At 40.8% G+C, this 144,179-nt stretch overlaps 4 protein-coding genes and 2 pseudogenes across 5 annotated transcripts; 4 read left to right on the top strand and 2 right to left on the bottom strand.

The window, feature by feature from the left end:
* The first annotated feature begins 2,311 nt into the window (after window positions 1-2,311).
* LOC139448899 (uncharacterized) lies at window positions 2,312-3,139 on the top strand. Its single transcript, XM_071230416.1, has one exon. The coding sequence runs from the start codon at window positions 2,312-2,314 to the stop codon at window positions 3,137-3,139; it is 828 nt and encodes a 275-aa protein (XP_071086517.1).
* A 9,362-nt stretch (window positions 3,140-12,501) lies between these two features.
* On the bottom strand, window positions 12,502-17,653 carry LOC139447893 (uncharacterized). The gene is made up of 3 exons (XM_071229371.1): window positions 17,548-17,653; window positions 16,932-17,195; window positions 12,502-16,445 (listed from the first exon to the last, which is right to left on the bottom strand). Exons 1-3 carry the CDS (start codon window positions 17,651-17,653, stop codon window positions 12,502-12,504), a joined length of 4,314 nt encoding a protein of 1,437 aa, XP_071085472.1.
* A 20,700-nt stretch (window positions 17,654-38,353) lies between these two features.
* LOC139447333 (E3 ubiquitin-protein ligase MSL2-like) lies at window positions 38,354-46,260 on the top strand. The gene is made up of 2 exons (XM_071228636.1): window positions 38,354-43,521; window positions 46,248-46,260. Exon 1 carries the CDS (start codon window positions 38,394-38,396, stop codon window positions 39,510-39,512), a length of 1,119 nt encoding a protein of 372 aa, XP_071084737.1. The 5' UTR covers window positions 38,354-38,393; the 3' UTR covers window positions 39,513-43,521; window positions 46,248-46,260.
* A 4,473-nt stretch (window positions 46,261-50,733) lies between these two features.
* Window positions 50,734-135,432, bottom strand: LOC139447689 (uncharacterized protein CXorf58-like). Of its 2 annotated transcripts, none has more exons than XM_071229126.1 (10): window positions 135,360-135,432; window positions 115,062-115,394; window positions 109,862-109,961; window positions 108,365-108,459; window positions 86,320-86,431; window positions 70,733-70,864; window positions 70,544-70,619; window positions 69,809-69,962; window positions 64,644-64,776; window positions 50,734-52,044 (listed from the first exon to the last, which is right to left on the bottom strand). In XM_071229126.1, the coding sequence occupies exons 2-10, from the start codon at window positions 115,373-115,375 to the stop codon at window positions 51,862-51,864; spliced, it is 1,299 nt and encodes a 432-aa protein (XP_071085227.1). In that variant the 5' UTR covers window positions 115,376-115,394; window positions 135,360-135,432; the 3' UTR covers window positions 50,734-51,861. The 2 variants fall into 2 exon arrangements, with proteins under 2 accessions (XP_071085227.1, XP_071085228.1); XM_071229127.1 differs by having other exon boundaries at window positions 135,330-135,397.
* On the top strand, window positions 87,664-88,666 carry LOC139447827 (jerky protein homolog-like; annotated as a pseudogene).
* On the top strand, window positions 127,935-128,897 carry LOC139447213 (uncharacterized; annotated as a pseudogene).
* Window positions 135,433-144,179: the final 8,747 nt, after the last annotated feature.

The following is a 144,179-nucleotide window of genomic DNA, read 5'->3' as shown; positions in this document are numbered from 1 at the left end:
GTTGTATCAGCGCTGAATAATGAAGTAACGAGATTAATCGGGTAGAAACCATCCGATGCGATTAAAATGAAATCTGTGACTTCCGATTCTTCAGCACCGAGGAGAGGCAAAGAACAAAAACTTCCCGATAGAGTAAGCGTAAGATATTTATACCAGCCCGGGGAACTCGAAGGAGGCCACGTCGCACAACCGATCCGATTTGGTCCCTTAAGATATATAACATTAGTCGGTTGGTTATGAAAGAAGGAGAGCCTATTCTTTATTATCTTAAAGGTGGACCGGGCAGGGCATTTGTATGAGAAGAGTTGCTCATAGTTCCCAACCATACAGTATTACCAACATAACCTTAAGCATAGGTAGTTACACGATCCTTATCAATCCATCTCTTTATTTGTAAGGGGGGTAATGATGTCTTGTTCATTCTTAATCCATATATCCTGTGATTGATACTTCTTAAAGTGTTCATTTCGTGTTTGAATGTTCTTCCATTGAATAATGCCTCTTTATACTGTTCGTGTTTGATATGCTTTTTTTACAAAACAGCACCTCTATCTTTAAGAACGATAACAACGATTTTTGTAGTAATATATAGGGTTTATTGACATGGTATTTGATGTATTTACATGTCATTTGATGTATGTGATTTATTTACATTGTATTTCCCGTTTTCACAGATAAGTAAATATGTTCATATATACAGTTTTGTGGCATGTCCATCGTCAACATCATCATCATCATGCTCTTCACAATATTGGTCCATGTACAACCGAACATTGTGCGAGTACTTGGGTCAGGGAGAGATCTCCATCTCCATCCTACAGATGGAGTAGAGGCTAATTTCTAATGTAAACTTGTTTTAACATCTCACAATTATTGGCGTTTGCAAGTTACAATGTAAGTTTAATATCATTTATTTGACCAAGGTAAAAAAAAAATAAGGTGCCGTTTTCGCTGGAGTCGAGGTGCCGTTTGATATACTATGGTATATTTAGTGAGTGAGTGAGTGAGTATAGTTTTGCGCCGCTTTTAGCAATATTCCAGCAATATCACGGTTTGGGACACCAGAAATGGGCTTCACACATTGTACCCATGTGGTATATTTAGTAACCACTCGTGAAGATGACACAAAGTCTAGTTATTTAGTTGCTTCCAAGTGCCATGTTGCTCCCCTAAAGGCAGTTAGTATGCCTCGATTGGAGCTGCTTGCGGCAGTTCTGGCTGTCCGACTGTTACTGGCTATAACAAAGGCATTAGAATTACCTTTGCAGTGTGCAATGCTATGGTCAGACAGCCAGAACGTACTGTGGTGGATCAAAAGACAGAGTCGATGTTTTAAGCCATTTGTAGCAAATAGGATGGGATACATACAGGAGCATACAAACATCAGTCAGTGGAAATATGCACCATCCAAACTGAATGCTGCAGACATTCTTAGTAGAGGTGTAGACGCTGAAGCACTTTTGACAGAGAAATGGCTGAATGGACCTGAATTTGTGACACATGATTAAACCGAATGGCCGAAGCAGACCATTGACATGGACAATACTGAGACATCAGAACTGAAGAAGCCTTCTTCTCAAGTAAACATCGCCATGTTTACTAAGTCTGATCCAATTTCTTGGAGATTAGCGCCATCTAGATTTTCAAGTTGGAAGAGATTGTGTAGAGTGTCGGCAGGGATCTATAGGTTTCTGAACAACGCTAGGGTTCCATATTCACTTAGGAAAAAGGTTGAACTTGATCCTGAAGAAATTGAGGACGCAGAAACTACAATTATGGTCAGGACTCAAAGAGAAGAATTTTCTGATGACTACTCGTCACTGATGAGGAAATCAAACTTGCCTTCAAACAGCAAGGTGTTTGGCTTACAGCCTTACGTTGATAAAAATGGGTTAATGAGGACAGGAGGGAGACTCAGATTTGCTTACGTATTGTCATTCAGTGCCAGATTTCCCATTATACTCCCTAGACATAGTTGGGTCACCAAACTGATTGTCAAGTTTACCATGAGCAGCTCCCTCACACAGGTACGAACAGTACGTTATCAGCAGTGTCATCTAGGTTTTGGATTATTTCAGCTGGAGAGGAAATTCGTCAGTGGGAAAGAGAATGTTCATGGTGTAGACGACAAAAAGCCAAACCAGCGCATCAGATAATGGCAGACCTACCGAAGATCAGAGTGAGGTGTACAACGAAAGCATTTGTGACAACAGGTGTGGACTTTTTCACTGTACAGGGTCGAGGCAAGAGTCGACAGAAACGTTATCTCGGCCTTTTCACATGTTTGTCAACCCGAGCGGTTCATTTAGAAATGGCATTCGGTTTAGATACAGATTCATTTCTGAATGCGCTGTTTCGTATGGCTCACAGACGAGGTATGCCAAAGGAGGTAATCTCGGACAATGGAACCAACTTTGTTGGTGCTGCAAAGGAGCTGAAGCAGCTCTTTTCTGGACTAAACTCGGATGTGATGAAGTCATCCTTGGCAAACAAAAGTGTGAAGTGGTTGTTTAATCCCCCACACGCACCATATTTTGGAGGTGTTTTCGAGTCTTCAGTGAAGTCAGCAAAACGGGCTATCTATGCTATACTGAGCTCAGGTGACGTCAGTGATGAAGAGCTGATGACAGCCTTTACAGGAGCTGAAGCTCTTCTGAATTCTAGGCCTTTGACCTATCAAAGTGCACATCCACGGGATGATGTGCCACTTACGCCCAACCATTTCCTACATGGTCAGGTGGGTGGAGATTTCGCACCAAAGTTAGACTCTACCTCATTCAGTCCAAAGAAGCGATGGAGGAGAGCTCAAGAACTCATAAGACATGTGTGGAAACGATGGATGAAAGAGTGGCTCCCGACTCTCAACATCAGAAAGAAATGGTTTACACCATCCAGGGACATACAGGTCGATGACTTTGTCATTGTGGTATCTCCAGCTCCAACAGCCAACCTGCATCCCACCCACTCCCAGACAATCTCTGGCAGGGTAAACAATCGAGGCAGAGAGGCTTCTTCAGTGATACTTGGCGGAAAACATATTGGCAACTTACCAGGCAGGAACCCAAGCGTTGCAAGCATTCAGGGCATCACAGAACCTGGGAGACGTCTGGCCGGTTCCAATCACTCATCTGGTACATAACTCACCTGTCAGTGTCCGGACATGCACCGAGTACGGTGAGGACGTATATGGCTGGTATTTCAACATACCATAGGCTGCACAGCATTTGGGAGAGAACAACGGTGTCTTTGTAGACTAGACATACCACACAATACAGTACCCCTTGGTAGTCCATCAGACATATATCACACAGTACATTGTGTAATATATGTCAAGTGCACTACAAACATACCTACCAAGGGCTCATTGACCACGTCTCGTACTCTAAAGACACCTTTACCATGAGCCAATGTTCTGTGCTCTCTTTAATTTCAAATGTTTGTTTCATTCAAATACTCTAATAACACCTTGGCCTGTAGTGTCTTAAATATCAAGAATGTGATAACATGTTTTGGTAAATAGATCCGTAGTTCAGACCCATATCGACAGTAGTCCACACCTGCTATTTCTGCTGCTAATATCGATCTTAAAAATATAGCTCCCACTCAGCTTTTGTCTTCTCCACCATGGCAGTTGGTACAGCCAGAGGTTGACCTGTCATTGACTCAACTTAAGAAATCCGAAACAAACCAACTAATCTACCAACAAGAATTTAATCAGTTGCGGACCAAATATGAAACTTACAAAACTATATTCACAGATGGATCCAAGGATGGTGACGCGGTTGCCAGGGCCACTGTCATTGGATCCAGGACTATGTCTTCACGACTTCTAGATCATAGTTCCATTTTTACAGCCGAATCCCATGCCATTTTAACAGCTCTAAAATATATTGGTAAACAATCTAAGCATACGCAATTTGTATTATTTTCAGACTCTCTCTCGTGTCTTCGGGCTATTAAAAATATATCATGTAAGCATCCACTTTTAATCCAAATTATTGAATTATATAATGAACTTGCTACAGGCCAATATGACATCGTCTTTTGTTGGTTACCCAGCCATGTTGGAATCACTGGGAACACAATGGCCGATGCTGCTGCAAAAGCAGCACTCAACAAATCTGTGACACCACTTCTGATCCCATACAGCGATATCAAACCTGTTATTAGATGTTACATCAGAGATCAAATGCAGCAGAAGTGGGACACTCAAGTAGGTATTAATAAATTACATGAAATTACACCAAATATCGGTTACACCTACTTGGGCTGTCAGTCCAGATTTGAAGAGGTCATTTTACGACGATGTCGTATTGGCCATACAAGATACACACACGAATATTTGTTAAAAGGTGAAGATCCTCCATTTTGTATCCCTTGTGATGAGAGAATCACAGTCAAACATGTCCTGCTTGACTGTATTGATTTTTCCATCACAAGGGATCAATATTTCAAATCATCATCCATAAAGGATCTTTTTAATAGTATTGATTCTCGTTTAATTATTGGTTTTTTAAAGGAAATAGAGTTGATCGAAAATTTTTGATTGATACGTGTAATAACATATGAATGTTTTAAAATTGGTCGATTAAATTAGCAACTGAGATTGTTTGTGGCAGTATCCTTGAAGGGGGTTAAAGTACTGTCAAATTAGTGTCCCCCGGAGAGGACAATTTATAGCTATCACAATTGTAATCGTAGAATATTTGTTAATTTTAATTGGTGGTTAATATTGACTACAATCGCCAGCGACTGAAGGGATGGTGTAAATCCTGCTGGGGAGCCGTGCAGGTAGAAAATGCATCGTAAGTCCTTTCGGTCCCTAGTGTGGTGGCCTAACTTTGGTTGCTGGCGATCTATAACCCGTTTTTATATTGTGTTGTTGACTTGTACCATTGTTCTTTTATATACTCTCAAACTAGTTTTAACTAAAATCTGTGATACTCTAGTTATTGTACTGTCCTTTGTCGACAGGTTTTATAGTTCAGTGTTTCATGACTATATAACTTGATTTAGTCACGATATGGCTGAAATATTGCCGATGTGACTATAAACCATAACTCACTCACTCACAAGTATCCGAATAACATTCCCCACGTTGTCGCCAGACTCTCTCTCTCTGCCATCTGCTGTTGAGATACAGTAACGGCTCTCGTCTGAGAAGAGGACTCTTCTCCACTAGTGGCGCCAATGCTGGTGCTGTGTTGCCCACTGAAGACGGTCCCGGCGATGGTGTCAGAATAGGTCCTTGGTGTGGCCTGTGACATTGGAGGTGTCTGCTCGTCAATCGTCGACGCACGGTGTCCGCATTAATGTGTCGCTGGTGAGTCCCCATGGTCTGTCGAGCACTTTCCGCAGCTGTAACAAAGCATCTGGAAGATGCTGTCGCACAATCTGACGATCCTGACGTCGGGTGGTGACCCTTTGTCTTCCACTACGTGGTCGGTCATCTGTAGTGCTGGTGGTCTGGTACCTTTGCTGGAGCCTGTATATGGTCCTTACATGGACTTGAAATGCATTAGCTACTTGCTGGGCGGTTTGTCCAGCTTGCAATCGTCCAAGGGCTTGGTGTCGCTGATTTCTTGTCAATTTTGGCATGTGGTAGCAATTCAATAACGAATGAATGTTATCCGATATGGGTGGATTTTTACAGGGCAAGAAATGGGGGAACGCATGTGCATTTCATTTTGCACGGAACTCATGTGCATAGGATTACCATTGCCGTTGCTGTGATGCGTTTGGTCGTTCGGTTTTATTGTCATCTGCTTTGGGGTTTTTTATCATCAAATTTCATTTTTCCGGATAAGGTCATGTTAAATTTTAGAAACTTTGACAAAAAATACCCAGATATTTAAATGACAACTTTTCATGCAATGTAACTTGGGGTGACGTTTTTTTTGCGGTTCTGTATATAACACCATACGTAATAATACAAGATATAAATGAGCTATAGATCGCCAACCACTAAAGATCAACATACTGGGGTCCGTGGGGACTTACATTACCTTTGCTACCTGCATGGACCCAGCAGGATGCACACCATCCCTTCAGTCGCTGGCCCTTGTACGTAAGTTTATTCACAATTAAAATGACAAACATTCTATGTTTAAAAGCGTAGTAGATGTAAATATTCTTTGAATGACAGGGACTTACGATATCCTCTCAGGGGGACAATAATTTTACAGTACTTTAACCCCCTTCGAGGATACTGCCACAAACAATCTCAGATATGTATTCATTCTACTGTACCAATTCTAAAAGCTATTTATAAAATAAACAATCATTAAATGATTAAAACTAATCGTATTAAAAATATCCTTTATAGATGAAACTTTGAAATATGTATCCCTTGTGATGGAAAAATCAACACAGCCAAGAAGGACATGCTTGGCGGTGATTCTCTCATCACAAGGGATGCAGAACAGAGGATTCTCACCTTTCATTAAATAGTCATGGGTGTAACGGCAATTGCCAATACGACATCGTCTTAAAATGACCTCTTCAAATCTAGACTGACAGCCCGAGTAGGTGTACCCGAAAGTTGGTTTAATTTGATGCAATTTATTGGTACCTACTTGAGTGTCCCACTTCTTTTGCATAAGATCTATGATGTAACATCTAACGACAGGTTTGTGATCACTGTAAGGAATGAGAAGTGGTGTCACAGTTTTGTTGAGTGCTTCTTTAGCAGCAGCAGCCATTGTGTAACCAGTGATTCCAACATGGCTGGGTAACCAACAAAAAAACGATGTCATATTGGCCATTAGCTACTGCACTATATCAGTCACTGCACTAGTCGCCTGGTCAAAATCAAGCTCTACGGGACTTGTGTAGGTTTATCTGCTATTATGGCTACTTGCAGGACGAATATATGGCAGCGTCTCTCACTCAACAGGACAGCCAAAGAACTTTCAGCAGTTCTCGTCGGTTTTCTGATCGCGGTCAGGGCTTACGGGATGGGAGGCCTGGACATTCACAGAGGTGTGTAATATTCCTCACACAAGGTCCGCCGACAGATTGTCATTTTGTCAACAAGTGTTTAATCTCATTAAAAGCGGATCTTAGTTCTTGCTACCGCTAAGCAAATATCTGAGGACATTCCATAGCCGGTCGCGTCTGGCCGACTTTTCGCGAACTTTGACCGACCAATGGAATGACTGACAAGCAGTTGATATTAGCCAATCAGAAGGCAGCTTTCTTGAGCTTAACGGCACTAGTTTCAAACTGGCGACTCCGCCTCGAAACGTATTTTGATAAATTCTCGATTAAACATTTGAGAACTGAACAAAAGAACATTCCGCAACGGTTAACAGATGGCCCAGATTTTATGGCAGTTTTTCCATGGGCAATACAAAGGCTTTTCCGTTCAAATATTTATCCCACTGATAGCCGATTAGTTTGACGGATTCTGTGGTAAAGCCCGTAACTGTAGTTCGGAATACTCTGTGTTAAAGTTTTCGAATTTGCATGATTAGAGTGGGTGAGTGAGTTGGATTTTAAGACGGATTTAGCAATAGTCCAGCATTATCACTGCGGGGACACCAGAAATGGGCTTCACACATTATACCCATATGGGGAATCGAAGGCATGATTACAGAGAACCGATATATGGTCTCTGGTGATTAGAAAACATTCCGACTGTCACTTTCCTGAACTGGTAAGTGACGCTCTCGTTGGTCGAAAGAAAGATCGTTCTGATCCGTAATGGGATGTCATCAGATCTTGATTGCGGCAGCGAGAACTAAGATCTGATTTTAATTAGTTTGGTCCAGTGAACCTTCCTTGTACAGGTGCGGTCGGGTAGCCTAGTGGTTAAAGCGTTCGCTCGTCACGCCGAAGATCCGGGTTCGATTCCCGACATTGGTACTATGTGTGAAGCCCATTTCTGGTGTCCCCCACCGTGATATTGCTGGAATATTGCTAAAAGCGGCGTAAAACCATATTCACTCACTCACTCACTTGTACAATGTGGAGTGGTGTTTGGTCAGTCATAGTGATGCCACCCCACACCATAACCAATCCACCTCCAAATCTGTAATGAGGACTTGGCGTTCACTTTTACTTCGCCATAGACAATGACCCCAGCTTCGACGTTGTGTACACCAATGACGTCTGTTGGCAATGTGACGGTTTGTGTGGGGTGGCACAACATGTGGCCGCTGAGCATGGAGATGAGCTGCATGTAGACGATTTCTGATCGCCTGACCCCCAACTCGTAATCCAGTAGCTTGATTCGCCGTTTGACCTCGATTTCGTGGAGCCTGGTTTCGTGTCAATCGATCCTGTACTCTTGTCATTGACCTGGGTCGCCCTGAACGGGGTCGATCGTCAACATGTTGGGTTTGTTGGTACCTGTTCCATAGTCTGCTAATCTTGACTGTGAAACATTGAATGCATTGGCCACGCTGGCTGATGCTAGTTTCCAGCATGCCAATAGCAGGGTGGACGCTCTGCGCGTCGCATGGCTAGTTCATATCCAAACAATGAATGAAATCAAGTAAATCACAACTGTATGAAAAGCAGAATCAATAAGATTGACAGAAATAATGGTCCACAGAAAGTAATAGACCTTCCTTGAAAGTCAAAATCAGGAATGAACCCTGCGCACGTGTGTGGTTTACTGAGTGAGGCACGTGCAAACTATAGTATGTGTTTTGGTGTTTTACAGGCAAACGTTCTTGCATGGGGTGTATGTCATAAAAAATTGATCTATGTTCTGGAACTTGGTATTAACATACATATTTCAAGATCCCCATTCGTTTTTGATGTGCAATTTACAAATAGTGAGTACTACCATTTGGTCTGTCCATTAGACCTTATTATCCCCCGCCACGAATTGGAAGGGGGATATAGGAATGGGTGCCGTCCGTCCGTCCGTCCGTCACATTTCGTTTCCGGAGCAGAAAACAAAAACCGTTGGAGATATCTTAACCAAAATTGGCACATAGATAGGTCTTGTGGTGAACTGGTGCCTTTTGATAGTTTGGGATGTTTTGAAAACATTATTTTTCGAGTTTCCATGGCAACGACTTTGACTTAGACTGAAAATGGCGGTAATCCTCGTTTCGGGAGCAGATCTTGAGAACCGTACAATATTTCTTCACCAAACTTGGCACATATATAGGTCTAGTGGTGAACTGGTGCCTTTTGATAGTTTGGGATTTATGAAAAAAATATTTTTCGAGAAAACGACTTTGACTTAGACTAAAAATGGCGGTAGTCCTCGTTTCCGGAGCAGAACTTGAAAACCGCACAATATTTCTTTACCAAACTTTACAAATAGATAGGTTTTGTGGTGGACCGGTGCATTTTGATAGTGTGGGATTTAAAAAAAAATCGAGTTTCCATGGCAACGACTTTGACTTAGACTGAAAATGGTGGTAATCTTCATTTCCGGAGCAGAACTTGAAAACCGTACAATATGTTTTTACCAAGCTTGGCAAATAGATAGGTCTAGTCGTAAACTGGTGCCTTTTGATAGTTTGGGATTTTTAAAAAAGATATTTTTCGAGTTTCCATGGCAACGACTTTGACTTAGGCTGAAAATGGCGGTAGTCCTCGTTTCCGGAGCAGATCTTGAAAACCATGCCTTTTGATAATTTGGGAGTTTTTACGAATGTTTCCTTAGCAAGAGCATAACTCAGAAACCGTTTACATATTCCACAAAAACATCTACACAGGGTTGCCTGAGAACCGTTACCATAATAACCTATTTGAGACGTATACCATTTGACAAATGGGCTTTGACAAGGTATATGGCGAATTATTGTGAAAACACAATTTACAAGTGGCACCCGAACCAGCCTACTTCATCACAGTGCATGGTGGTAACTCTGATTATTGTTGAAGTTTTAACATATCTCATTACAAATACAACTGTAAATGCATCTTAAACCTACTCAACTGTATATACACTGCTTTGCATCCCATCCTGTATATATTCTTGTCAACCATATTCTGTACTTCACTTGCTTGATAACGGTGTTAGAACCTAAACTGAAATGTCGCTCCTAATTGTAATAAAGAAGTTGTTCGTCCATATGTCTCATCCTTACTCATTACAAATACAGTTACTTATTCTATCATAAACTGCAGATGGCAAAACAAGACCAGTAATAACTTTTTTAGTGCTGCAATTAGGCCATTACTAAAAGGTCCAGTCAACATAGTTCACAGGAGCTAATGCATTGCAGACAACCGCACATGTCATATTGGCGGGGGATATGAGTATTTCATGCTTGTTACTTTGGCAAGGGAGTTCGACCTGTCCTTATTTTCTTTCGTTAGATTAAGCCGTCACGTTGATGAGGTTATATTGTTCAGTATAGCATCATGAATGGATTTTGAAAACAAATCTCTGTTATTAGATACTTTGGCTTCACTTGATTGGTTCGTCAACTGGTACAATATGATCTTGAACCTGACTATCCCAAGACATACCTAGGCTATGTTATGAGTACAGACAATCATCATTATGCTTTGAAAATCCAATCCAGAAGCATAAAAAAACTTAAGAAGCATCTTTGCCGTGCTTTAGATGAGAGTGTAGTTTAGACAAGAGTGTAAGCTCGCAAGGTGGGACAAGATGTCGCTCTATGTTAGAGCTGTAGCTCCTGTGTATATACTAGTTAGTGCCAGGACCGGTTGGTATAAGTTATGATAAAGCGGCGCCTGATGATCTGACTGGGTGGCTTGAGGCGGTAGATAATTGGATTGTTCACTGTATTAATCTGAGACACCCAGAAGCACAGATACGGCCAACATGTAGCAGGATTCCGCAGGTCAGCAGGCTTCCATCCATTCACAGATGAATGATGCTATTCACATGGTGATGCTAAGCTTTGGTCTTAATTTAAGAGGAATTGTAGTGAAAGATTAACTTGATGTTATATCAACTATCTAGGGCATCCAATTAGCCACTAACTCAGTTTGCAAAGAACCAGGGACTGACTGCAAGCCAGTTTCTATTCAACTTCAAACAGCATTCCTAGCTGGATGGAAAATTGTAGAAGCAGACTGTCTCAGTCGCTTCCCGACACATGCGAGTGGCACCTCAACCCTCCTCTGTTTAGGTACATAGGCAGGCATTGGGGACCCACACTGTCCACAGGTTTGCGAATCTGTCTAACCATCAAATAGACGTATGCAACAGTCGCTACCTGGATCCACAGACTGTAGGAGTCGAGGCTGTCTCAAGACAACTGGTACAGTCACAACAACTTTGTCAATCCAGAATTTTGCCTCAGATTCCAACAAAAGTTAAACAAGAACAGACATAGGCCCAGTAGATAGCCTCAGTGAACAGCAAACAGTAAACAAACCTTTGATCAACAGAGATCAAAGGTATTACATCTCGTCTGCCTATGAAGATCTAATCAAACAAAAGGCCTTTGTAATAAGTATCCAGTCAGCTTGTCACAACTTTTTAATCCTTTTATTCCTTATCCTTACTGCACATCTGGTTTCATTGGCTGTGTGCTCTTTGTTATTCTTACTGTAGATCTCGCTTCAGCCTATCATCTGTGTGCTATTTGTTTTTTTTATTACCTGTTGTAAATGATAATATATCATGCATATATACATCTCTTCACCTAATTGTAGTCACTCTAGCTTGATAAGGGTGTAAGAATCGCAAGAAACGTCGTTATCTGCAATAAATCAGAAGTTGTTACAATAATTTTGTACGTTTTGTTAATAAAATTCATGCGACAAAACCCTTTCCATATTAATAAAAAAATCTCTGCTAAAAGCCAATTGTACGATTCTGATTACATCACGAGTATATGTCTATGTATCACTATCAAATAGTTGTGATACCAGGTGTTCGTGAAAATGAGTGCATATCCTGCCCCACCGGTGTCACCCATCAAGATATCATCAAACGTGGACAAGTATACACACCACTATTAGCCTTTCTGCAAACCTGTTTTCCTCATCTTCATAATTGCCAGTTACTCTTAGGTTCCTTTGGACACTAGTTTGGATCTACTAATATTAACATCACCTATTATGTCTGCTGGATATTTCCCAATTAAATAAAATTGTTTTTGTTATTTATTCAGAATGTTCAAGTGGCTGAGATTATCTACATTCACAGTAGCATCGAACAAGTATCTTTTTTAATGAAAGCAAAGAGTCCCTGAGATTATAACTAACATAGACTAATAATTAGGTACTTATTAGAAAAGATTCATAAAAATGACAACCAAACATAAGTAATAATAAACACGACATAATGACTGATCAGAATAATTTATCATCAAATATAGTTACAAGTACATTGTATTAGATCTGTTTGAAATCGTGACCTTAACAGAGTGTTATAGTGTACTTTAACAGAGCTAAAGTTGACACCATTGCATAAAGACTATTGCAAATATATAGTATTGCAAGTTAAATATCAATGCATACAAATTCAGGAACATTTTTTCCTTGTAACAAAACACTTAATAGCAGCCTTTGGTACAGAATAAAAGATGACCTAAATACCATCTAAAACAATTATTTCTGTTTCTTACACAAAGCACACTGAATTCTCCGAGAGTAATACTGAGAGGCATACCGCTCCTGCAGTGGCTTTGTGTTATTTGTGTCAAAATACAATGTTTCTTTCATAGGTCCATTGTGGTTCTCCGCCAAAATACATTTATCAATGTCACTTTCAGCCTGTCCACGGGAAGAACGTAAGGGATACTTACTAGGTTCTACCAGCATTTTATACCGCTCATAATCTGCATGAGGTTGTAGTGAGAAAGGACACATTTGTCTAGTCTGGAGTTCATGTTCTTTTGCTGAAACGCTCCTTGTGTCTCCATGTGGATGGGGTAGCTGGGAAACATCTGCCGTGGCTGGAAGACTATGGATAGAGCTGCTCAACTGGTTAGACAGCTGGGATGAAATATAAGTCTGACTGACGTGTTCAGTTGTATGGGGTCTACTACAGCAGATGCCTATAGTGGAGTTTCTGATATTGGAACTGGATCTATGGCTTTGAGATAATTCTGGCATGGGACATTTTTCTGTCTCAGATACATTGCTGGAAGTGACAATATTGACTAACAGACTTTGGAAATCACATTCATGCATTGCTCCCCAAATACAACTAGTTGCAATCTTATATGCCTCAAGTTTGTACATAGAATCTTGTTTCTGTCCATAATTCTTGCCCGTCAATCCAACATCATCCAGTTTTATCTGCAACTCACAAAAGGCTTTCTGGATGACACTTTTAGCAGCTGCAGTGATACCTTCCCCAATTTCACTCCCAGAATAGAGTGCTGGAAGGGGTTTGCTAAGCGACATTGACATCTGTTCCTTCCGATTATGCATCATGTATGTTGCCAATTCTTGCTCAGCCTTTTCCAAAATTCTGTCTGCAAAGTTCTCACATTTTTCAGACAACACCATAGCAGCAACAAATGCTGATGCTGTATGGTGTAATAGCCTAACATTCAGACAACATGTAAACTTATTGTTGGCACTGTACATTGTTGCATTATTTCCAGTTATAATGCTGTTTGACGTTAAAGATGGAATTGACTCCTCTGTTGGCAGTTTCTTGTTGTCAGACTCCTCCATAATGTTACATTCTTGACTGGGTTCTAAAGGTAAATTTCCACCAACACTGTGTTCATCAGATAAGTCCAACTGATGGGATGGGTGATGAATAACATCACCTATCTTTTCTCTCAGGTCAATGTGTAGACGTTTCTTTGACAGTTGATGTTTTTCACTGCGTGTTTGTTTATTATGTTCATTGCCTTTCTCAGCCAAGCTGGTAATGCCAGTTAAAACTCTAGTGATGTAATTCTTGGTATACTCAGCTACTATCTCACACAACTGCTCATCTGTGGCACCCTTGATGACTGACAGGTCTCTGTTTCCTGGATCACAGTGCTTTCCCTTTGTTTGATCGCTTTTAAATCCTGTTCCAGAAGCAGTAGAAATAAAACCTGTAGAAGACAACTTCTTTGGAACGTATTTATTATTCCATTTGCCTGAGTGTACCTGCACACCATTGTCAGTGTGACGTGACATGACATTTTGGACATCTCCATATTTTACCCTGGAACCATTACATGGCTTTTGGGGAGAACGTTTGCCTTTCTTACGTTTTGCTCTTTTGTTGTCAATATCACCAATGGAAACTGTTTTCCTGCATAATTCTTCTGACGGATTGTGTGAGTGCTGCCCTGATTTTTCATCAGCAAAAACTGAATCATAATAAGCATCAGCAACCGAATGGGAGTTTTGGTTTTGAAAAATAGTGCCATTGTTTGGCAAAATGTAAACAGCATACTCCATTGAACCTATTTGTGATCCAATTTTTTTGAAGAAGTTAAGCTGCTCTCTTTTAGGACAAGCCTTGTTCTTCTTTCTTCTTTTCCAGAAACAGTGTATCTCTCTTGAGTCAGTGACTTCAACCATATGATAATCTTCTGAACCTGATAGTTCATCACAATGCCCTTCTGTTGGGACAAGTCTTTCATATGTTGCAAATATTTTAGGATGTCTTTCTTTTCCATCTATCTCACACAGTATAGTATTTGGTGAAGAATGAAATGCTAGGATTCGTTTATGTCCAGGATCATGATTATTCATCTTGACCAACGGTACTGCTTTCTTGGGGATTGTGGGCATGGAAAATGTTGAGGTTGGTTGCAGTACACTTTCTTCATCTCCATCAAGATGAGGTGATTCACAAACCATGTTGTGGTCAGTTGCAGGAAGCACATGTTTAGTGTTATCCTCCAATTGTTCAGCAGTTTGATTCTCTGCAATACTGATTGGATGTTTCACCGTAGGATGCCTGTTTACTTCTTCAACTGCACTCTCATCTACATGAAGAGAAACCTTTGCACAGATGTTATCGTAGTGAGCCCTCAATCCACCCAAACTCCCCATTTCAGTGTGATTAATCACTTTACTCTGCTGCACTGTCGGTATAAGGCGATCTTCATGTAGTACATTTGAATTGACTTTGTCTATTTCACTACAATGGGCCTCGTCTGCATCTACTCCTTGTTCAAACTTTTCTCCATGTGTGTCACCAATTGTTGAAGGTATGTCAATACACGATTTGAAATCAGACCACGATTCAAATCTGTTGATAGCATTCTTCATCCAAGTAGATTTCAAAGGTGGTTTTGCAAGGCCAATGTTGTCTTCACTGGATGTTTTGTGCTGCTCAACAGCTCCTAGCATTTGCTCAGAGAGAGATGTTTTATATTTTTTTCCTTGCTCGTCCAATGGATGTAGCATGCTATTAACTGCATTTCCCTGGATTTCACTTGCAGTCTCCTGAAGTGACAGAGCAATTGCCGTTTTTGCAAGCTCACAGGCCATATGATCAATAATGGCCACCTTTGATAATTGAGGCTGACGTGAACTCATGAAGCCACCACTGTAGGACATGTGTGGCGAGACATCCTCTATAGTGTGTGGAGATGACGAATGAGTAGATGAATTTTCCTTTTGGCTGCAGATATCTCTGGAAATAATCCCCGATGTATTTATGTCATATGAGGTTGGACAGTGTTCACCGCTGGGTGTGTGGCTGGTTTCATGAATACACTTTTGAAACTGTTGGATGGGTGACCCTGTGTCTGCCAGTTTGGAAGATCGAAACGATGTACCTAGCTCCTTTGACAGAGTCTGATATGGGCCCTCTGTTTTACATGTATGCTCAACCTTCACAAAATTTCGGTCTTTTGACAATGACTCATATGAAGGTTTATCAAATACATTTGTTAATGAAGGATATGTTTCAATAGACTTCGTAGAATAATTGTCTGGAAGAGAATATAAAGGTCCAACAGATGTAGCAACGATCATGCTATTTGAATATTCTCTAGTCACCGGATTATCCCTGTTTTGTAGGTGACATTCTTCAAGGCATACTCCTTGCAATGGAGATCTCTTCTGTGATTCCCTGTTGAAAGTAACAATGTGTGTCTCCTCACTGTTTGCGCATAGTTCACTCAGAGAAAGGATATCTTCATCATGCATAGGAACAATAGATTCAAAATCGCATATCTCATCAATAGAAGATGTATCACAGAAGCTGAGGCTGAGACTGAGAGATGGTGAACAATTTTCTGGATCCTGAAAACGCTTACGTTTCTCAACGATTGATGAAATATTTGATTGTAAGGAGTGAAATGAACTTCCTGTCTGACCCTTTTCCTCTTGAATATTGGCCTCCTCAACAAGTCTTTCATTGACGATGGAGTTGCAGTCTGGTACACCATTTGTTTTGTCAGTTTTTAATGTTGCAGAATGTCCATCTTCATCACATTCAGATGTATTTGAAATAGCTGCAGTCTCATTACTAGGGGACAGTGGGTAGATGGAACTGACATCACTGATGTCACCGCTCGATACTTGGTTTGTTACTCGGGCTGTGTGCACAAATGTTGGAGACCATGGCCCATCTCTACCATCATCTAATTAGAAAGATAAATACAGTTATTATGATATTACAATTTGAACAAAAGATACAAATGATAATGAGGGAATGTGATACAGACCTACCCAGTGTATAAACTAGAGAATAATGCACGATCTACAAGGAGTTATGGATTATTTGTCCCAAGAATAAGAATAATGTCCCGAGTGTTAAGTGAAAAATAATTTGCTAATCTAATATCGGAGTAATTTGTTTTATGTAACGCTTATAATTATTAGAAAATACGAAACTACAAAAAAAAGTAATAAAGTACTGTTGACGTGATGTTATCACTTTGTGACTTGAAAATCAGTGACATTTTACATATCGTTTTAATTGCCATGCAGTAATATGATGTCAAACTAAGTGACCGATCAGAATTGAGAATCGCTATTCCAATGGCTGACACCATAATCATGAAATCCAACTACCACCATCAGAGCGCCTGGGTTATATTCAAATAAATACTGTCTGAGTCACTCACCTTCAAAAGACACTGGAGACTCTGTTCCGGGTGGGGAAAAGTATTGACCTCCCTCAAAAGACGATTCCACTTGTGAGAGAAACGAATTTTCACCACTTCCATCAGAGAGGAAGACACTGGAGCCAGTTGAGTTGTTGCCATCAGACAGGAATGCGGAACTCTGCGACTCAGTGGCTGTTGTTTCAGTGCTGCTTGATGGAACAACACCCATGGCCCCTGCTCCTGAATATAGGCAGGAACATTCTTCGGAAATGGCATCCTCTCCTACAATTGGTTTAAGAACAATGTGAAAACAGCTGTATCTTTATTTTTCATCCAAACTGGACTCAAATAACATCCCTAACATTTCTGTCACTGAAGCTGCATTGTTTGTTGTACTTCTTACAGACAGGTCTCGGAGTTTTTAAACTTTCAGCGACTCGTTTTGATATATTTGATATCACCAGACACTCGGGTGCGATTCCCTGTATTTTCCTTACCTGTAAAGGCTAGAAACAATATTCACATATTTGTATTCATTCATAGTTGTCGATAACGTTTGCACTGACAAATCACAAAGCTGTGGTGTATGTGAAACTAGGAAATGTGTCATTTGTGACACAGTGACATCAGTTACCTTGCTGTTGTGGGTGTTTGAGAGCACATTCCAAATAAGGAGACATACAGGTGTGTTGTGGCGGCGCTTCCAGTGGCACAGGACGCGTGGAACTTTCCTCCGACATACTGTTGAAATTACAAGGAAACAAAATTCTCAGAATTACTTTTTACAGAAGCGAAATCAGTACGTACTTATTTCTCTGGTAGCCACTTTTAAGCACGTGAGGATACCTTTGGTAGCCGGTTATAAACATGTAAGTATTGCTCTCTTTACCATGTAAATTTATAAGCAATCAAAATAACATTCATAGATAAGGCTGTACAGCAAATGCTGAAGATTAGCCCAGTAAAATTTGTTTGTGAAGGCAATATAGCTATGTAATATATGCATAAACTCAATACTTTACTATCAAGATGATCTTGTAGGTTAGTATTTCCAAGCAAAAGGGTCTGGGTATTAAAGCCTTTAACATAAAAATAATATGGTGATCTAATATCACAATAATTCACACATTCTTCTTCGTTATGATGACCACAACTGCAAGTATTTTCTCGTACACTAAACCGGAAACACCAATCAGCTGTACACACGCTTTCTCCAAAATCTACCGGTGATTCGGTTAAACATTGCCCAATAATATAACTTCAAGAATTTTGATGCAATGATCGGAAGAATTGTATCTGAAACAATTATTTTATCAGGAATTATACATTCTAATATCATGTTATTTTAGTTGCAGCTTTTACTATATATGTTTAAAAAAATAATAATCATAAGCGTTGCACTTTGGTACAGCTGATGGCTATTGCCGGATATCTTTTTACATGGGAACAATTTGACCAGTTACCGTCCAGGCGCCCGCGATCTTGAAAACTCTATGTTGTCATATAATAGTCAAACTACAACAAATATGACTTTTAACGAGTCAAAGTATGGCATTTATGATATATGTATCCGTTCTCTGTCAACTAAAGTTCGTTTCAAGGCGTCAGTAGCGGTAATCTGACGGTGGATACCGTAAATAACGGTGAGTTGTGTGATCTACCGATCACGATTTCGCCAACAATATTGAATGAAATTTTGCATTAAAATAATAAAATAGATTACAAACATAAGTCCAGATATACAATGAACACTTTTTTATAACCAGTGTACTTACAAGATTAAACTGCGTACTTCAGAACAGATTTATTGACATGGTATTTCCGGTGTTACGTGCGTAGAGAAAACAAACACCACAATTCATTATGGCGTGTATAATGCGCCAAAAAAAAGGTGCGCACTATACTCAAGAAAATACGGTAAACATTACGTTGTACCAGCAACTTGTCTTGTTCCATTTATGAAATTCAGTACACTGGTGCTTCAAATTGCTTCTGAATTCCAAATTTAGAATGATACAATGTATTATGATACATATCGCAATACGGCCTTGTGCATCGTAAAATACTGTGATACACTCTAAACCTCAAATATCCATCCCTAGTTGACAAAATCGTATTAAATACACTACACAACGATACAGTTCGCCAACTAATAATATTAAAGCACCCGGTCTTGGAAGGGCACTTAGAAGTGATACACATAAGGAAGAGAATATATGGATGTCAACTTCTTTATTATGAGGAACACAAGGTTTCGGAGTATATGCTTACTCCTTCATCGGGTGAACGAAGCCATGGGGCAGAGAGCATATATGTGTACAGGTAAGCACAACAAAATAATAAGATAACGAAAGGTGGTAAATAGACAAAGGGTAGAAACTAACAAGGGAAGCCAACAGATGATTGGCGCTGATAGGTGATAAGCAAAAGACAATGGAAGCCAACACTTTACAGTAATTAGCGCTGAAGGTATGGAAGCCAGTACTTAAGTTATCATAGATAAGTAATAGGTAATGGACTCTGGACAAACGGGAAGCCTAATTACTAATTACCCCGGCCACGTGCGATAGTGTATCCTATTTTCGTTGTAGAGGTGCGTGCTAACGCAGGAAAATCTTCATATATAGCAAGTTTTATGTCATAAAACCAGTGTTATTGAGATTATTACTTGTGTTAGAAATTCCATACAGGCCGTATTGTCAGTGTTAATGCTTTATTTTGATATCTTTGTGCAAACAAAACATTTTCAAAGTTGCACGTGACAAGGGAGCAGCCATTGTATTACAGTGTAAGGTATCATGCTATTGCTGTTTTGCAACTATAATAGAGTACTTCAGTATGTTTAATTACATGTATTGTCGTGACAGTGAATGATGGATACAATTACATTGTATGATTCTGTAATTTTCAGGACCCTGGAAAAGTAAACTCTGCGTTTGACGAAATCTCAGCTTTGTTATCTCTGTATGATTCTTTCGTATAATTCCTACTAACGTATCATGTCGAAATCGATGAACGTGGAAACGTTCCTTCGTTTTTCATTGGTTCACGTTGCATTTGCGTTCCCGATGCATTTGTGTCAGCCAATGGAAGCAGAGTAAACCACAACATCAACAAAACAACATGTTCTCAGCACATTGAAAAGAACAAGCTCTGAGGCGCGATTTCTTCTGATCTAATGATGACCAGTAGTCACATTCGTCGATTTGTTCTTTTGTTCTGCCTCAGTCTATTTTAAAACTGACGTTGCTGCTGTGACAGTTTAATTCTCACTTTTAAGTCTCAGTGATGCGGTGGTCTATGTGAACTGAGATCTCACTGTCACGAGAGTGACACTGGATTCAAGTCTATCCACAAATATCACACCGTCTCTCACCGAAGGTACTAGTCAATTTATTCGATTTGACAAGATTGCGAGCTAAGGTTGCGATACGGGGCCGTACTTTGCTGATGTCATCGTGAACGAAGATCTTAGGATCTGTTCTTCAGTTAAATTGCTGCATTACTTCTCTGTGTCCTGCAGGACAGCAGTTCCCCCCTGATGGGGCGGGGCTTATCTTTGGAGTATTTCGTAGGATCACCAGTACTGTGATTCCTGTCAATGTCTTTTTCAATGTTAATTTCTACATCTGTGCAACTCGCCATCTGCTTAACAATTCATCTGTATTTTCACCATCAGCTTCAGCAATACCAAACATTCATTCTCTTGCTATATTGACAAAAAATGAAACTTCCAGCGATTATTATACATTTTCTCCGAGTTGACATATTCCCTGTAACATATACATACTAACACCTAGTTATGCATACATACAGACCCTCATCTGTGTATACATACTCAAAATTAGTTGTGCCTACATACTGACCCTCAGCTGTGTATACATACTCACACTTAGTTGTGCATACATACATACCCTCAACTGTGTATACATTCTAACACCTAGGTGTGCATACAAACTGACCCTCAGCTGTGTATACATACTAACACTTAGTTGTGCATACATACAGACCCTCAACTGTGTATACATACTAACACTTAGTTGTGCATACATACAGGCCCTCAGCTGTGTATATATAGTAACACTTAGTTTTGCATACATACGGACCCTCAACTGTGTATACATTCTAACACCTAGGTTTGCATACAAACTGACACTCAGCTGTGTATACATACTAACATCTAGGTGTGCATACAAACTGACCCTCAGCTGTGTATACATACTCACACTTAGTTGTGCATACAAACTGACCCTCAGCTGTGTATACATACTAACACCTAGATGTGCATACATACTGACCCTCAACTGTGTATACATAGTAACACTTAGTTTTGCCTTCATACTGACCCTTAACTGTGTATACATACTCACACTTAGTTGTGCATACATACTGACCCTCAACTGTGTAAACATACTCACACTTAGTTGTGCATTCATACAGGCCCTCAACTGTGCATACATACTCACACTTAGTTGTGCATACATACTGACCCTCAACTGTGTATACATATTCACACTTAGTTGTGCATATATACAGGCCCTCAACTGTGTATACATACTCACACTTAGTTGTGCATACATACAAACCCTCAACTGTGTATACATACTCACACTTAGTTGTGCCTTCATACATACCCTCAACTGTGTATGCATACTCACACTTAGTTGTGCATACATACAGGCCCTCAACTGTGTAAACGTACTCACACTTAGTTGTGCATACATACTGACCCTCAACTGTGTAAACGTACTCACACTTAGTTGTGCATACAAACTGACCCTCAGCTGTGTATACATACTAACACCTAGATGTGCATACATACTGACCCTCAACTGTGTATACATAGTAACACTTAGTTGTGCCTTCATACTGACCCTCAACTGTGTATACATACTCACACTTAGTTGTGCATACATACTGACCCTCAACTGTGTAAACATACTCACACTTAGTTGTGCATTCATACAGGCCCTCAACTGTGCATACATACTCACACTTAGTTGTGCATACATACTGACCCTCAACTGTGTATACATATTCACACTTAGTTGTGCATATATACAGGCCCTCAACTGTGTATACATACTCACACTTAGTTGTGCATACATACAGGCCCTCAACTGTGTATACATACTAACACCTAGTTGTGCATACATACAGGCCCTGAACTGTGTATACATACTCACACTTAGTTGTGCATACATACAGGCCCTCAGCTGTGTATACGTACTCACACTTAGTTGTGCATACATACAGACCCTCAACTGTGTATACATACTAACACTTAGTTGTGCATACATACTGACACTCAACTGTGTATACATACTCACGCTTAGTTGTGCATACATACTGACACTCAGCTGTGTATACATACTAACACTTAGTTGTGCATACATACTGACACTCAGCTGTTTATACATACTCACACTAAGTTCTGCATTCATACAGGCCCTCAACTGTGTATATATAGTAACACTTAGTTTTGCATACATACAGACCCTCAACTGTGTATACATTCTAACACCTAGGTTTGCATACAAACTGACACTCAGCTGTGTATACATACTAACACCTAGGTGTGCATACATACTGACCCTCAACTGTGTATACATACTCACACTTAGTTGTGCATTCATACAGGCCCTCAACTGTGCATACATACTCACAGTTAGTTGTGCATACATACTGATCCTCAACTGTGTATACATACTCACACTTAGTTGTGCATACATACAGACCCTCAACTGTGTATACATACTCACACTTAGTTGTGCATACATACTGACACTCAACTGTGTATACATACTCACACTTAGTTGTGCATACATACAGACCCTCAACTGTGTATACATACTAACACTTAGTTGTGCATACATACTGACACTCAGCTGTTTATACATACTCACACTAAGTTCTGCATTCATACAGGCCCTCAACTGTGTATATATAGTAACACTTAGTTTTGCATACATACAGACCCTCAACTGTGTATACATTCTAACACCTAGGTTTGCATACAAACTGACACTCAGCTGTGTATACATACTAACACCTAGGTGTGCATACAAACTGACCCTCAGCTGTGTATACATACTAACACCTAGATGTGCATACATACTGACCCTCAACTGTGTATACATACTCACACTTAGTTGTGCATTCATACAGGCCCTCAACTGTGCATACATACTCACAGTTAGTTGTGCATACATACTGACCCTCAACTGTGTATACATACTCACACTTAGTTGTGCATACATACAGACCCTCAACTGTGTGTACATACTCACACCTAGTTGTGCATACATACTGACACTCAGCTGTGTGTACATACTCACACCTAGTTGTGCATATATACTGACCCTCAGCTTTGTATACATAGTAACACTTAGTTGTGCATATATACTGACACTCAACTGTGTATACATACTCACACTTAGTTGTGCATACATACAGGCCCTCAACTGTGTATACATACTCACACTTAGTTGTGCATACATGCTGACAGTCATCTGTGTATACACATTTACACTTAGTTGTGCATACATACAGGCCATCAACTGTGCATACATACTAACATATTTGTTATTTGCTACTACCACCAAGATCTGCACACTCAACTGTGTATACATACTCACACTTAGTTGTGCATACATACAGGCCCTCAACTGTGTATACATACTCACACTTAGTTGTGCATACATGCTGACAGTTATCTGTGTATACACATTTACACTTAGTTGTGCATACATACAGGCCCTCAACTGTGCATACATACTAACACTTAGTTGTGCATACATACTGACACTCAGCTGTGTATACGTACTCACACTTAGTTGTGCACACATACAGGCCCTCAACTGTGTATACATACTCACACTTAGTTGTGCACACATACAGGCCCTCAACTGTGTATACATACTCACACTTAGTTGTGCACACATACAGGCCCTCAACTGTGTATACATACTCACACTTAGTTGTGCATACATACTGACCCTCAGCTGTGTATACATACTCACACTTAGTTGTGCATTCATACAGGCCCTCAACTGTGCATACATACTCACACTTAGTTGTGCATACATACTGACCCTCAACTGTGTATACATACTCACACTTAGTTGTGCATATATACAGGCCCTCAACTGTGTATACATACTCACACTTAGTTGTGCATATATACTGACTCTCAACTGTGTATACATACTCACACTTAGTTGTGCATATATACTGACTCTCAACTGTGTATACATACTCACACTTAGTTGTGCATACATACAGACCCTCAGCTGTGTATACATACTCACATTTAGTTGTGCATACATACTGACACTCAGCTGTGTATACGTATTCACACTTACTTGTGGATACATACAGGCCCTCAACTGTGTATACATACTAACACTTAGTTGTGCATACATACAGACCCTCAACTGTGTATGCATTCTAACACCTAGGTGTGCATACAAACTGACCCTCAGCTGTGTATACATACTAACACTTAGTTGTGCATACATACAGACCCTCAACTGTGCATACATACTAACACTTAGTTGTGCATACATACTGACACTCAGCTGTGTATACATACTCACACTAAGTTCTGCATTCATACAGGCCCTCAACTGTGTATATATAGTAACACTTAGTTTTGCATACATACGGACCCTCAACTGTGTATACATTCTAACACCTAGGTTTGCATACAAACTGACACTCAGCTGTGTATACATACTAACACCTAGGTGTGCATACAAACTGACCCTCAGCTGTGTATACATACTAACACCTAGATGTGCATACATACTGACCCTCAACTGTGTATACATAGTAACACTTAGTTGTGCATACATACAGGCCCTCAACTGTGTATACATACTCACACTTAGTTGTGCATATATACAGGCCCTCAACTGTGTATACATACTCACACTTAGTTGTGCATATATACTGACACTCAACTGTGTATACATACTTACACTTAGTTGTGCCTTCATACTGACCCTCAACTGTGTATACATACTCACTCACTTAGTTGTGCCTTCATACATACCCTCAACTGTGTATACATACTCACTCACTTAGTTGTGCATACAAACTGACCCTCAGCTGTGTATACATACTAACACCTAGATGTGCATACATAGTGACCCTCAGCTTTGTATACATAGTAACACTTAGTTGTGCATATATACTGACACTCAGCTGTGTATACATACTTACACTTATTTGTGCCTTCATACTGACCCTCAACTGTGTATACATACTAACACTTAGTTGTGCCTTCATACTGACCCTCAACTGTGTATACATACTAACACTTAGTTGTGCATACATACAGGCCCTCAACTGTGTATGCATACTTACACTTAGTTGTGCATACATACTGACACTCTGCTGTGTATACATACTCACACTTAGTTGTGCATACATACAGACCCTCAGCTGTGTATACAAACTGACCCTCAGGTGTGTATACATACTGAATCTTGGCTGTCTATACATACTGATCGTTCGCGCTCAGAACTGTGTACAACAATGCTTCAGATAATGCAGTTTTTTAACAAATCAGTCCAATCAGCTCTGTTTTGACAAACATAATCAAAATCATTCCTCAACAACTGGGTTCACCTTGGTACACTGATGCAATAAATGCAGAACAATTGAAGAGGATGAAAATGGAAAAACAAATGGAAGAGAACCCTACTGGTAATCCACGCCAGATAAAACGCAGCGACATGAGGTTAAATACATGATCAAAATGGCTAAATCATCTTACCTGAAACAACAAGGTGCTAGACTTTGAGACGGACTCTAAGAAAAGCTACTTAAGAATTGACCGTCAATTTGTGTGAGTATGAACCTTCATAGAATGAGGACCAAACTGTATGAACGTCGGAGCTTGCGACAATATATCAGCTTACCTCTAAACTGTGCAACAAATCCAACGATGGCCAGATGACTACAGTTTTCAGGAAGACGATGCCAAGTTTTCGCAGTTCTTCAGAGAGAAGACTGAAGGTAATCATGAGACTTTGGTAATGAATGCTTCAAAACTAGTGACAGAAATACCTTGTCAGCTTGAAGGTGATAATGCCAGTGACATCATCTCTGAGGACAATATGTCAGAAATATAGCCCTTCACAACTGGACAGATTAAAATCATCAAACTCCTGCCAGTGAAGAGCTACGACCGTGATCCGATGGCGGCCCAGCGTGTGGCCAAATGTCTCGATGCCCTCGCGTCGACTCAATTACCAACATCAGCAACTTGTCTACAAGATCTGAAGAATGTTTACAGACATTCAAAACAACCCTGGACGGATTCCTTTTGAAGAAATGTGTCTCAAAAACTATCAACTTGTGTCTAAACATTCGTTCCTCTACAAACTAAATGAAGTTAAAACGGAATTTCTTCTGATCAACCCGCGAGCCAAGATTCGATCAAACATTTAAAATGGATGATCAAATCTATCATATAATCAGAATTGTTCATACAAAGACAAACTTAAATTTATAAAATTCATCATGAACTCTTGGTTAGCACGTGACCTGACCCCATTAGGTTGAATTACTGCCCTGAAAAGTCTTATTTTACCAAAACTAACCCACCTTATCTCAACCCTACCTGATCTAAGTGAAAGGTTTATAAAAGAACTCGAAACTCTGTGTTATCGTTTCATATGGAAAAATAAACCAGAAAAAATCAGTAGAAATATTATAATAAAACCTTATGAAGGGGGGGTATAAGAGTGCCTGATGTTAAAAATACAATCAATGCTCAAAAGCTATCTTGGATTAAACGTTTGTTCCATTCACATCCACACTCTAACTTGCCACTCTTTTGATTAATAATATAACGCCAACACAAATTGATTTTCTACAAAAATGCCGATTCTACATTTCGGAAAAGGTTGTTAATGATAGGACCAATGCATTCTGGAAAGATGTTCTGTGTGCATGGGGAAGCTTAATAGAAAAAAAGTAAATGCTACTCATCATCAATCACATTTAAACCACATTACTCACATATTCTCAATTCTCTGGCTATGTTACTATGTCTGGCTACTTCGATCCTAAGTCTATGAGAGCTGCATCTAAATTGTGCTAAACTTATTCTAAACCTTTTAAAATTGATATCAAACAAATAGTATTCTGGTGAAATAGTTGTATTAAAAAGCTTGTAATAACTGAATTTTTCTGAACTTAAAACATGCAATGACCATTTTTGTGAGTATATATCCTTAAGTCTTTGGCGTATAGATACTAAAAAAGAATCAGGATTGTAAGGTACACATTGATTATGCCAAACATACCCATAGCCGCATTCATTTAATAACGACCATACATCCTATACCCAATTGCGGATTCTATGTTTTTCATACAATAACATCATATTATAACATAGACATTTTAAGAATCTTGAACCAATACTTGAGAATTCTAATATGTTGAAATATGTAAAGTGGTACACGTCCACATTCACCATATACCATAACACTCGATGTACAGTTTGTTTTTTCCCCCAAGGAATCGTATACAAGCATATAGATGGACCAGTTCAATAGTTCTGTGTTCAGTATGACCTCTGCTCCATATAAAAGAATTGGAGTAATTTTTGTATCAAATATTTAAAAAAAAGGTTTTATATGAAAGATCAGTGAAAGTTTTTAAACTATGTAAGATTCCCCTTAGTATCTTTTTTGCCTGCATTGCTGCATGACTGGTGTGGTAATTCCACGATAATCTGCATGTGAAAGTTACCCCCAGATATTTATAAGAAGTGACAATTTGTAACGGTTGTGGGTTGAAGAACCATTTTCCCTACTTGATAGTTTATTTCCCTTTTTAAAACCTAAGACTTTCGTTTTCTCAGTGTTCACTTGGAGTTTACAATTAGAACAGTACAACTCCAGTTGATCTATTAAATTCTGTGAACCTTTTATCGTACTAGAGAACAGAACTATATCAGCAAAATGCAACAAAAATAGCTTTACAATATCTGGATGCAGCTGTATACCATCAGTACAATTATCTTTGTTTTGTGCAGCCAGTTCATTGATGGTACAACAGAACAGGAAGGGGCTACAAATGCAGCCTTGGTGTACACCGATGTTAAGATGTGTAAGACAACGGAAGATATGCCCCAATTTTTAACACATGACTTTATATTTCGATAAATATTGCATAATAATTTACCCATTTTGTTACTCACACCATTTGAAAGAAACAATAACCACATTATATTTCTGTTTACAGAATCAAACGCCTTTTTGAAATCTACAAAAATTGCATAAAAATATCCACCTTTTCTCTGCATGTATTAGTGAATAATCGCATTAAGTATGAAAATATTATCCGTGGTTGAGTACCCTTGTCTAAAACCTGCTTGTTCATCCGAAATTTTATCTAATGAATCTGACCAAAGGGAGAACCTTTTATTGATAATAGAAACAAATATTTTGCTAAAAACACTCAGGAGGGTAATTCCTCGATAACTGCTTGTATCAGTACGTGATCCTGATTTATGTAGTGGAATAACCACACCGATAGTCCACTCTTTTGGGAAATAAGACGTTTCTAAAATCATATTTAACAGTAATTCAAGGTTTGGGAGTAGAATATTGACAAAATGTTTAAAATACTCTGGAATTAAACCATCTATGTCGGAACACTTGCTGTTTTTCAAATCGTAGATAAGCTTTTTCAACTTCCTCTCTTGTAATTGGCGAGTCAAGAATTGTAGCAGTTATGTCATTGTCACATGTTTCCTGATCTGATAATTCAAAGTAGGTATCATTCCTAACACCAATACCACTAAACATATTTTTGAAATAATCATACCATATATCAATTTTAATATTATTTTTAAACTCATAATGTGGATTTAGCTTTCCAAGGGTTGTCCAAAATTCTTTCGACGACAATGTTATCTTCCAAATATTTCTTTTTTCTTTTCAAGAAATATAAGCTTCTTTTCCCTGCACGTAGTTTTGTAAAGGTTTCTAATTCTTGTATATTCCCTTAACGACTGCAAATCGTTATCTCTTCTGAATTTGTTGAGGCATTTACATCTCTCTTTTTTCAGTAACTGACATTCCCAATCAAACCATTGTTGTGTTTTCTTATCCATGAGAACTACTTTTTTCATTTCGTCACCAGCATATGAGAGTGCCCCTCTAAAAAACTCGATACTTTCATCAATATTTGTGAATACGGTATCAACTGCTTTTTCAACAAGTGATACAAACTTGTCTGAGCTAAGTTACAAAGAAATATTTCTTCTGTATCAGTTCTCCATTTATATCTAAATGTACTTGTACAATTGATATCACCATAACCATTGATGTCTGAGTGAAGCGTACACGTACGTAAAGACATTGTTAATATGAAAATGTTGCGACTCGTAACGTGTATCTATGTCGAATGTTCATTTACAGAGTTCATTTACACTTGCCCCTGTACTACTAATAATTGTATAGTCCCCAATACCAGCGTCACTGCCAACAAACATTTACCAAACTTATTCAAAATGATATCAGCAGAGTATCTCTGTAAATCAAAATGGTCTATCAAGAAATCCCAAGACGAGTTATCACGACCTTCAAGACAATCCAAAATGTCGTCTTCCACAAAGTCGGGTTCTGTCCCTGTTCTGGAGTAAAATCTCCCCCCAAAATACACGAAACGTCGTCGATCTGATTTAAAATATCCAGGAGCTCGTCTTGAAACATCAGTACTCCATTTCTTGAAGTAGCACGCTAATCATAATAGGTTGGAGCCTTCTGGGTGTATATACGCATAACAGTACAACACATTTGTTTAAGTACCAAACAGTAATTCATCTAATACAATGTAAATACCACTTTCTTTCACCCACGTCCGTTTAATATATTTTTTCAGCTGTTTTCTAACCATAACTTTGATACCGCCAGAGTGTCACCCTGCTTTTGCTAACTTATCTCCTGGTCTATTATAATATACATAATCAACCAACTTGTTCTGGAAGTCTAACTTCTGAATCCACGCCACGTGAGGCCTACAATATCAAATGAATGTAAATATGAAACAAAGTCACAGTCTTCTAATTTAGATTTCAATCCAGATATATTCCAATATAAGAGTTTTATAGTAGTAGAGTCATCACTTTTTAAATCCTCTGAGTCTTGGTATGGGCCCCGGCCACACCCCTAGGTAGTGCGGTCCTGCTGGCTGCACCTACAGCTGGTAGCCTGACTGCGAGTAGTGGAGCGCGAACTCCCCTCGTTCCTGGGTGAATTGTTGATTCTGTCAGAGACCCAACCTCCACTCACATCCGAGACATTGATTAAAGCATCCGTAAACTGTTTGGGTGCTGACACAATTTTACCACCTTTATAAAAATAATGTTTAGATTGGTCTTCATCTTTAAATTTCTTTAATTTTGCCTCTGTTTTAAAGTTAAGTCGTTGGAAATGACATATCCTTTTGACCTAAGAGAATCTCTCAAACTTAGAGACTTCATCTTATCCTCCCTCTGGAATACCACACATAATGATATTATTTCTTTGATCCCTTCTCTCTAACTTCTTTGATTCTCCAGACGTGTATCAACATTGTCCAAGTCATGATATACATCGTCAAGATTTTTACAGAGCGCAACACATCAAGCCTAATAATATCCTGTTCCCACTTGTTCGTACTCAATTGATTTCGTACATTTGTGACGTCACACCGCAATTTTTGTAATTCTTCTTTCATTGAACCAATTTCCTTTAATAGTTTGTCTTCGGATGCCTTGATTTGTTGAATAATTGTAGATTTCATATAATCAAGATCCTTATTAAATCGGCCACGGTTCGATTCAACATCACCTGACAGGTGTATTAGCAATGATACACAAAGACAAAACAGGCGTACCCCACCTCGGTCCGGAATTCGATATATAAACAAAGGTGAGATAAGGTGAGATGAGGTGAGGTGAAATGGGGTTTAGCGCCGCGTCTAAGATTATTGCACTTATATAGCGACGTGCATGCACGTGTGTTTGTGTGTGTGGCTGCTTGTACTAGTCCGGACTGATGCCGGTTTATAGTGCTAGCTCACTGAGATACCATGCCGCAGTTTAACATGAATACCCCACTCAGACACAGTTTACTGACTCCGAGCCGACCAGTCCTTGTTTTAGCCCCTAATGCCGAGCGCCAGACAGGGTAACAACAAGTACCATCTTTTAACGTCTTTTGGTATGACGCGGGCGGGGATCGAACCTCTATTATATGGTCTCTGGATTGAGTCAAACTACGTCTACTGATGAAGGGGAGTACCGCTTGAGGCGGGGTGGTTGGATTTCCCAAAACAATACACGACAGGGTGTGGAGCTCAGTTATTTCTTTTGGTAAGTAAGGATAAGAATATATGGATGACCAACTTCTTTCTTACAATTAAGAGCGACGTTTCGGTGTAGGTTGTTTTGGTAAGTCGAACATGCTCTGTTATAGCTTCGAATGGACGCTTCATTTCATATACTTGATCTGTCTGGCTTCAAAGCCTGCATCATTCATAGCCTGAATCGATGACGCTCTCAGTTTTCCCAAATGATTTTTAATGTTATTTTTAGACATTGAGGAATTCCCCTAAAGTAGTTCTGTATGTCTCCGCGCGATTGACAACGTTATCACGTGACATATTGACGTTCATCGGGAAATGAACGACAGTCAGCTTGGTGGTGTTCACCAAGGCGAGGACACCTGCTACTGTCAATATTAGGATATCAACGAAGCGAAATGACGTATTAAATCATATAATAACTGTAACAAAGCAAAACATATTCAAATGAAACATTTCCGACTCCATACCAAATTTCCAACACATCAAACAAGAAATAACCGATTCATATATCATATTCACAATGTCAATACACACAGTTCATGAAATTTTGGTCACTCTGTCACCACCTATTCGTGTAAACCCACGAACTTGCACAATCCAACAAAGATGTCTTAGCATCCTGACACTGGAATAGTTTGTTACTATCCATAGATATACTTTGAAACTTGTATGTATTTAAGATTGCATATGAACTATATTCTGTAAATTTATTGTTTGTGTTCTCAAAAAAAGAAATAAAATCATAAAAAAGATCATATGCACCTATAGAAATATCGGAAAACTTCGTTGATACCTATGTTTCTAGTGCTGCAAGTAAACTGGTTGCCTGTCTTGTAGTGTCAAGCGCCGATTATTGCAGTAACCATCTTGCAAACATTTTTCAGTATTGCGTTCGTCTTCTGCAAGCTCTCTAGAACATCGCGAGTATCATCACCAGAACACGAAAATTGAATCATATCCCTCCGTTTCTTCCTGTTGGTTGGTTGGTTTGTTGTTTAACGCCGCACTCAGCAATATTCCAGCTATATGACGGTGGTGTGTAAATAATCGAGTCTGGACCAGACAATCCAGTGATTGATACCATGAGCATCGATCCACGCAGTTGGGATCGATGACATGCATTAACCAAGTCAGCGAGTCTGACCACCCGATCCCGTTAGTCGCCTCTTAGTCGCTTGTGTTTGTTTCTTCCGGAGTTACACTGACTGCCAACATCTGGCAGAATCAAGTACAAGTTGTCGTGGCCTACAAATGTCACAACAACCTTGCCCCGGCCGAAAGGCTTCTGAGTTGCTTCCTTTGTATCGAGCCCCTCGCTCACCCAAGTCACAAATCAGTTACTCCTAGATGTGCCAGGTGTGAAATCTTCGTTCGCTAAGATTATCATTATTATCATTACTATTAGCATCCCGAACTTCGGTCTAAATAGGATGAGAAATAACAATGAATTGTCGTCTGTGTAATAACGGAAGATCTGAATCTGGGCTTCTTACTATTGATTGATCTAGTAAATATATGTTTAGGGCATCGGCAATATGTTCGATATCATCATAGATTCAATCGAGGGGGAAGATGGACTATCAGATCGCGTTTTGATATAATTAGGAGTTTAACCTTTTCTGTTTTTAATTTTAAGGCGGTTCATCGTTGATTAACACCGCTAAATGTAACATAATGTAATCACATTTATACTATCTTTATTTGCCAAAGAAAATTATTTTAAAATATCTCTAAAAAGTATGCTTGACGGACATACAGCCTGTCTGTCTAAAGGTATTATTTGTGTATCATCTCTTTGATATTAACGCAGTTGGGGCAATAAACAGTACAAGTGGGATCGTGTACTCCCTACACTGTGACATTATGTCACACATGAAACAAATGTTAGACAAAGTAACTTACAATCCATGTCCATTGCGCTTAGATGTTGCAACGTTTATCTTCCTATCGAAAAGGCACACTGTAATCAAATCTATTTATCTTTGTGAATTTCACTAGCCTTTCGTGTGTCCCGTATTTGATAAATGAGACACAAATATCTCTAAGCCCCATAATCACAAAAATCACTATATATATATATCTCCATCTTGATAACGGTGTAAGAATCTACATGGAAACGCCGCTATATGCAATAAACCAGAAGTTGTTATACATGAAGTTGTACGCTTTTCTTAAATTATTAGCCGACTTCTAGAATGCCAATCAGTTAACATCTGTCTGTGTGCGTGTGTGCGTGCGTGCGTGCGTGCGTGCGTGCGTGTGAATATGGTATACACACATCTATGCACAAATGAAAACTTAAACATTACATTAGACGGAACGAGTAAATCAATGTTTACTCATCTGGAACTGGGTTAGTTAGTTATGTCTATACCCTCCTCGGTGTATCGGCAAAAGCATCTCGAACGGTAGGAGTAGAACTCTAACATACTCTCTTTACTAATTTGGAAACTCTTGAATACATAATTCGACTACCGAGTTGTTAAACCTCTCAGTTTGATAGTATTAGCTGTCTAATATCACACCTATTGCAGACAAAAGCTCCCGAAATTCCCATGTTAGCCGTTGAGTGTGGTCGGACAATTTGATAAGTCAGACAAGCTAATCATGCAAATACATACGAAAAACACAATACATTACACAGATGCACAGGGATGTGATGCGGCCGTTGAACTGACCATGCTTATATTGTGTTGTTAGTCGCTGTATATTAAAAAGACAAGAATCACGTTATTGTCAGTCTGGGCATCAAATTGCACAGGGCACTGGAATGATCTTACCTTGCCAGCGTCTTGTGTCACTGATCAATGCTGTGCCCAGTGTATCAGCGGGTCTAATGTGACAATAGCGTGACGTCACGTACAAGAGCCACAAAGATTATGACGTCACTACGGTCTGACACCTTTATGAAAATAGCAATCTCTTTGACGGAAAGAGCCGAACATAAGATTGTGAAAATAGCACTTTCCCATCCAGAATTCCACGCGGCCAGCATAGTACCTTTGCCACAGGTCAGCGCCATGTGACGATTCGTCACATCTTACAGTTTGATTGTTTGTTTGTTGTTTAACGCCGCACTCAGCAATATTCCAGCTATGTGACGGTGGTCTGTAGATAATCGAATCTGGACCAGACAATCCAGTGATTGACATCATTAACATCGATCCACGCAATTGGGATCGATGACATGTATCAACAAGTCAGCGAGCCTGACCACCCGATCCCGTTAGTCGCCTCTTATGACAAGCATCGTCGGCAAGCATGGGTTGCTGAAGGCCTATTCTATCCCGGATCTTCACGGGTGTCTTACACAGTCCATTCAAGATATTACATAGCTTTTCATCGGTTTCAATTTTGACAAGTTTACACATCTAGATAAACATGTCATTGAATGAATTACTTTCATTGAGAAAATATCTTAAAACGTGAAAAACAATTTCCACTGGCGTAGTTGACATTGGCTGTGCGGCTCCACGTGCTGTCGTCGAAGAGTACCAGCTTAGGGAGAGCTAGCGATACGATCACTTTGATTTATAAATAGATATTGTCATGCACGTGCACCTCACTGTCACTGTTGAGGTAGCACATCTATATAATTATGCAAAACAAATATAAAGCGCCCCGAAAGTCTCGCAATAGACCAGTCTGTTCTCATTTCAGAATAAGCGCGTTTGTTTACAAAAGAGAGAGATAAGTCCGGTCACATGATATGCAAATTAGCCTGTGGTAGTGGTGTTATGCTAAATCACCACTGCGCCGGAGTGTGTGAAAATAGCTGAGATTGTTTGACGTTGTTTGTTTGTTTTTTAACGCCGCACTATATTCCAGCTATGTGACGGCGGTCTGTAAATAATCGAGTCTGGACTAGACAATCCAGTGATTGACACCATGAGCATCGATCCACGCCATTGGGATACAATAACATGCATCAACCAAGTCAGCAAGCCTGACCACCCGATCCCATTAGTCGCCTCTTACGATAAGCATAGTCACCTTTTACGGCAAGCATGGGTTGCTGAAGACCTATTCTACCCCGGATCTTCATATTTTTTTGCTTGACGTACTCGACGGAAAATATCACATATACTGCATGCATTTAATGTTTGACACTACTCACACGTTACGTAGCCAACACGTAGTTAGTGATACAAAATACTATACCTACTGGATATGCCAAATGATCACATTGTTTGTTTGTTTGTTCGTTTGTTTGTTTCTGTGACATTTTACTGGCTAACCAAAGATAAGGACACATGAAGTTTGAGGATACGGTTATGTATAATACCTGTACTGACAGGTGAAAGATTTTGTTGTCTAGTAGATAGAATGCGGAAGGTCGGTGGTTCGATTCCCTGGCGCTCATGACGCATTAATAGATGGTATTTGTTGTTACCCTGGCTGGCGCTCGGCATTAAGAAGATAAAACACTTGATTTATTAAATTAAAAGTAGTTTCTGATACCAAGAGTGTGTGTGTGTGTGTGTGTGTGTGTGCGTGCGTGCGTGCGCGCGAGTGTTTGTATGTGTGGTGGGAGTGGGTGGTGGTTGATGATCAGTCGACCCTCCTGTACTTGTATAGATCACTTATCCGTTCTATACTCGACTATGGCTCCATCATGTATGACGGTCCTTGCAAAAGTAACCATAAATTACTCGACCCAATACATCATCAAGGTCTAAGACTATGTAGCGGATCTTTCAGAGCATCTCCTGTCGATAGTTTGTATGTCGAGACCGATGAACAGTCACTTAAGCAACGCTGCATCAAAGTCTCTGTATTGTACATCACAAGGTTACATTCAAATGAGACCTACCCTAACCGTATTCAACTGTGTGTTTAATCCGCTTTATGAGGACCATTACAATAAGGAGCCATGTCTCATTCCACCTCTTGGAATTAGAATTAAACCTTCCGCTGCTAATATTAAACTTGATAATACATGTTTATCTCCTTTCCGCCTGCTGTCTCCTTGGCAATTGGTAAAGTCATTGGCTGAGCTAAAGAAATCAGAAACAAATCAATAACAGTATCAACAGGACTATAACCAGTTTAGAAGTACATATATTACTTACAAATCAATATTTACTGATAGAACCAAGGACGGCGACGCTGTTGTCAGCGTCACTATCGTTGTGTCCAGGACTTTTATCAACTAGATTACAAGATAATTTTCCTATTTTTACAGCCCAATCAAAGGCCATTTTATTAGCTCTAGAGTACGTCAATAAACTGTCTAAACATAACCAATTTATCATTTTTTCAGACTCTCTTTCATGTTTTCGGGCTATTCAAATTATTCGTGGGAGCATCCAATTTTACCAGAAATCATTGTGCATAATAATCCTGCTACTGACCAATACGACGACATCGTTTTTCGTTGGTTACCCAGCCATGATGGAATCGTTGATGACATAATGGCTGATGCGGCTGCTAAAAAGCAGCACTCAACAAGTCTGTGTAAAACTGGTTCTAATCCCATACAGTGATATGAGAACTGTGATTAGAATTTACATCAGAGATCTTTTGTAAATGAAATGGTAGGTATAAAGTAGGTACTAATATATTACATGCATTAACACCAACTAACGACTACACCTACTTGAGTCACACCAGATTTGAAGAGATCATTTTACGACGGTGTCGTTTTAGCCATAATAGAAATACACATAATTAGGTATTTAAGAGTGTTAAGTGTTTTCATCACAAGGGATAACTATTTCAAGGTTTCATCCATAAAGGATCTTTTTAATACATATTAGTTCTCATTCAATCTCATTAAAATCAGATCTTAGTTCTCGCTACCGCTGAACAAAGATCTGAAGACATCCATTTGGGCTCACGCCAGAACGACCTTTCATCCGACCAATCATATCGTCGCTTACCAGATCATGAAAGTGACAGTCGGAATGTGATTTCTAATCATGCAGCCTCGAAAACGTTAAAACGGAGTATTCCGAAGGATAGTTACGGGCTTAACGACTGAATCTATACAATCTAGACCATATATCAGCCATTCTAAAACTTTCTTTTGTTCAGTTTTCAATTTTGTAAGCGAGAATTTGTCAAAATATGTTTCGAAGCGTAGTCGCCAATTTGAAATTAGTGCCGTAAAGCACGGGAAAGCTGCCTTCTGAATGGCTGATGTCGACTTCTTGGCAGTAATTCCATTGGTCGGTCAGAGTTTGCGAAAGGTCGGTCTGACGTGACCCGTAATGGGATGTCCTGAGATCTTTGTTTAGCGGCAGCGAGAACTAAGATCTGATTTTAATGGTTCTCATTTAATTATTGGTTTCTCAAAAGAAATAGAAATTATCAATAAATTTTGATGTAAATAGGTAGTTGTTTTATAAATTGATAGTATGAATTTTGCAGAGATTGGTAGTTACTTTAAAACCACTTTTTATATTGCATTGTTATGTAAAGTGACATATTCTTTTGGTTACATGCTGGTTTTTAAAATAAGGCTGTGATAGTCGAGTTGTTTTGCTGTCTTTTGTTGGCGGATGTTTTATATAGTCTCAATGTATAAATTTGAGTTTGTTACTTTTCGTAGTCACGATATGACTAAAATACTGCCGGTGTGACTTTAAATTTGAACTCACTAAGAAGAGAGAACATGGACTGGTGTGTTCTGATTCAGTATGATGTGTCCGAATGGGGTAGCTATATGTTTCAACTGCGGTGTGGTATCTTAGTGGACAATCACTATAAAACCGTCAGGTGTCCGGACTTGTATAGAATCACTACAAGCACACACGCACACACACATAATCTCCAAAGCGACCTCACCACCATAAACTAAAAATCTAGGCCATACATGGAATATACCCTTACATTTCATATTTATCTAAAAATATGTATTAAGTCAGATTATAAATAACAGACGAGAGACCGTTTCCATACATATTTGTCAAAGTGTCAATCTAGTTTGAAACGAAAATGGAAACGAAATGACTGAAAAAATAATTATTAGTGGTAAGCCCATACAACATAGAGTGAGAGTAGCTTCCCTTTGACAACAGCTCATTGACGTCAGCGAATAATGTGCAGCTGAAGCCTGCACACGGAAGTAAGGAAAACCTTAGCATTGTACAGTTTCCCCCCATAATGACAGCTATCAGTTTATACATTTCTACATGTAGATATGTAATGCAGGCCAACGCGGCTGACCACGATTCGTGGACAGATTTGTATCGCTATCTACCATATCTTCGTCAAGCTCTTTCATGTTGTGTGTGCGGGAACATCATTTCGAAGCCTCGAGGACCAAGTCATAGCGAATGTTTACACAATGTATGTACTCACTGTGTTGGAGGTAAGATGAGGTTAAAACCTTCATGTAGTTGGTGTAAAGACTATGTCGACTTTCGAGACAATACCCATTTGAGGATATTAGTGCTTTGTTTTCAAAAGCTGTGCGAATACATTTATGCCACACAGATTTGGACAGAGCTTACAGTGTCATCACCTAATGGGGAGACAAATCCACTAGTGTCTATCATCAAAGAAGCCATGGCTTTTGAAGATGACTATGTCTCAAACACTCACATTCCTAATCTACCTATGGCAATGCCAGTTTTGACACCTGCCACAATTAAACCGATAAGAAAGAGGAATGGTTCAAATAGAGAACAGCCTGCTGATGACATAAGTGAGGGGTCATCACAAGACCCTCCTACTCTCTCTCCAGAGTGTGACACCAATCCATTTGAAAAGGATGGCACAAAAAGTTGCTCAAGTAAAGAAGAAAAATATGCACATATTGGTTTAGGGTATGATTCTGTGTCAGCTCATATACATCCAGATATGAACCAGGATAAATTGGGAGTTGATACATACATGGGAAGGAGTCACCATGTTGGTTGCAAAAACAAGTCTGAGAAACAGCTTGAAGTACATGCTGAAGAAGTAGGTAGGAAGTCGTGGAAAAATCAGAGATCTAACAGTCAAGACAATATCTTTGAACCACCAAGTAAACGAACAAGAGCATCCTCTCTTCCAACTGGTTCAGAATTGTCCAGAAAAGTATGTAGATGTGCCCGAAATAATCCTCCAAATCGCTTGACGTGTCTTGGTCAGAGGTGTCCATGTTACAGCTCTAGAGTGCCATGTATTGGTTGTATGTGCAGAGGATGTCGGAATCCCAGAAAATTAGACTTCAAAGTTCTCACTGACCCTGATGGTGGGCACTGTGACAGTGAGTGTGGAACTGGTTTGAGTATGTAAAATGAAAAGCACCTGTTGCACAATGTTATATTATTGTGACCAAAATGATTGTTATGTGATAATCAAATTAGATTTTGATTTTGCTGTTTCATGAACATGATGAATAAGTAGTTCTCAAACTATATATATTACCATGATTACTGTTACAGAAAATTATGTTTGAGTGTTTCTTTTGGGTTAGAATATGATGTTGTATATTGAAATATTATGGTACAGAATGCGTAAAATTAAGACAATTTCAGATGAAAAAAGTGCTTATTTTGGAAAGTTGTTTTTGTTGATTTGTTTTTAATATAGAAGTATGAAATTTTGTTTATTTAAACCATATACTGTGACAAAGTCAATTTGAGACATTTACAAGGATCACTTATGGCTGAAAGTCAAGTGAACTTCCTTTGTGGCACATTGTCCGCTGCCCATCCATTTGTTTGTTGTTCCATCGCTAGCTTTTGCATTTTAGATTTTAGATTTCTCACTTCTGAAATACAAGGTCCATGGAGTTGATACTTTGAACAATTCCAGGTATAATGTCTGTCAGGATCTGGCCACGATTGAAAAGGTCTATTTTGGTCATAACTCAGACATTTCTGCATGTATCATTATGAAATTGCAGTATGCTCTCTGTGACTTTAGCCACTAGTCAAAGCCTGGGTCCACAAAAATTCTGTTTGGTCTATTATTTAAAGCTAATAAAAGTCCATTTGATAACTCTGAAATGTACCAAAAACGATGCCAAGTTGTAGCAAGTTTTTGGCGCAAACTGATCATGTGTTTTTTGGAATAACATAAAACGTTTTGGCATATTTCGATTTTCCATCTAGCTACAACCTTTTGACTTTCAAGTACTCTATTTTTTTTAGTGTTATTTCATTTTCGACATCTGCTCTTAAAGTTAAAATACAAATGCTTTTGGAGCTGAAACTGTATGAATGATCTCAGCTATATAGTGAAGCTAAAATGTGCTATTTTAGAAACCCATTTGGGATGTTTTGAAATTTTGCATAGGTTTAGTTAGTAGTGGGGCCAAACATGTTGGTTCCATTTTTGCGATGTTATGAATTTTGATCTTGATTCAACTTTTGCAGCATAAATGATGCTGTTGTCAAAGTGTAAATTCTTCACTCAAAGTGAAAATATGAAAACTATATGGTAAGAACCTACCATACACCATCATCTATATCTCCGGGGCTCACATTTCCGTAAACCTACACTAACCCCCTGGACCAATCCTTTTGGTTCTCACAATCTTATATTACCTGCCCTTGATTTTCATTAACATTTTACCGAGCAATTAAACTTAGTGATAAAGAAAAATAAAATGGTTAAGGGAGGTAACTTATAGTGTCTAGAAACCACAGCCACCGTCACTTTTGATTGAGTCTGTTTGTTGTGACAGACTGCTTCATAGGTACATGGCCATGTTACCCCAGTCTAACCCCGACTCAGACCTTTGAAGTTGAAAAAACTTTACACTTTTACCAAAGTCTTCAACACCTTCTCCTCTGATACTGCTTGACTGATGAAACTGAAATTTGTCCTAGTCATCTGTCTGAAACGGCAAGACTGAGGAAGCAGAACTTTGGCATGTGTGTTTCACCTGATGATGACCTTCTGCAGAGAACCTTGTTCAGTGTGTGCCTTTGTTGGGGTTTAAATTGTATACTTCATATCCAGGTGAGCTTCAGTGCTTCAGCACGTTTCCATTGATAACAATAAGAAGAAACACTGTTAATATCGTACTAATATTTTGCTAAACAATTAACTTGTGCAGGTTATAATATTGATTAGTGTCCTTTTAATATTTAAATTTCTTTTGTGGGCAGTGTTGGGGGAAGAGGCAAAAAAGTTTGGTTAATTGTGTATAACGTGCAACATGCTTACTGTTTATCATGTTTATGCAGTTACATGAATGGATTTACTTCTGTCAGTGGCTGTTTGTCAGTTGTTATTTGAAAGAGATTGATGTTTATTGTCCTTTTTTAATATTTTTTTCTATTACACCCAAGGTTTAATCTATTTGCAGAAAATGATGTTTCAATGTTTAGGAAGTGCGATTTTATCAGAAAGAAATAATAAATGTTGTCAACATACCATGTTCTGCCTCTTGCTAGGATAATGATAGTATCATGTTTATTAGTAGTGGGACGATACACTGATGTATCAATGGATCATGATATTTTACTTCTCGATACAAGTATCGGTCACAATTGCACACGAAGTAAAAAGTATTGATTCTAACCTCAACTGTATAACTTTAATAAATGTTACTCCAAACACTAATTACAAGTGAAAATGAGTAGTGAAAAGGTACATATTTTCACCCATTTTGCCATACCTGACACTGCCAACTGTAATTTGTTAGTGTGCCAGGTAGTTTGCCATCATGTCTATACAAGAGATGGCTAACGCACCACTGTTAAGAGCACATGCAAGTATCGTGATATGTATTGGATCACAAAGTTGGTGTATCGTCCCAGTCCTAATGTTTATCCTGTGATCCTATTTAGTTACATGCCATTTGAGTTCTAGTTTTAGCATGGCCAGTTATTCTTCAGGACTCTCTCTGTCACAGAGTTTTGCCTTCCAGAGTTTTAGTTTCGCCAGATTTGTTGATGTCATCATCTGCAAAAGTCTTCACCTCTGAAACCACTGGACTAATCATTTGGTAACTTAGCTAAAATCTTAAGACACCTGAAATTTTTCAAGAGCTTTACATGCCATTTTCAACATGGCCACCAAATCGACAACATGGATATATTTACTTCTGTGTATTATTCTGCCATCTCTTCTTTATACTTTTTTCAATTTTGTGTCAAGAGTTTTTTTGTAGTCATGCACAGCACATTGTCTCTTTTCTCTTGTTTTAAATATTGATCTTTGGCCAAAATTTCACCCAAAATGTATTCTTGGCTCTGTAAACAAATTGTAAACATCATTTCTGAAACTGCTAGGCTGGAAAAAGTTTTAATTTTTTATTCATTTCTTTGTCAGTAATGGACAACATAGTTTGCTCAAATCATTGAGTGAGTGAGTTGGGTTTAACACTGCTTAGAACATTATTCCAGTTATATCACAGCATGTCAGCTTAATGTTGGAGGAAAGCCAAAGTGATGCAGGTCTCAGACACTTACCACAAACCCTGAAGCACAGGTATGTAGGCAAACTGGGACTCGTACCCATGATTATAGGTTTCTGGCGTGCCCAAGGGACAGAACTCTACAGAAGAATGGGCCACCTACACCCCCCTCAAATCATTGTGATTTTATTGTTAGTTGTTGAACCGACTCAGATCAAAGGTCCTAGCGAGCTTAAGGCATTTAATTTCAATTTTTGAAAACTGCCTCTGTGGTCAAGTGGTAGAGCATTTGCACAAAGAGTGGAAGGTCAGGGGTTGGATCCCTGGCCACGTCACACCTAAAGATGGTACAACATTGTACTTGTTATCGTGCCTGGTTATCTTCCTTAGGGTCTTACAAGCACTAGTTAGCTCGGAGTCTGTATATTGTCTGGGTGGGGTATTCATGTTAAAGTGTGGCATGGTATCTCTGTGGGCCAGCACAATAAAATCGGCATTAGTCCAGACTAGTACAAGCAGCCACACACTCGTGCATGCACATCGCTATATAAGTGCAATAATCTTTAACGAGACGTTAAGCCCCATTTCACCTCACATCAATTTCAAATGAAAAAGACAATAACTATAAAAACTCTTTTTACTAATCATCATTGAATGAAAGACAAGGATGATGAATCTAAAACATTGATATGATGTGATTCAGGTTTGTTTATGTCATTAAAATACAAGTAAGTTTTTGATAAGGGAAATTTGTAAAACTTTGTACATAGTTCATAATTCTTTCGTTGTTAAGAATATTCTACATATTTTAAGCACCATTTTGTTCATGTTGTTAGAAACTGAAAGTGAGAGAGCTTCATAGAACCTTCAGCTGACTAGATGAGCACAGTGCCTTGTTGCTGTTGTGAAAGTTGCATGTCATTGTGGACAAGGGTATGTGCAAGGAACTCTGGTTTCATACATGTATCTAAACAGTTTTTGCCAGGGCTACAGTTAAACTATTCCCAATTAGACATTGTGTTCCCAACTCTTGAGACTTACAGCATGTATAGTGTGTCCCCGAGTATGGTCGGGTAATAGGGGGTTGGGTACCTGGGTAGTAAATTTGGACTCATCCAAGCCCTAAAACATAGATTTTATTTGCTAAATTTCCAGGTATCAGATCAGATACCACCATCATAAAGTGATAAGTTTCTACAGGCTCGACAGGAAGTCCAAGCATTGTGAAGTGAAAGACATGGCTTGGTTGTTCATCAGGTTTGCTGTCTCCATTGTATTGCCACATGAATGTGTAGGAATCCAGTCTGTTCTCCCAACAAAGAAACTTAGTACCTTGTGCTACACTCCACTACATTATTATCCCCCGCCCCAACAAAGTTGGCGGGGGATATAGAAATGGGTTCTGTCCGCCCGTCTGTGCATGTGTGTGTGTGCGTCCCGAAATCGTTTCTGGAGCATAACTCAGAAACCGTTAAATATTTCTCTACGAAACTTTGCATGTCTATCAGACTCATGCTGAACTGGTGCCTTTTTATGTTCATTGTTTATGTTTCCATGGCAACAAGTTGGACTCAGGTTCTTTAGGGTAGAGTTTGTTTCAGGAGCGTAACTCAAAATCCTTTAAATACTTTCTTACAAAACTTTGCATGTCTACCGGGCACATAGTGAACTTATGTTCTATAGGGTAGAGCTCAATTCTGGAGCATAACTCAAAACCCATTCAATACTTTCTAACAAAACTTTGCATGTTACCAGACACATACTGAACTGATGCCTTTTGCTATTTAGGAATTTTAGAAATTTTTATTTTTTACGTTTCCATGGCAACAAGTTGGACTTAGGTTCTATAAGGGTGGTGTTCGTTTCCGGAGCACAACTCAGAAAACGTTAAATACTTTCTTACAAAACTTTGCATGTGTACTAGGCACATACTGAACTGGTGCCTTTTGATAATTAGCACTTTTAGAAATTTATATTTTTTACGTTTCCATGGCAACAAGTTGGATTTAGAAAACAATAAGAGTAGGGTTCAATTCCGGATGAAATTTTCCACATCTATCAGACACATGCTGAATTGTTGCCTTTTGCAATTTATGCATTTTAGAAATTTGTATTACTGGGCTTATTTCCAGAAATATTTCCTTGCCAAACATTGCATGTCTATATATAAAGCACATACTGAACAGAACTGGTGCCATTTGATATTAAAGAGTTTATTTTAGAATTTCCATTGCAGCTATTTTGACATGGGCTAAGAGAAATGTTGGTTCAGTTACCTGGTTTGGGACCATAACATGGGCGGGGGATATAGATGACTTCGTCAACTATACGCTTGTTTGTCATATGGACGGGAGTTACAGCAGATACAGTGCTATGTGGAATAGGCCGTGACCAATGGGTAGTGAGATGTCTCCTCATTGTTAGTCCATTGTGTTGTTGAACTTATGTTTGTTTTCATGCTTAAAGTATCCAAATTACATGGATTACCAAAATGTGTAAGGCCACATGAGGTAAGCAAATTATTGTTTGGTTGGTATTCATTTAAATGATTATATTCTTTTTGTTGCAGCAACAAAAACTTAGGTTCCCTTTCTTTATTTGGAGTTGAAGTTTCCCTATTCCATTCATTAACAATTAGGAATGATTTGTGCTATAATTTGATCGATTGAACATGTATTATTTATTTAAATTTTAAACAAGGATTGTGATGAAGCAACAAACAGATGGTAACATGAGTGAAAATAGTGCCAGGATGCTGTGGTTCACCTAGATATGAAGTCTGAAGTTTGAAATGTCAACAAAGAACATTCAAATATTTTCTGCATAAATACTGAGGAACGACCAAGAAAAGTTTCAGTTTCTTTGGTTGAGTGATTTGGGGGGGATGATGCTTTCAATGCAGATAAATGCATTTCTATTAAAAATGTAACAACATTAGGTTTACTGGTACATGTATGTGCAGTAAGCAGTGGGCTCAACAGGTGTGTTCCATTTGGGGTGATATTTAAAATTGTATCCTTCATTTGACCTTGTACTGAAAGCTGAAACATATTATGGCCATTTCATGTCAGAATGTCATGAAATTTGATACTTCTGTTGTTAATAGTGGAGCTCAACATGTATGTTCTATTTTTGGTAACATTTTGAATTTTGACCTTTATTTGGCCTTTGCACAATAAGAATTCTCCTAAATTCTCTCAGAATGCCTTTTGCTCGCATGGTAAATTCCATCATCTCAGAAACCATTGAACCAATGATCTTGAAACTTCACATGCATGTCCACACTACTGATGGCGTCGGAATCGTTCAAGTGGTTTGCATCTGATTTTCAAAAACTGTTTATGGCTGCTATAAATGTACTGTACTGCTTTTGAATTATCTCAAAATCTTACTGTAAACATCTTCTCTGTAATTGCGTATACATGTAGTAAATTCCTTCTTGCAGATTACAAAAAATTGTGGATATTTGGATACTTGTTTTATATTTGTTAATACTTTGGTCGTCAGTATTTAAGCCGAAAAATATGTGAGTAGCAATGTTGGCAGCAACTCTTTATAAGTGGCTGTCTCTGTTGACATTTTATATGGTTGACTACATATCTAGGTGACCTAAACTGCTGTGGCAATTTTTCTTTTCTTTTCATCTCTCTTTGTTCCAGGGATATAGGGATGTGCAGTCATGTCCATGTGCTCCGTGCTTTTTCTGTTTCAAAGACAATTTGGACGTTACTGAAAATGAAGGCAGTGCTCGTTTTCGGAGCAGAACTCTGAAACCATTGAATATTTCATGATGAAACTTGCCATAAAGATCAGTCTAGTGGTGAACTGGTGCCTTTGATTTGATTGTTGATTTGGGATGTTGAAAAATTCTGAACAGCATTATTATTTTCAAAATGAACCATAAAGGGGTGAAAGTAGGCAAACCTCATTTCAGAATTGCACCTGATTGTGGGGGTATGTCTTATCCTGATGCCTCTTGTTCAAAATGGTTGCTACACTAAATTTCAGCTGAGCACATATTGCAGATTTGGACCCTCTACCCATTGTTATTATGCCTCAAAGTGTGATTGACCAATCAGAGAGCAGAACTACTAACCCCACATGAGCCCATATACTGTCAGTATAAATCCAAGATGGTTGTTACTGACCTATACCTCTGTAACAGCCATTTTACATTTTGCAACACCTACCTCACATATTTCTGGCACAGGAAGTTGTTATTCAACACTGTTTTGTGTTTTAATATCAAATAATTGTGATGTACATAGACATTCATTTTTTAAGAATTTAGGAAACCATGTTCATGACTTTTTAATAAAGGAAAGCTCACAACGGAGGCCAGTGATTTACAAATAGCAACATCATAGAACATAGTATAGGATGACGTCATAAACAAGAAACATGACGCCAATGACGTCACATAGCAATAGAATAAATAGCAGTCCAGCCTTAGGGAAAAGCAGACTGCTATCAAGTTACAGTGGCCCTCAGATTTCTGATAACAGGCGGCCATTTTAATGATAATTCTGTCCATTTTGGCTATAATGCTTGTTTAAACGTTATATATACGATTTATATACTAGTATATATATATATTTGTTTTGACATTGAAGCGTTGTATCAGAAACGTACTGGTCCTGTCAGTTATACCGGTTGTAAGTGTCAAGTTTTCATTTTGTCATGACATTTGCAATAAAGATTCCAGATAATGTAAACTTTTCCCCATAATAAATTTGTTGTGTTTCTATAGTTCGAAACAACTTAATCTAAAGTAACTAATCTCTGAAACAACTTAATCTAAAGTAACTAATCTCTGAAACAACTTAATCTAAAGTAACTAATCTCTGAAACAACTTAATCTAAAGTAACTAATCTCTGAAACAACTTAATTGTTGAATGAATGGCAGCATGCCAAGCATGAACTGTGATAAAATATAATACTTTTCAATTCAAGGAGGGAAAATATGTTAACTGTCTATTATTATTAATTCTGTGGAATGTTTTCTATACCACTTAATCATGTTAGTGTTTCTGATTGTCTGTATACCTTTATTTGATCAGGGGCCAGATAATTTTTGTATTCCGTGGGTGCTACAAAAAAATGTTGAGAGCTATATGAATAGTCAAAAAATTTTATATATCTGAGAATATCTGCATGTGGAATATGCCTTGAAAATCAGTCATTTTTTCTATCGGTATAGACAATATCATATGAGGTCAGTCAAAATAAGTGTTTGCATAATTTTCAGAGAGCTAGAAAAACTATGGAGACAGTCATCGATACCCCCACTCTTTTAGATATGTTATTAAAGCACAAAATTAAGTATATCTGTAATTTGTCTGATTGTACCAATCAAAACCATGGTTAGTCCTGAAGCATTAAGTTCAAGAGACATCATCCTGGCAGAGTCAAGCGTTCATGATAAGACTACACCAGATGATTCCTCCTTTAAATGCTTTCTATACCTTCCAGACAAGGGCATTACTCATGGTACTTTGCAATGGACACAATTTTTAAATGATAAATTTAAATTATGATATTACAATAACAACATACTAAAAACCTAAAACACAATTCCGGAATTGTTGTATTGGAAATTTTTGTTAATTAACATGGCACTTAGCATCTTCCCGAGGCAAGAGAGTTAACTGACTTTAAAAGTCCAGTTTCCACCCTTGCCGAGTTAGGCTGGAATTAGTGGGCTCGATCGTAGCGCCACCAGTGGCTATTACCAGTTATGTCCTTTCTAAGCCTCTCCTATGGACCAATCAGATTCCTCTCCTCATATCACTTGTGTTTGCTTCACACAAAATGGTGGTGCCCAGTCAGGACAAACTGATCAATAATGAAGATCTATATTGTGATAAAACAGGTCTTACATCGCGAAATGCATCTAATCATGTGAGCACCTTGATTAAAAACATGAACAGATTTGGAAAATATCTGCTGACGAGTTGGCGGTGCACATGCTTTGCAAATCCTGCAATCGACTGAAATCTACACGACAGTTTACAAACCGGATTTCGATTTCGGTGTGCGATTTTGATTGGACTATGCATAGACTCGTTAGCCCAGCCAAAATGTCCCATTCTGTTTGGGCACGATGCCACAAAATGAACAGAATCACCTCACCAGACCACCTGATCCATTTTGTTGCCTCTTACATCAAGCATAGGTTGCTGGGGACCTATTCTTACTTGTAATCCCCAAAAGGTTTTGTATTGTATGATAGCTGATGTGCATTAAATGTTTCTTCAAGAGATATTGAAAGGTTTTTGAGTCGTACTCCTTGTAGGAATCAACCTCCTTTGAACTCAAGTTGTGGGAACACAAGATATAAAAATAAAAAAATTCCTAAATACCTGTAGTAAATGCACCAGGGCTGGGTATGCCAGATGTGTATACAAAGTGACATTGAACAGTTTTTGAGTCATGCTCCATAGATAAAACATGACAGACTGAAGGAGCCATTTCTATATACCCCTCTAAACTTTTATTGAGCAGGGATTTATGTCAACGGAACATTATTGTATCTAGTCATAGGTAGAATGGTTGTGAGGCAAAATAGCTAGTTTAGCACATGTTCACCACTGAAGTTGTACATTACTTAGTAAATGTGAGCTCCTGTACCTCTGGTAATCTGGCTTTGTTTTGGTGGCGGTGAATAGTTTCTTGGATGTCAAATGTATTAGTTGGAAGCATTGTGTTGTTAGTTGCTGAAATGTTCCTTCTAACAGTGCTGTGATGAAGATCTTATATATGTTACTATGGCAACATAACTTTGTTATTCATAACTTGTGCAATGCAGGGATCAGTATTGAAATCATGTCATTACATAACATGTCAATGATAATTGTTTTATTCATTTTAATAAAGTGATAGATGAAAGCTGTTATTCATCATGCATGAAAAGAGAAAACATTTGAAGTGAATTGGTATATATTTTGTAGCACAATAGTCCAATGCTATATGACAAGTTTTGCAGATAGTGAGGGAGGAAATCCACTACTGGTAATGTCAATGTGATAAAGCGTTGAATGTGCAATACTATTGTTTATGGCTGTCTCGTAGTCATCATCTGGTCACTCTATTAAACTGTTTCTGCAAGTTATACTGGCTTTGTTATTTAATGTCACATCCTAAACTACTCATGGATACATCAATACCTGTTTGTGCAGTGGGACAAAACTAACAGAAGTGCCCGGCAGATAACCAGAAGTATATTGTCAATGTGGTCACATCCCAACTTGCCCGGCAGATAACCAGAAGTATATTGTCAATGTGGTCCCATCCCAACTTGCCCGGCAGATAACCAGAAGTATATTGTCACTGTGGTCACATCCCAACTTGCCCGGCAGATAACCAGAAGTATATTGTCAATGTGGTCCCATCCCAACTTGCCCGGCAGATAACCAGAAGTATATTGTCAATGTGGTCACATTCCAACTTGCCCGGCAGATAACCAGAAGTATATTGTCAATGTGGTCCCATCCCAACTTGCCCGGCAGATAAACAGAAGTATATTGTCAATGTGGTCACATCCTAACTTGCCCGGCAGATAACCAGAAGTATATTGTCAATGTGGTCACATCCCAACTTGCCCGGCAGATAACCAGAAGTATATTGTCAATGTGGTCCCATCCCAGATTATCCGGCAGATAACCAGAAGTATATTGTCAATGTGGTCACATCCCAACTTGCCCGGCAGATAACCAGAAGTATATTGTCAATGTGGTCCCATCCGAACTTGCCCGGCAGATAACCAGAAGTATATTGTCAATGTGGTCACATCCTAACTTGCCCGGCAGATAACCAGAAGTATATTGTTAATGTGGTCCCATCCCAACTTGCCGGCAGATAACCAGAAAGTATATTGTCAATGTGGTCACATCCCAACTTGCCCGGCAGATAACCAGAAGTATATTGTCAATGTGGCAGGGTATGAAACTCCCAAAAATTTCAGCCAGACCACAGGACAGGCTAGCTGAAATACTTGCCAGCCCTGACCAAAACCTGCCTGCCCACTATAATCATATGTTTCTCAGGATAATTTAATCAAAACTTTAAATCGAATTCATTGAACATGAAGTAATGCAAGAAAAGAAATAGCAAACACTTTTTAGGTCAGATTTGTATTTAATATCCTAGAATACATCATGTAAATATCCTTATTCCTAAATAGGGCCTCATGACTTTCAATCAATGTCCATATCACTGTCAGTGTCATTGTGATTGTCACTTCCTTCAACAAGGTCACTGAAGTCTGACTCATATTCAGTTTTCCAAGAAGGAACAATCGTTCTTTTTCGCTTCGTGCTGTCATAGATCTTGTCTCTTTCAGCCCGTGTCTTTTTTCTTGTCATCACTGACTTCAGTTAAACCAAGAAACTTTAAAAGACTCATGCTGTCGAGCAACATGGGTAATGGGCATCGCCATTCGCAATATCACTAGCAACAGAAACAGGGTCACTGATTGGTTGTCATGTCGGGGATAATACAATCAAATAGCTTGTATCAAAATATGAAAACTGATTGCTTGTAGCATAAGCGCATCGCTACACTTTAGGTTGTCTAAAAGCTAATGGGGTTTCTTTTTGGTTACATTTTATCATTCATCTTTACATGTGAATTAATGCTTATTATCGGGAAATATTTAGATTATTTTCACATATGAAATAAAACCCGACCGTCGGGCAGGGGGATTTGAAAATCTGGCAGCCGGAGTTGAAATCAACCCGTCTCGGACGATCGGGCAGGCAGGTATTTCGAACACTGAATGTGGCCAAATTGTTAAAAAATATATGAATGAATCACTGAAAGTCATTGATGACACCACATGTTCTAGGGTAAGCATGTCCTGCACCACCAGGTAGCACGCACTATTCGCACAAATTGCAGAAAAAGTAGGTGTTTGTTGCCTGACAATGTGGCACCAAGTTTACACTGATCAGAACAAACATTCAAGGGTTAAAACATGAAGAAAGGAAACAAATGAATTCATGTTGACCAATGGAATACATGCCCATCATTTCACACCTCAGACAATTAAGTTAACTAAGTTGATAGAGAAACAAAACCAGTGTTGACATTGAGGGGGATCCTTCTAAGTATTGGAATGTTGGGATCCCCTAAACCCTTTTATTAACAACTTTAATGGCAAAGACCCCCTTTTTATGCTTTATTTCGACACTTGAATGCTGATATAAGTATTGTTATTTGTAGTTTAAACCCATACACACAAAAACATCATGTTGCAGATACTGTTGGTGAAGCTATGATGTAAGTAACAATCTTGGAGTTGCCATTGCCTCATCATTGAATGAAAGTTCTTGGGTCCACTCATACAGCTTGCTTGCCTCATGTTCCCAGTCTTCCTGGGCCTGTGTGGGCAGCTCACCATCTGGGTTGTAGCAGTCCACGTAGTGGGCAGCAGCCCTCTCTCCACAAACCCCCTCCTGCAGGTACACAATGTAAGAATATACACACATGACATGCACAACTGAAGCCCATTAACGGTAAGTGCACACCATTCACATAGTTAAGGTTACTTGAGGTCAAGTGGTGTCACATTCTTACTTAAAGACAAATATATGGAGGCAAGGATAGAAGTGATAGAATTCCTACCATAAAAAGATATGCCATAAGGTTAAGTAGCTCACCTATATTTATTTTGAATATGATATTAGATCAGAACAGAGCAACAGACAAAAGAAATTTCAACTCAAAAGATATCCTCACTGTATGTCCATTAACTGGCTTACATGTTCAACTTGACTACCATGAGCAGCCACAGTGTTTAAACATTGTGGCAAATATCACACTACACCACAAATTAATTATTTTTAGTAATACAAAATAGTTACTTGACAACTGTAATATCTTGGTCAACGGAAGTATCTGTGAAAAAATGAACATTTACGTGATCTGTCATTGAACTAAAGCAGTAGTATAGTTAAGGGGATGTCTGTTGTATCAGAAAACGCGGTCTAGTATCTTGCCAGACTCGAATGCAGGACGGAAGACGTATAGATATATCTCTAGAAACTGCTTTGACATTTGGTGCCGCTCATAGAAAGTAAACCCTAAATACTCCAAGATTTGTTTCTCTCTATCGGATAGGAATAGAAAAGGGTATCTTTTTTCGAGACAATCATAGGCCTCCAATACTTCTTCTTGTTTTGTTTCTTGCTCCTCTTGGCTTCCACGAATTTGCATATATCTAACTTGTGAAATGTGGTACTTCTGTTTTGCTGCTCAAACAGATAAAGTGCCCGAACAAATTTTGGTGTATGCTTCTCATGGTAGGGATGCTCTAGGCATTTTTTATATCCTATGTACATCAAATGTTTAATTGGGAGTACACCTATTTGGGGGCATTAGTCAGTTTAATGTCATGTCAATCGTAGAATAGCATAATCATTTTAATGGAAGAGAGAAAAAAATCCCCTCCTGTAGTAGTAGTATTGTGGTATAAATCTGGCCCAATCATGGGTGTACCAGTTACAGGCTATATCCCCTTTACCTATACTACTAAAGCTTTATATCATTGATATAAGCTTTCCCTTGTATGATATAAAAACATACATGTCATACCCCAGTCACATAAGTATGCAAGCTACACAGCCAAAAAAACCCTAATGTTTTCCCTTATTTTTGGCATGTGATGTTTACAAACAACTGTCCTTTGATGTTGGAGATATAGTTTTAATACAGTGGTACATCAAAATAAGACTGCTACAGTGTAAACTAATATTAGTGTTGTCTAATGGCTGGTAAAGGTTAGAGATGGATGGTATCGAAGTAGTTGTTTAATTTTAAGACAATATATTATCAGAAATTGTGACTGGAAAAACAAACATTCCATTCTCATGAAAAGCAGGTGTGAGACCACTCGTCTTCAAACATCAATACTTCAATTCACATGGTCCAATAACGCTCCATCTATGTTGCCCTACATAGTCATCATCTCCGTCCCAAGGATGTTCCCTCAATGTTATCCCTGCCCTATATAGCCATCATCTCCGTCCCAGTGATGATCCATCTATGTTATCCCTGCCCTATATAGTCATCATCTCCGTCCCAGTGATGATCCATCTATGTTATCCCTGCCCTATATAGTCATCATCTCCGTCCCAGTGATGTTCCCTCAATGTTATCCCTGCCCTATATAGTCATCATCTCCGTCCCAGTGATGATCCATCTATGTTATCCCTACCCTATATAGCCATCATCTCCGTCCCAAGGATGTTCCCTCAATGTTATCCCTGCCCAATATAGTCATCATCTCCGTCCAAGTGATGATTCATCTATGTTATCCCTGCCCTATATAGTCATCATCTCCGTCCCAGTGATGTTCCCTCAATGCTATCCCTGCCCTATATAGTCATCATCTCCGTCCCAGTGATGATCCATCTATGTTATCCCTGTCCTATATAGCCATCATCTCCGTCCCAAGGATGTTCCCTCAATGTTATCCCTGCCCTATATAGTCATCATCTTCGTCCCAGTGATGATCCATCTATGTTATCCCTGCCCTATATAGTCATCATCTCCGTCCCAGTGATGATCCATCTATGTTATCCCTACCCTATATAGCCATCATCTCCGTCCCAGTGATGATCCATCTATGTTATCCCTGCCCTATATAGTCATCATCTCCGTCCCAGTGATGATCCATCTATGTTATCCCTGCCCTATATAGTCATCATCTCCATCCCTGTGATGCTCCATCTATGTTATCCCTTCCCTATACAGTCATCTCCGTCCCAGTGATGCTCCATCTATGTTATCCCTGCCCCATATAGTCATCATCTCCGTCCCAGTGATGATCCATCTATGTTATCCCTGCCCTATATAGTCATCATCTCCATCCCTGTGATGCTCCATCTATGTTATCCCTGCCCTATATAGTCATCATCTCCTTCCCTGTGATGCTCCATCTATGTTATCCCTGCCCTATATAGTCATCATCTCCGTCCAAGTGATGCTCCATCTATGTTATCCCTACCCTATACAGTCATCATCTCCGTCCCAGTGATGCTCCATCTATGTTATCCCTGCCCTATATAGTCATCATCTCCATCCCTGTGATGCTTCATCTATGTTATCCCTACCCTATACAGTCATCATCTCCGTCCCAGTGATGATCCATCTATGTTATCCCTACCCTATATAGCCATCATCTCCATCTCAAGGATGTTCCCTCAATGTTATCCCTGCCCTATATAGTCATCATCTCCGTCCCTGTGATGCTCCATCTATGTTATCCCTACCCTATATAGCCATCATCTCCATCCCAAGGATGTTCCCTCAATGTTATCCCTGCCCTATATAGTCATCATCTCCGTCCCAGTGATGTTCCCTCAATGTTATCCCTGCCCTATATAGCCATCATCTCCATCCCAAGGATGCTCCATCTATGTTATCCCTACCCTATATAGTCATCATCTCCGTCCCTGTGATGCTCCATCTATGTTATCCCTACCCTATACAGTCATCATCTCCGTCCCAGTGATGCTCCATCTATGTTATCCCTACCCTATATAGCCATTATCTCGATCCCTGTGATGCTCCATCTATGTTATCCCTACCCTATACAGTCATCATCTCCGTCCCAGTGATGCTCCATCTATGTTATCCCTGCCCTATATAGTCATCATCTCCGTCCCAGTGACACTCCCTGTATGTTATCCCTGCCCCATATAGAAGTCATCATCTCCGTCCCAGTGACACTCCCTGTATGTTATCCCTGCCCCATATAGAAGTCATCATCTCCGTCACAGTGACACTCCCTGTATGTTATCCCTGCCCCATATAGAAGTCATCATCTCCGTCCCAGTGACACTCCCTGTATGTTATCCCTGCCCCATATAGAAGTCATCATCTCCGTCACAGTGACACTCCCTGTATGTTATCCCTGCCCCATATAGAAGTCATCATCTCCGTCACAGTGACACTCCCTGTATGTTATCCCTGCCCCATATAGAAGTCATCATCTCCGTCACAGAGACGCTTCCTGTATGTAATCCCTGCCCCATATAGAAGTCATCATCTCCGTCACAGTGATGCTCCCTGTATGTAATCCCTGCCCCATATAGAAGTCATCATCTCTGTCACAGTGATGCTCCCTGTATGTAATCCCTGCCCCATATAGAAGTCATCATCTCTGTCACAGTGATGCTCCCTGTATGTAATCCCTGCCCCATATAGAAGTCATCATCTCTGTCACAGTGATGCTCCCTGTATGTAATCCCTGCCCCATATAGAAGTCATCATCTCTGTCACAGTGATGCTCCCTGTATGTAATCCCTGCCCCATATAGAAGTCATCATCTCTGTCACAGTGATGCTTCCTGTATGTTATCCCTGCCCCATATAGAACGCCGACGTGAACTTTCTCCCATATTGGATAGTGTTTACAAAATCACGTTTCATGTACACCGGTTATGAGACGCCTGTAACATCACGTATATTTCAAACTTAGCTGCGATATATACATCCTTGAATTCCTCATACATTATAGAATCAAATGACCAATGGTCTTTGTCACCAATACAAAGTGACTGGTTGAAATCAAGCAAAATAAGTTAGGCATGAAAACGAACGCTGTGCTCGAAAAACTGCACTTGTATGAAATGTAAACAAAGCAACATACAGATTTTACACAGTGTCGCATTTTCTCCTATTTTGGGCTATCCATTCTTCTAATCGTTCAAGATATTGGCTCAACATTTTCAGAGTATGCACGGGATGAGAATTGTAGGAAGAATTAGGGAATTTAAAATAGATATATTGCAATGATTTGATATTTTCCACAGAAATTGTCAAAGTTACTGTCCTGTGTGATACCATGACTGACGCAAAATCACTCACAACGACAACAGTATTTATCAGAGTTTCTGACTATTTCTGTTTGTTTCAATGAAAATTATAACAACAAAAAACAGTACATAGATTGGCAGAATGTTTCTGATTACTTACATGTCACATTTATGTATATACGATCCCTGAATCAACGAAAGTCCCCACGTAAAATGACGCGTACTGTTGACAATGAACACGCCATTTTGTAAAAGTCGGTCACAGGTAGTGATGTCATATGTCAACATTGCTGTACATATTTGGTAATTTCTTTGAGGTGAAGGTCCTTGAATGAGAGTGCACACGATCATTTTCTACAGCTTCAGTTATGATGTAGATTTTGCATACGTTTTATACATTTTTTCACACAATTAATTTCACTTTGGATATTTGTCAATGTTCAAAATGATAAGTAATGATACGTAAATATAGGCAACAACATGTATGAATGAATGAACCTTTGATAATCTCCTGTTTTGTTTAAACATTGTTAATGTAAGGACAATCGGCTGTGTCCATCTTAGTTCGGCCATCTCCGGTTGAGTGGAAAGCCTTCACGTGACTGGCAGCCAATTATAGAGATCATGTGGTGGATTCAAGGCTATAAGTTGTAACTGACACAGAGATTCGGGGTCCGGCGTTTGGTTTTGAAAGTGAAACCGGATGTTGAAGAATAACATTCAGGTCCCACGAAGGAGGCTGAAAACGGGTGGCTTGGTCGGCTAATTTGTAGGAACGGATGAGCGATTATTGCTCTGTAACCGTGGAAACCTTCGCACCAGAAGTGGTGGCAATGACGGAGTTGATAGCCACAAGGTAGTTGACCAACCAACATGTGTCCCTTAAGTTTCCAGGTTAAACGCAGATGATGTAAATATTCGTTGAAGCGAGGCTGAGGTAGGAGTGGAAATATCACGAGCACGACAGTAAATCTCAAAGGCTGACTTGTGGTCATAATGGCGCCGGGTGCAATGAGAGACTTCTGCGGATGCACCAAAAGCAGAGATGAAGCATTGCAAGGGACAGATGGAGCCAATGAGAACGAGGTTGAAGGAGTAGGTCATCGCAGAGCGGAAGATGATTCAATTGCGCACTGGCCAATAGGGCGTGACCAAAATCAGAGACAGGCGGTGATTGCTACCTTCTGCAGGACCCGGGAAGGATCGCCAACTCATCATACTCCCAAGCCTGAGGGGATTGGAGATACGACTTGGGATAGCTGAGCGTTGAAGCAGGTGGCGAAGCAGAGGATGTTCGACCAATGCGAGATTGCAAGAATGGCTGCCTTGAATTTGAGATTGTTGCTGTGGAGGCAAGTAATACGTCGGAAAACTGCCCTGCTACTTGCAGATCTTGAAAGTGTGCTCCCTAACCGACGGTTGAAGCATTGACAAACAGATGAAGGACTGGACGAGACCCCTCCGCAAACGTTTGACGCGACCAGCCACCATGGAAGATGAGGGGTAGAGGGAGCGGTAGGGAGATCGGCGTGTGACAATCGTTGATCGTGACAAAGGGTGCGAGAAAACATTGAAGCAATCGCAGATGTAGATGACCCCATACAGTGAGCGCCTGCGCCGATGTTAGGAAGCCCAGGAGTTGTTGCCACTGGCGTAGTTGAAGCGGGTGTTCGAGTGCCACCAGTCTTGTGGGACGAACATTCTACTTTGCTGAGTGTGGAACAGGGCTCCTATGAATTGGTGACGTTGGGTGAGTATGAATTCTGACTTTGCCGAGTTGTCTGAGAAGACGAAGTGTGAAGTCGAGTTGTTGACGGAGGAAATCAGCATCTGCGTGAAACCGAATGCAGTCATCGAGATAAGAATGTAGGAATTTCTTGACGGGTCGGGTAAGGCGTGTTAAAAGCCACAGGCCCAAGAAATTCCAAACGGGATCACCTTCCATTGGTAGTGGCAGCCTTGAAAAATGAACTGGAGGAAGTCGGTGCTCCCGATGGATGGGAACGTGCAGATAAGCATCTTGGAGATCGAGACTGACCATAAAATGAATGAGCGTGCGAGGGAGCGAGATCGATGACATGCGAAAATGTGGTGGAGTTTCTAGGTACGTAGCGTTGAAGATCTTCAATTTGAAAATGAGTCGCAGTTTTAGACTGTCCTTTTAGGGAACAACGAATATGGAAGAATAAAACCTGGGGGTCGTGGGAAGTCTGCCGATACAATCCATAGTGTATTTTGCTAGGAATCTACCAACAGCGTAGATCAATGTTGGTAATTGCATGGCCGGATACGTTCTCTGTAGGGAATGTCGTAGGTATTGGCGTGGCCAGCGGTAGTCAATAACCTTGTTGTAGTGTCTGTGTTACGAAGGGGTCTGCAAGAATGGTCCAATTGCTTGCAAATAGCCCCAGTCTTCCGCCTATGGACATGGCTGTAATGGGAACAGCTGAAGGCGGAAGTTCCCAGTTGCGTGGTTTTGAAAAGGAGTCAGTTTCCCACTTAACCTCCCGCTCGGGAAGGGTCACTGATAAAGGTGATGGATCGACCGGAGAAGTGTCCCAAGCCCCGTTGACCTCTTTGTCCTCTGCCGTGTCCATGAAAGGGATTAGGCCGGGATAAGAGAAGTTCACAAAGATTGCGCTGGGCAGGAACCAATCGGGGATAGTTTCAATCTTCCTTTTCCTGATCTTTCAATTGCCTCTTCTAGAGACGCAAAGGGTCCACAGTGAACTGGAGGCTAGAGTCTCTTTAAACATCCTGAGCAGCCTGCTGGTTCGTTTCTGCAAACACAAAGCGGGAAGACCAAGGTTGTTAAAAAAAGTTGAACTTTGAACTGATAGTCCCAGGTAGGGCGTTGAAGTACACCACGACAATGAAGAGCTGTCATGGAGCCGGAATGGTGAGAGAGGAGGTCCATGATCTGCATGAGTTTATCCTGTATAAGGAGTATCACTCCTCGAATAAAGGCGTCCTCTTTGGAATGAGTGGAGAGAGAGACGGAGAGCTCGTTCATAGCTCACAAAATCAAAGACACTAGAGGGAGTGTACGGCGAACTATGGTATCCAAGTGTGTTAGGTCCCGATCTTCAACCACGTAAGATGATGTCGAGTGCTTCTGGTTGAACCTGTAGATAAGGGTCACCCGAAGCAGAGTGCGAACCAACGAATCCGGGAGGGACTAAGTGGGAGGCAACCGGAAATGCATCTGTAGGCTGAGAAGTCGATGGCGGACCCGAACGTTGAAGTAAGACTGTAGATTGATGGCTTTCATGATGCAGTGAAACAATGGTTCCGTACTCTGTTGTTGATCCCAGTGATCCCATCTCATGGGTAGGATAGGTGGACAAGGGTCCGGAGGAGCCGACCTGGAGGAATTATGATCCGGCGATCTGTGAACGGAATGAGATCCTCTTTGGGAATGGCTCCAATGTTTGCATTCTCTATGTGTTGACAAACGATGATCCTTAGATTTAGGAGGAATTCGAGGGTTGTCGTCACACAAAGAAGTTCCATAGGAGGATGGCAAAGAGGAGAACAGTGAGCGAGTCTGGTTTTACGCTGCTTTTAGCTTCACACCATGTACTCATGTTGGGAATCGAACCCGGGTCTTTGCCTGAAGCTTTAACCACCAGGCTACCCAAACGCCCCCGAAGAGGAGAATAACGGAAGTCGGTAGTAAAGCAGTGGTCGGGAAACCTTGGGTAAGGGTATCTGTTCGCTAGTAGTATGAGTCACGATAAACCGGGTAAGCATCACATCCCTGTCGATGATCCATGTAGGTATCAACAGCCAGAAAGAGAGAGCTTTCTGAAGGATGGTCATATAAAGTCGACTGGAGCTTAGCGTGAAGCATACCAATCGTGGCGTGGGCATTCGGTATCAGTCCGAAAGCGGTGACCCATTTGAGATTTCCGATCCTGTGACTGGGAACGCCGATCCTGGGAGCGAGAAAGCCAATCTTGGGAGCAGGAATGCAGATCTTGGGAGCAGGAGCGTCTTAGAAGGTGATCGTTGATCAGAGGCGTGACGATCGGAAGTGTCCCGGGATGTAGTAGTACTTACGGCCTTAAAATGACGGCACAAGCCGAATCCAAGTGCGGTACTTTGAATGGAGAGGAGCGACCAGCTGCTTGAACGAGAGTGTGATTAGGATCGGTCAGTTGTACTGATCGGACACTGACCTGATTAGGAGTGTTCAACAAGTCAGGATTTGACAAATCATCTGTATGAAAACTGTCCAAGATCGTCTCATATGTGAAGAGCTGGTCTTAGATTTCTTAGACGAATCTCCTGCCTTAGAAAGCTGATCAAATATTCTGCGCTGACATCATTGGATATATACTTGAAAGGCAGAATCAGATAAGGCATGACATTCTGTACATCGAGAGACTCAGGAGCACCAAGGAGCACTGTCCGCGACAGTCACAACATTAGGAGTGAGGGTCCGATGTAGAATTAGTATTGCAGCATTCTTTACAAGCAGGTTGTTGTCTGTCCTTTTTGCCCATAATTATAGCCCATAGAACACTTGACAAACCGTGCCAAAAGACAAACAAATTTCTCTTGAAGTCAAAACACGCCACCACACAGTGGCAATGAGAAAGAGAATGAATTGGTTGAGGTGTACAATTGGTCAGTTCAGGCAGTTTTGCCATGCATGGGAAGCACACAAATGACCTAGCTTCTGGACATAACCATAGAGATGCAGGGGTGTTCGGGTGAATGTTTTTATTTCAGAAGCTGGAAACATGGTTCAAGCATGTTTCCACATGGGATCGAAAAAAGGAGGAAGAAATGCAAAGTGTGAGTTTATAAACTTAACACTGTCAACATGCTCAAACAATGTCAAATACTTAGTTTTGTTATTGTTTCTCTGAACAAAATAAAAAATTCATCAACTGTTGACTTGTTAATATATATTCGTGATACGTATAGTGTGTTCGTTGCAGCCCTTATTTAAATCGACTAAACCTATATGATTTTTTCTACATACTGATGTAAACAACCTCCTGAATATGATGATTGGTAAATTATATCCTTCAAAATTACAGTCACTTCATATATACTCACACGCAGAAGAAACGCAAGTCGAGTATGCAGTATACATGTTATTTTTTTTCAACAGTAAAGACAAGAAATACTAATAGGGCAAGATTGACAAAAATTTGTCTGAAGACAGCTTAATGAATTAAAAGGCAGATGACAATTGTTTTTTTCAAATGTTAAGGGCTTACACAGTTTCGGGTCAATACCCAAAATGTCAGTCAATACCTGGTGTGACCACCATTAGCATTGATCACTGCCACACATCTCCTGTACATTGACTGGATCAGACGATTTGTGAAGGCCCTAGGGATCCTCCTGCACACATCCAGAGCAGCTGTGCGTAGTTCATTGGCAGTTGTAGGGACTGGGCGCACATTGTGCAGACGCCTTTGAACCTCATCCCACAAGTGTTCGATGGGGTTCAGATCAGGGCTGAGGGCTGGCCACGGTAGAACACGGATGTTGTGTTGTTGCAGAAAGGCCATGGTAGCTCTGGCAACATGGGGATGAGCGTTTTCCTGCTGGAAAATGTGTTGTTGATGTTGTGCAAAAAATTGAACAACGTGGGGTCTGCAAACTTGGTCGATATACCGCTGAGCTTTGAAGCCATGTCCCCAACCTTGACCAACATTCAGAAAGCACATGGGTCCAAGTCTCGCATTAAGTCCAATCCCTGCCCATATCATGATGCTAGGTCCACCCCATCGATCCCTTTCCACAATGTTTCTGTCAGCGAAACGATCACCTCAACGCCACCAAATTCTGACTCTTCCGTCTGCATGGGAGACACAAAAGCGACTTTCATCAGAGAAGATGACACGCCTCCACTCACGATGATGCCAATTGCGATGACCCTGTGCCAACTGAAGTCGTGCTTGTCGATGCAGTGGTTGGAGGACGTGCTGGTCGGCGACATATGAGGTTGTTGGAACGGAGACGTCAGATCACAGTGTCCCGGCTAATGTGTCGATTATGTGTTCCTATGGTCTGTCAAGCACTTTCACTTGCAGTTAGGAATGGATGTCGCTGGTGTTGACGGGTACTCTGCCAATCTTGTCGATGTGTGGTGACCCTAGGGTGACCGCTCCGAGGAAGGTCATCTGTGGTCTGTGTAGCATTGTATCGATGCAGGAGATGGTAAATTGTGGTTATATTAACGTTGAAATGACGGGCAACATCTAGGACAGACTCTCCAGCTTCCAAACGTCCGATAGCCTGGTTTCTCTGAATTTGAGTAAGGCGTGGCATTGTTGACCAAGGAGTGGTAGGTCCAAGAATCGGCCACAGTTTTATACCCACTACAGTTCATGACAATTCATGCATTTTTTATTTTGCGAGAAATGGGTGCATGATACCCACATAGTCATTGAAATGGTGCGTTTTGGCGATTCGTTTTTTATGTTGCGTTGTTACTTGGGGCTTCCAAAATGCAACCAAAAATATTGATAACACCATCAGACTTCACTACATGCTAAAACTCGTATCAATTTATGATTCCGTGTTTGTTACTTATATGCTTAAAACCACTTGCGTTTCTTTTGCATGTGAGAATATTTACTGTTTAATGTTGGTGTATTCTGTGACAAACATTTTCAGAAATGACATCAATAAAATAATGTTACAAGGTCTGCGATTTCTGTTTTCTAAAAGAGAAACGTGATCAGATACACAATTGTAACTCAGCTTTTGAGACACAAGAGAAACTGGAAACAAAACAACAATAAGTTATGTGTGAAGTAAACATTATTTGATAAGTTGAAATAGATATTCAAGCGCATCTTGGGACACCTGTGGGTTTCTTTCTTGTGTCACAGTATTGCAATTTTTTACAGCATTAATGCAAACACTGTGATGATCATGGACCAGTTCACCAAATGGGTTGGAACTCCTGTATTCCCTGAGGCAGAGGCATTTGTACAGGACATTTGTACAGGAAGTCATGTTTAGGAGGGAAGTAGAAGGGACAGATGCTCTAATCAACAGAGTGACCTAGGTGCCATCAGACAAGAAAAAGAATATGGCCTATCTGGATTTCCTGGAAGGCCCACTGGCAAAAGTTCATCAGCTTACCCAAAATACACTAAAAAAGCCAGAAGAAACAAAAGACAGCTACATGATATTTGGAGCAAATACAAGCCTTTCCCCACTGGGGATCTACTACTTGAGAAGGATTCTACAAAATCCAAAGGGAAATCTCTTAAATTTACAACCTTTTTGTAAAGGTCCTTATTTTGTGACTGCTGTGCTTAGAACATTCTTGTATGAAGTGAAATGCAGGAAATAAAGAAAATCCCACAATACCATAGGTGAAAACAATGCATCACTACAATTTGATATAGTGTGTGCATCCTAGTTATCTGTAGCGCCATCCATACCACACAGATTATAAAGATGTTACTGTATCACCACATTTAGTGCAGCAGTTTCTGAGATAGAAATATTTGTTTTCAACAATGTCAGCAATGACCAAAGTCACAAGCTGAAGTCAGAACAAACAACATGCAATCCTTTCATCTAAGTTGAAGTTTCAGATGGTGAGCTACAATTCATATGTTTCCTAGCTCTGATAATAAAACAATATGTTCAGTTTGACCTTGAAGGAATTATTGAGGAAGTGAAGACACCATCCATTGGAAAGCCATCGATATGTAATTCCACAACAATGCTTTATTCACTTTGATCTTAGAAGCTTTTTCATTATGCAGTATCCTCCTTTTGCACACTTCACCACGTCTGGTTTGCAAGTGAGGCTTGGAGTGGCACAAGGTGAAGGATGTATTAGTTCAGAATAATGCCAAGTAATGACACAACGATGTTGTTTATTCGGTTATGTTCAAGTACAGACATGTATGTGTGCACACAACATCAAACATGATCACTCATTGGGTGCTGCATTTTGAATGGCATCTATCTCTTCGTTGCAAACTAACAAGCAGATGGCACACATTGAGATGTCAACAAGGCAAATTGTATGAGAACTTTTCAGAGACAGCATAGCTGGGATCATTGTACAAAGTTTCAGCTCCAAAGGCCTTGCAGTTTCAGAAGAGATGTTGAAAATGAAAAGTTAAGAACAGACTGACAACACACCACGACATAAGCTGACTTGACTTTTAGTCAGGTGAGCTAAAAATCACAGAGAAATTTGAATATTCCAGAAAATAAACCTTGTTTAGATGTACGACTTACCCCATCTAATCCCAACATCATCCTCATCTTGACAGCTCGTGATATTGCTTTTTTTGATCGGCGTCCAGATATGTGTGGGTTTAAGGCAGACATTTTCCCTGACTTGGGTGTTGGCATAGGTACAAGTGGGGTTCTGTAACAGCACAAGCAACAGTTCTTTTGATAGCTTCCAAGTCATAATATCCACAGCATATGTCCCCCTCTCACAACGATGATTACCTACCTGCATGGGATAAGGTTTCTAGACTGACAGCATAAACCTACATACCTGCTGAGTGATGACAAATCTTAACCCTCTTGGGTGCCACAGGACCCTTTACGGTCCCTCACTTTTCACAACAAGTTAGTGCCACAGGACCCAATAAGGTCCCTCACTTTTCACAGCCAGTTAGTGCCACAGGACCCTACATGGTCCCTCACTTTTCACAGCCAGTTAGTGCCACAGGACCCTATATGGTCCCTTACTTTTCACAGCCAGTTAGTGTCACAGGACCCTACATGGTCCCTCACTTTTCACAACAAGTTAGTGTCACAGGACCCTATATGGTCCCTCACTTTTCACAACCAGTTAGTGCCACAGGACCCTACATGGTCCCTCACTTTTCACAGCCAGTTGGTGCCATAGGACCCAATATGGTCCCTCACTTTTCACAACCAGTCCCTTACATTTCACAGCCAGTTAGTGCCACAGGACCCTACATGGTCCCTTACTTTTCACAGCCAGTTAGTGTCACAGGACCCTACATGGTCCCTCACTTTTCACAACCAGTTAGTGCCACAGGACCCTACATGGTCCCTTACTTTTCACAGCCAGTTAGTGTCACAGGACCCTACATGGTCCCTTACTTTTCACAACAAGTGAGTGCCGCAGGACCCTACATGGTCCCTCACTTTTCACAACCAGTTAGTGCCACAGGACCCTATATGGTCCCTTACTTTTCACAACCAGTTAGTGTCACAGGACCCTACATGGTCCCTCACTTTTCACAACAAGTTAGTGTCACAGGACCCTATATGGTCCCTCACTTTTCACAACCAGTTAGTGCCACAGGACCCTACATGGTCCCTCACTTTTCACAGCCAGTTAGTGCCACAGGACCCTACATGGTCCCTTACTTTTCACAACAAGTTAGTGTCACAGGACCCTATATGGTCCCTTACTTTTCACAACCAGTTAGTGTCACAGGACCCTACATGGTCCCTCACTTTTCACAACAAGTTAGTGTCACAGGACCCTACATTGTCCCTCACTTTTCACAACAAGTTAGTGCCACAGGACCCTATATGGTCCCTCGATATTCACAGCTAGTTAGTGCCACAGGACCCAATATGGTCCCTCACTTTTCACAGCCAGTTAGTGCCACAGGACCCTACATGGTCCCTCACTTTTCACAACAAGTTAGTGTCACAGGACCCTACATTGTCCCTCACTTTTCACAACAAGTTAGTGCCACAGGACCCTATATGGTCCCTCGATATTCACAGCTAGTTAGTGCCACAGGACCCTATATGGTCCCTCACTTTTCACAGCCAGTTAGTGCCACAGGACCCTATATGGTCCCTCACTTTTCACAACAAGTTAGTGCCACAGGACCCTATATGGTCCCTTACTTTTCACAACCAGTTAGTGTCACAGGATCCTACATGGTCCCTTACTTTTCACAGCCAGTTAGTGTCACAGGACCCTACATGGTCCCTCACTTTTCACAACAAGTTAGTGCCACAGGACCCTATATGGTCCCTCGATATTCACAGCTAGTTAGTGCCACAGGACCCTATATGGTCCCTCGATATTCACAGCCAGTTAGTGCCACAGGACCCAATATGGACCCATTTCAACTGTGATTAAGATATCAAACACTGAGTGTGCAAAAACAAAATTGGAAATTTTCCAATATATTGTATATTTGTGAACTACCTATCTCACACTTCTTTCTTCTTCAATCCTATGTGGAAATGTGCTTGAACAATTTCCAGCTTCTAACAAACAATTCACCTGAACACATCCCAACATCACCATGGTCACCACCCATACAAATGGGTCACGCATGTAATCCCATGCATAGCGACCTACATGATCTGATCACGTGCTTATCTCTACCACATCATTCTCTTTCATCACAGCTAACAGGCTAGAGGAGCTGTGATGCGGGGATGGTCTGGTGGGCATATAGCATGTGAGATAGGATTAGAGTATACAAATATATAATTTATTGGAAAATTTCAAACTTTTTAAACTGATCTCACATTATGCATTTATCTCACGAATGGAAGTCGAGGCTCAGATCACCTAGCCTGTATAGACTACAACCATGTGACGTACACGAGGAAGATGGATTCTAACAGTGAAAGAAATAAAACATTTAAAACACTGCCTACTGTTGTAAACAACAATAATACATGAGCATGAAAACACACTAAAACTGGTGACATGATCCCACAAGATTGTGCAGCGTTTGAAGGTCGGGGTTGGAGAATTCATCTGTGAGCAAACTGTCAGGAAAAGTATCAGCTGTGAGGGACATTACAGGCTCTTCTGATGGAACTGAGGAACTCGCTTAGGATTTCTTAGATGATTTCTTAGATGACTCCTTGGCCTTAGATTGACTGTCCGATAATCTCCGGCGACATTACTGGAAGTAGATGCAGTCGAATGAGCACTGGCCGCGACAATCACAGCACAAGGAGTGAGGGACCAACGTAGTGTATTCTGAGCATGCCAGAAGTTGTCTGTCCTTTTTGCCCACAGTATAGACTGTGTTAATTCACAGAGACTTGGCAAAAGAACAAAAAAAGAACTTCTCTAAGTTGTCAAAACACGTCAACACACAGTGGCGATGAGAAAGAGAATGAGTTGGCTGAGGTACACATGTGGTCAGCAAGAGAAAGCTCACCCTGCACGGGAGCACGAAATTGACAAAGTTGTTGGTGGCAACTATGAAGATACTGTAGTGTGTTTGGGGTTTTTGTTTTAGAAGCTGGAAATTTAGGATCAAAGAGTGTGAGATAGGACAAAGTAGAGGGTGGAGGGCCTGATCACGATCGCAGAGGGGGAATACACTTGAACCAGCCCACCATCCTACCATGGGATAATTGCAAACTGTTGGCAGAGCTGGCAGTGGCTAAAAGCAAGATGACTGGTTGACATGGACATGGGCCTATTGAGGGTTGCAGGTTGGCCTGAGCCTCAGTACTCCATCATCATGATCTCTCCATAGGTACTCACCCAGTACTCAATCGACTTCTTACTGGAACATGTAAAAACACAACATATTTTCCTCAAATGGAATTTATCCATCACTCAGTCAGCCTAATTGGAAGAACCAAATAAGCCTATAACAGAAGCTACACTCCCATTGGCTTTGAAAAAGACAGGATTCCTCCTTGCCGTAGCAACTGCCAAAAGAGATGGATGAATGTTGACATCAGCTTCTGAAGAACTTGTTGAAGCTGCGCTGGTAGTGGGAACGATTCAGTGTGCAGAATGTCTCAACCGATGTAGGGGTGGTGAGTCCGCACAGTTGGTGAAAGAGACCCCTGTGAAGACATTCAACCCGAGGGCCCACCATTGGAGCCAGGGCCACATGTTGGCTTCTTGCAGGAGGGCATGGTCCATTCATGTGAGGGTGGGGGGGCATGTCTGTGAGAAACATTGATAAGCGAGGCGACATGTAGGCGCCTGGCATCAATGTCACTGATGAGGCTCAGGAGGTGATGCCAGGCACCATTGTGGTGCTAGTGGTACAGGTGCTTGAACAGATGGACAGCCGTGATGACACTTGAAAGTGATGGTGTTGTGATGGTGGCTGGTTTGAGTGGGGTATGTTGTGTATGTCGCTAGAGCCTCTGTTGCACCCTCTTGCGCAGTCTGGTGAGGTGTCCCCCAAAATGGTCGGCTAAAATGTTGACACATTTAGCGTTCCAAGGGTCGAAGACGAAAAGGATTTCTTGCTGTTGCAGTCCGAGCAGGTTTGGGGAAAGTGAGCGAGATCATCGTCCACCCCAGAGACGGGTTCAATACTGATAATGTTGTTCATTCACCCCAGTGAATGATAGATGAGCAAATACAGACATAAAGATTGCCAAGCATGAAATCATGGCATGTTACAAGACAAGTACATGATAATGAACTGAACACAAAAAACACCACAATGAAAAAGGCTTTCAGACATAAACACGTCTGGAAAATAGCCCTTTATTGTTTCACATATAGAAAAAACACTGGGTAAAAACCAAATGACAACACAGGTCAATTCCCAGTCATTAATGCAAGAGTGCAGTTAACACAACAAGTCATGTCATGTCATGTCATGTCATGTTAGTTGAGTGATGAAGGAAAATGTGATGTAAACACAAGAGCATGCAGGGTACGATGTGGTTGGCGGGTGTATACGATGGAATGTTCTACAAGATGAAGCAAGATGGAATATTGCATACTGTTGTGGAGAGATACGTTAAAATATATGCTACAACATATCCAGATAAAAACATGTCACTACATCAATGCTGCCTAGAAACACTCACATTTTTCACATTAGTTTCATACTCATATTGATTATTTATTATCTAGTACTGGCTTCCACAGGAAATATCACATGTTACAGATGAAACGATACTCATTAGGAGATACTCAATGCTACAGGTCAACTGACAAAGGCCTTAACTTGAGGGTAAAATATTCCAATCTTGTCTCTCTTACCACACATGCTTGCAGACCCAAACGCATGTATACTTAATAAAACAAGCACACCATTCCCTTCATCATCCCCTTCTCAGTTCTGTCAGCCTCTACTCATCCCTTTAAGGTCTAGGATATTAAAAGACTTGAGAGGTCCTCACATTCTCAAAGATGCCCTTGTAGGAGTTCCTTTATGCAAGCAGAAAGGAAACTTCGTTTAAGGGACAATACATTTGTCTAGTCATTCTCTTTCATCAAACCCTTTAAGAAACTTATTTCATGCAAACAATGAGATTGAATAAGTAAAAAAAGCAAACTTTTAAAAATGTTTGACTTAAATGCCATGGACAGTCTTCTCCCAAACAAAAAATACTTTTAAAGTATGTGGCAATGTCTCATTGTTTTTAACTCAAGTGGCCTATTACACATTATAATACCGGTTGAGAAATGTACAGCAAGGTGCGAGAGTGAGGGTGAAGCTACTGACCTCATGAGTCCAATGCTGCGTAGCTGCTCCACCTGAATCTCCTGAGTAACAGGACGGGACACAAGGAGGGGCAGCTCTTCTTGAAGTCTGGGGGTCATCTTATTGTTGTATGCATATTCTATGACATCATAGAAGATAGTGTGGCGAGGTAACACTGTTAATACAATCACAATGACAAAAATAACTAATAGCCAAACCAATGTGCTTGCTGAACATTGCTTATATTTTACATCTCATTACTATTCAGGAGCTTTGTCTTCAACTGTTTTTTAAGTAATTCACTGAAGTGCTTTAGATTTATTTATAGCTTATGAGGTAAACTGCTAATACCCAAAATTAACAGGCAAGCATCCTCTTTCCGCATAGGCCATATAAAGATCTGTCTGCTAGAGATAGCTCTCTAAACAAAATGTCAAGGATCACTTTTCTATTCTAACCTGTTTCCATGTATTTTGCTATTTAAAAAAGCAATATATAAAGTTTCCATCTATGGGCGCTCTGTTGTCCAGGTACTACTGAAGCTGTCGTGAAGCTAATAGTATCCAGGTTCAGGCTGAGCAAGATGTTGTTTGCCTGTTGGTCAATTTTGAAACCACCAGCAGTTGTCTCCCTTTGTATTATAAATTTCCCAATCAGTTCTGACGATAAGTTGGTCAGTTGTATTGCGATGATTGTTATGTCTCCAGTACTCGCTGCTGCCCTGCTCTATGGCTAAAGCATTATAGTTATACATACCATCCAATGTGAGCTTCCGCCAGTAATTTTCTTTCCCTCCCATATATGCAGGTGTCTCATCCACGTTAGCCAAGTACTGTAACACAGACATAAAAGCAGTGGCATTCTGCAAGCATCACATCATGTCTCAATCTATCTTAAAAAAATAAAGCTAAATCATTTGGTGACAGTGAATAAAAATTTACTCACCTGCATATAATCTTTGAGTGTGGTAACATCCACCTCATCTGAAATATTGTACTGTTGTTGAAAAATTGAATCCTGTAGCATCTGTTCATAAAACAGACGATTACCCATCAGTCGAAGTGAGTCCTCTGCTGCCTGCAAATACACATTAAAACAGTGTACATTGTTGCTTTTCCCCACACAAGCAAATGTTAATGGAAACCAAAATCTACTGCCTAAAATATGAGAGAATCACTTGAGAGTTTCATACTTCTTTGTTCTTTGATCACATCAATCCTTATAAACATATTTTTTTCAGATTTATTCCAGAATTCAGATTTTCATCCGAGTAGCACAAGTAACTTCACTACTTAAGAAAAGTTCTTGTTGAACAACTTGGACATTCATTCGACAGTGATTCATTGTGAAACAGAACAGCAGTTCGACAGTTTGGCAGTTGTTCATCAGCTGGTTGACAGATGTTCAAGAGTAGTTTGACAGATGTGCAACAGTAGTTTGACAGGTGTGCAACAGTAGTTTGACAGATGTGCAACAGTAGTTTGACAGATGTGCAATAGTAGTTTGACAGATGTTCAAGAGTAGTTTGACAGATGTGCAACAGTAGTTTGACAGGTATGCAACAGTAGTTTGACAGATGTGCAACAGTAGTTTGACAGATGTGCAATAGTAGTTTGACAGGTATGCAACAGTAGTTTGACAGATGTGCAACAGTAGTTTGACAGATGTGCAACAGTAGTTTGACAGGTATGCAACAGTAGTTTGACAGATGTGCAACAGTAGTTTGACAGATGTGCAATAGTAGTTTGACAGATGTGCAACAGTAGTTTGACAGGTATGCAACAGTAGTTTGACAGATGTGCAACAGTAGTTTGACAGATGTGCAACAGTAGTTTGACAGATGTGCAACAGTAGTTTGACAGATGTGCAATAGTAGTTTGACAGATGTGCAACAGTAGTTTGACAGGTATGCAACAGTAGTTTGACAGATGTGCAACAGTAGTTTGACAGATGTGCAACAGTAGTTTGACAGATGTGCAACAGTAGTTTGACAGTTTGTATTATTCTACCATGACTTGAGTAAATACTTGATTCTGATTAGTTAATTAAAGTCAATCAGAAGTATAAAGTCACAAAATACAGGTCTCTGATTTCAGGTGAGCAATAATACATATTTTACGGTAAGCACTTTTTTAATTTCCCACCAACAATGCACAGCAAACAAACTAACGACACAACAATGGATTACGGCGATTTTGCTGTCGGAAATTTACATCTGTTTTTGAAGAAGGATTTAGTGATGATGAGCTCAACTCTTTACTTGCGCAAATCACTGAATCAGGTGATTATGTAAACAAATTACTCTACAAGCAGAGAAAAAAATATTCAGTTGAACTAGGCTAAATTTAAAGATCGTCTGCTTTCCTAAAATTTCAGCAAAAAATACATTGTTATGTTAATTCCAGATAATGGCAAAAATAGATGAAGCTATTGCTTGTAAAATAAATTACATATTTAAATGAATTTTTCGTCAGATTTCGTTGAGGATATGACCACTGACCATAACCTGTTAACGGAGGATAGGGCAACATCAACATCGAACATCGTAGAAAAGCCTTCAGTCCACATAAACATTGACACTTTGGGTAATAATTCAAACCATATATGCCTATTTAGGAGAAAAATGTAATGTTTTGAAATCAGCAGTAGTATATGATAATTATAACAGCTTTTAAGTTAATTTAATACTAGTGACTTAGGCCATACAGGATGTTTTTCTCCAAAAAATAATTTTATATAGAAAGACTTATTCAGTCATGACCCCATTGTTAATTACATTGCTTGAACTACATTAATCTTCTGCGTACATTAATTTGTTCACAAATAATAATTAGTTAAAAAATATTTCCAACAGATGCCAATGAGGGGATTGAAACGTCAATGTCATCAATGGCAAGCAGCTTTGTAGCAAATGACGAGAGCCTGGATTCAATTGTCCTGGAAGGGAGTAAAAGAAAACACTTGAGGAAATATATTACAAGTATATGACGTATAGCTACTATCTATAGACCTAATTATATCAATAATAAATCAACAAGTCAATAAAAATAGGTAACTCTAGGCCTATTCATAGAAAAGTCAATAAAATGAATAGCTCTCTATATAATTATTTATCTGCAAAATTAACCGTCAGGCCTAAATTATTATCACAACTTCTGCCTGATATGTATTAATTCCTTCCCATTCAGAATGGCTGAGTGGAAATGGAAAAATCCAGTGACTTTAAATCACTTCCAGGTGAATGCAGGCCTAAGGCACTTTTATGCGGAAGTCCGTACTGCAGATGGCCAGTTTTATTCAAAATCATCCTTTGTTGGTCTGAGTGCGGAGATACATTGTCACATTTGCGCTCTACCATATCAGCAGTATATTAACATATTGCAAGACCAAGTCTTGCATACAGCCAACAATATGTTTCTCAGCATGCTGAGAAAAGTAAAACAACTTGGTCTTGACAACGCATCCCAACATAAGGCCATTTCTTGTGGGGATATGTCAAATTAGGGAATGTCAGTCTGTAGATTCACAAGTCAATCTTCAGCGTAATGTTTGGTTTGACATTACTTTAGGGTTTGGTCACCGAGGTTGCGAAAATCTGAGAGAATCATCTCTGACTTCGTTTACCATTGAAACAGACGATGTCAGGGTAGATTACATCACAATGAAACACTCAAGAAGCTAATAAAAATCATCCAGGGGGCTCACAGGATAAGGGACCGGCGAAACCATGCATGCCACCGGTACAACCTCATGCCATGTTGCATCCTTTCGGAAATATCATTAGAAATGATATAAAAAAAATCTTGCTTTCTTTCAACAGCTTCGCAAACATGCCAGTGAGTCCGATTCCATTTGGTACACTTTGAAACCACCAGGTCACAACACACTTTCACAAATGATGAAAACCATATCCACTGAATCGCAGTTGAGCAAAATTTACACCAATCACTGTGTAAGAGCCACCAAGTGACCCTTTTGTCAGACACAGGCGTAGATGCAAGTGAAATCATAAAGTTGACTGGGCACAAAAATCAAGAGTCTACAAATTCATACAACACCAACTCCTCGTCAAATCAAAAGTGCTTCTATACTTATCCATTTTGGAAGGTGCCAGGAATCATGTTTCCACTACTGTAAGTTCTCAGTCATACAATCAAGTTAATCTGGCACAAACTGTCAAGCGTGCTTCGGATGTATCTTTAGAAATTTCCAGTTGCACAGTAATGGTAAACACTTACTTCCGAGAATAGGTCAAGGTCGGGTTCATTACTCGGGTGGGCAAAGGGTCTACGTTGGAAACTCACAATGTAAACGAAGATCTTTGAAATTATCAGTTATTCCTGAGTGACGAATACAGTGAATAAACAAAACATTCATTGTTATTTCTGAACCTGGTGTTTGTTAGTTATTGACAGTTTAACAACCAGTCACCCCTTGACGGGCGAAATCATGATTGGAATGCGAGGTCACATCTTGTACTGACACAAAGCCATAAATGAGTTCTAACTAAAATTGTTAATACAGTTGTCATGGTAGAATGGAGATATACCTACCTGGTGCAGTGTTTTGAAATTAGAGATATAGTAGCTCTAAATTTAACATTTAACACGTTTCTCCTAATTAGATGCTTGGAATTAGTATGATAGACCTCATGAAGTTATTGCGCTACTGAGCATGTCTAAGTCCACATGTAAAAAAAACCTCCATTACGCATGTTAGATTTACAATGTTACAGATAAAGTAATCTGTTTGAACCATTTATCCTTGGTTATTTACAACAAATACACAACAATTTGGCCACAAATACAGGATTGAAGAACATGAAATGGCTGCTTTTGGTCAAATAGAACACTATGAAAATAGTGCCTGCGACATCAAGATATACATAAACATTGTTAGTGGCTCCGGCAAACAGGACACAAAGACATTCAAGTAATTGTATGAGTGTTATTGTTACATTTTGCACCAACAAAAATTAAGATTTCTGAACATTTTCGTTTCTACAATCAGAATTGGAAATTGCTAACTGAGAATCCCACAATTTGAAAACTGGACTTAGCAACCCACGTGACATCAGTGAACAAGGTGACTGACAAGCGAAGAGCCAATCACTGAAGAGGGGCAGGGCAACAACAGCTAAGCCGAGAGGTTCAAAGGTGCTGACAGACAAGTGTTGGAGATGTGGATACACGAAACACGAACCAGAAATGTACCGATACAAGACTTTTATTTGTGATTCTTGTGGAATAGTTGGACATTTGCAATCAGAATGTAAATGAAAGAAATGTTCTTCAACTTAATGTTCTCTCCAAGCAAAATTTGAAGATTAATTTGCCAAATAAGAAGCAGACGGTGTAATTTCCAAGGGAAAACAAGTGAGTCGGCTATACCTATACTTATACTGGTTATTTCCAAATTATCAGGAGATGTCAGAATTTGCGGCGACTTCAGTCACGTTAAACCAGTGCACTGAAGTGGAAAAATATCCGTGACCAAAACCACAAAATCTATTTGCCTCATTTGCTGGAAGAAAAAAATTCAAAGACCAATTTGTCCAAAGCTTCCAATCAACTGAAGATCAGTGAAGAGATAGGCAAACTGCTGGTGGTGAACACTCACACGGGACATAGTCCATACAACAGATTACCTTCTGGAACTGCCAGTTGTCCGGCAATTTCAAATCAGGGATAGAATCAATACTTTATGGGATTGAAAAGTCAGTAACATTCCAGGATGATATTGAAATTGGATGTAAAACTTCTAAGGAGCATTTTAAGTTACTGGACTTGACTCTCACAAGGTTAAAAGAGTATGGTGTCAAGGTAATGAGGGACAAATGTTGACGAATCTGTGGAAAGTGAGGTGTCTTGCCTCTGAAATGCAATATGGAAGGATCCAACACTCTCAAGGATTCTTGATTATACATTAAATGGATGGGCGACAGCAGTTTAATCATCCGAAATGAAACCTTCCATTCTGAGGAGGAATGCGATATCAGTAGAGCAAAGGAATTTTACTGAGGGACTACAAGAGATAATACCTCTAATGCTACCCCAACGGATGTTGAATGATATACACACAGATCACTTGGGGATAGTGTCTCGAAGCTATCTGTGGTGGCCATCTTTAGACAGTGAGATTGAAAGTATGGTGAAATCATGCTTAAGCAGTATTACGATGAGAAATATGCCAAACGGTGCACCACAACATGAAGGGACATTTTTCTATCAACGGCATGGAAACAGGTGTATATGGACTTTGCATAATACAATGGGTGCAACTACTTTGTAATGATGGATGCATACTCAAAATGGCCTGAGGTGTACCTTATGAACTCAATGACAACGTCAAAGACGACTGATGTTGTTTGACACATGTTTGCAGCACATAGAATCCCTCATGACATGGCATCTGACAACGGGCCACAGTTTGTTTCTGAGGAAATGAAAAACTTTCTTATAAAGATTGGTGTTGTGCACAAACAGATTCTGCCATATCATCCTCAAACAAATGATGCAGCTGAATGCTTAGTGCAGATCTTAGAATATCATTTGAAAACATGAAATGAAACTGTTCCTCAATGGCAACTTTCAAACTTTCTTTATTGTTTGAACGACGCCACATACTGCTACAGGTAGACTACCCACAGGCTTAGACTTGATCACGCCAACTTTAGGTTTATGGGAGAATGTTACTAATGCAAATAGACAACTTCAAAATCTGTTCGAAAAGTGTTGCTGTGAGACGATTCAGGGGACCAGACAAATGGGATTTTGGAACTGTCATGAATAGGTTAAGACTAGTGAGCTACATTGTAGATATCAACGGTTATCCAAGCCATGTACACGTAGGTCATCTCATTTGTGCTCCTGAAAATGGTGATGTGCAAATCAACAGATTGCTGCCTGATCCATTTGAGGAAGCACCAGTTACTATGGCAAAAACCAACAGATGCATCCCTCCTGATACCGAAAGGGACGTCCTCAATCACAAGTGATTCCAGAGTCACTAAACACAGCTGTGGTATCTGACAAGGTTGTTCCAGACATTTCAAAATTTGCCAACCGGATATTTTCTTAAAAGTATTTGCCGGACATTACAACCTAGTTATAAAACCATAAATCCATTGCCACATGAACCAAAACATTCAATAGTTATCTATATTGAAACAATGTTTAATCTAAATGCCACTTACGTATATTGGAGATTTAACGGGCGCTTTCCGACTGCAAGCGTATGTCGCACATTTAATGTGTTTCCGAAAAGGGGAAAAGTGAGTTTGTGCAACCCAGGAAGGGGGCTTTAGGGGTTGCTTATATAGTAATTTTGAGATTTGGAATGAATGCCAAGAAGGGATGGAGGACGAACTTAGGGAGCTGTGTGTGTTGGGTGGTTGTTAGATTAGGTAGTTTTGGTTTTAATATTTTATTTGGGGTTTAGATGTGGTATATGCCCAAGGCTTTGAATTTTTCTTATTTATTTTGTGGATTTAGGATTGATTCTAGTGTAAGTGTGGTTTTAAGATTTAGGGTGGTCTGTAGTGTTGTTCGGTGTGTTTGGTAGTGTGTGCAGTGAATGAGTACGTGTTCTGGTGTTTCTTGTTGTTTGCAATGTGGGCAGTTTCCTGTTGTGTGTAGTTTAGCTATTTAACGGTGATTATTTAGTTTGGTGTGGCCTGTTTGTAGTTTAGTAATTATTCTGTCGATTTTTTGGGATGGGTGTAGTATTTTCGGTTTAGTTAGGGTTTCTTTGAGTACTTTCCTGATTTGGCTATTTGAGTTTTGGTATATATTTTGCCATTTTTTGTTGATTTTTTGTTGATTTTTTGTTTAGTGACACTTTTGATTTCTGATTTTGAGCTGGGTAAGTTTAAGCTTATTTCTGGGTGTTTAATGGATAATTTTACTGCCTTATCTGCGTTTTTTTTTCCAAAGATTCCTATGTGGGCAGGGATCCAAATGAACTCTATTTGTTTACCTGCCTTAGTTAAGTTGTTTGAGCTTTTGAGTATTTGATTTATTAGCTTTGGGCGGTTTTTAGTGTCTTATTTTTGTGGGCTTGTAGTCCACTGAGGGAGTCGGTTAGGATGAGGATTTTTTGGTGTTTTTTAGATTGCTGATAGTGTAGTGCTGAGGCCATGCCCATGAGTTCGGCCGTGAATATGCATTTGTTGTTTGGGAGTTGGTAAGATTGATTTTGGTTGGTTGTGCGATGTGGACTCCGAAACCTGTGTGTTTTGAGATCGGATCTGAGGATCCGTCTGTGTATATGTGACACCAATTTGGCCAATTTTAGTGTATGTATGCTAGTGTGGTGGTTTTAGCGATGTTAGGATCGGTCTGTTTATTTAGTGTATCAGCTAGTGTTGTGTCTATTTTTGGCATTTTAAGTTTTGGAGTAAAGATATTGGATGATTTATTGTTTTGTTTAAGATTATTTATTTTGTGTTTATTTAGGTAATTGGTTATTCTTTGGGAAATTGGAGTAAGTAGTGGATTTTTCCGGGCTAGGGCTTGGTTTCTACGGCTAATATTGTTTTTTATTAAGTTTTCGATTAGAGAGTTTGATTGGACTTCGGATAATCTCACTAAACGGGTTCCAAACCCTAATGATCATAAAGGGGTGATTTATCGTAAAGGGGATCCAAGGGCTAAGGATAGAGTTCGGGGTAACCTACCCTAACACTGGCGACATTTGGATGTGTTCAGTGCCAATATAATATCCCTAATAAACTACATTCTTGTGCATAATAATGAAAATTAATGAACCGAAAAAATAATATATGTATATTAGTTCCCATTTATGACCATTTTATCCACTTCAATTACGAGAAAAAACGAAATAAAAAATATATAAAAAATAAAAGTGCTTTCGTAAACTAGAGCTTGCTCTAAAATGCGCTGCCGCAGGCTAAAATTAGTAAACAAATACTCAAAACTCTCAACACCACAGGGTGTATTCAATGACATTACGTGTAGAGATGATCACTCGATGACCCCTGGCGTCACAGGGCACTGTTTCGCCGGTGTGACTGGCAACAAAATACTACATATTACATCATAGGGTATGATCACGTGTTTGAAAAGTTTGTGGTACTGTATTTTAAACATAGGCCTAGGTTTTTAATGTGAGCATCCCAGGTGAGATGTTCATCGAAGATTAATCCTAAGAATTTGGTTTGTTTTTGAAATTTGATTGGTTTGTTGTTTAGTTGGAGGTTTAGGGAGGCGGGTTGCATATTTTTGTGTTTAAATACTATTCCTGTGGTTTTTTCTGAGTTTAGGGAGAAGCCCCATTTGTCAGCCCATTTTTTTATTTCATTTAGAGATTTTTGTAGTATGTTTTGGGCCATTTTAATACTTTTAGTGCGGATCCAGAGGGCTCCATCATCCGCGAATTTTGATGTGTTTACTTTGGGGGATAGTCCCTCGAATAGAACGTTAATCATTATATTGAAGAGTGTGGGGCTTAGGATGCTGCCCTAAATGCCATGTAAGCTATCACTTAAGTTGTGGTGTCTAAGTGTCAGTGTAAACAAACCTTAAACCCTATATAATCCAACTATTAAAATAATATCCTAAAATAACACCACTTGACTAGCTCTGTATTCAATGAGTCTAGACAGCGCCCTAATTATTTAGGACTTATCACCTAAAACAAAAGATGTCACGCACAACCTAGTTAGTGTCAAAGGATACACATCCAAATAGTTTTAAAACCTTACAACAACATTCACATAAATGGTAATCCCTAAAAATGGTTGGTCCACACAACCGAACCTTGTTATGATTGGTCAACTTACCCCAACCAATGATATACCACATATACATGTAAGTTAGGATAAATATTGGTCCGGAACAAGTGTCTACAAACAGGTTAACCCAGTGGACCTCGGAGATAAAGACCACGAAAAAACTTAAAAGAATGCATAATGAACACAGCTTAAAAAAAAATCCCCTTCAGAACACCAAAAATAGGCAAACTCACAGTACCTTGGTGGTTCAAGAAAAACGCAAAAGCGCATTTAACAGAGCTTAACAAGACCACACATATCTAAATATAGCACATCAAAAACTGGAAAAAATTCTGCAAGGAAATAAACCGTCACACAGATGCAAGAATAGTATGGCACAAAATACGCGCAATCCGAGGCATTATACCAAAAAAAAATCACCAAACATAAATAACTCAAAAAAACATAAACAAAAAGCAAATAACCTAGCAAACCACTTCTCAGTCATTAGTAGTACAAATAGTAATTTCTCTGAGAAATTCCAAAACAATTAAAAAATGAAAATAAATTCACTAAATTGCACGAAGACAATAACCTAGAAATAAATCAACCATACGCAATAGAGGGACTACTCCATGTATTAAACAATCGCAAAAACGATCATCCCCTGGTCTGGACCAAACCTCATACCAAATAATTAAACAACTACCCACAAATATTCTGGAATCACTTCTTAAACTATACAATCTCATTTACCAAAACGGTCAGGTTCCAACTTCATGGAAAGTGGCCTTAGTCATCCCAAAACCAAAGCCGGGCAGACGAGGCAAATTCCTACAGACCAATTTCCCTAACCTTACATTTATGTAAGTAGTATAGGTAATGATGGTTCTGGACCACTTCCACTGGAGTCAGATTTATATACCTATACCACTACTTCAGATGGAATTTTTTACGTCAAAACGATGATTCGATTCAACAATCGTCATAAGATAAAGTTAAATTGGCTCTAGCTCACCACTACCTGGAGCCAATCAATGATACCATAGAGGGAATTTTTAGTACAAAAACGATGAGCCCTAACTAAATTGTAATGAAAATATTTTCTATTATTTTTACTCATACGTATACCATTATTTTTAACAAAGTGATATTCAACATTTTTACTAAGTTCTTCATTCATTTTACTAGGAGACCAGGCTATTTACTCTTCTTGGTAATTGGAAAGAAGCAATTGAAGACTGTATTTGGTTGGTTTGACATCACTGATATAATGTATACCCTGTGGTAATTCTCTCCATTTGATAATTTTGTCCCTGCGCAAATAAATGCTTCGATAGCTTTTTCGAGTTCTTCCTTTGTTGGTTTGTAATTCTCCATTATTATATACTTATGTAAGCATTCGTTTAAATGAATGCATGATTTTTTATGCGGTATGATCTAATGATAGGAAGCAATTTATTTTTAATCTCAAACAAGTTTTCTGGTTTTGGCACGGAATAATTGACGTGCTTGCTGCCTCCCCTGTTCTATGAACTTTTTTTTCTCATCTTCACTAATACCACTGGTCTTACGAGAATTGGATCGAATCTCCTGCTTCATTGCATTGTATTTGATGAGTTCTGACAACACTAAACGAAACTCCTCCTCGGATATCTTACAATCAGCCAGTGCTGTTGAAATATGATCATCAATACTGTTCAACTTTGCTTCGGCGAGTATCCGAATATTATCATGTTTTAATGCTTTCTTTTGCAACTTATGAGAAATAAATTTTATCGCTATTCCTGCCAGTCCAGAGACTCCTGCGGCTATTTCCATGCCAAGTACGATAGGCGTGGGGATTATAGTTGATAATAAACCAACACCGGCTACACCGAGTCCCATGCTAGCTGTAACAAGCGTGATGTCAACTCCGTTGAGAGCATTCACGGCTCTGTGATACTTTTTATACAATCCAAGTCTCAACTCCCTCTCCTTCTCTATTCGATGTTTTATGTCGCTTATTTGATGTAATCGAAATCCATCAACAGTATCCATCTTTTCAGAAGCTTCATCGAGCGCTGCATATAAACCCATAATGTATATTATTATATCATATAGTAGTCTTTAATTGATCTTGCTTCAATGTTTTGAGAGTATACATCAACCTTATTAAATGTATATTATACGGCATGAATATCTTAGTAAGAGAAATGCAGTCACTTTTAATAATTTGGCCCCCCTCAAGGGTTGCAATTGGTGATGCTCCGATATGAATTATACTGCAATTTTGACGCTCGTGTTTCTTGAGCCATTTAATCGATAGACCTGGTAATATTTCGAAGGCATCTACCGGTGCATCTCCAAACAAGACTTCAATAATAAGCGTAGAAAGATCAGGTATGGCATTCAAGTTCTTTTTATATCACTGAATTCAGTAACCAAATTTAAACTAACATTTTTTTACTGCCGGACGACTCATATGACCTGGGTTTTCTGGCAGGGGAGTGACAAAAACACTTTTTCGTTTTGATGGGATATAAGCCCCGAGTACGATCCCACTATTCATTATCTTAGTTAAATTATGTGCCTTACCCGTCATCACATATGGTTGGTTAATGACGATATTAAGTAGCCATTCGATTTTTGCTTCGATCATAGTCCATTTATTATCATTGTTGCGAGTAAGATTGTATGAAGTGTTTTTATTGAGTCTACTAACGTCGACATCACTTAAATCTCCTAGATTAACTGGGAATGCAACTTCTTTCCGCTTGTATACATTAAAAGTGTGTAACGCGTATAACTTGCCATCGGTACCGGGTTTACCGAATCCTTCTGTGTCTCCGAGAGTGTCTCATTGTGGTGTGTTTTATGGAGAGCGAAAAAAGCGTGCAGGAAATACGGTTTTAATTAATTCGAGAGCCAAAAAATACTTTAAACATTATCACAAAAAGCATTCACATGCAGTGAAAAGTTCAGGAGCCATGTTCCACAAAGCGATCTTAGCCCTCAGATGATTGTAACTCCCATACTTTAACACCTGTGGTGATTGTGACTCCCATACTTTAACACCTGTGGTGATTGTAACTCCCATACTTTAACACCTGTGGTGATTGTAACTCCCATACTTTAACACCTGTGGTGATTGTGACTCCCATACTTTAACACCTGTGGTGATTGTAACTCCCATACTTTAACACCTAGGATGATTGTAACTATCATACTTTAACACCTGTGGTGATTGTAACTCCCATACTTTAACACCTAGGATGATTGTAACTCCCATACTTTAACACCTGTGGTGATTGTAACTCCCATACTTTAACACCTGTGGTGTGGTGATTGTAACTCCCATACTTTAACACCTGTGGTGATTGTAACTCCCATACTTTAACACCTAGGATGATTGTAACTACCATACTTTAACCCCTAGGACGATTGTAACTACCATACTTTAACCCCTAGGATGTTTGTAACTCCCATACTTTAACACCTGTGGTGTGGTGATTGTAACTCCCATACTTTAACACCTGTGGTGATTGTAACTCCCATACTTTAACACCTGTGGTGATTGTAACTCCCATACTTTAACCCCTAGGATGATTGTAACTACCATACTTTAACCCCTCGGATGTAACTCCCATACTTGAACACCTGTGGTGTGGTGATTGTAACTCCCATACTTTAACACCTGTGGTGATTGTAACTCCCATACTTTAACCCCTAGGATGATTGTAACTACCATACTTTAACCCCTAGGATGTAACTCCCATACTTTAACACCTGTGGTGATTGTAACTCCCATACTTTAACACCTGTGGTGTGGTGATTGTAACTCCCATACTTTAACCCCTAGGATGATTGTAACTACCGTACTTTAACCCCTAGGATGTAACTCCCATACTTTAACACGTGTGGTGTGGTGATTGTAACTCCCATACTTTAACACCTGTGGTGATTGTAACTCCCATACTTTAACACCTGTGGTGTGGTGATTGTAACTCCCATACTTTAACACCTGTGGTGATTGTAACTCCCATACTTTAACACCTGTGGTGATTGTAACTCCCATACTTTAACACCTGTGGTGATTGTAACTCCTATACTTTAATACCTAGGATGATTGTAACTCCCATACTTTAATACCCGTGGTGATTGTAACTCCTATACTTTAACACCTGTGGTGATTGTAACTCCCATACTTTAACCCCTAGGATGTAACTCCCATACTTTAACACCTGTGGTGTGGTGATTGTAACTCCCATACTTTAACACCTGTGGTGATTGTAACTCCCATACTTTAACACCTGTGGTGATTGTGACTCCCATACTTTAACACCTGTGGTGATTGTAACTCCCATACTTTAACACCTGTGGTGATTGTAACTCCCATACTTTAACACCTGTGGTGATTGTGACTCCCATACTTTAACACCTGTGGTGATTGTAACTCCCATACTTTAACACCTAGGATGATTGTAACTATCATACTTTAACACCTGTGGTGATTGTAACTCCCATACTTTAACACCTAGGATGATTGTAACTCCCATACTTTAACACCTGTGGTGATTGTAACTCCCATACTTTAACACCTGTGGTGTGGTGATTGTAACTCCCATACTTTAACACCTGTGGTGATTGTAACTCCCATACTTTAACACCTAGGATGATTGTAACTACCATACTTTAACCCCTAGGACGATTGTAACTACCATACTTTAACCCCTAGGATGTTTGTAACTCCCATACTTTAACACCTGTGGTGTGGTGATTGTAACTCCCATACTTTAACACCTGTGGTGATTGTAACTCCCATACTTTAACACCTGTGGTGATTGTAACTCCCATACTTTAACCCCTAGGATGATTGTAACTACCATACTTTAACCCCTCGGATGTAACTCCCATACTTGAACACCTGTGGTGTGGTGATTGTAACTCCCATACTTTAACACCTGTGGTGATTGTAACTCCCATACTTTAACCCCTAGGATGATTGTAACTACCATACTTTAACCCCTAGGATGTAACTCCCATACTTTAACACCTGTGGTGATTGTAACTCCCATACTTTAACACCTGTGGTGTGGTGATTGTAACTCCCATACTTTAACCCCTAGGATGATTGTAACTACCGTACTTTAACCCCTAGGATGTAACTCCCATACTTTAACACGTGTGGTGTGGTGATTGTAACTCCCATACTTTAACACCTGTGGTGATTGTAACTCCCATACTTTAACACCTGTGGTGTGGTGATTGTAACTCCCATACTTTAACACCTGTGGTGATTGTAACTCCCATACTTTAACACCTGTGGTGATTGTAACTCCCATACTTTAACACCTGTGGTGATTGTAACTCCTATACTTTAATACCTAGGATGATTGTAACTCCCATACTTTAATACCCGTGGTGATTGTAACTCCTATACTTTAACACCTGTGGTGATTGTAACTCCCATACTTTAACCCCTAGGATGTAACTCCCATACTTTAACACCTGTGGTGTGGTGATTGTAACTCCCATACTTTAACACCTGTGGTGATTGTAACTCCCATACTTTAACACCTGTGGTGATTGTAACTCCCATACTTTAACACCTGTGGTGATTGTAACTCCCATACTTTAACACCTAAGGTGATCGTAACTCCTACACTTTAATATAGGTTTATGTAAGTCGTAGCTCTAAGATCTCTTAGTGGTTCCTGAGAAAGAAAATTCTCAAAACAATTAAAGTTATTTTAAATTAAAATGATTTTATTTTTACTGGCCTGAAAAAATCTGAATACAATTGTGTTGCTACAAATCATAACCAGCTGATAACAATGTTTAAGATTTCCTGATAACTTAGAAGACTCTAAAAGACATGATGCTAGACATGCTTCTATAGTATGAGGCTCATCCCTTCTTCCAGACTGGTCCCTTCAGATGGATGGATGGACACATAACGGACAACATGACATACCATAACAAGACTGATTATAAAAGTTATGGAGTTATATTTTGGCTGGACTAACAAGTTTATGTATAGTCCAATCAAAATCGCGTAACGAAATCGACATCCGATTAGTGAACTGCTGTGCAGATTTTGGACGATTGCAAGATTTGCAGAGCATGTGTACCTTCAGCTGGGCATTAACAGATATTATTCAAATCGGTTCAATTTTTAATTAAGGTGCTCACGTGATCTGATGCACTTCACGAGGTAAGACCCATTTTATTCCAATATAGATCATGATTTTCAATCAGACTGGACGACGCTGCCATTATATTTGAAGCAAAAGCAAATGATATGACAGGTGGAGTCTGATTGGTCAATAGGAAGGAGATACAAGGGACGTAACTGTAATAGCCACTGTTGGGGCTATGATTGAGACCAAAAATTCCAGCCTAGATCGGCAAGGATGGAAACTGGAATTTTACAGTCAGTTCACTCCCTTACCTTGGGAAGACGATGGATGGATGGACAGATAGGCCAGATGATGAATATATCCCCCCAACATTATATGCCAGGTGAAAAAAAAGCAAACATGCACCTTTCTGATAACTATTGGGTGTTTGGTTTAAGTTCATTATGAACATGGAATGAACTATCTGTGACTGTTGATATTCATGTGCCAAAGCCTTCATTGTGACAAACTGAACCATGCAGGATCATACTAAACACGAACAGTTCATTTCCATGTGAGTATGTAAGTTTAAACAGTCAGGTGACGCTTGGACTCTTCAACAAAAGCACTGCATTTCTGACCTGACAGACACAAGGAGCTGTATCTGAAAACATGTCTGAAACGTACTGTGCACCTACCTCAGATGCTGGTTTAATCATCTTCTTGCCACTTATGTACTTAATGCCCTTCCCATCTGTGTTGTAGAAAATCTTGAAGAAAATCATAGGAGGAAATTCACTTCCTCCAAACCTGAAAAGGTATATATATACATTTAAATTACTATGTAGCAGACGACCCCATATTTAGGTGTTTGTAACACTACCTATCATCTAACTAACAATTAGCCACAGGGAAATAAAGGATTATAAAAGCTGGTTTACAATTATTTCTAAATTGACAGTAGGCACACAAACAAGTAACATCAAGAGGGATGGGGTGAGTTGGCATGGGGTTTAACATCGTGCCCAAGATTATTGCCCTTATGTAGCGATGTGTGTGTGTGTGGGTTTGTGTGCACGTTTGTGTGCGTGTGCGTATGTGTGCGTGTGCGTATGTGTGCATGTTTGTGTGCGTGTGCGTGTGCGTGTGCGTGTGAGTATGTGCGTGCGTGCATGTGGTTGCTTGTCCTAGTCCAAACTATGCACCAGGCAGGGTAACAAGTACCATCTTTTAACGTTTTTTGGTATGATGCGGACGGGGATCGAACCCTCAGCCTTCCCCTATCCAGGAGGATGCACTACCACTAGACCACAGAGGCAGTAACATCAAGAGGGAATAAACGGTGATTTGAAGGAAGGTAGTAGGGGCACGAGGTCATGAAACCTGTGACAAACAAGAAAATGGGATGAGCTGTAGAAAACAATCACTATGATCTGACAAATTCATAATGATCTGAAAATGCTCATTTCCTGATGATTGGAATAGTGTTGGTGTAAATGTAATCGCACTCATGTAGCCACAGGGCCACTGAAATGTCAAACGGCAGGACCACCCATTGGTCGTGGACCTCCTTGAACTGGAACCTGGGAAACCTGCGGTTGTTGGGATGGATAGGTACATGCAGGTAAGCATCCTGCAGGTCCAGACTGATCAGGAAATTGAGCGCATTGATACTGGTCCTGAGCAGTCTCAAGTAGCATTTGTTGAACACGGAAATCTTGCCTGAGTCCTTCTTGGGTACCAGGAAGATGGGAGAGTAGATGCCCGGTGTTAACGCTTACACTATACAGTGATCCCTCACTAGTGTGCCCTTCGATAAAGCTCTATGTCGGTTACAGCTAGCGGTAATGCATGGCTCCCAAAATTTATGTACATTTTTAATACTCAAAGTTTTACACAGACATGAATGTATTGTTGTTCATACTGGCGGTCATTCCCTTTTGATTCGGATCAATTAACCGTACCAAACCGATTAATCTGGCTTCACATACGTTACTGTATATAAAGTGAATTTATCAGATCAAGTCCATTCTAACTTCAACATGAGGAAAGTGTACACAATGCAAGAAAAGTTAGACGTAGTAAAGAAAGTAAAGTTAGAGATGGTGCTTCACAGACCAGTGTGAGCCATGAGTCAGGAGTTCTTGCGGGAACCATCAGGGGTTGGATAAAGAACGAGAAAAACTTCAGTTCATCGCCACCAAATGCCACAACAGCAAATGACTGCAGACAAAAGGTTCATGGAGCTGACAACAGTACTCTTGACAAGACCTTGTTCGAGTGGTTCACTCAGTCAAGACATAAGGGCATTCCCCTTTCCGGTGAAATTCCCAAGGTCCAGGCCCAGAATCTGTCAAGACAGATAAACAGCAACTCCGAAAACTTCAAGGCAAGTGATGGCTGGTTATTGAGATTTCAGTGACGTCACAGGTTCAAATCCATCACTGTCAGCAGCGAGACTAAATCGGCAGATGTGGAATCAACTGCAGCATATCCAACCATACTTGGAGACATCACTGCCGTGGAAGACCTGCATGATGAGCAGATGCTGATGAGACGGGCCCGTACTATGGCATGCTCCTTGACAAGAATCTTGCTGAGAAAAATGACCCCAAGCAGGGGACAGGTTTCAAGAAGGCCAAGCAACGTGTCACAGTGCTCCTTGCTTGTAACCGGACCGGTAATCACAATTTGAAGCCACTAGTGATAGGTACATCAGAGAACCCCCATGCCCTCCACCACGTTAACCAGTCTACTTTGCCAGTGAACTATACCAGTTTGAAGAATGCCTGGATGACTGCCTACATTTTTAAAGACTGTTTTATTAAGAACTTCATCCCCAGGGTAAGAGACTACCTCCGACAACATAAGCTAGAAGAAAAGGCAATCCTGTTGTTAGACAACTGCCCAGCCCATCAACCCGCCTCAATGTTGACATCACATGACGGCAAGATCAAGGCCATTCTCCTGCCGAAAACGACATCAATCATACAGCCCCTAGATCAAGGAATCAATAACGCTTTCAAATCCCACAGCAAGAGATAACTGATCAACAACTTACTAGATTCTGAAATGTCACTGACCAAATACATAAAGTCCATGACAATGAAAGATGTCATATTCACAACTCAATAGCCCTGGAAACAAATTATAACGATGACAATAGAAAATTGCTGGGATATGCATTTGACGACTTTGATGGATTCACTGAAACTGTTATCACTGTCCCGAGAGTATGCCAGAGAAAATGCCCTCGACATCAATCCGACTTTGGGGGTTGTCATCACATGTCACCCAGTGTCAGAAAATAAATCTGATGATCAGGTGATCGAAGACGCTCAGTCAAGTGATGTTGAAGATGACGAAGAAGATGATGACGAAGTTGCACAGCCTAAGAAGCGATGGGTGTAGGTAACGAGAAACTTATAACCGCGCTGAGCTAGGCCAGAGGATATCTGAGGATCTGAGGAGTGCTTGTGTAATACGAGTATAATCGGGTAGTAAGGACGGACAATTTATCGACCGTAGAAGATAGAATCCAGACTGTTACTGAGCAGTTTTATAACCGGTCCGAGCAGGCTAAAATCTTGAAGGCTCAATCGGCTAGAGATGCAGAACTTTGCCCAGTTCGGAGAACTGACTGACCAAACCGAGCACGCTCGCTTGAGTGTTTTTCGAGTCGGTAATGTTTGATGAACATGCTCGGCTGGCTCCAAACAGCCGATGAGCAGATCTCCTCAATGGGCAGAGCTTGTGACGTAGCCACTGCTCTAACCGGATGAGCCTTCAACCTGGTAGGGGGTCCCTGCCTTGAAGGGTGTACTAAGTACAGATAGTAGACACTATCCACCTGGAGATAGTTTGTTTGCTCACAGGTGAGCCAGCCTTCCTACTGCCATGACAGCAAAATAGTTGGTTATCCTTACGGATACCCTTAGTTCTGCTGATATAGGCCTTGAGGGTCCTGCGGACATCCAAGACATGAGCATGTCTTGCAGTGGTCCCCGACGAGGAAGGCTGTGAAAGAGCAGGTAGCTCAATAGGAGCCGTCACGTGGAAGGCGTGTGCGACCTTAGGATGGCAAGAATCCAGCATCCGAATACTGACCCTGTCCCGGTGGAAGACAGTTAGCTCAGGATCGGCTGACATTGCGTGAATGTCGCCTACCCGTCTGCTGGACGTTACCGCCACAAGGAACGCCGTCTTCCAGCTCAACAGCTGAAGAGAGAGAGACGACAGATCCCAAAAGGAAGGACCGGACAGCCAATCAAGAACGATTGACAAGTCCCAAGGCGGACTGATCTGCCATACAAGCGGTCGGATCCTGTCCACACCTGCTAAAAAGCGCTGCACTAATGGGTTCGCACTCAGAAGTGCCCCGTCACCAGGGACGTGAAAAGCTGCGATAGCTGTAGAGTACCCCCGGAGTCCGTTATCTAGTTGCGACTGGATGAACTCTACGAGATCTGCAGAAAAGGGATCTGCAATCCCTCTATCGACACACCAGCACGCATAGCATGCCCATCTATCCTCGTACTGAACGATTGTCGAATCCCTCTGCGAAGCCAGTATTGTGTCTGCAACTCGTGCAGGAATACCGCTCTTCTGGAGGCGATTCCCGACAGAGGCCAAGCCACCCACTGAATCCTGGGATTCAGGTGGAGGGCCCCGTTCTGGGATAGGAGGTCTGGTCGTAAAGGTAATAGAACAGGAGGTTGAGCCAGAAACCTGATTATTACCGGAAACCAGCTACCAGCTCTGCGCCGACCAAAGAGGTGCCAGGAGCACCAGTAGTCGCGCAGGCTGAGTGGCTAGCTGAGACAGGACCTTGGGGATCAGAGTTACTGGGGGGAATGCCCAGAGTATTCTGTCCGTCCAATCTAGCTGGAATCTAGATCGTTCAGAATGCCTCCCAAGCCGGAGAGTGACGCGTCTGTTTGAACTGTGAGAGACAGAACGGGAGTGTCAAGGGGGAGCCCCCGGGACAGATTCCAGACCTCGGTCCACCACCCAAAGTTGATGGAGTGCTTGTTGAATGGGTCTCATTCTCAAGCGCGCCCGCCAAACCACATCCTCTGTCGCCGCCATGTTGCCCAGTAACTGGAGCCATGTACGAGCAGTGTGTCTCATGGACAGAAGAAACTGGGAAGTAACACTTCTGACCTTGACTATGCGGTCTTGTGATAGAGATACAAGTCCGCTCACTGTGTTGAAGTTCGCCCCTAAGAAGACAAGATTCTGAGTAGGGCTCAGCTCTGACTTCTTGAGAATGACTATCCACCCTAGTGTGATCAGAATGTCTATCACTGCTTGTTTAGCTATCTGACTGAGGGATTGTGATAGAGCTCTTAGTAACCAGTAGTCGAGGGACGGGTGGCAGAACCGACCTTTCGACCTGGCTACTTGGGCAGTAATCAACATCAGCTTGGTGAACACCCTCGCGGCCGTGGCGATCCCGAATGGTAGAACCCTGAACTGATAACACCTCCCATCGAAAGAAAAGTATTTCTTGAACTCAGGGTGTATGGGTACGTGGAGATAGGCGTCTTTTAGGTCTATTGAAGTTAGCCATTCTCCTGTCTCGACCGCTGAGATCACTGAGCGCAGTGTCTCCATCCGGAAGGACGGTACCTCTATAAGATTGTTCAGCCTTCTCAGATTGAGAATAGGTCTGAACCCTCTGTCTTTTGTGGTGACTAGGAAATATGTCGAGTAGAAGCCCTTGCTTTCCTGTCCCACGGGAACCGGTTCAATCGCCACCTTCATAAGAAGTACGTCGACCTCGGCACGGAGGAATTCCGCCTTCTCTCGGGTAGCAGGCACCGGAGTGTGCTTTATCCCGGAGGAGGGGGGCAGATGATGTTTCCACCGAGGCAAGTGGCCATCCCTTAGAGTGGACAGGGTCCAGGGATTTGATGTGACTGTCTCCCATTCCTTCAGGGGAAATCCGGCTTGAGGCAGTGGACCGCTGCTGTTGGCAGTTTGATAACTTGCGACTGTGGGTCCGCCCGAGGCGCTTCGGGCGCTAATGGGAACCCAGCCCCGCGAAAAGGCTGCAAGCCTCGACCAGCTGCCTTGCTCCGGCCCCTGCCTCACTTTCTCCTCCCGCCGCCCTTACCTGAAGGAAGCGGCTGCTTTCAAGCAGGTGCGGACTTCTGAGCCGGCGCGTCAGCGTGGGAGAAATCAAGTGGAGAGGCCTGCTTACGCGGTTCGACGCTAGGTATCTCCAACAAGGTCTTAGAGTCCTTGATGGAGGCATACATTTGAGCGGCCTCTCTGACCACCTGCTGAGTCCCAGGGAAGAGGGTAGAGCCCATCTTATATGGCAAAGCTAGGAGGTCTTGGCGTGTGGAAGTCAAGTACTTAGATACTGACATCCACAGCCTGCGCATGCCCATAACTGTGCACATCATCTGCGAGGCACAACTACGAATAGCGTCCCGTGCGAGATGACTATGAACCTCTGTCAGTTGCACCGCCAACTCCGAAGAGTCGTCCGGCCCCTCTCCCACTAGCTCCCTCTGTACAGCCGACAGATAAGCGGAGTGTACGTATATGCAAAGCTGTTGCCATGCATTACGGTATTGCTCCTCGAAGCAAATGTAAGCAGCCTTCAACTCCACGCTGCACATGGGAAAGGGGGGCAACCGCCGGCCCTGCTTGGCCTTAGCCAATGCGGGGGTCGAAGACCCCCCAAGGGTGACTGAAGTCCAGACGCACTCGTCGACCACTGGCACCTCGAAGTCACCGTCCTCTGCCAACGGGTACCGCTTAATAAGTTCGGGCAGGTTGAACTTCCTGAGGGCAGAGGGTCGATGACCTCGTGTGTCAAGGAGGACAAGATACGGAGCTGCACCTGGGGCGCCTTGCTAGGAGCAAAGGCGTCCCCCGGAAGGCGGAACACAGTCAGATCCGACTCGGGCATAGGTGCAGCCACCTGACAATCTTGTACCGTACGTGCCTCAACGAGGATGCGATGGAAAAAGCTCCCGAAGCCTCCAAGTCATCCCCTCCCTCCTCCATCCACTCCTCATCTCTCGATTCCGAGCTGACCGTAATCGACTCGTCCTCAAGCGAGTGAGCGGACGAGGTAGGAAAAGGATGCCCTAAGGCCTGGGCCTTCGCATCCCCGGGCTGCCCCCAGCCCGAAGCCAAGTCCCGGTCCCGAGGTGCCGGGGGTTCAAGAGAACCCACCTGGCTCTGGGCCATTAATCCGCTAGCGGGAGCCTCGGCCTCGGAGAAGGCGTCTGACTCCTCTAGGGATAAAGGTGCGGAGGAAGTGAATGAGCCAGCGATCGACACCCCTCCGCTGGGGAGCCACCTCGAGCCGGAGCCGACGACGGGGAAGGCCCAGCCTGCATCTCCTCTCGGAGCTCAGACTTGACCTCCTCCATCATCGACGCCATCTGCGACTTGAACAGAGCAGATATATCTGCTAAAGAAGGTGCAGGAGTGGGTGCAGTTTAGTGCGAAAACACCCCCCCTGGTCGTCATGTCCCTTTTCCACCAAGTACTTAAGGCAATAATCATGCTGGCCTTTGGGCGGAATGTCAAGCCCACATCCCGTACAAAGTTTGAAGGTCTGTAAAAAAGACCATAAATACTGAGTTGGGTTGGGCAGGAGAAAAGTGTATCAGTGTGATTAAAGATCGGAAAGATACGTGATTTTAACAATTGTGAAAACAGGAGCAAAGGCGTAATGTATAATGCGACTCTCACGCGATACTAATAGCCATTGTCCGTAGTATAAATTTGTTTTAAACACCAAGTGGGCATGTTACGCGCTAAGGTGTAAAAAACCCTTAAAAAAGGTAAGTGTAGTTATAATCTAGTACATCACCTTGGGTTTTGTAAAGGAAAAACGTGCAGTTGAAATCTGTATGATATAACCAAACCCCAAGCCATTTTGTTGGCCTTGGGGTTACATGTGTCAGACAGTGGAACCGCACAATGGACGCCATTACGGACATTTGAATTCTCATGCACCATACACGTGACATTTCTTCTATGAGAATTACAACCTTATAACTTTACAATGCGAGATATTACGCTTTTGCAATGAAATAAATGTACCATACATACAGTTTGGTCAGTCATGTTGTCTCAGGTCACGTATTTTGAAACTTTTTCTCTCTGAATATTCACACGTCCTGTCAGGTGTATGACATAAAGGAAAGTGATTGGGTGAGAGTTGCTTCCCTTGGCGTGACGCGCCGTGGAGGTGAGGCCCCGTAAGTATGGTCGTATATCATACAAAAACGAAGTTTTGTGTGGTAACAATTTTTATTAAGGAAAATGGTTACAACTATGTCATGTAGATTTTCTTGGCACAAAGACCTTGAACTTGTGATAAACAAGAGTGAGTGAGTGAGTATGGTTTTACGCCGCTTTTAGCAATATTCCAGCAATATCACGGCGGGTGATAAACAAGAGTATGTGATGAGCTCCAGAAAACATCCATTATGATCTGAGGGAAGGGAGGAATGGCACAAAGACGTTGAACCTGTGATAAACAAGAGTATGCAATGAGCTGCAGAAAACATCCACAATGATCTGCGGGAAGGGAGGAATGGCACAAAGACGTTGAACTTGTGATAAACAAGAGTATGTGATGAGCTGTAATAATCATTCACAATGATCTGAGGGAAGGGAGAAATGGCACAAAGACCTTGAACTTGTGATAAACAAGAGTATGTGATGAGCTCCAGAAAACATTCACTATGATCTGAGGGATGGGAGGAATGGCACAAAGACATTGAACTTGTGATAAACAAGAGTGTGTGATGAGCTGCAGAAAACATTCACTATGACCTGAGGGAAGGGAAGAATGGCACAAAGACGTTGAACTTGTGTAACCAAGAGTATGTGATGAGCTCCAGAAAACATTTACTTTGATCTGAGGGAAGGGAGGAATGGCACAAAGACGTTGAACTTGTGATAAACAAGAGTATGTGATGAGCTCCAGAAAAACATTCACTATGACCTGAGGGAAGGGAGGAATGGCACAAAGACCTTGAACTTATGATAAACAAGAGTATGTGATGAGCTCCAGAAAACATCCACAATGATCTTAGGGAAGGGAGGAATGGCAAAAAGTCCTTGAACTTGTGACAAACAAGAGTATGTGATGAGCTCCAGAAAACATTCACTATGATTTGCGGGAAGGGAGGAATGGCACAAAGATGTTGAACTTGTGATAAACAAGAGTATGTGATGAGCTCCAGAAAATATCCACAATGATCTGAGAAAAGGGAGGAATGGCACAAAGACCTTGAACTTGTGATAAACAAGAGTATGTGATGAGCTCCAGGAAACATTCACTATGATCTGAGGGAAGGGAGGAATGGCACAAAGACATTGAACTTGTGATAAACAAGAGTATGTGATGAGCTCCAGAAAACATTCACTATGATCTGAGGGAAGGGAGGAATGGCACAAAGACATTGAACTTGTGATAAACAAGAGTGTGTGATGAGCTGCAGAAAACATTCACTATGACCTGAGGGAAGGGAGGAATGGCACAAAGACATTGAACTTGTGATAAACAAGAGTATGTGATGAGCTCCAGAAAACATCCACAATGATCTTAGGGAAGGGAGGAATGGCAAAAAGTCCTTGAACTTGTGACAAACAAGAGTATGTGATGAGCTCCAGAAAACATTCACAATGATTTGCGGGAAGGGAGGAATGGCACAAAGATGTTGAACTTGTGATAAACAAGAGTATGTGATGAGCTCCAGAAAAACATTCACTATGACCTGAGGGAAGGGAGGAATGGCACAAAGACCTTGAACTTATGATAAACAAGAGTATGTGATGAGCTCCAGAAAACATCCACAATGATCTTAGGGAAGGGAGGAATGGCAAAAAGTCCTTGAACTTGTGACAAACAAGAGTATGTGATGAGCTCCAGAAAACATTCACTATGATTTGCGGGAAGGGAGGAATGGCACAAAGATGTTGAACTTGTGATAAACAAGAGTATGTGATGAGCTCCAGAAAATATCCACAATGATCTGAGAAAAGGGAGGAATGGCACAAAGACCTTGAACTTGTGATAAACAAGAGTATGTGATGAGCTCCAGGAAACATTCACTATGATCTGAGGGAAGGGAGGAATGGCACAAAGACATTGAACTTGTGATAAACAAGAGTATGTGATGAGCTCCAGAAAACATTCACTATGATCTGAGGGAAGGGAGGAATGGCACAAAGACATTGAACTTGTGATAAACAAGAGTGTGTGATGAGCTGCAGAAAACATTCACTATGACCTGAGGGAAGGGAGGAATGGCACAAAGACCTTGAACTTGTGATAAACAAGAGTATGTGATGAGCTCCGGAAAACATTCACTATGATCTGAGGGAAGGGAGGAATGGCAAAAAGTCCTTGAACTTGTGATAAACAAGAGTATGTGATGAGCTCCAGAAAACATTCACTATGATCTGAGGGAAGGGAGGAATGGCACAAAGACATTGAACTTGTGATAAACAAGAGTGTGTGATGAGCTGCAGAAAACATTCACTATGACCTGAGGGAAGGGAGGAATGGCACAAAGACATTGAACTTGTGATAAACAAGAGTATGTGATGAGCTCCAGAAAACATCCACAATGATCTTAGGGAAGGGAGGAATGGCAAAAAGTCCTTGAACTTGTGACAAACAAGAGTATGTGATGAGCTCCAGAAAACATTCACAATGATTTGCGGGAAGGGAGGAATGGCACAAAGATGTTGAACTTGTGATAAACAAGAGTATGTGATGAGCTCCAGAAAAACATTCACTATGACCTGAGGGAAGGGAGGAATGGCACAAAGACCTTGAACTTATGATAAACAAGAGTATGTGATGAGCTCCAGAAAACATCCACAATGATCTTAGGGAAGGGAGGAATGGCAAAAAGTCCTTGAACTTGTGACAAACAAGAGTATGTGATGAGCTCCAGAAAACATTCACTATGATTTGCGGGAAGGGAGGAATGGCACAAAGATGTTGAACTTGTGATAAACAAGAGTATGTGATGAGCTCCAGAAAATATCCACAATGATCTGAGAAAAGGGAGGAATGGAACAAAGACATTGAACTTGTGATAAACAAGAGTATGTGATGAGCTCCAGAAAATATCCACAATGATCTGAGAAAAGGGAGGAATGGCACAAAGACCTTGAACTTGTGATAAACAAGAGTATGTGATGAGCTCCAGGAAACATTCACTATGATCTGAGGGAAGGGAGGAATGGCACAAAGACATTGAACTTGTGATAAACAAGAGTATGTGATGAGCTCCAGAAAACATTCACTATGATCTGAGGGAAGGGAGGAATGGCACAAAGACATTGAACTTGTGATAAACAAGAGTGTGTGATGAGCTGCAGAAAACATTCACTATGACCTGAGGGAAGGGAGGAATGGCACAAAGACATTGAACTTGTGATAAACAAGAGTATGTGATGAGCTCCAGAAAACATCCACAATGATCTTAGGGAAGGGAGGAATGGCAAAAAGTCCTTGAACTTGTGACAAACAAGAGTATGTGATGAGCTCCAGAAAACATTCACAATGATTTGCGGGAAGGGAGGAATGGCACAAAGATGTTGAACTTGTGATAAACAAGAGTATGTGATGAGCTCCAGAAAACATTCACAATGATCTGAGGGAAGGGAGGAATGGCACAAAGACCTTGAACTTGTGATAAACAAGAGTATGTGATGAGCTCCAGGAAACATTCACTATGATCTGAGGGAAGGGAGGAATGGCACAAAGACCTTGAACTTGTGACAAACAAGAGTATGTGATGAGCTGCAGAAAACATTCACTATGATCTGAGGGAAGGGAGGAATGGCACAAAGACTTTGAACATGTGATAAACAAGAGTATGTGATGAGCTCCAGAAAACATTCACTATGATCTGATGGAAGGGAGGAACGGCACAAAGATGTTGAACTTGTGATAAACAAGAGTATGTGATGAGCTGCAGAAAACATTCACTATGATCTGAGGGAAGGGAGGAATGGCACAATGACGTTGAACTTGTGATAAACAAGAGTGTGTGATGAGCTCCAGAAAAACATTCACTATGATCTGAGGGAAGGGAGGAATGGCACAAAGACGTTGAACTTGTGACAAACAAGAGTATGTGATGAGCTCCAGAAAACATTCACTATGATCTGAGGGAAGAGAGGAATGGCACAAAGACCTTGAACTTGTGATAAACAAGAGTATGTGATGAGCTGCAGAAAACATTCACTATGATCTGAGGGAAGGGAGGAATGGCACAAAGATGTTGAACTTGTGATAAACAAGAGTGTGTGATGAGCTCCAGAAAACATTCACTATGATCTGAGGGAAGGGAGGAATGGCACAAAGACGTTGAACTTGTGACAAACAAGAGTATGTGATGAGCTCCAGGAAACATTCACTATGATCTGAGGGAAGGGAGGAATGGCACAAAGATGTTGAACTTGTGACAAACAAGACTATTTGATGAGCTCCAGAAAACATCCACAATGATCTGAGGGAAGGTAGGAATGGCACAAAGACCTTGAACTTGTGATAAACAAGAGTATGTGATGAGCTCCAGGAAACATTCACAATGATCTGAGGGAAGGGAGGAATGGCACAAAGATGTTGAACTTGTGACAAACAAGACTATTTGATGAGCTCCAGAAAACATCCACAATGATCTGAGGGAAGGGAGGAATGGCACAATGACGTTGAACTTGTGATAAACAAGAGTGTGTGATGAGCTCCAGAAAACATCCACAATGATCTGAGGGAAGGGAGGAATGGCACAAAGACCTTGAACTTGTGATAAACAAGAGAATGTGATGAGCTCCAGAAAACATTCACTATGATCTGAGGGAAGGGAGGAATGGCACAAAGACCTTGAACTTGTGACAAACAAGAGTACGTGATGAGCTCCAGAAAACATTCACTACCTAGACACATGATTAGTTTTTACTCTTATGTGGTACAACCTCATTTCCTTAGATTCAATAAAATAGCTATTTACCATTTAGCATGTTTAGATAACCAATGCATTTGATAAATGTATTAGAATGACTCAATGCACTTGATGTAATACCGTATATTGCCGTCTATAAAGTGACCCAGCCAAAAGGCAACCCCCCTGTAAAAGCCTTCAAAATCAATGCTACTTTATATTCCCCATCTATAAAGCGAATTGGAAAGAAACACAACCAAAACACACACAATCCCTATATCTGCAATAAAAAAGTGTTTGTCTTCCACAGATAAACATTACACCATATCCCTTCAGCGAATTCAGGTAAGTGAATAGGTGATAACAACTTTGTCAATACAAATTTACAAATTTGAAATTTGAGATGAAACACCGCTAGACATGATGATTTACTGACTAAATTGTATTTCCTGTTCTGCTAGGCATTGTTTTATGTGCAGAGAATAAGATTACCGTGTGTAGTGTCTTAAACTAAGACTGTACAAACCCTTTATCGGAAATCTACCCGTAATTCATATAAATTTACCCAATAATATAACTTTATAGAATTTTGGTACAACAATCGGAAGATTTGTGCCTGAAACTAAATATTTTATCAGGAATAATGTATTCCAGTATCATGTTATTTTACTTGCAGCATTGCTATATATATTTGAAATAAGCTTATAACCATAAGCATAGCACTTTGGTACATCTGATCGCTATTGACGGATATTTTTAAGTTTAGAACAATTTCACAAATCACTGTCAATGCTGCTGCGCTCGCGATAACGAAATCTTAATGTTGACATATAATAGTCAACTACAATAAATATGACTTTCAATGAGTCAAAGTATTGCATTTATGATATATATATCCATTCTCCATCATCTAAAGTTTGTTTCAAGGTGTCAATAGTGCTAATCTGACCTTGGTTGCTGTAAATAACGGTGAGTTGCGCGATTTATCGATCACTTCAAACACAATTCTGTAAATTCTTTTCCTTATGATATCAAGGGTAAAGAAAAATAAACAAAACAAATAAGAGCAGTCTCTGACATCCTCACAGTATGGTCATTTAATTCCTCAATGTTTTTGGCTTAACTACATGTAGTTATGAAGAAGGACAAAATTACACAAATTTATAATGATTGCCACAGCGGCAGCGAAGGTGAAATGACCTTTAACATTCAGTTACATTCAAACATAACAATACACAGCAAAATATAGCATGTGTTAGTGGGCAGAGCATATTCTGCATTTGATAGACTGAGCTACAGAGTTTAAAAGAAGATTTTTTATCTGTCTGACATTCTAAATGAAATTGGAAATTTTAGTATAAATTGTATATTTATATACTTATATCCTATCTAACACTTTGCATTTCTCCCTTCTTCTTCAATCCTATGTGGGAACGTGCTTGAATCATGTTTCCAGCTTCTGAAAATAAAAATAGCCACCCAAGCCCCCCTGCATCTCCATGGTTACGTCCAATATCTAGGTCAATTACGTGCCTCTCGTGCACACAGTGCCTGCTAGAACTGACCATGTGTGCACCTCTACCAATTCATTCTCTTTCGCAGAGCTTTATAAGGCTAGAGTAAATGAGATTTGGGGAAGGTCGGGTGCGCCTATCACGCATGAGATAGGATAAGTATATAAATATACAATTTATACTAAAATTCCAAATTTTAAACTTATCCTATCTCACGCTCTGCATTTTATCCCATGGTTGGATGCTGGGCCGCAGATACTCTAGCCTGTATAGACTACAACCGTGATATGTGCACGAGGAAGCTGGGACTAGACAGTGTAATTTTGAATTTGTTTTAGAATTTTGAAAACTGTCTGGTGTCTAAATAAAAGACATGAACTCGTGAGCGGGAAAAACACACACGATCAACGATCCCCATCCCCATACGTTACTCAAACGAATCAGCATGAGATCAGGCATACATGCTGAATGTTTTTTCCTGTATGTCATCATACATATAGAACGACGGCGTAGCTGTAAATGCATAAGCGAAACGGGAAACGACTTAAAATCGATCCTGGAAGAACATAAATTCTTCAAACAAAACACAGCAACTATCTCCCATGGACCATAGAGTGCGCTAGGTTTGGTAACTCTTTTAACGCTTCGTCATGGTTATCAAACACATTCGAGTGTATGAAGCGAACCAAAACGAGAAGAGGAAAGATCAACCATATTCCAAAGCAATGGACCTTCGAACCAAAATCCTACATCGCAGATACCTGAGGCAGAGGTGAGTGGAATAAAGGTTCGGACACCGATCTTTTGTTGTTGTTGTTGTGATGGATAGTGCTAAACAACATAGGTATATATACTTATTAACATCAATGTTTATACAGTAAAATGATTGATGGACACAGAGAGCTGATTAAGATAATTGGAAGCCAGTGGATGACAAATGGACAGACAGATAGAGATGATTAGAAGCCAGTGGATTAATTGGATGGACATAGGGATTTAGCAATTAGGTGATGGTAAGCAGGCGGGAATCAGTAGCCTTGAGCTCTGTTCATTGCTGGCTGGATCCTTTTGATGTAGATGGCTTCTAGGAGTTTCCTGATTTTGTGTGGGCCTGAGGATGCTGTTGATTGTTTGTTCAACTAGGCTGGTAGGATAATTGTTGAAGTTAGTGAAGACATGGCGGAGGTGGTTGAGTTCGTAAATTCGTAAATTAAGACAAAAAAGTCTTTACGGATGAGCTAATCCACCCCCCAAAAGGGACTCAATCTGGGAAACCCTAACAATCAAAACACATGTTACACCAAGTACATGTTTAATGATTTATTCTGTATATACAATTGTAACCCGCAAGGATAATGTAGGATAACAGTTTATTATCTGCGTGAACTGGGAAGAGACAGTTGTTGTGCCCACACCAACAGACCGAACTTGTGGAGCCCTTGTACGTCTGTGACTGAAATGTCGCGAAGGTAGTGAAACTCAAAAACAGTATTGGACTTCCAAAAGCACTCTTCCATGATGGTTGAAAGGCCGCAGTTACTGTGGAGGGCCATGGTAGAAGCAACCACACGAGTCTTGTGAGGATTGGACGTTGTAGGTGGAGGCAGCCTGGCGAAAGTATACGCTCACAGAATGATGGAGCTAAGCCAGAAGCATAGCATCGTACGAGAAATTTCCGATGTAGACACGGTTGACAAGTCTAGGGTGAAAAGTCTCTTCTGGAAATGTCTGTGGAGGCGAGACGCATCGAGATATATTCGAAGCGCCCGAACAGCGCCCAAACCGGGCACAACAAGAGGTCTTCATGGTCGTTCGATCCCAAAATAGCCGAGAGCGGGGGAATCGTAAATAGCCGGTCCGGTTGTCCGTGAAGTTGGTTCTTTGCCACGAAATCCCAACGAAGCCCCAGGAACACTTTGCCACTTCCGGATCTGTAAAACTGGACCCTAGTGACATCCAAAACATGAATTTCACTAACCCGTGCAGCAGTGGCCAAAGCCAACAAAAAGACGGTCTTCAGCGTAACTGTCTCGAAGTCCTTCTCCATCAGTGGTTTGTAATTGCCGGAAACCAGGTGTTTCATGAAGGAGGCTGAAAACGAACAGCTTGGTCGGCTAATTTGTAGGAACGGATGAGCAATTGTAGCTCCGTAACCATGAAACCTTTGCACCAGAATTGGTGGCGATGACAGAGATAGGTTGCCAACGTGGATCCCCGAAGTTTCTGAGTCAAATGCAAGTGATGTAAATATTTGGCAATCTGTTGAGACGAAACCGAGGTAGGAGTGGAAATATCAGGAGCGCGACAATAAGTCTCAAAGGCTGTCCACTTGTGGTCATAAAGGCGCCTGGTGGATGAAGAGACCACTCAATTGGTGCTGGTCTATCTGGTTGGGACAGGGATTCAGCTATGACGTTGGATATCCCAGGAAGGTGCCGAGCGCGGACATGTATGTTGAGGGAGTCAATGATGAGTCAGACTGGTTCATGAGGGAGGAGGACCGGAGGAGGTTCGACCAATGCGAAATTGAACTCAAGATTGTTGATGTGAAGGCAACGTTCTACGTCGGACCACCGCCCTGCAACTTGCCAATCTTGAAAATGTGCTCCCCAACCGACGGTTCAAGCGTTGATGAAGAGATGGAAGGACAGGACGAATGGCGTCAAGGAGACCCCTTCACAAAAGTTCGACGCGACCAGCCACCATTGAAGATGAGGGTGTAGACTGAGCGGTAGAGAGATAGGCATGTGGCAATCGTTGATCTTGATAAAGGGTGCGAGAAAAAGTGAAGAGGTCGCAAATGAAGTTGACCCCATACAGTGAGCGCCTGCGCCTATGTTAGGAGGCCAAGGAGTTGTTGCCATTGGCGCAGTTGAAGCAGCTGTTTGAGTGCTAACGGTACGAGACGTTGAATCTTCACCCACCTATCATGGAGAACAAACATCAGACCTTGCCGAGTGTCGAACAGGGCTCCTATGAATTGGAGACATTGGTTGGGAATGAGTTCCGACTTTTGTTCGTTGAATAGACAGCCGAGTCGTCTGAGAAGACGCATTGTGAAGGCGAGCTGTAGACGGAGGAAGTTGGCATCTGCGTGAAGTTGAATGCAGTCGTCTAGAATTTAACACAATCCCGCAAAGATGTAGGAATTTTGTGATGGGTCAGGTCAGGTGGGTAAAAAGCCACAGGGCCAGGGAAGTTCCAAACGGGAGCACCTTCCATTGCTAATGGTGGTCTTGAATAACGAACCGGAGGAAGTGACGGGGCTCCCGATGGATGGGAACGTTCAGAAAAGCATCTTGGAGACTGACCACATAATCGCTGGGATGAATGAGCGTACGAAGTAGCGTGATCGATGTCATAAAAAAATGTGGTGGGGTTTTCGAGGTACGTAGCGTTGAAAGCCTTGATGTTGAAAATTTTAAACTGTCCTTTTTGGGGACAAGCAAAATGGGGAATAAAACCCGGGAAGTGCGCCCAGGCATTCGATAGCGTTTTTGCTAGAAACGTACCTCAGTGTCGATTAATGTTGATAGCTGCCTGGCTGGATATGTTCTCCGATGGGGATGGATCATCAGTAATCGATACTCTTGTTGAAACAGCTGCGTCACAAAGGGGTCTGTGAGCATGGTCCAATTGCTTGTAAAGATCCTGAGTCTTCCGCCTACGGGCGTGGCTGTAACAGGAACGGCTGGGAGCGGATGTTCCCAGTCATGCCAATTTGAAAAGGAGACAAGTTCCTGCCAAACCTCCCCCTTGGGAAGGTTTTCCAGCGCCCTTAGGTCTGGTAAAGGAAAGCGATCACCCCACTGACCTCTTTGGCCTCTACTGCGCCCTCGAAAGGGATTAGACCGGGAAGAAATAAGCTCACATAAATCGCGCTGGGCTTGAACAAATTGGGTATATTGGCGATCCTTTATCTGTTGATCCTCCAATTGTCTTTTCTAGAGACGTGAAGGTCCACTGTGACCTGAAGGCTAGAATCTCTCTGCACGTCCTGCAAGTCAGCAAATAAGCTTGTCTTGTGTGAGGTTGATTAATCCCCGAGTGAAGGCCTCTTCTTGGGAATGAGTGGAGAGAGAGAGAGAGACGTAGTATCCAAGTGTGTTAGGTCCCGATCTTCTGAGACAGAGTAGAAACACCACTGTCAGTATCTGGGGAGGCGACCGTAGTAGACATGCCAAGAGTGCCTGTGTCTTCAAGGATGAAGTGGGGGATGTAGAGACAATCCCGTAGTCGACGAAAGGACGTGAAAGCTGTATCTAGGTTAGAGTAAATGTCCAGTAAGACCGGTCTGGGAGGGAGCGTGATCTTGGACGAACTAGCCGATGGAACAGCAAATCCGGAGGACCTATTCGCAGCCGAAGTCGTCCGCTGTAACTGCAATGTATCAGCTATCCAATGTATGACCAATTCTGGGTTCGCTGGTCCAAAACTCCCAACCAAGGAAGGCGTTGAATAGGGATCGTCAAGAACGCCTGACGGGTGTGAACTGTCAGTTGGGATCGCCCGAATTAGAGGCCGAACCACCCAATCCAGGAGGGGTCGAGCAGGAGGCAACCGAAAACGGAGTCTCAAAAGCGTCAAACGATGGTTCCAAAAGTCTGTTGTTGATCCCTGTGATCCCAACCCGTGGGTAGGATAAGTGGACAAGGGTCGGGAGGAGCCGACCTAGAAGGATTACGATCCAGCGATCTGTGCGCTGAATGACAACGGCTCTGAGAATGACTTCGACGATCACGTTCTTTATACGATGACGAACGCCGATCCTGTGAACTGTTAGGCAGGTAGGCGTAGCCGGCAGAAAAGCTATGGTCAGGAAACCATTTGTAAGGGTATCCGGGATGCTGGTAATAAGAGTCATGGTAGAATGGGTAGGCATCCCATCCCTTGTGACAAGCTGCGTAGGCATCAAACGTCGAAAAGGTCCGGTGAGGATAGCGCTATGGTGATACTCAACGACAAATGACCGAGCTCTGTCGTAGAAAGAACTGTTTGACGGGTGGTCAATTGAAGACAATCGGGAGCGGGAATGATGACGATCATGGTGTGACCATTCAATATCAGCCGAGGAGCGAGCATGGTAACTCAATCGAAAATATCCTGTGAGCGAGAACGCTAATCCTTGTAGCAGGAACGCCGATCCTTGGAACGAGAGCGCTGATCTGTCGTCTTGGAAGGTGAACATCACAACAAAGTGTGACGGTCTAAAACGAGCAGCGATGAAGTCGTATCAACGGCTGTATCTCTAGCCCCCGGGGGAGTAGAGCGAGCCAAATCCAAGAGCTGGATGTAAATGGACTGGAGCAATCGGTCGCTGGTATAATGAGAGCGGGACTCGGGTTGGTGAGGCAGACCGAGCGCACATCGACATGCGTATCTTCTTGTTTGGAGTAGTAGACAGGTCGTGAGTCCACAAATCATCTGTAAGGATGCTGTCTGAGAGGGTCTTGTCTGTGACAGAAATTACAGGTTCGACAGGATTGTCTCTAGGCCGTGATGTGCTGGTACTAGCTTTGGAATCACCCGCTTTAGAGGGCGATCAGCAATACGCCGACGACAGCGGTGCTGGTAAACTTTAATAGCCAAGTTAGTTAGGGAATAACATTCCGCACATCGGGAACCCAGGGTGCACTGTCCCTCACAGTCGCAACATAATGAGTGGGGATCTGACGAGGAATAGGTACAACTGCATTCATTACAAGCAGGACGTTGATTGTCCTTCTTTTCAATATTATTTAGGATACTCGAACAACTTGGCAAAGGACAACAATTCTGTGATGTTTCAAACACGTCACCACACAGTGGCGATGAGAAAGAGAATGAAATGGTAGAGGTCACACATGCGTACCTGAGAGGCACGTAATTGACCTAGCTTTTGGACGTAACTATGGCTATTTTTATTTTCAGAAGCTGGAAACATGATTCAAGCACGTTCCCACATAGGATCGAAGAAGAAGGGAGAAAACAAAGTGTGAGATAGGATAAGTTTAAACAAAAATCCTTGGAGAAAGATGATCGCTACCACAGTATTGGGCTATTGTGACTCTTCAGCTTCCACCCAACTTGCAAAGTGATCCCAGCTGTAAAAATATTTAGGAACAATAGTCCTACTCGATATACAGGATCCACTCAGAGATTCAAGTCTACATTGGCAACAACAACAAAGGAAGGAAGTGAAGGAGTGATGAAGGTCTAAACATATATTCCGAAACGTTGTGTTCCTCATAATAAAGAAGTTGACATCCATGTATTCTCTTCCTTATGTGAATCACTTCTAAATGCCTTTCAAAGACCTGAAACAACAATGGAAGTTGACAGACAGCAGCAGCAAGGAACATCTTCAGAAACCAAGTAAAAAATCATTCCAGGATTCACCATCCTATTAAGTGTCGTGCCTTCAAGCAACTCCCAGTCAACTACAGAAAAGACATTCTCAGCAAAATAAAAATCTGCTTCAAATGTTGTTGTCAAATCGTCGCATTGCCAAAAAATAGTAACATTGCAAACAAACATTCAGGATGCATCATTCATAGATTGACAAGTTGCTTCTTCCACTGTGGAAGATTCATGGCTGGGTTTCCTGTGATCTTTCTCAGTTCTGGGAACCACAGTCTCCTGGGCTTATAAGTTGCAACCATAAGCAGTTGAATTTCCCTCGTGTCCCTCAACTTCAGCAGCACTCTGGGTAATACTGCTGGAGAAGGAAAGATGTTTTTCGTGAGGAGGATTTCCCAGGATATGGCTAGAGCATCATAATCCAAAACCAAAATCGATCAATGTTAGGTGTGTCCATCAGTTGACACAAAATCTGGACCAAATTTGGCTAAAGTTGTCATCTGTTGGCGTGGACAAATGTAGTCTCTTTTTTCTAGTGATTCATCAAATTCTCACAAACAGACAGTGACTTAAATGTTCAGTGGCATTGTCCACCACCTCAGGTGAATTCTGAGATTGGACGGCAATGGGACTATCAAGCTTGATTGGTCTTAGCTGAACCAAGACTGGTTGTTGTGTCCAAGGCTGACATCAACAACCAGAGCCGACACCGGCAAATGCAGACTCTCATGTCCTGTGCAGAATCCATAATTGTATCTCAGTTGTCTGTCCACAGGAATCCATTAGAAGAAGCTTGCTGGTGTTGAATAGGCCTCCTATGAACTGACTGACTGAGATGGGACCAGGTCCAACTTCTCCAAGTTGATCAACCATCTCAAGTGGAACAACGATTGCCTAGAAAGAGTTGGTCTAGGACCCAGGGATTGTGGTTAAGGATATTGAAAGTAAATGACACATGAGTGAGGAATAATGCACCACCTTTGACTAACCTGAACATTTGGTGGTATTTATCATAGTATTAATCAGCTTTGTCGACTCATTAACAGAATTAGAAATTGGCACAACTCCTGTAGTCCTTGCCAAACTGCCCAATAGTTAAGGTATCATTAGGACTAGTAGAAATTTGCCATTTTTAAGGGTTTTGCTATATGTTATCATTAAGAGGACTAGTGGACTAAATGTTAGTTTCACAATACTAGTCTGTGAAAATACTAGTCACTAGACCCCAACACAGCTAGCCTACTAGTCTGTGAAGATGCTAGTCACTAGATCCTAACACAGCTGGCCTACTAGTCTGTGAGATGCTAGTCACAAGACCCCAACACAGCTGGCCTACTAGTCTGTGAGGATGCTAGTCACCAGACCCTAACACAGCTGGCTAGTTTCTACTGCTGAAACCTGACTTGTCTTTCATGAGGGAGACCCCATACCAAAATTTGGTAGAACACCTATAAATATTATTTGGGTTATCATACAGAAATTCCTAATGTGTCTATGATCAGATGTGCTATGAAAACACATCTGTGATGTTATTCTATTGTTTAAACATTTGGCATTTTTTTAAGAATGGAGAGTCAGTTGTCATTTACTGAAGAAAATTATTTCTTGGCCTAATACTGAAGTGAATGATTGGCAATGATGCCAGCTGAGCTCAGACCTGCATTGTAGGATTTGAAGACGAGTGACAGGCAACCTCATTTACGATAACAAGACAAAATGCAAATATGTTGTGTTACATGATGTTAACTATAACAATATTCATGTTAAATTAATTAGGAACCCTTCTACTTAGGGGAAAAGGAAACATGTATGTACAAACAGGTCTGATTTCAATTTGTTAAATACTAAGGTGTGAATGTATTTGGGAATGCTGTCTCCATTATACCTAAGAAAGTAAGAGTTACTTGGACATTCTCCATGTTCTCCGAAACACACTCCATACTTACCGAAATCGAACTTTTATCTGTAAACTTTTGTCTTTCAGAAACACTGCCTCTTTCGGGCACACCTTACGAAGAATTTCATGTGACAGCGAATTCTCCTGTTGAAAATTGATTCACACAATAAGTTTACATACATGTCAATGAATTATAGGTTATAAGACATTTGTCAAAATCATCAAACATACAGCAAGGATTCTCAAGGAGCAAGTTTGTCTTCTGAATAAACTATTACAACATAAACACATGTGTTGGGACTTTTATTAAGATTCTCAATCTGTGGCATACATGTTTTTCTTCTCCTGGGTATATAACAGCTAGCCTACTAGGCTGTGAAGATGCTAGTCACTAGACCCCAACACAGCTAGCTAACTAGTCTGTGAAAATGCTAGTCACAAGACCCCAACACAGCTGGCCTACTAGTCTGTGAAGTTGCCAGTCACTAAACCCCAACACAACTGGCCTACTAGTCTGTGAAGATGCTAGTCACTAGACCCTAACACAGCTGGCTAACTAGTCTGTGAAGATGCTAGTCACTAGACCCCAACATAGCTAGCCTACTAGTTTGTGAAGATGCTAGTCACTAGACCCCAACTCAGCTGGCTTGCTAGTCTATGAAAGTGCTAGTCACTAGACCCCAACATAGCTGGCCTACTAGTCTGTGAAGATGCTAGTCACTAGACCCTAACACAGCTGGCTAACTAGTCTGTGAAGATGCTAGTCACTAGACCCCAACATAGCTGGCCTACTTGTCTGTGAAGATGTTAGTCACCAGACCCCAGCACAGCTGGCCTTACTAGTCTGTGAAGATGCTAGTCACCAGACCCTAACACAGCTGGCATACTAGTCTGTGAAGATGCTAGTCACCAGACCCTAACACAGCTGGCATACTAGTCTGTGAAGATGCTAGTCACTAGACCCCAACATAGCTGACCTACTAGTTTGTGAGATGCTAGTCACAAGAGCCCAACACAGCTGACCTACTAATCTGTGAAGATGCTAGTCACTAGACCCCAACACAGCGGACCTACTAGTTTGTGAAGATGCTAGTCACTAGACCCCAACACAGCTGGCTTGCTAGTTTGTGAAAATGCTAGTCACTAGACCCCAACACAGCTGGCTTACTAGTCTGTGAAGATACTGGTCACCAGACCCTAACACAACTGGCCTACTAGTCTGTGAAGATGCTAGTCACTAGACCCCAACATAGCTGACCTACTAGTTTGTGAGATGCTAGTCACAAGAGCCCAACACAGCTGACCTACTAGTCTGTGAAGATGCTAGTCACTAGACCCCAACACAGCGGACCTACTAGTTTGTGAAGATGCTAGTCACTAGACCCCAACACAGCTGGCTTGCTAGTTTGTGAAAATGCTAGTCACTAGACCCCAACACAGCTGGCTTGCTAGTTTGTGAAAATGCTAGTCACTAGACCCCAACACAACTGGCATACTAGTCTGTGAAGATTTTCAAGATTTCCAGAGAATGTTGTTGCATACTAACTGCTGCACAGATGGAGTGCTTGAGGAGACAAAACATCTGCCTGTCTCGAAAGGCGATCCATGCTCGTTCTATTATAGATGCTGCTGCCTGTCGAATTAACCTGAAAGCAAACAGTTGGCATTAATAATGTCCATAATGCATTTCTAACATTTGGAAGAGAATTTACATTTATCTCAAAATATCACACTGCTTCAGGCCATACACAATTTTAAAATTTGACTATCGTTCCCATGCACCTCTCTAACTTACACTCTGTCCCACCTCATAATTTCATTGCCCGAAGTACAGTGTTTCAGTTCTAGAAAATTACCATGAGCTGCATGGCAGTACAAACAATAATACAGCATAGAGTCCTATCAAAACATTTGTGCTATATTCATCATGTTGTAGAGGTTAACCATGATCAGATGTCCTTCATAGTCAGTCACCTCAATATACATGGTAAAAAATAGAGGATATTCTATTCGTGTTCATGTCATACTATGTTTACGACACGAAGAAGATGTCTACATAAAGACGAATTTTAGAGTTTACAATACAGCAAGTCACAACAGCAGTGGAACCACAATTCATTGAATGACATCAACAATCTCCAGCTATAACATTGTTTCTAGTGTGACGTCATTCCGACCTCACGTCACAATTGGGTTCAAATGAAGTCAACAATGCCGTCCGGATGACGGAAACAATACACTGTTGTCTCGTGATGTGATAGGACCCGAGGGCACATAGGACTTTTATGAACCCTGATGTGTTTGCCCTTGTAGTTAGTAAAGAATGTTATGAATGCCTTGTACCTGATCAGTCACAACAATACATGGTTAAGCAGGGTGTGTTTACTTAAGAATTTGGCCCTCACTCTATGAAGGTTCATTCTCCAATGAACTGACACAAAGTGAAAGTCAGTTCTTACAATTTTATGTATTGATATTTTTACATCAAGGACATAGACCTTGATCTATATCCAATTATAGTTAGTATGTGCGACTTCATGTTTTACACTGACAGCCATACAGCAACCAGTTGTATCTCGGAATAAAATAGTTCCTCAAAATGAGAGGTCACACGAGCTTATGTATGCTCAACCACAGGACCATGTAACTAATTATAACAATAAAAATAAAAAAAGTCGCAAAGATATCATAGATGAGGCCAAAGGCCTTTGGCCTCGTCTACGACTTTTTTTTTTTATTGTTATAATTAGTTACATGGTCCTGTGGCTCAACATGCTCAACAGGGACTACTTTTGTAGTTTCTTCAGAACAAATGTACTCAAATATTATCCTCATTAGATGAGCAAGGTCTGTTAACAACTACCTCAGTTAGTCAGTCACAATGACAGCGCGTCATAATACATTTAAAACAAGTACACGATGTCAAAATGGCCATTTTTATTTGTGCTAGGGAATTCCCAGGGGTTTCTCCAGGAATGTGGAAGTAGTCCGTCAGTGTTTACGTCATTTAAAGAACACAGTCTTGTGAAAACCGTACGAACGTCAAATTATGTCGTTCATACATGTATGAACATCAATTTCGTGTTCATGTGACCACCCTCTCGTCCAATAGAAAGGCCATATATCATGTAAACTTCAAATTAAAAAATTACAATAATATGTTTAATCATGCAGTTAATTTCAAGAAAGACAAATTATGTTAATAACTAGATCGTGGAGATAAGATATAGTTTACAGGCATATCTGTTTCTATCAAAAGAATTTAATTGTATGCAATTTTCACCCAGGCAAACATTTTGATATTTGACTATTGTTGGATGCAGGAATGAACCCTTCAGAACTTTAAATGGATCCGATGGTAGAAACGTATCTCCCCACATGCCAAAATTAGATCGGTAAATATCTAGTTTACATAGTTTAACCATGAGCAAATACCCACAATAGAGATTTTGTTTCTGTGTCTCATAAATTAATCTACATCATAAAACTTTTCTTAGTGTTATGCAGAGCTCCAGATGAGATGTCGCTTGTGTACAAATACTCTATTTAAAATATATAACAGTATGACATCATTCTGAGTAATTACTCAATGTATCCATTTCAACTTGCATACCTACACTTCTTTACAGGTGTTTATCTACTGATCGAATGCAGGCATCACACATACTGCAGTAGGAAAAACAGGTGGTATGTGCCACTTATTGTCACCTGGACATGTTACATACTTGGGGCAACATCTGAACAGATACAAATAAGATGTCACCTTCTGTCATGTTATATATAGGTGTGACAGAGTACCTCCCTTTAGTCATACATGTAGTTTTTGTTTTAGTGGCAGTTGACAAGTGACGTGTGGATTAGCGCCATTAGTTCCGACCATGCCGTGCGTTTACATCAGAAGTCAGAGGCCCTGTTACGTTAGGCTAATACTGATTGTCACTCAGCTAAGCAAAAAGTGATTCTCACTGATTTACTTAGTATAACCTCAGGTCTTGCACATTTAATAATGAATAAAACAAATATATGTTTGAAGGTTTTGCAAGGTGGATAATATGGATATCAGTTAAGACAAAATATTTTATGGATGAAAACTTCTTTGTTCTATCATGATGTATAGATCCTTATACCGTTGTCAAGTCAGAGTACTATAACAAAATCATGACTAGTGAAATTGACCATTCTCCACCTAAAATATGAGGAACATGCTCTGTTCATGATTCACGGAAACGGAGTTTGAAGCTGGTGTTTTAGTTGGTGTATTCAGATAGGACAAGTACATAAGCCACAAGTAAAATCATAGAAGGCCTCAAATCACCCTCCTCTCTTTCTTATTTATACCTCACGAAACTTATTGAATGATCAAGACTGTCCTATTGTGAACCCTGAGCTCCCACAGTAATAGCCAGTTCGCAGAGCTCTCCAAATTACACCGAAGAGGTCACATACTCAGACCTGTCAACCCCTCATCATGACAATAGGGCAGTTTTGATTTTAAAATGGGGGAGATTTAAAAAAAAAAGGTGAAGATAAGAAGATAATTTACTTTTATTTTTATTAATTTTATAAAGACAACAAAATATTTTAAAACAATAACAATAATTTTCTTGTGTGTACAGCTAGCCTTATTTCCGTTTGTATTTTCCTCTTCCAAGAATAAACAGTGCACATTATCATACCTCCATGTCAGAATGACGAGATCGGATTGGTCAACGTGATCTTGATAAAATACTTTATCATACCTCCATGTCAGAATGATGAAATCTGATTGGTTCATGTGATCTTGATAAAATACTTTATCCTACCTCCATGTCAAAATGATGAGATCTGATTGGTCAGTGTGATTTTGATAAAATTCTGTGTAACCTGCCTTGGAGGGTAATAAATTTCTCAGCGGAAGAATAAATCTCTCATACTCCGACACAAGCAATACAGGCTGCACATGGATTTCTGAGAGACTCCGCTGCAAAGCCAAAAGCTGCATGCTTTTTCAGAGTCAAAAACAGTCACGTGACATAGAACAAGTTAACCTCAGCTTAATCGAACAGCTGTCTTCTATCAATTTTGAATTTGTGTTAATTATTTTACAATGTCACATTAAAACATGTCGGTAACATAAATTCGTTGCAGCAGGATCTATAATCTATCTATATCACTTTCATTCATCATCAGATAAACGCGAACATATTGAAAACAAACGATAGATAGCTTGACCAGTTGACGACGTGTTCAAGCCGACCAATTGTCAGGGTTCGTCATGATGCAGGTTTCCTGAGTATTTGGCGCAGTTTTGGTTACAAAATATGCCAAAGAATATCAAGTGCTTTTATTTTGATGCAACATGATTACCCCTAGTCTCAGTAAGATATATTGCTTTTTCTGTCTGCGGTAGTCTGTTGATAGTTCAATTACTTCATTCATAAATTTCCTAGAAATGTTCGTGTTATTCCATTTCCAAGAAAAGTATGTAAAATTTGTCAATGAATTGAGCTTGGGAGTCGTCATTGATCTTTCTGACCTTGACATGTATTAATCTCATTGGTTGACAAGTACTGTTGTATGCAAATTAGATTGTTGATCTGGGACACTAGCAAACTATTATCTAATCAATTTGAGTAAAATAATCACATGATACATTCTTGCAAATTTGATACAGTTCTGTGTGTTGATATTTTTGTGCAGACTTTGACTTTAAAACCCTAGCTGTAAGGAACCCTGATTGCTTAACTCATTGTCATTTGGACTTCTAAATCAACCAATCGCTCATTCTGTTGTTTCTGGAGATGGTGCTTGCTGGTCATATTCCCGAGAGTTTAATGGCGTAACTGTGAGGTAAATTGATGTTTTGACAAAGTTTCTGACAAATCTGATAACCAATAAAGTCATGAAAACTGGGCCAGCCATAAGTTATTTAATCATGGAAGAATAAAGTTGCTAAGAACATGAAGACAACAGTTCTTTTCAGGACCAGTTGATCACTAGACAAAGGCACATCCACATCCCCTGGCAGGTGACCTTGATAAGGGTCACTAATCAGGGAACCTCCCAAACAGTTTGGGAGTTATCACATGCATGTATGCAGACAGAGTCATTCGGAAAAGTTACTTGTAGATTTCCGAAAACGTCTGAGCATTTGACTTTCTGCAACTAACAATCGTCAGAAACAGATGTATAATATCTACTACCACATAGCAATGGTGTTATGTTTCTGTACAGCACCTCTTTCAATAATGATCCTGCCCCAAAATCTACCTGCTAGCAGTGGCAGTTTGTGTTGAAAACATTCCGCCTCTAAACATAACTCATAAGGAAACTAGTAAGTATACAGGCCTATTGGTATTAACTTTTGATAACAGCATGCCCTCTGGTATTTTTGCTATCCATGGACTATCAGTCCAGCAATTAGATCTAGCCCTGCCATAATCCCTACATTATTACGGTAGTCCAAATTGTTTCATTAGTATCCCACATTGAAGTACTGATAAACTGCATCTAATGCCATATGCTCCTCACACTTTTGAAGGGGGATATTAATCCATCAAATGGCATTGTGAGTATAGTCCATATGTAGAAATTAGAATATGGGGGAATAGAACAGCTAAGAACAAAATGTCTTTCCACTGGATTAACTCACTTTTATTGGAGAAATCAATATCAATGAAATCAATCAAGACCTTTGCGTATAGAAAATTGTATGAAGTTACAGAAGTTTTAGATGTCTAAAGTATGACAAGTCAAAAGCAACTTACTCTCTCTGATTATGTGCTCCGTGTCGGAGGCTCCGGATTGGGGATGGGGACAGTGTTTGGGCACTTGTTGGTGTAGGGGCTGGCCGAGTGTGTACAAACTCTCTACCCTCTAGAGATACTGAAAACTTGCTTTCATGGGATTTGGGAGTCAGTGGTGTCAGTTTCCCTTCACAAGTTGAGGCTCGATCTGGACTTCTACTTTTGTGGTATCCATCACCAGAACTGGCAGAAGGCAACTTGACACTGATGGATGTGCGACTGGTCCTGCTCACACTCTTCTGTTCACTTCGTCTTGATTCAGGACTTTCAGACATCCTTCTAGGGCAAGAAGACCTAAACACGTCAAACAAGAAAAAAGATCTATTTGAAGGCTCCAGTTTTATAATTAAAACGGCAGGTAAGAACTGTCCTGGGGGTCTAAGGGGTTACACCATTCCTATGCATTCTAAATGACAGGCGAGTCAAACAGCATCGGAATCATTAATATAGTGTCCTTAGACTAAAGACACGACAGACACCATACCTACCCGTAACCTTCCTTCGTAAGTGTTTATCACCTATTCAACCCTTTGGGTTCATTTCCGTAACATCTTAGGCATGACTAGATAAATCAACACATAGTTTAACAGTGCTGATATAGCTCAGTTGGTTGGCTGTCAGCATAACAATCCAAAGGTCTTGATTTTGCATCTGACGGATTCTCACAAAGACTGGTTGCTTGTCTTTGCGACATGTGTACTATGGCAGAGATAGTCTTCACAGGAAGTTGTGGTGCTGTATTCAAAAGGTGCTCCATACAATGGATGACATTACATGCTTATGAGTTAAATGAACTTGCCTGTGGCAAAAAATTTATTGCAGGTGATTCTGCGCCATCTGATTGGCTACCCAAGCAATTCTTTTGATTCTATGTTTCCACAAACCAAAAACAAATTAGGCCATGCCCGCAAATGGAAATATTGTTTCCTGATTGGCTGATAATAGATCGGGCAGGGCTTTTGCTGCATTATTGTCACTGATTTTGTTTTGTTGTCTGCAGTTGTTTTTTTTGTTAATGATTAATAAAGGGCAAGTAAACGAAAAAGTCAATTTCCATTAGTAGAAACACCATAGTGGACTGGCGGATGCCTGTAATACCAGGATAAAGATTTAACGCAAAAATACACAATAGATATGTTTTTGTTTCACACTCAAATTTACACTATTCAGTCCATCTTCTTTTTTGGGTGGCATCACACTACTTGGATTGTGATCACAGTATTATACTGCTCAATCTGCAGTGTTAATGGTATTCAGGCATCCTCTTTGGGAACACATCCAATGAATTGAGGTTTGATGTCTGGTCTTAAACATGAACTTTGGGCAAAACCAAGTGCCGCCCCTCTTAGAAAAAAAACTGTAAATCAGCCTGCACATTTGCCACAGAGGAATACTGTTATTTGTCTGTAAATCCTTTGATAGCTCAAATCATACTGATTTTTACATTCTTTTCCTTCTTTATACACCTCAGCAGGTACAGCATATATACATACATGTCATGTCAATAAAATTGTGGTACATGGTATTCCAGAAGTGTACAGCTATTCATACATACAAATTTAAATTCTTGCCCATAAAGTCAAAGCGTATGTATCACTATGTATTGCAGATTGATTTTTAAACAAGTCGGGAAGGAAGACCAGAAACTAAAAAAGTTGGCATAGTTACAATTTGTAAATGACATTACCTTTGTAACATTGTAATAACTAATTATCTCATGCTGTACATTACTTGTTTTGTTATTAAAAGTACAATATTCAATGGGTTGTTATTTTTGCCTTGAAATCCAAACAAAACATTTACTCTGTTCAAATCAACAATGATCAATGATTCCTTCCACAACAGTTTTTTTCCAAATGCACAGTTTCTCCCAAATCTTTCTTACATGTTCACAATCATATAACATATGGATTATAATTTAAAGGGGCACTGATCTAAAGCAAATTCCCCGGAACTGGTTGTTGCCTTTGTTATTGTTTTTTACCCTTGAGTACCCTGATGACATAGTAGAAATCTAGACCAGTTCGCAATCCTGTGCTGCGCAATTCGTAAGCGCATTTGTCATTTTTATTGATAGTATAAGGGCGCATGGTCACATTGATCAACAAAATGGAATACAGTAATGGAAGTAATAAGGAAATGAAGGTATCTTTGTGGGTTGCATCAGTAATGGTGACAAAGTTTTGATAAGTCACATGCTTGGTAATTGTGCTATTTTCTTTGACACTATTTTGACTTGCAACACAAAGTAAATATTCCCCCTGAGCATTGCTTATTTTATCGTGTTTATATCTGTACAGTCAAAATGTGCAAAATTTTCACTTAGGAAATTTATTAAACGCCAAAATATTCAGTTATTTTACAAATAGACTGAAAAATATGTCCATCTGTATTATTATGATAACAAATTCCAAACATTTTTATGTTTAATATCATCACCAAGTGACTGAAAATGTTAGGATCAAAGTACATTTCTATATTGTTTGGCTTCTAATCCTAGCATAATTAATCTATTGTGATGTTTTTGACCGTCTTAATAATTTTTAGTCAATCTGTTGAATAAATGGAAATATTTTTCAGCCATTTTACACACTGACTGTAACATATACATGTTTACAAAGGAAAAGACTTGTGAAAACAATGTCTATCGTGCATCGAAGAACTCCCCAACCAAGACGTAGAGGAACAAGAATTATTCTGTTCATTGCTACAGCAAATGAATGAAAACAAAATGCAAATATCATAATTACAACCTACCAAAGTTATATGCATAAATTTAGGCAGCTTCCTTGTTCGAGGAATGTATCCGTGAATATCAACATAACGGAACAATATCCCACACGTCTGCAGCTGTACAAAGAAACTTATTCGATGTCACGTGTCTCTGTAACAATCAAATATTTTAAAATATTGTTTCGGGTTAATAAAATCCAAAATCTCAACTGATCACTTAGTTTGTTTCAGTTGTTTCACATAGGTGTCAAGTCTTGAAGGTCAGCTGAGAAAGCCCACGTGACAACTATTTTGATAATGACCACGGTTCTTAAAAAAATTCCATTGAGTTAGATAACAATGAGCAATCAATCAACGTATTACCCTTTGAACAAAGTATGGTGTTTTTACATCGGCACTTCACGCCATCATATGAGTGTATTCCCTTTGCTTTTGTAAACCTAAACATGTAAACACTTACTTTTGACATATCCACTGTGCAAGATAACAGTGATTTATCAATCAACTTATTTTCTGTTGATCCTTTGATGGCTAGGAATGATCCATTGATTTACAAAAAAGTAAATCAACTGATCATTCATCTCTTGCTGGGCTGCCACGTGCAAATTACATAACACACATTTCACCTCACTTCAAACTTGGATTTAGATTGAATAATTACACCAGACACAAGAAATTCCAAATGGGAACCTTTATCTGGTAATCTGAGTGGTGCTACCACTAATTATACCTGTAATAAATTCATTAACTGAGCATCAAGTAAATGACGACAAATACACAAGTGTAGGGTCATACCAGAAAACATGGATGACAACAAGGGAGTGGAATCCTATTATCCACGCAATCCGAAATCTGAAAATGCTTTCACTGCAGGGATACTTTTTTTTATTATCAAACTATAACCATCAGGGGTATTTAAAAAACAACAACATCCGATGAGCTTCCACCGTTCTTTTTGTCTGTTTGTTTGTCAAAATCTTCATACATCACAGGTAACCAATCAGTGTTAGTAGTATAGGGACAGTACTGTGGTGCGTCAGCCAGAAGGAGTTATCTCCCCCTACCGGAAGTGCCGCCATCTTGGATTGGCGAAGAGGGGCATGCTGGGTCATGCATGCGCATCCAAGAAGGCGTCACGTCCATTTCCGGGAGGGCGTGCGCATGCCTTCAAGATGGCATCACATCCAGTTCCAGGGAAGGCGTGCGCCTACAAGATGGCGTCACATCCAGTTCCGGAGAGGAGGAGGAGGGCAAAAGAAGCGCTCGTAAACTAAAAAAAATATTAAAAAAGGAACAGAAGCGCACATAAAATCCTCCCTCAAAAAAGAGGGGGTGGAGGTGGAGGTGGAGGTGGAAGTGGTGGAGGTGGTGGAAGGAGGGAGGGAGGGAGGAGGAGGAGGAGTTTTTTGTTTTTTTTTGTGGTTGGTAGGCAAAGCAATGAAGAAAGTGTTCTTTCGGGAGAGTGGGGTGGCCCTGAAAAGGGCCGTTTGATCTTGAAGATTACCTCCTCACCCACATAGGCGCTGTGCTACAAAGGCAAGGATGGACTGTCATCTGTCTTCTGACAGGACACTTACTGGTTTGGCTTAAACGCCTCATGTAAGTGTCCTTAAGGGCGGTGTGACACTACATGCACTGAAACGTCCCATCACGTGCCTTAGTATGAACTGTCCCATCACATGCCGTAGTGCCAAGAGCGTAGACTGGAAGACAGCCTTTGCACATGCTGCACTGCCATGGATTGGTCCATTTCGGCTCCTGACCTGAGCCCTTATTTTCCAAACCGACCCGACCCTTGTGTTTCTTTTCCATAGGAACAGGCCTGTTCCATGGGAGAGAAAGCACAACTCGGCTTGGGTTCTCCCTTCTGATTGGTCGGTGCTCTCTTCTGATTGGTCGAAAACCCAAGTTTCTGATTGGCCAGATTTTCAATCCTGTTTTGGCTTGTCTATAAATCAAGAAAAGCAGACGTTCATCAGGCACTCATGGGCATCATGACTGACAAGCAGAATGAACCGTGTCGCTTGGAGAAGATAGAAGTGTCTCGAGCCAGACGGTTAAGAACCTCTTACTATATTTATCGTTTGACATTGAACCAAGACTACTTGGAAGACGTTCCATCACATCACCTGTCCACAGAACTGCAACGTTTATTTGACAGCGTGATCGAGGACTTCTACCAACAGGTGTCAGGCCAGAAGGGTGATCGTATTGGTCTTTGTATCTGTCACCCCGCTTTGGACTCCCCCATACGGATTCTATTTGCCGCTTTGAAGATCTCCATGGCCAAGATATTTTGTATGCTGTGGAAAAAGTCCAGCAGTCCAACAAAGACCTTGTCATCGATGACACCATGCATGTGAAATTATTACATGTAGCAGATCCCGACGGGCTAGGATCAGGCAGTGGGCGTCTGAATAACGTGGTTGGACTGGAAGCATTTTTAGAATGCAAAAAGTGCATTATACGGATCAAGAACAAAGATTGATCCTGTTTGGCAAGGGCCATTTAGGTGTCACAGCATTATGCGCAGAAGACCGACCCCCCGACCCAAGAATGGTCAAGGCAGAGATGGAGACTGATGAGAACTGGGTGAGCGGATGTTCAAGGAAAACTGGCACAGACATTGTTTCGGCGACTTGGCATCCCTGAAAGCCGCCGTCTGGGCCTGGAAACCCTAGAACGTGTGGGACGTGCCTTGGCCCAAAGGAACTATCAGCTGAAAGTCTACAGTCAAGATATGTTCAACAGGATGTTGTACAAGAGTGATGAGACTCCACCCGGCGCCACCATGTTGCATTTATACCATCATCATAACCACTTTGATGTGATCACTACCAGGCCAGCCTTTTATGGGACTAACCATTACTGTGAGCACTGCGACCGTAGTTATGACCATCCCGAAAGACACCCCTGCACCAAGCAATACCGCTGCCATGCATGCCACCACCCGACAACTTGTGGACCCAAGGAAGATCATGGTATGTCTTGCTAGTCATGCAAAGGATGGTTCCGAAATCAGCGCTGTTACACCCGCCATGTCCAGTCACCCCCAGAGGGAGGACCCAGTGACTGTCAAGCGATTCACAGGTGTCTGACCTGTTTTCAGAGTGTTCATGTCTTGGTGACACCATGGCTCAAAACGAGTGCTCAGAAGACCGCCCATCAGGTCAAGTGTGTCAAGAACCTGTGACGCCAGAGCATCGATGCTATGTCACACCCCTCCGTGAAGCCTGTGATGATGTGGTGCATTTAAGATGTTGTCGGTGCATGAGTCAAGCGACAAGCGAGTTGTGCAAAGACTGTCCATGGAGGCAAGAAGGTCAAGGTCCAAGTCGAGTGAAAGTGTTTCAAGGTCCCACCACGCTAGACGATGTGCGTGCATGGTTGATGACCCTGGCCGAAAAACCCAAGAAGACACGCCCTAAGGAGGATGAAGCACGGAGGATGGGGCAGCAGCAGCAGCACACCCTTCCATGGAGGTGGACACTCCCGCCCTGCTTGAGGAGGAGGAGGAGGAGGTGGAAACACTTGCCCTGCTGCCTGATGAAGACGTCATGAGTTAATGCACCCAAGACCCGATGGAACGTGCAACTCGACCTGCAAAGTGCGCGGTTTCACCTTGAATTACAGAGACCATCAACACCTCAACATTGACATCATGAAGGGGATGACATCATCCCGGTGCATCACCCTCATCGGATCATCCGTGCAGGACTTCACCATGGGAACGATCTCCTGACCCAAGCCACCACAAAAGACTACCGCATCGTCTACACCAAGCGGCGCATCCTCTACAGTACATGCACAGGTCTGCCTGTAGACACGGTCCCCTTTGGGTACAGCGACTAGACCATTTTTATGATGATGTTCCTAACATTGTGTTGACTGTTGGCGTTTTATCTGGAAGACAGGTGTGTTTGGAGAGAGTGCCATGCACTGGTCACTTCCATCCGTGAAGATATGGAAGAAAACAACGGACCGAAGGTGGATTGACATGCACACCCGAGGGAAAAATCAGGATCAAAATCTGACCAATAAGAAGCTAGGGTTTTGGACCAATCAGAGGCTGCACACACCCTGTACGGCCCTCTGATTGGTTGAACAGCAGTTGTGCTTTCTCTTCCATGGAAAAGGCCTGTTCCTATGGAAAAGAAACACAACGTCTGTGCCAAACTTGGTGGCGTGTGGGACAGAAACCAACCAATGAGAAGGACAGGTTTTCGTCCAATCAGGAAGCAGGGTTTCAGTGCCTTAAAACCCACAGACGCTCTCTTGTCATCACTTTTCCTATCGCTGTCCAAGAAACAACATCGTCCCTCTTATTGATGTTCTTAATGTTGTGTTGGCTGTTGGCGTTTTATCTGGAAGAAATGTGTGTTTGGAGAGAGTACCATCAAGTGTTGACTCAAATCCGTGAAGACCTGGAAGAAACAACGGACAGAAAAGTGTATCTGCAACATCATGTCCAAACTTATGAATGCCAAGACACGGAGCGACATGGGCGGTAAAGGGAACGGTGAAGGGAGCGGTGAAATGACCGCTGAACTGTGGGGTGAAGTGTACGACGTGATGTGTGGGAAGATAAGGACTGACGACGTGTACGCCAAGTTACGTGCGAAGACCGATGAAGTGATGTGCGACATGATACATTCGAAGATAAGGAAACAGACTGAAGCCAAGAAAGTAGCACCGAAGAAGAAGATAAAGAAGACCCAGAAGAAAAAAAACAAGCAAACCAGCTGCAGCAACAACAGCAGCAGCAGCAACAGCAGCAACAACAACAACAGCAGCAGCAGACAGCTAAAGGAAAGTGACAGAATTTTTGAAACCTGCTACACCTACAAAAAGGCGACCATGGAAGAAGTTGTCTCTGAAGATCCCTCATCAAGAACAACTATAAGTACCACCCTATTCTTTGGGATGAGTATGCCATTATTATCATGAGTATCACGAATGTATGACTATGATCATGGGTATGCTTAAGGGTTCTTTACTTGTAGGATTGACAGGACACCCATCCTTCCTTCCCCCGATGATAGTTCAACGTAGACCGTTTTGGAACAGTGGTGGGAACAAACACCTTGGAAACCAACCTATTCGCCGAATGTGCCTGTGATGATGATCAGTGACGATGATAATGAAGCACACAAGTTGGCAGCACTCCCTTCCATGGAGCTGGACACACCCACCCTGCTTGATGCTTCTTGGTCACCATCATCACCGGAGGATGTTTTCTCCTCAGGTATGCCAGTGGTTCGCGACGACGATGACGATCCTTATGGAGAAGCTCAATTCACTTCAATACAACGTGAATGTAGTGTCTTACACCATAACAACATGTTGAAATACATTCGCTGCAACAGTGTTCAAGTGATGTGTCATGTCTGTTTCAGGGAGGCCATAGACTGTACCTGCTTTACTGAGGGGTCCCAAACATTGTTGGGACCTGTTTGGGACAGTATGATGAAGGATCATATCTTATGGTGACCCCATCTTCACTTGAAGAGCTTGAAGATGGAAGATGGAAGATGAAAGAATTTCGCGTTCTTTGAGGGACATGTGAAACAGTTGTCTTTCGTATTTCCTATGTATCTGGGTTGATGTTGTTGTTGTTCATTATTAAACAGTGATGGACTGAACTGACTCTTTGTCTCTTGATTTATCTGAACTCCAATAGGGTGCAAAACCGAGGGTAGAGGCTGAATTGAGATGTAGTCAATGCTGTCTGTCTGTCATGTCTGTGCACATGCTCGTTGTAAAAGAGTAAAGAAAAAAAAGATAAAAGAGAAAGGCCATGCTTGAAAGATCAGTTGCCTTGTGTCAGTCACCAAGAACACATGATAGAGTCTTATTACATCGTCAGTGACATGTAAGGCGTCATGGAGTCCACATCGTGTTCAGACTGTGGTAAGACATTTTCTAGAAGAGATGCCTTGCTTCGTCATAAAAAACACGTCCATGGCTTATCACCAAAACCATCACCTATGAGACCAGTGACATTAAAATCCATTGCCGCCGCCGCCGTGTGTCAGTCACCCAGAACACAGGATGGCGTCAGGTGGTGGTGATGATGATGATGATGATGATGATGATGATGATGATGATGAAGAGGTCATGACCTCACCTTTGACCCTATGCCACCCTTTTACGATGTTCATTGCTGGACCCACAGGATCAGGAAAAAGCTCCTTTGTGAAATCATGTATGGAGCAGATGCATCGCCCCGAGGTGTTGGATTCACCACCCCATCGCATCGTGTGGGTGTACAGTGAATGGCAACCGCTTCATCATGAGTTGGAAGAGATGGCAGACCGCTTAGGAGTCACTCTTGAGTTTGTGCATAGCATGAAAGAAGCGGGTCGTGCCTGGCCAGAAAAAGGGGTGGCCCCGCATTGGCTCGTCATCGATGATTTGCTGAGTGACAATACAAAAGAAGAAGAAACGGAAGTGTTGTGATGGTTCACCGAGAAAAGTCATCACGGAAACACATCCGTGCTGTATCTCACTCAGAACTTGTTTGCCCAATCACCACAACATTGCACCATTAGTCTGAATGCTCACTACATGGTCCTCTTTAAAAATCCGAGAGATGCATTCAGATCGACAGTCTGGCTCGCCAGGTGTTTTGAGGCAAAGTTCTTTTTCTGCGTGAAGCCTATGAAGACGCCACCAAAGAACCTTACACTTACCTGTTCTTGGACTTGAAACCCACCACGTTACAAGACCATCGAGTATGTGCCTGCCTGTTTTCAAAATCCGAGATGCCAATCATGTATGTGCCGATCCTATGAGATGAGGAGAGACTTCATAAAAGCATGCAAACCTGCTGACCTTCCTTCAGTGGAGCCACAGCCATCATGGGGCAAAGATCCCAAGATGTCCCCCATACCGAGTGGGTGTCTGAAAAGGTGAGAGAACAAGGGAGAAAACACACACTCTTTATGGACACATGGCAACTCGATGACATTCTGGAGGCACGACCTTCTCCTTCTTACACCTTGAGTCATCCTTCTCATCCTGGCTATGATTCATTTCAACAACGTCTGAGGTCTTTTCAAACGTGGCCTAAACAGATGGGGCAGACCCCTTATGACATAGTCATGGCTTGTTTGGAAAACCAAGGCTGCATTTTCGACCAATTAGGAAGCAGGGTTTCAGTGCATCTCTTTTAAAAAAAGAGAGCGAAGCCACACACACCGTCACAGTCCTAGCACTGAATGAAAGATCAACAATGTCGTCCTGATACAACTGTATGAAGTGCCAGACCGACAGTCACAGTTACCTGTGCTGCCCTGAAGTGACATGTACCGAGTGCCACACTCAAGGTCACGGTCACTATGTCTGTACGAAGACGAAGATAAGCAGTCAAGATAAGCAGAAGGCTCCCCAGGGCCCATGTTACAACTGCCAAGCCATGGGTCATTTTGCTGCAGATTGTCCAGAACCCAGTCGAGAGAAGACTCCAGCAGCACTGACCATGTCGACACAAGTGACACAAGTGCTCCATCTCATAGAAGACATGCATATCGATGTCCGTGCCCTAAAAGAATACATCACACAACTCCATGTGGACGTCACACCCCGCCTAGGCAAAAGACAACATGACTGAAGCCCTTCAAGAAAGCTCCCTTCAAAGCGCCAATGACATCATCAGTCCGAGGAAGAGGAGGAAGAAGATATATCACCTGAGCAAAGTGACTAACGCATGGCACATGCTGCTCAACTGTTTTTCCAGTTTCCAATAGTTTCCAGTTTTCCGTGAGAAAAGACTTGCTGGACCACACCACATCGTTAGACATGGGACAACCCAGAAATGCCTCACTACAGGGATGAGGCGAGAAACCACTTCTAATTCCTGACTTTGTATCTAAGCCCAGGTCATCAATGACCAGCGAAGAGACGCCTATAGTAGGTGATGGGTCAGCACAGCTGATTCTGAGGTTGTCCAAGGGGAAACCCCTTCCAGAACATGTGCCATTGTCACAGTGGGTTTCAGCCAATGTCCGCATTTTGTCAAAATTGATCGCCCACAGGAAAGCAGGTATTGATGAAATTAAGGACTATCTCGAATACACAGCTCAAATTGGGGATCTCTGTCGAACATATACTATCCCTTCAGTTATGCTTCTTGACAATGCACACAGACTGAGACAAGCACAGACCCAGTGCGGCTGTAGTGAAATATCGTTCCATGACCTATCTCTACTTTTTAGAAAAGACAACATTCCAACCCCGAAAAGCAAACTCATTTCAGAATGCCCATTCCAGCTCTCAGAGTGACAATCGTCCAACAGATGAGTCAGGCAGACCCATTTGCATTAATTACCAGCACCCCTCGGGTTGTAAGTTCCCAAACTGCAAGTATGCAAACTAATGTATAGTACCAGGCTGCAAGCAAAGGCATCCCCAGTTTGAACACCAGGATATCCCACCACGGTTTTGTACCTATGAACAGTAAAGTCTCCAGCCCAATAGGGAACTGTATCGACGTTTGGGAAAGGGATTTAGAAGATGACAGTGATTGTGAGTTTTTGATTGATGGGATCAAAAATGGTTTCCGGATTATTGATAAAAATGTAACAATTAGTGATGTTCTTTGTAAAAACTACAAGTCTGCCTCAGATGAGTCTGTACGAACAATTGTTGAAGACCAAATTTCAGAGGAAATCAGCCGAGGCAATTATGTTATTGTAGACAGAAAACCAAAGCTTGTTAGTAGTTTGGGAGCAATACCAAAAGGCACTGGGAAAGTACGCTTAATTCATGATTGCTCTAGACCATGTGATCTCAGCCTCAATAATTATGCAACGACACAATCTTTTAAATATCAAACCATTGACGAAGCAGTTAAACTTCTGCCGAGGGGTGGATACATGGCAAAACTGGATCTGAAACATGCTTACCGTGTGGTGCCGTTACATCCTGACTGCTATGAAGCTACCGGCCTGCTGTGGCAGTCCTTCAAAAACTCAAGACTTCCAGTCTACATGATTGACACAAAGCTCCCATTTGGAGCTTCCAAGAGCCCTGAGATATTTAGCCGTTTGTCGTCATCTGTACGTAGAATGTTAAGGCGCAGAGGTTTTGTGGTAGTTGTATACCTTGATGATTTTCTATGCATTGCAAAAACAAACTCTGAGGGTTGGAAAGCCTTCAGGACATTGAGAAGGTTATTGACCGACAAAGCAAATGAAAGCAAAACGGTTGAACCTATTGAGAAACTGACTTTCCTAGGGATAGAGATTGACTCTACTACCTGTACCTTATCCTTACCTGCGGATAAATTGCTTGACTTGAATCACATATTTGGGAAGTGGGTGACGAAAAAGAAAGCAACAAGGCATCAACTTCAGGAAATTGTAGGTAAATTGAATTGGGCTGCACAGGTAGTTCATGGAGGGCGCACATTTGTGCGCAGATTAATTGACTTATGTAATACCCTTAAAAAACCCAATCACCATACCAGGCTGAATGTATGCGCAAAGGCTGATATCAAGTGGTGGCATGAATTTTGTGAATGTTTTAATGGTACTGTGAAATTTATTGAAAATGAACCGGTGTCCGCAGCAAAGTTCTCCACAGATGCCTGCAGTGATGGTGGCGCAGCTTATTTTGGCCCTAACTGGGTCTATTATAATTGGCATACAGACTTCCCATTTGTTAAACATTTACACATCAATGTGAAGAGTTGTTCACTGTGTATTTAGCAGTCAAAGGCTGGTGTGTAACCTGGACAGACAAACATATCATTGTCTACACAGACAATACTTATACTATGCATACCCTTAACAAAGGTACTAGTCATGACCGATTAGCCATGCATTGGCTGCGCAAGATTATCTGGTTTTCTGCTGTGTATAACTTTAAGTTTTCAGCCAGATATATCCCAGGCAAGGATAACCTTGCAGCTGACTCTCTGAGCAGGTTGCACAATGTTACATTTCTTTATAAATCAATACAGTTTATTCCGTTCTGTTGGTTGTGTTGTGAAACTTGTTACAGGAAGTATATTCTAGTGCCATCCTCACACGTATCCAACCTAACTTTGTCCTATCTACAGGGCAAGTGGCTCAACAGTGGCGACACCTATATAGCGAGATGCAGCAGTTTCGACGGGCAGATAATGCTGAAACTACAAAGCGCACATATTCCTCAATGACAACTGCATACCTGAGATTCTGCCTGTACTTTAGTAGGACACCAGTTCCAGCCGACCGCATGCCAGTACTGCTGTACAGAGTGTTCCTAACAAGATCCCTTTCAGCAACTAGTATTCCAGGATATATGAATATCATTCGCCTGCTTCATTTTGAGGTGGGGTAACCAAACCCCTTGGAGACATGGGAACAAAAGGCCCTGCACAAAGGTAAATTAAGACTAAAAGGTACACCAACGAAACAAAAACTTCCTATAACACCAGATATACTGAGGCTGATGCACAGTCATATGGACATGTCAGAACCATTCCTAGTAGCCTTTTGGGCAGTCTGCATCATTGCGTTTTTCTGTTTCTTGAGGAAATCTACCATGTTCCCTGAAACTAGAGGCAGTGGTTCAAGAAAGCAGACCTACTTGAGTCTGCACGATGCCAAGATTTCCCCTGACAAAGATAGTGCCATGATTACTGTCAGACACACAAAAACTATACAGTTTGGTCAGCGTGTGTTAAAGTTACACCTGGCTAGGGTACCCGACTCTGTGCTTTGTCCTGTTAAAGCACTTGAACATTTGCTTTCACAATATAGTGAAGAACTTCAACATTCAAATGCACCTTTGTTTTCATATGTTGACAGAAGTGGTGTCCTCAAGAGTTTAACTTACAAAAGTTTTGTTAAAACATTGAAATATTTTCTGGACAAATGTGGTTATGATTCTGGTGCATACAGCGGTCACTCTTTCCGCAGAGGCGGATGTTCCTATGCATATGACATTGGCATTCCACCCTTGCTTATAAAGCTACGTGGTGATTGGCGCTCCAGTGCATATGAGCGATATGTTACAGTGTATGATGCAATGCATGAGAAACTTGCTCAATCTCTCAGTGCAGGGATAGTGAATTAAGTCAAACCACAGAACATTCACCAGGTTATTCCTCTTGGGGGTTTTGGAGGTTTTATGTTTCGATTAAACATTGGTCATTATTAAATGACCTTTGCCCCCAAGAGGAATCGTTTGTTTTCCTTTTCCAGCCCATATGGCACTGGCGCTGAATTTCTTGTTGTTTGTCATTTAAGACAATTACATTGTCCGTGTACTACTAGCATATCAACCAAGGATTGGATGATGGAGTTTAAGTGAGAAATAAACCCTTGTTTATTTCAATTTAAACGGCAATGCCATGGCATCTGATTTAGTGGTCATTGATTTAACAGTCAAGGGGAGACAATCCAGACTGTCAATTGCTGATTATGCTGTAAGCAGTATTTTTTTTCATTGTTGCAAGGGACACGTCACAGGCGCCAAATGTAACATGCAAACTACATGTTGTTCAGGAATTTGGTGAATTGTCTCAGTCTGTTTGTTTACCCACCCTCCCGCCCGGAGGTTTTATGTTGCGATTCAACATTTGTCATTATTAAATGACCTTTGCCCCCAAGAGGAATCGTTTGTTTTCCTTTTCAAGCCCATATGGCACTGGCGCTGGATTTCTTGTTGTTTGTCGTTTAAGACAATTACATTGTCCGTGTACTACTAGCATATCAGCCAAGGATTGGATGATGGAGTTTAAGTGAAAAATAAACCCTTGTTTATTTCAATTTAAACGGCAATGCCATGGCATCTGATTTAGTGGTCATTGATTTAACAGTCAAGGGGAGACAATCCAGACTGTCAATTGCTGATTATGCTGTAAGCAGTATTTTTTTTCATTGTTGCAAGGGACACGTCACAGGCGCCAAACGTAACATGCAAACTACATGTTGTTCAGGAATTTGATGAATTGTCTCAGTCTGTTTGTTTACCCACCCTCCCGCCCGGAGGTTTTATGTTGCGATTCAACATTTGTCATTATTAAATGACCTTTGCCCCCAAGAGGAATCGTTTGTTTTCCTTTTCAAGCCCATATGGCACTGGCGCTGGATTTCTTGTTGTTTGTCGTTTAAGACAATTACATTGTCCGTGTACTACTAGCATATCAGCCAAGGATTGGATGATGGAGTTTAACAGTTTCCTACAGTTTCCAGTTTGTTTTCCAACAGCCCTTTTCAGGGCCACCCAACTCTCCCGAAAGAAACGTTTTGATCATTGCTTTGCCAACACAGACAACAATCCAAAAGAGCCCACACCCTCACCGTCCTCTTGGAGGTATACATGCCTACGAGTGACACCACGCCTCTATGTATTTATGTATGTGTACACGAGTGGCATCACGTTTGCGTGGAGACACGAGTAAAACACCATGTATGTCTATCGATCTCTCTCTATCTTTATAAATAGAAATATTATAAATAATAACATTTAAAAACGTCTGTTTACATGTTTACGTTTACATGGAGATACGAAAGACACCACGTTTGCATGGAGACACAAAGTACATCACGTTTGCATGGAGACACGAGTGACAGTACGTATGTATGCATACATGAATGCCAACACCTAGGCGTGGAAGAGCCAGTGACGTCACGTATGTCTATCGATCTATACCTATCTAAACGTCTGTTTGTAGTCACGAGTGGCACCACGTTTGCATGGAGACACGAGTAAAAAAACGCCTCGCAGGCATACACGAGTGCCTCGCAACACCTTGGCATGGATGAGCGAGCGACATCACTACATATGTCTATAAAAACAAAAAACAAAACAATGTATGTTTGTAGTCACAAGTGACATCACGTTTGCATGGAGACACGAAGTACATCACATAGGCATTCCTACATCACGTCCATGTCTGTCCATGTTGGTCAACCTTTAGAATTCAGACGTCCATTCCACAACATGATTGTGGTTGCGGTGGACATGTCTACCAAAAAAAAACCAGGATCGAAATCTGACCAATCAGAAGCTTGGGTTTTCGTTCAACCTGTGCAGGTCTCTGATTGGTCAAACAGTGGGTTGTGCTTTCTCTCCCATGGAACAGACCTGTTCCTATGGAAAAGAAACACAAGGGTCGGGTCGGATTGGAAAACTGAGGCTGAGACCAGGCCCCAAAACGTACCAATCGGCGCCCAGTGTGGACCCATCAAAACAGGGGCCATTTAAATCCACTCCCTCTCCTATAAAAAGAGAGCGAACACTCGAGTGGGTTCAGTGTCACTTGTGAAAAAAACAAACATCATCGCACCGAGAATGGCAGAGACGAAGAGCTGTACAGATGCTAGTGAGGGGACCAGGATTCTTCTGGATTCTTGTGGACCCAGGAGTGAGGGTACGGATGCTTGTGGGGACAGATCTGAGAGTACGGATTTTGTGATGGTAGGCCACCGCCGCCGCCGCCCAGTAAGTCACCGTTGCCCCATTATCTACACTTTGAAAGAAGGCTAGCTGAACAGATGGCCCCTGCGGGCTTCGTGTACACGCAAAGTGCTGATGGCGTGTCTGCTTTCATTGTGGCTGAGAAGATGGGCGCCCCACGACGACCCTTGGCTGGAACACCTCAAGTGGTCCTCTCACTGCGCCTACCTCAAGCTGACCGGACTGGTGAGACACAAGAAGAAGAACATGGCAGCTACTGCTTACTGGCACTATCTGTGCGAGGAGAACGCAAATGAGGAAGCTTTCCCGCCTTCCTAGAATACACAAGTGCCTCGCAACACCTTGGCATGGATGAGCGAGTGACATCACTACATATGTCTATAAAAACAAAAAACAAAACAATGTATGTTTGTAGTCACAAGTGACATCACGTTTGCATGGAGACACGAAGTACATCACATAGGCATTCCTACATCACGTCCATGTCTGTCCATGTTGGTCCACCTTTAGAATTCAGACGTCCATTCCACAACATGATTGTGGTTGCGGTGGACATGTCTACCAAAAAAAAACCAGGATCGAAATCTGACCAATCAGAAGCTTGGGTTTTCGTTCAACCTGTGCAGGTCTCTGATTGGTCAAACAGTGGGTTGTGCTTTCTCTCCCATGGAACAGACCTGTTCCTATGGAAAAGAAACACAAGGGTCGGGTCGGATTGGAAAACCGAGGCTGAGACCAGGCCCCAAAACGTACCAATCGGCGCCCAGTGTGGACCCATCAAAACAGGGGCCATTTAAATCCACTCCCTCTCCTATAAAAAGAGAGCGAACACTCGAGTGGGTTCAGTGTCACTTGTGAAAAAAACAAACATCATCGCACCGAGAATGGCAGAGACGAAGAGCTGTACAGATGCTAGTGAGGGGACCAGGATTCTTCTGGATTCTTGTGGACCCAGGAGTGAGGGTACGGATGCTTGTGGGGACAGATCTGAGAGTACGGATTTTGTGATGGTAGGCCACCGCCGCCGCCGCCCAGTAAGTCACCGTTGCCCCATTATCTACACTTTGAAAGAAGGCTAGCTGAACAGATGGCCCCTGCGGACTTCGTGTACACGCAAAGTGCTGATGGCGTGTCTGCTTTCATTGTGGCTGAGAAGATGGGCGCCCCACGACGATCCTTGGCTGGAACACCTCAAGTGGTCCTCTCACTGCGCCTACCTCAAGCTGACTGGACTGGTGAGACACAAGAAGAAGAACATGGCAGCTACTGCTTACTGGCACTATCTGTGCGAGGAGAGCGCAAGTGAGGAAGCTTTCCCGCCTTCCTAGAATGAAGTTTCCATTCCAGTTCCAGTTTTTGTTTTTGGCCAACAGCCCTTTTCAGAGCCACCCAACTCTCCTGAAAGAACACTTTCATCATTGCTTTGCTTACCAACCACAACAAAAAAACCTCCTCCCACCACCACCACCTCCACTACCACAACCACCTCTTTTTTTTAAAATGAAAGTGGAGGATTTTATGTGCGCTTCTGTTCCTTTTAAAATCATTTTTTAGTTTACGAGCGCTTCTTATGTCCTCTTCCTCCTCCCCGAAACCGGATGTGGCGCCATCTTGGATGCGCACGCCTCTCCAGAACCAGATGTGATGTCATCTTGAAGGCATGCGCACACCCTCCTGGAAACGGACATGGCGCAATCTTGAAGGCATGCCCACGCATGACCCAGCATGCCTCTCTTCGCTAATCCAAGATGGCGGCACTTCCGGTGGGGGAAGACAATTAATTCTGGCTGACGCACCACAGTACTGTCCATATACTACTACTATTAGTGTTCAAAAATGCGTAAAACAAATATTGCCTCCAAGTCTATTCAGCTGTCCTTGCAGGCGGAAGCCCAGTCTCTTGTCATGCTCAGTTGCATTAGCAAGCAAATCGACTCACACCAGCTAGTGAGCCCCAGCGGCCAGTGTCAGACTGCCGAGAAGAAACCAGAGATAAGTGCCCCTTTAAGGTTGATTTTTATAGAAAGTACACAAAGGAGAATCAACATATCCAATTTTATATAAATATTTGTTAGTTGTTAGAATGTAATGAATAATCTTAAACTGAAACCATCTAATATCTTCACTTTGAGTGCATCTTTCTGCCATCAATATATGTTCTTGCCAATCCGTTTCACAAAATGTCTCATGTAGTATTCTTTCCCGTTTTTCAATGCCATAAAATTTAACAAACTTCGGTGCTGCTAAAGTCTTGTAAAATTCTTGACTACCTTTATTTTGGTTTAGCAGATGTGATATATTGAGTGGCAAGGTTGGTCGAGGAGATATAGAATTGAAAACATTGCATTCCTTTACCTTACAAAATTGTTTGACTGCATTTACAACTCCATAATATTCTATATAATTTGTTTCAATTCAATACCTATGCACAAAAGCATCAAAAACATAAAATTTACCTTTGTCATCCACTAAACCCCCAATACAGGTTATAACTCTGCTTGGATTGCTTTCTAATTTTAATAGAAAAGTCAGGGTTATCTATATTTGGGCCATATATGTTTACTATTGTATACACATGTTCTTGAATTTCTATTTTTAAAACCACAAAGTTGCCTTCATTTTCATCCCTAATAAATTGTCTTATTTTATGTTCAAAATTATTATTTAGCAATATAGCAGTTCCCCTAGCTTTACTCCTATAAGGACTTATATAACATTCTTTATAACAACATTCCTGTTTAATTAATTGTTCCCGATCAGCTGTGAAATGCACATCCTGTAAAGCAGAACATTTGTGCCTTTTTACTTCTTAAAACTCTGAACACTTGTTTTCTTTTGAATGCATTATTCAGAACTCTACAGTTAGGGACATAATTTTTAACATATATTAATAATTTAATATTGCATAGTATCTTCATTGTGTACCATCTGGTCGCAGCATCCACATCCCCGCGACATCTGTCATCTGCCATTCGCATACCGACACCACGCACACGTCATGTGCGATATGCAAGTCCACAAACGACAAAAGCCGAGCACAGCAAAGACATGAACACAGCAGTCAGCATACCACCACATTTGCATCCTGTTTTTGCACTATCATCATGTTAACGTGCTTATTTTCCACTTGTGCATTAACACAAATATTCTATACACACTGTACCTACAGAGAAGGGTTTTATTATAAAATGAACAGAAATAAACAACACTTGACAAATAAAATAGGATGATAATTTGGACCAAATATACTAAATGATAATATGTTCACTCACTCATTGATATATATTTTAAACATTTTCACTTGGTATAAGTGAATTTAGTTCAACAGTTAGTTTATTTAATATATTTTGTGAGATATTCACCAATTAGTTGTGTCATATTTGAGATGTCCCCCTTAATCTGCTGTTGTCTTACCAATCACCACGCACAGGTGAATATGTTCCTATAAAAACATGTGCTGGACAAGAAGGAAGACCCCTAATCAACCAACAAGCAGACTCGGCACTGGCATTGTCATTGATATTGCACAGTGTGTCCAGCAGTGGGAACCTGTTTTAACCCCAGAAAACCGCTTACTAGCGGAAGTTTTCGAATTGGGGAAGATGGGGGGTCAAGCATATGGGATTAAGTAAATCATGCCCTAAAGTATCATAACCTGCAAAATTGCTATGTTGACTTTACTTGACTTGAAGCAGTCAGTAAAGTTATTACTTTTGACCTCCATAAATGAAAAAACCCTTATTGAAGTCAAATCTATACTGAAAGATTTGTTGGCTTCGGGTCCCATTTACAACATGTCCCAACTTCACTCCCATTCTTTTAACAATAGCTTATTTATATTCTGGTACTGAAGACTTCAACGTCTGGTGTCGGGATTCCACACCACTTAGTATCTTGTTGATTACGGAACTGAACCAGTGTGATAGATGGTATCGGGGCCACTCGTAAATAAAAGTTACCTCACAGGTCTGAAACAAACACTACAAAAAAAAAGCATAGAGATAGTTTGAATTAAAATTATTTATCTGTACTTGCAGAAATATATCTTGTTTATCCCCCATAAACCAACATGACCAAACATACCAACAGAAGTAACTTGAAATGATAATTAACCTGGAATATTTTGATAATCAGCAGCTCTTTCTTTTCGTTCGTATCCACTGTAAACAAAGTTGATAACTTCCGTTGTATTATAAACACTTCCGGTAAAGAACATACTACCATGAGTAAAACTAATGTTTCTATATGTAAACATAAGCTAGCACGGTAATCTTTCTTGTATATTTAAATCTTAAAAAATATTCATAAATTGGTATTTCAATGTCATTATTTAATTTTGTATATCGGAAAATATTATACTCAACAACTGAACAACACCTTTCTCATAAACATCCTTCAGTAAATGTAGTTGACGACAAAGGGTATTTTGTACGCATGCGCTCTTACACATACCTAAATTCTCGTTGTGGTTAACTGGGAGCAGAGTTTACCGAAGGATTCGTGTGGAAGTAAACCGGCAAGTTATTCTTAAGGTAATTTGAAAGAGAAGAAGATGCGTTTGAAAACAACGTTACCGAAGGAAGCTAAACATATCCTTTGTTTTAAGACTTTGTCTATGCCTAACAAAGTCATATACCTACATGCTAAAGTTGTCATGTTAGGCTACAGCCGAGAGCCGCGATTGGGTCTTACAGTAAAGACATGACTCTACATCACGGCCGAGAACACCACCTTCATAAATCCTAATCAGAATGTGGTGGCCGATTACCCTCGTATTTTTCTGAAATTTTTTAAACATATTTCCCGTCGGTTTGTGACTAAAAAGTTGATATAGCTGTACTACCAGATAATTTCTGGAGCTCCATCAGCAGTAGAAACTAATAGTTTCAGTTCACTAGTCCTTATGATGATAACGTATAGAAAAACCCTTAATAATGGCAAATTACAGTTTGGCAAGGACTACAGGCCTTGTGCCAATTTCTAACACTGATGTTTAGAATACAGTACCACAACTTCTCGTGAGGACGATCTCTGCTGTAGGTCTCAAAGACAAGCAACCAGTTTTTGTGAGAATCCATCAACGTGAACTCGCGACCTTCGGATTGTTAGCTCGACAACTACCCAAGTGAGCTACGTCCACACTGTGAAATTAAGTGCAAATTTACCTAGTCATGCTTACGCCTTTACGGAACTGAACGAAAAGGGGCGTATAGGTGATGGACACTTACGTAGGTTACGGGTAGGCATGGTGTCTCGTGACTTTAGAGTCAGGTCTCTGAATATCGTACAGACTCCTAAGTTCCGTACACTTTGATGTTTCTTTGATTGCTTTCAATGCTTTCATGCGGCGTCCAACTACTTTCGTTGGTTGAAATGTGGTAATCCCCAACTCTATTTTCAGCTCTCATGTGTATTTGTCATGCGTTTTCTCTTACGAGATATGATTGGTTATCGCAAAGTTATGAAACACATGAATCAGCATTGATAAACAAATTAAAATGACATAAAGAATATATATTGTCACCTTAGTGTATGGTCATTGTTGAAGTACATTTTGAAGTAGTCGCTCACTGTCATAAGCTTATTTATATGAAATATTAAGTAACAGACATCAGCACACCTTATCCCTGTTTTCATTTAGATCTATCCGAAAACATTGTTTATCTCTTATCACGCGTCCAGTGCAACATTACTACGCAGCCTTAAAGTAAAACGACAACACAAAGACTATACACCTAGTAACTGTACATGTTTTAAGATATATTACAAAAAGATACTACAAACATTGTCAGGCTGTCTGTATTAATTTTGCCCCGACGTAATAACAAAAGTACCACCATCATTGCACATTCATAAAATGCCTAGATCTTTCTTCATCTACGTGTATTAAAAAGTTGTTTCCGAAAAAAACCCACCTCGAAATAAGTCCAAAATTAATTTGATGGTACCAACATGACCAAGGTAGAATATGTTAAAAATTAGTGAAAAGCATTTCTTTTTCCTTCTTTTTCGCCCGCCCGCTTCCTTGTTGGTTGAGGTTGGAGATGACAAACACATAAAATAATATAGATGGCCTAACGACTAAAGAAACATGTTGAAAGTTTCTAGTCAACACCAAAACTCTATCTAATAAGTGTTGACTGTGTAAGTATTGATAACTGATGAGCAAAATCGGTAAAACAGTCGGTATCAGCGAGGTACAACTGTATTAATCATACTGTAGCTAATAAAACGTTAGGAATACGTTTTAACCCAATACAAAGATATGTCTGTCTTAATTACAATTATTCAGCTGTTTATACGTTTTCTGTCAACTTTACAGAAAATGGCACTTGCAAAATCCGTTCAGCGCCGTGAAATATTTGGAAGCGGACGTGAAATAGTGATCGCGGTCGCACGTTCAACTATAAACACCCTAACTCTGGATGATGTTTATTTTGAAAATTAAGCTGAAATAATAATTGGTTTGCTACAGAAATCCTTAGATCATCCCAAATGAGGGTCTGCAGTGGCAAACGTTGTTTGTCGTGTTCTGCATGGCTTATCGGAAAAAAATAAACGACCCCGTGCCTGCCACATTTTTGGCAAGAGGTGTTCTCAAATATTTCGGAAAAAATGGACTTCATCAATGCTCCAACTTGTTCGTTCTGTTTTGATTTAAACGGGGCAGTATTAAAATTTATAAAGGTAGTTTTGTGTTTAATATTTTAGATGGGAAAAAGACGCCAGTACTCTAAGCAGGCCCTGGAGGTTATTAATAAATTAATAAATTCTACTAATGATTAATAATAATGGGATATAGATCTACATATTAATATAGTTTTTGAGCCTAAGCATTTCCTTTCGTGCGATAATTTGAATTTGATTCAACCAATGTATACAAATTTTCATAAGAAATAACAGCTACGGGAGTACCATTCAGGTGCTGTACGGAATTAAAATACATGTACGATATTAGAAGAAATTGTGTATGATATTACAGTCACACTGTACGAATTTAAGTGATCGTTATTAGCCTCCTTTGACTGAATGTGTGGTCAAAATGGAAATCGGAATGTACACCCTGTTTAATGGGGTGGCAAGATGATTATGCCCCATGACACAGTATCTGCATTCAAAGCTTGGTGGTTGAGACTGGCGACCAAAAGTGTACGATATTTGGAGAACTGACTCTAGTCTACGGAAACTTATGAGTGATCCCTATGCCATTTGGCACACTTGTCCCATTCCGTATTCTGCAAGATACCGAGTGGTGAGGAGAGGCTCTTGGCATCAGAAGTCGAACTCGCGAGTACGCTTGAATGATATGGGATTTAATAATTCGTCGGGTGATTTTTGTGACAGAAAAGTGTGGTAGGGAACACAGTAAGGATGATGTGGATAATAATAAGGAACGATGGAGGCATGGCTAGTGACGACACAAGGGTGAGTTTGCTTTTAAATCAGTACTGAATAAATGTAGCGGGTAAAAGTGACTTGTGTGAATGTTCCAGGACAGTTCCCAATAGCCAAAATATTCGACACTAAACCATTTCATCCTTTTTTCTCTCTCGACATTTTGGTATGAAGAATATTAGGAGAAACTATAGAATCAATACTACAAGCCACTAAACGGGTACCTAACCCTAATGATCGTAAAGGGATGATTGATCGTAATGGGGATCCAAAGGCTAAGGATAGAGTTAGGGGTAACACCAGCGACATTGGGATGTGTTCAGCGCCAATATATAATATTACCTAATAAACTGCTTTCCTGTGCATAATTATGAAAATTTATGAAACCAAAAATAATATATGTGTATTACGTCCCATTTATCATAATTTTAGCCACTTGAATTACGAAAAACACGAAATAAAAAATATATTGAAAATTAAAGTGCTTTCATAAACTAGCGCTTGCTATAAAATGCACCAACGCAGGCTATATTTAGTGAACAAATATTCAAAACTCTCAACATCGGCAGGCATATTCAATGACATTGCGTGTAGAGATGATGGATCACTGGGGGGAGCTTATGCACACTCAATGACCCAAGACGTCACAGGACATTGTTTCGCCGGTGTGACTGGTAACAAAATACTACAAATTACGTCATAGGTTATTGTCATGTGTTTGAAAAGTTTGTGGTGCTGTATTCTAAAGGTAGGTCAAAATTCTGAATGCGTTATCAGTAACAGGTATTCAATGCATATTTACCGATAAGTAAGAAAAACATATTTTTTAGAAATTAACAACAAAATATCAGAAATGATATTAAAGATTTTTGTTTAAAAAATTGGATGACAATAATTTGTCCAAAAAATGAAAAAATGTTAAAAGTTAACAATAAATATATAAAAAAAAGCACTCCTTTATACATGATATAGTATGTATTTATCATTTGGCTACTAGTGAAGAACATATTTCTAAGTATGGCATTATGGCCCTAATGATCTTCTAATAGATTCTAGCCACAGAGCGGGAAAAAATGTGCAGACTCCGTAACTTCCATTACCTTATTAGTCGCCATGAATATGCAGATGATCTAGTTCAGGTCAATAGAGAAAGTTTACTTGGAAAACTGCGGGTTATATCGTTGGCCATTGACAGATGGGGGTAAGGCAATATTAAAAAAGATGCCAGAAGTAAGTATCATTGCGTTAATAACTTCTTACTTACAGCAGACGGAACATTCTGAGGAAATTGAAATTGTTTACGAAGCGAGCACTTCCTGGTTACTGATTTGCATTAATCGACAGCCGCTAAGAGGCGTGTCCCACATGAACTACCGGAAATCACGTATGGTTCTCAGTAGGAAGTGACAACTTGGAGACGGTGGCTAGCGGTATATACAGTTTTACTTTATACATGTAGATATATACATACAGAAGACACTATGTGCCAGGTCAGCACATAGTGGTAGTGGTTGTTGTCTAGGTGCCCCGGAGCACCCAGCCTAACCCTAGCTAGGCTAAGGGTAAGACCTTTCTTTCCTCTCCCTCCTTCTCAATCTCTCTGGACCAAGGCTTATATAGCCACTGTCACCTCACATTTTGTAAGTAATAAATATAAATGCATTTCGATCGATTCGGTCGATGTACACAAAAAACGGGGATTAACAATTAGGATTAGCATCTTATAAATAACAGCAAATAAGTGTTAGATGTCATGGCTCCAGGGTAATGAGCCTTTGCAGTTAAATGTTCTTCAGACAATGGGTGTCGTAAATCAGTCGCTATGACAGTACCATGGGGTCCGAGTATAATTATCATAATCTTATTACCACAACTTGAGGTAATAACAGACCGGTAACCCTTTCACTTCATCTTTCAATGGAGCTGACATGTTAACATGTTGTGCGCATACCCTAGATTTCTATAGTCTTTTTCTGCATGGGTTTTTCACTTGCCTTTGCATGTGTTTGTGATGGGTGCCACCGGTTGGGCAGCATATGCTCACCTTTTTGTGAACACCTGGTATAGTGATTCCTAAACACATGCTCATGATATAATCAGAATTGTACAATCAACTCTGCTTTATGCAGAGATTTCTTTTGGATGTTGAAAGGGTTTTGTCACATTATTATTATTATTATTATTATTATTATAATTATTATAATTATTATTATACAAGCTGTATGTAGTACTCTGCTTGCAGAAAAATACATGACATACTTTGTCCATAATAAGCAAATTTTGAATCCGCAAATAAAAAGCCATCTTTATTTCAATACATGTATATTCAAATTTTCCTTTAACAAAAAGGCCAAGGGTGTGTGCAATAAGTTGTTTGTGTATTTGTGCCAGAACCTTTGTTAGGTTGACAAAATTTTGGATTGAAAAAGTAAATTAGCTAAGTAAAAATATATGTAATATTTCTTAAATATTTAGCTTTACTCTGAAAGAAGATGCCAAATCATATGATTTCTGGGTAATTATTTCACGACAGAAAGACAACCATGCATATCTCTATAAACTTTAATTATATCTTCTTTGCCATTCATCAATAGTATTAAAAGGGTTCAAGATTATCCTTGATCGTAATTATTACTTTTCAATGGCCTCTTCATTGAAAAAATTAATTATATTTAGATAGTTTGTTGAGTTGAAGAAGTACACCCCATTGTAATGCCATCTAATATTTTTTGGAAAAAACTCCTAACATTGCTGTGTTGAGTATGTCCTTAAAGTGTGTAACATCAGACCCTCCTATCTATTTGATTGAAAAAAGCATTATCAGAATTATCGTGTGCAAAGGAATAGTTTCAAATGCGATATGAATGCAGTAACTTTTCAACATTTCACACATTCCAGCAAACTTCAAAACTCTGACTGTTGCCACAGCATGCGAAACATGACTGACTGTAGCAGAGAAGGGAAATGGAGAAGTATCTTAATCAACGCTTGTTGACTCACCAAAAGAAATTACTTCGCTTGTCGCTTATTTGTTTATTGCTGCCATTTTGACACTGTTTTTCCGGAAAAGGTGTGTTGTCAATTAAGTAAGATCAGCTTTTGACGGATACAGCCGAAGTTATTCCCCTGCCTTGACCGGGTTACCCTTAGCGATTGTCCACATACTTCGAAGACTGTGCACGCCCCCCTTCAAGTCCCTTAACGCATCTTCCTTTTTCAACCTCACCAAGAAATCAATTTTTCTTGGCCTTAGCCACTGCAGCGTTGGTTAGTGAGTTACATGCACTTGACCATGTTGACATTATGTGTATAAGCTTTGAGCATGGTGCATAGGGAGTGGTTTTCATAGCCAAGAATCAGCTACCAGGACAACCCTATCGGTCCTTCTCCATTCCACCAATCTCTAAGATTGTCGGGGTCGAAGATGAGGGTGAACTCCTGCTGTGCCCTGCACATGCACTATAACTTTTTAATCCGCCACCCAAAAACTAGGCGTGGCAAGAGATAACGTTTTTTCATTCCCGCATCCCAGACGTCCACGGACGCAAGTCAGTCACATATCTCTATGGTTATGCGCAGTCATCCTGCAGGCTTAAGAGATCACTGCCCTTGAACCTCAACGATGGCTCTAACATAGCAACTTTTATATTAGAGCAATCATGGAAGGATGTTCTTGAAGGTCTTCGCCAGCCATTATCTTCAAGATGTGGCACTTGAAGACATCAAAGGCGTCAGTAGCTTTGGCCCTCTGGTAGTAGCCCAGCAGGGAAACCAAACTTCGACTCAGATAATGAACTGTCCGGAGCCAGTCTTACCCGACTCGCGCCATATTTATTTGACATGCCCATTAGGGGGATTTCAAGCTTTTTAGCTTTGGCTTGGTGACACAGTTTGCTAAGATTTTAGCTAATTTCTATTTACTGTTTGTCTACATGGACTTATCCTCAATTCTCGTGTCTTTCTGTGGATAAGAATGAGCGAGGTTAACCATCTGGCTCTTTGACTTGCCAGTCAGCTCTCTTGACACAAATGTTGTTTGAAGGAATTGTATATATATATTGAGGTTTAACATCTGAAGGTATACCCACCGCCATACAGTCTGATACAGAGTAATGCAGAATAAGTAAAAAATTGAGAGAAATCTGAATATTAATTACGTTTGCATACTTCTCCTGCATTACTAAGGGCTCAACTGTCGCAGACCTGCCTCCCCATCATAGCTTCAGAAAATGTTTCAGCATGGGTGACAAGCAGTAATGTGATCAGATGTGACGCCACCTCAGACGGTCACATGACGGCAGTGATGGGTTCTAGTAGTACTAGTAAAAGTAGAGGCCAACGACCTTTGGTACATTTAATGGTCCATAGCATATAATAATGATTCATGATAATTAAAGGCATAAGACAAATACATTGCAATATTTCTTATAGTAGTTTGGTCATAGTCACACATTAAAGTATTAAATTTTTCTTGTGTAGGATGGACATAATGCTTTTCATGGAAATTTTGATGCCTAATGTTAACACATTCTTGACAAAGTAACAAAAAGTGATATTCTTCTTCCACACAACTAGCCGCCTCCTTGGTCTAGTGGTAGAGCGTCCACCTGGAGAGCAAAAGGTCCAGGGTTTGATTTTTAGTTGCGTCATACTAAAAGATGTTAAAAGATGGTACTTGTCATTACCACCCTGTCCGGCGCTCAGCAATAAGCAGTGATAAGGGTTGGTAGGCTTGGAGCCAATATACATGTTAGACTGCGGGATGGTATGTCAGTGGGCTAGCACTATAGATCAGCATAGAACACACACACCAACACACCCAACTCTCTTGCTGTTTCATAATACCTTGACGGCATCCTACTTCAACATGTTAAGAATGTGATTTGCAAAGGAAACAACATATTGCCATCCTAAATTTACCATTAGTTAAAGCAAATAACTATAAACATCACAGAATGATGTTTTAAATAGGTAATAATAATTCACCTTGGAGCTAAGTTTGGAAAATCAACAATCTGTTTTTCCCAAACGTCAATCCAATATTATACAAGAGGTGCTTCATTTTAGACACCCATCATCTGCATCACTTCAGGCTTTCCTCCCACATTGAGCTGTCATGCCGTGATATAACTGGAATACTGTTAAAAGCGGTGTTAAACCCAATTCACTCACTCCACATTCACTGTGGACAATATTGTCTGATGTGGAAGCCTTGACTCCTAAAAACTGTTTACATGCTAGCAATTGGACAGACTCAATTTCCTTATAATTATCTACTCCCCAGATTTCCCAGATATCCCCTCGTTATGATTTCTGTGTGCATTCAGGGTTTGTCCTAGCCTCATAAATCTGGAGGTCATGGGCGGATACAGCTTTTTTGAAAAGGGGGGGTGCACAATTAAAATCTATTTATTGTCTTTGGTGGTAATTTATACAGAAATAAAGATTTTTTTCGAAATAAAAAGGGCCTCCCCCCCTTTCTATTTCGAAAAAAATCAACTCTGTATCCGCCCATGGAGGTCATTATGCCTCCCAAGC

The sequence above is a fragment of the Haliotis cracherodii genome, unplaced genomic scaffold (genome assembly GCF_022045235.1).
Source record: "Haliotis cracherodii isolate W230 unplaced genomic scaffold, xgHalCrac1.p SCAF_7, whole genome shotgun sequence".
Taxonomy (NCBI): domain Eukaryota; kingdom Metazoa; phylum Mollusca; class Gastropoda; order Lepetellida; family Haliotidae; genus Haliotis; species Haliotis cracherodii.
This window is presented reverse-complemented; position numbering and strand designations above follow the sequence as displayed.

Bases quoted from the DNA above. Each gene is read 5' to 3' on its own strand.
- LOC139447689 (XM_071229126.1), bottom strand. From the start codon at position 115,375: ATGTCTGAAAGTCCTGAATCAAGACGAAGTGAACAGAAGAGTGTGAGC. The intron at 109,962-115,061 runs GTAAGTTGCTTT...GTTTGCTTTCAG, and splicing joins GGAGCACATAATCAGAGAGA to GTTAATTCGACAGGCAGCAG. The intron at 70,865-86,319 runs GTAGGTGCACAG...GTGTATTTGCAG, and splicing joins TGATTAAACCAGCATCTGAG to GCAGCAGAGGACTCACTTCG.
- LOC139447893 (XM_071229371.1), bottom strand. From the start codon at position 17,653: ATGTCGGAGGAAAGTTCCACGCGTCCTGTGCCACTGGAAGCGCCGCCA. The intron at 17,196-17,547 runs GTAACTGATGTC...AACCAATTGTAG, and splicing joins CAAACACCCACAACAGCAAG to GAGAGGATGCCATTTCCGAA. The intron at 16,446-16,931 runs GTGAGTGACTCA...CTTTCTAATTAG, and splicing joins GTCTCCAGTGTCTTTTGAAG to ATGATGGTAGAGATGGGCCA.
- LOC139448899 (XM_071230416.1), top strand. From the start codon at position 2,312: ATGGCATTCGGTTTAGATACAGATTCATTTCTGAATGCGCTGTTTCGT.
- LOC139447333 (XM_071228636.1), top strand. From the start codon at position 38,394: ATGACAGCTATCAGTTTATACATTTCTACATGTAGATATGTAATGCAG.